Source organism: Solanum verrucosum, unplaced genomic scaffold (genome assembly GCF_900185275.1).
Source record: "Solanum verrucosum unplaced genomic scaffold, falcon-dt-bn FXZP01000060.1, whole genome shotgun sequence".
NCBI lineage: Eukaryota > Viridiplantae > Streptophyta > Magnoliopsida > Solanales > Solanaceae > Solanum > Solanum verrucosum.
This window is the reverse complement of record NW_026020129.1, coordinates 7,386,202-7,505,602: the sequence shown is the minus strand read 5'-3', so window position 1 is coordinate 7,505,602 and position 119,401 is coordinate 7,386,202. Positions and strand designations below refer to the sequence as shown.

Sequence of the window (119,401 nt, the reverse complement as noted above, 5' to 3'; positions counted from 1 at the left end):
GTCACCATCTTTCAAAAACTTTTCAAAATGGCTGTAAGTAGAAGCAAAGCCAGCCAATCGACGATAAAGGTCGTGATAGAGTAGTAAGTATTTTTTATCTTTAATCAGAGATTTTGAGTTTGAGTCTTCTTTGTTGTTGTTAGAGAGCGCTTTATCCCTCCATTTGGGATTGGGGCTTTCCGACGTAAATTTTGATTTAATTAGAGTCTAAATGTGTGTATTGAACATTGGACGAGAAATTAAAAAAAAAAGTCAATCATTGTACAACCTCTTTGCAATTTATGTGATATATTTTTCTTTTTAATTCATTTCAAAAAAATATTACTTTACTATAATTTGAAATAATATTTCATTTTTTTACCATTAATAAAATAATTTACACCAATATAAATGGTCATGAAGTATTTAGACTATAATTTTTTTTAAAAAAATTATACAAATTAAATGATGCCACGTAGAAAATTCTTATAAGTTTAATGATTGGTGATGGACAAGTACTAATTTATTTTATATTATCTTTTCTTTTTTACTCTTTGGTGAATCTGCTTTATGTTTGTTGGAATGAAAACAAATGGAAGGGTGCAAGCTGGCAATCTAATCTTCTTTTCTTTAAAAAAGAAAAGTGACAGTATTAATATATGTATATATAATTTATTTATTTTTAAATATTATTTTGTGAAATTTTATTGAATTTATTGTTATTGTTGTTGTTCTATTTTTCCCTAAAAAATACTTGATACCAAACATACCTCTAATTTTCAAAAAAAGCTCAGATTTATTTTTGAATATTCTAAACTTTAGCTTATAAAACTTCGAGAAAAAAATCATTAGAATACATGTCAAATATAATTTTAAATTCTATAAATAAAAATTTTAAAACACAAAAAGAGAGGTGAGTGTCAATGTCATAAACAAGATGTCCACAAAATATTTATGAAAAAGGAATAAGACGAAGGAAGTATGTAGAAATAATAATAATGAGTGCACACGTATGGCTAATAATAAAATGCACCAAATACTGTGTACAGTGGGAGACAGCTAAGCAATGAACAGACACACACGTTTCTAAAATATGGGGCCCACTATTTTGTCATTGAAATTAGCGACACTTTTTGTATGACCTCATCTTCTCATACTCCATTGGCGGCGTGCTTTGTTTTCTTTCGCCACGTGTTTTTATTGGCTCATCTTTCAACCTATTTCAATTAGCTTATCATATTACCAACACAGTAGCGCTACGGTAAGACTATTTCACATTTAATTTATTTCACATTTAATTAAAGATCAAGTTAAAGCTGTGAATATAGAGAAATTCAATTGGAAGCACCACTTACGGATTAGTATTGCAATAGATAATTTAAATTTAATTGAAACTTCAAGTTGAACGGCAAATACCAAGCGAAAAAAAAACAACAATAGGAACAGTTACTATACAAGAAGACTGCAGAGCCTGCCATAGTTTAGTTTTAATGACGTTTTTTTTTTTTTTCGAAACTCGATTAATATAAATTTGCGCAAGTTATTATCTGAAGCAACACTTTCAATAAAAAAAAGATTAGTACTGTAATTCATTTTCAGAGACCGCCGAAGCAGACCTCTGTTTGATAAGGTATCAATTAGGGGTGTGAAAAATCAAATCGATCAATAAATCGAAATGAAAAAATGTTATTGGGTTATTGAGTTTTTAATGGGTTTATAAAAAAAATTTATTGGGTTACTGATTTGGTTTCGATTTTCACTGTTGGGTTATTGGTAAACCGATAATCCAATAAAACGATAAAAATTTACTACTTTACCCTTCCTAAATATTAAATATCAATAATTTAATATATAACTACACACTATAACAATGTCAAATTATTAGAACTCTACCCACTTCACACTATGCCGCTTTACTAGTCCTTATTGTTTACTCAAAACCTAAAGACTAAAGTAAGGGTTCGCAATTGTAGCTATTTGATTTTAGTTTTAGTTTTAGTCTTGTGAACTTTTTGATTTTAGTTTTAGTTTGTAATTGTAGGTCGTAGCTTTTGCAAGTTTATAAAGGATTAACTTCAGAAATTTCGTACTATGTTTTGACGGTGACATGTAATTATAGTCTTCGTACTATATTTTCGCTTATTGATGCAATTTCTCATTATATTTCTTGTTTCACTATATCAAAGCATTTAGAGAAGTAAGAAGTCATAAAATATTTTACGGACATTTTCTTATTGGGTAAACCGAAAATTGATAAAGATAAAGATAAAAAATCAAAAAATTGAAAATCGATAAAAAATATCTTATTGATTTGTTATTGGGTTAGCATATTTGAAAATCGAAAACCGATAAATCAAACCAATAACACTTATAACTGAATCGAACCAACCGATGCACACCCCTAGTATCAACCGTTGTATTTGTGTGCTTTCACATAAATATTTGAATACGAAATACCCCTTTTCTGTTTTTTGTTTTCTCCCTTATGTTGTTACTCGCTCTTTTAATTATTTGTCCATTTTTGAATTAACACACGTATTAAAGAAATAATAATTGATATAGTGAGTTTATCATTTTACTTCTGTTAATTATTTCCTTCACTTTTTTTATATGTTATCTTTACTATAAATAGTTGGTCCATAATATTTATCATTTCATAAAATCAATGCATGAATGACAATATTCTTCCTATTTTACCCTTTTGAGGTGTTAGCCTTAAAAATATACATTTAACTAACATAAAAAAAAGAATAATTCATGTTTATTGATCAAATTAATTAATTAAAATAAATTAACACATATTCATTGATTAAAAAGTTGACTTCAAAAAAAATTAAATAAGGGTAGAATATAAACTTACTTAATTTCCTAATGCACATAAATTAAAAAATGATGACATATAGGATAAATTTTTTTTTATCTTTTCTTGATTTGTCAAAATAAATAAATAGAAAGAAAAATTAGATGAACAATTAGGAACATAAGGAATATTTTTATTGAAATCTAACAAATTCCCTAATAGATACATTTGTTTGAGTATTATCATTTAAGTAAAACTACACAACCAAATATCATCAAAATTAAACATTCAGAGCCAATTTACATAATCAAACAAATAATTAACAAATCCAATTGCCAAAAATTTACATCCACATTTTATTCCTTTCTCCTCCTTTCTATTTTTCATTATTTTTGTCTAATATGTACCAAAACTTCAGCTATACAATAACATACAGAAATAGAAAAAAAATAAATCACACTTTTATTCTCAAAATATCCTTAACCCAACCCGGCCCATTCAACACCCGACCCTACTTGACTTGACTCACAGAGTTCACAAAGTCAAAGTCAACGTCAAATTTAATCCGCTACGCAACCGCGCACGTTAGTGTTGATTCAAGTTATCCCACAAAGATGCGCATTTCCTTTTTGCAAATCCAACTCTCTTTTTTTCTAAATCATAAACAACTTCAAATCCTTGTTGAAAATAATTTCCTAATATCCCTGCGGGCCCACTTTCCCCTTCATCACCACCGTTCATCAGCATCACACATCCTACTTTCCTTTTCACTTTCTCATCATCAACGAACTCATAAAAATAGTTTCTCCTAGGCATCACCACACTGGAATTTCCCCCAAAATGTAATAACAGCTGCGGCACATTTTTTGAACCGGAATCCATATAGTAACACGGGCGAAGCCCGGTTTTTTCTTCAACCGGGTTTGCTCTTTTAAGAACCGGTCCAATCCTCCGGTCGAATTCTGTCACCACTGTTTCATAGAACTTCAAAGGTAACATAGTAAAAGTCGTACCGGAATCCACCACCATTCCGCCGTTTCCTCTTCTGTCAACTCGATGTAAGCTAGCTGGCGCCGGAATCTTTGTTTTTCCGATAGATACACCTTCGAGTCCGACGCTGTAGAAATATGGGTGTTTTGGGTTTTCGAGCATTGGGGTGTAAGCGTAATCGGAGTAATAATTCTTCATCTGTTTCATTTTTTCGTCGACTGAGTATCGACCGAGAATGAGCGGACTCGGTCGATTAACTTGATTGGTGTCAAAAGAGTGAGAAACTAAACAATAAGAGAAGTAATTTCCGATTTCCGGTGAGTTATTCGCGAGTTGCGCCGGCAACGAAAGAGTTCCCCGGCCAAACCCAGCTACTCCGATAGGTTCACCAAGAGCACTGTGAGCACACCCAAATGTAAAATTCTGCAAAATCAATGACGGAGATGACATGGGTATCGATAATTCATCGCTGTAAAGCTTCGCGATGAAACTTCCATCACCATAAGCATAGTAAAAAGGGGGACACGAATAACCCTTGCAATCTGAAATTTCAACATCTTCAAGTGGGCATTTCGCAATAGTGCAGAGGTCTGAGGACGGTAGCGAAGAGTGGACGGCGGAGCAAGCACGTGACTTGCACGAGACAGGGACGGCGGAGGTGAGGTTAATAGGGCCAGGGTTAGGGATAGAGGTAGGATTATACTTCCCTTCACAGAGAATACAATCAAAGGGTGACAGGGGAGCCAAACGACGTCGCTACCAGTATCCATGTATAGCGAAATAGTCTGTGACCCAAGTGAAAAGGATAGAGTATAATCACTTCCCGGAGTTAGAGGAAGCGAAACTTGACGGTGGGGATGACGGTGGTGGTGTAAACGAGAGGCGGAGCGAACGGTGGTGGATTTGAGAAGATGATGAGTACTGTTGAATTGGGTTCTTGAAAAAGAATGCTTTAAAGGGAAAACCAACGTTCCAGAAGCAGAATAGAAAAGGAACAGAGAGATGAAAACGAAAATAGTGAAGAAAACAGAGCAAGAAGAAGCCATTGTTGGTGAAAACAGAGGTTTTGCAGAAAACAGAGTATTGTTTCAAATGAATAAATTAACAGCTGAAAACTGTACTGTACCTTATCTTCTATGTACACAGACTCACAGATAGAGAGAGAGAGAAGAGAGAGATTTTGCTTTGTTTGTTGTATATAAAAGAGTGGAAGAAAACAGAGATTTATAAAGGAGGTGGCAGAGGAGAAGAGGACGAAGCTGCTGCTGCTACTGGTTTAGTGAGGATTTAGGGGAGGGTTTATGAGAAATAGTAATCTTTTAATTGTACATAAAAAGGAGGGCCATTGCCAATTGCCAAAGCCTTTCTCTTTGAACTCAAACATTCCTACTCGTGGTCCGGAATGGTTCAGTTGGTTTGGAGGTGGCTAGAATCGATCCATCTTAATGTCTTATCGTATAATATTTGCTAAGTTTGGTTTATATTTTAAGTTATTTTTAATTTTGTCAAACACTCTTAAAAGTAGGTTTGATCAATTTTTAAATCAATTCAAACAAGCTCTAACTCTATCGTTACAATTTACATGGAATGATTTAAGTCAAATAGATGATTTATTTTAATTCATAATTTTACTTTATTTTTAAAAAATGATAATTTTATGTCTAATGAAATAGTGTCTCATGATTGGCCAAGTGAAGATGGGTTTCCAAGACCCAAATCAAAATAATGATGGGGCAAGTGAAGATTCTTTGATATTCAATGTTACAAACTTTTTCTAAACTCGAATTTCAAATGTTATTTTTGTAACTTCAACTCAAATAGTCCAAATTCATATAAATATTTTAACATTTGTAAAAAGGAAAATCACACTATGTTGAAAACCTTTTTTGGCAACTTGATTAATTTAAATTCGTATCAGAAAATACTGATTAAGATAAAATATTCTTCAATAAAAATGACCATATTCAGAGGATTCAAATAAAAATCCCATGATTAAAGTGAATACTTATTTCTTTAGTACGAAGGGAGCAGTAAAAAGTAGAGTAAATAGTAATATGCTATCGTTGTAGAGAAGTAAAGACAAGTGAATCAATTTGGTGCTTGCACGAAACGTACAATTCAGAGAATGGGTAAAAACAACTTGGAAGTGACTGCATGACCTAATAACTCCATTTCATCAGGGGTTTGGTATATCATAAAATTTTAACTTTTACACCCCGTTAGATCATTTAAAAGATACGTATAAATAAGCTTTTTGGACCAAATATACCCTTAATATATTTGATATAGAGCAATTTTTATTATTCTACTATGTTCAAATCAGTAAACTAGAAAAGTTTTAGAAATAGAAATCAGAAACTATTTAAGATAAATATATCTGAAATCACATAATTCACTGTTTGTCCTTAAGGAAATTCAACCTTATTGTACTCGAGGTCATGAATTATTTCCTCCCAAGATAAAACGAATATACATGTTATTGGTGTAGCAGTAACCTATATTCTAGTAACTTCGACAAACTCAAAAGTCTGTAATAAATCACACAAAGACTCAATATTTACGTGTAAGAAAATATGCAGAAGAAGTAACTATTCATTGGATAATGCTAAATGGCTAGAAAACTTGGTCAGGATTTGGCTAGAAAATTTAAAAAGTGTATAATATCTTTTTTATTTTAAAATAAACTAATCTTTTTTTCATTTTTTAGTTAAAATGTATCAAAATTAAAAGGGTAAAAATATTCAAAAAAATAAAATAACATAGATAAAATATCATTCTGGCCAAAATGTCTTTTTCTTATTCAATGCTGAAAACTAAGAGTAAACCTCATCATTTATAGCCAAAATATTGGTTGAAAAGGCGTGAACTCATCTATTCAAAATAAGCTTGGTGTTTGTTGGAAGAAACGCAGGTCCTTCCTAATTTTTTGTTCTGCGGATTAACAAATTAATCGAAATCGAGTGACGATGCGCAGAAAAAACTCTTTGAGGTGTTTCTATATATGAACACAAAAATTCTCCTTTTTTTATCCTTTCATATTTCATCTTTATCTTTAAAATTTTGTTTTTATAATTTTATCTTTGATTTTAAAAATAAAAATTATTTACACTGACGATATGACGTCCATACTCATATGCTTTCAAATGAGGGGACGGGCCGTTGCGTATGGAATGGTGTGAATTCTGATAGTCGTATAGTGTCATTATGTAGGAGGAAAAGACATGAAGTTGATGGAGATTGGGGATTCCCCACTTCATTTTGGTCCACTTTCTACTTCATAAAATGTTTTATAAAATGTTGGTATGTGGTAAGAATATTTTGTATCTATACACCATTCAAAATTTAATTATGTATGGAGTTAAAAAAAACAAAAATTTACTAGACACCAATATATTCTTATGTCTATTATAATTTGGATGTATCTTGAGTTCTTTGAATCTTGTGTAAGTCATTTAAAATAGTTTTATAATTCCTCCGTTTTATATTATATAGTTCTGATTGACCTGGCATATTTTTAAAGAAAATTTAATTAGAGTATATTTTATTAAATCAATATTATTAATACTATTTAGGAACTATAAATTTTGCTATTATTATTGTATATGATTATTTAATATTAAGAATAGTATAAAAAATTATTTGATTTGCTAAAATATTTATTTTAATATATGAGTTAAGTAAAATGAAACAAAATATGAAAGAAATCCAGGTTGTCCCTAATAACAATTGTTTTTGTATGAATTGGGACATAGTGAGTCATTAGTTTGGTTTATGAGATAAAATAAGGATATTTCAAAATTAAATTTGAATAATTTATACTTTGTTTAGTTAAAGGTATAAATCATATTTCTAAAGTGAAATAAATTAATTCAAAAGTTCAAAAATTATATTTTTAATACCGAGACAACTTAATCTGTGAATCAAATAACTCCTATAGGTTTAAAGTTATAGTGAAGCATAATGAAACTCTTTTTTTTGTGCATTTTCACAAGATTTTTTAAAAAAAATATGTATGAAGGGGTCAAATTGTTTTGGGGTGAAACATCATATTCAATTGAAAATGAACAAAGTACTAGCATATTTAAAAAAATATACATTTTCAAAGGCTTGTGTAATTGAATTTGAATGGAAAGGCATCTTTACTAGTTGAATTGACCGTTCTTGTCTCATATTAAACGTTTCCCACTCTTATTTTTTCGTTTGATTAGGGAACGAGTTATCTTGGAATTGTTATTCTATTTTTAATGAGGGAAAAAAAATTATAATATTGAGATAAGTTACCCAAAAATTCCAACTAAATATAAAAGGTACTCATTCTAAAATTAATTATTTTTTACCCCTCATGCCAAACGAATCAGTATAAGGATAATTATTCTATGCATGCAATAATATTAGGAGTCATTTGATTTGTCGATTAAATAATTTTGAAATTATAATCTTTGGAATAATTTATTCCACTTGGAATGTGGGATAAATAACCTCAAATTTGATGGGATAAATTTATACTATATTATTTAATTATTGACTTATATAAATCTATCATGGGATTATAATAATTCTTATCCAAGTGCATGGATCTAAAGCAAACAGTCACTTTCAGTATAAGCAAGTGGATAAAATTATAGATTTTGAGTCCTTTTTTGATTAAATATTTACATTTTAACTAATCCAAATTAGTTAAAATCTTCTATAATCAGTTTATGAAGGAGAGATGAATGATAACAAGAGATTTGTAGTATTATTACGATTTCAATGATCTTGAATAACGTGAACAATTTTTTGAAACAATTCAATATAGATCTTCTCTTTTGTATAACTAAAGGGTTGTTTGATTAAGTGTATAAGTTGGTCAAACTAACTTATAAATATTTTTTCACTTATTTACGTATTTAGTGAATAAAAAAAATTCTTATAAGTCAAAATCATAAAAGAAAAAAAAGGGTCATAAATTGAACACTCATAAATTATTTATTTTCAACTTATAATCACTTTTTGTTTGATCAAATCTTTTACGATTTTAACTTCATAAGCAATGGAGAATAGGACGTTTGAGTAAACTTGAAGTATTAATACTTAGTTTTCTAGTCAAAGTAGAGACTAAATATGAGCCTATTCATTATGAAAAAGCAGTACAAACTTGAAGTATTAATAGTTAATTTTATAGTCAAAGTATAGACTAAATATGAGTCAATTCAATACGAAATCATAGTTTCTCCGTTCACTTTTACTTGTCTATTATATTAGATGTATATTTTTATTTTTTACCTTGTCACTTTTAGTATTAAGAGTGTAGCCCAGTAGGATCAAAATAGTTCATTCAAACCTAGCTATTTCAGCGGAAAATTACATTGTTTATAAATTATTACAATTATTATTTTTATGTATATATAATTGATATTGAACCTCCATTAACTTTTTTGTGAGTTTTACTTTTCATATTTTGAACCGTCTTTGTAACGACTTGTTCTTGTCGTTATAGAAAAACCAACGGGGGGAAATTTTGGGTCGGAAATTTTTTTCGTAGTAACTTGGAATTTTCCAACCTTGTCCAGATTTGGACGAAATCGAAGTCATTAAGGTGTAGGGAAATCTGGTAACAATCGGGTGATTTATTTATGATTATGATTACATGAGTGGATAGATAACTCGTTAAGGAATCCATACGACTTTACGGAATTGAATTCAGGCGAGTAGAACTCCCAGAATCAATCTTAGCGTGAAAGGTATTTTCTGAGCGTCGTGGGTTAGAGGTGTGTTGTGAAATGAGAATTTTGAATTTTTTTAAATACCTCACTGGTTTGTGCAAGCCGCCTTGGTGGGGGTTTTGGCAGCTCTGGCGGGGCTGCTAAACGACGCGACTTAAAGTCGTTAATAAACCCATAAACGACCTTATTATGCACTTTTCGACTTTTAGAGCTAAAGAACGAACCCCAGGCGACTCCTACTCGTTTTTCACCATTCTTGAGGCTAAAGGTAAGTTTTTCACTCCCCGAATCCTTTTTTCGATCTGTAGAACGTAATAGAATGGGTGAATATTGATGGAAGAGGGTTTTGTTATAGATTCTATGGTGGAAACAACTCTAATTTGGATAATTGGGATCATGGGTTTGATCTAGGGTTCATAGAATTGTTAGTAATTCGGGTAATTAGTGATTATTTATTGATTTCCGTATTATATTGATTATTTGTAGACCAAGAACAAGCAGAACGAATCCGAAAAGGGAAGGATCAAGTTTCTTAAGGTTTCAAGCTTGTTTCGAGGTAGATAATGGTTGTGATTCTATGATTGTTTGATGTATGTTTGTTCTTACTTCATTATGATACATATATGTATATTAATGTTGCATTATTGATTACACTTATTGTAAATGAGATAGATGAATGATGGTTACCATAAAATCATGACTTAATTGTATGATCTTGAGGATATACTTGTGATTGTGGTGTGATGAATAGATCGGTTGCCACGTTGTGGCATAACTAACTTGGATCGATTGCCACATTCTGGCATAATTATGGGATCGATCGCCACATTCCGGCATAATCATTGGATCGGGTACCACGCGATATGCTAACTGTTTGGGTTTGGGTTCCATGAGAGGACCAATGACTTGTTATAATTGTGTATTTTGAGACATGTGAAGTTGTTCGTTGTTCGTTGTTTGTAATGTTGACGATATTGTATATGTTCGATATATGCATGTGATTATATTATTGTTTGACTTTATATGTTGCACTTAGTGGGATAGCCGCGTGATCCTACTAGTATATTGTGGTTGTGTACTGATTCTGCACTTACTCTTATTTTTGTTGAGTACAGGGCATCTTCAAGCGGCTATTGATAGACCTCGCTTAGGAGATCAGTGATCGTTCGAATTCAAGGGTGAGCCAATTCTTTCGGGCTGCCATGGGTTCTCTTTCGACTATGTCCACCATTTTCGGACTTAGACTATGTTCTAGTTAGTTGACTGGTTCATTAGATTGGGGTTGCATGCATCCCTTCTTATTTAGACTTGTTGAACTTTAGATATTTTGGTACATTGACTTTCAGGTTCTAGGCATTACTTCCGCATTGTTAGTTTATTATTGTTAGACTTTTGTTAGAGTTTATGGGAACTCTATTTATTTCCTTAGTATTTAACTTGTTTCCGTAACTTAAATGTCTTAGTTTTGGTTTAGTTGTTTGGTTTGAGTTGTAGTAGTGGTTCTCCCACCAGAGAGTTAGTGTGGGTGACAATCACAACGGTCAGGGTCGTGACAGTCTTAATGAAAAATTTTATTTCCTCATTGTTTAGCGTATGAAGGAAAAAAATTCTCCAAATTTCTTCCTCAAATATTAATTACTTATTCTCAAATCATTTTTCAAAATCTAAGTGTATATAACAATTACTATATCTTATTACTTATGGTAAAATATTTATATTAATTATTATTTATTAAAAAACATTCAAAATTTAAAATAGACAAGTAAAAAAGAACGATAAAATATCAGTGAGATGAATCAAGATTGGATAAACCTAAATCTTTGGACAGGTAACAACCCAGGGAATATTTGAACTTATTTAATGTCAGATCAAAACTTTAAATTAAATTAAATTTAAAGAAATTAAAACTAGCAGAAAGTCAACCATGTCAAGGTCAAACAATAAGAGAGAGTATCATCAATGGCATGAGCTGTATTAAGAGCACAGAGTCCATTCATTGCCCAAAATTAAAGACACTTCACAGATCTTTTGTTGCAGCTGAAAGCAAATGTTAACTAAGTTTCGTTCATTTTTATTCGTTTAGTTTACGTTTTACACACCTTTAAACAATTATATTTGAGAAATATAAGGATAATTTGTAGAGGGACACAACAATTTGTGTAGGTTGTTGTCTAAGGGATTTCTATGTTACAATTGTTATAATCTGTATTTTATCGACTCTTACTTATTTTGATAAATCTAGGACATTCTTGCAAAAATATAGGTCGTGATTTTTCATTGATATCACTAAATTACCTATATATTAGCCTTCGTTGTCATCACTATTAATTCTAACTTATGCCTAATTATAAGAAAATGTCCCAATATTTACCTACACCCACACCCCTCTCCTCCAATAACCAAGAAGAACTCAAATAAGTGAAGAAAAAATTATATTGAAAGCGTCATCTCCAAAATATGTTGTGCGCAGTCTGAATTAGTCAGGGATTCAATAAGGTAGAGAGAGGAGCAATTACAAGGTTCATGAACCTAATTCCAATGAAATGGCTATAGGGACGACTCTTGCTCTATATCCAATGCTCTTGAGTTCAATGTCACTTCATTCTACTAATAACCCATTGAATATTGATGATGACATTTCCCACCATGAATTAATCATATTAATCCCCTCCCTCCCCCCCCCCCCCCTCCCCCACAACCCTAATTTATGTTGTCTATAGTCTATTCCCAACTAAAACCAACCAAAATTATTGTGATTAATGTCCACTCAAGAGCTAAATTGTATTTATACCAATTGAAATTACTTTGCAATTGCAAGAAACAAGCAATTTATTGAATTCATATTGCTATTAATTAATCTTTAATAGAAAGTCTTCATTTTATAAAGATGATAGATCGTAGAGGTACCACCTAGCAATTTATGAATTTTTTTTTGTTGATGTTAAATTTACAAGATCATTTGTGAACCCTGAGGGGTAGCTCAGCTGGTAAAGGCCTGAGACAAAGTCCTTCAGGTCGCCGGTTCGAGCCCCAGCAGGGCCACTGGAGGCATTACAAACCGGCCGCGTCTCCAGGGCCTCGTGGAACTAACCGTGGTGGACCCGCCTTGAAACAGCGGGACCCGGTGGGTACATCTAGTCGGGTTCGCAAAGCGACGCCCGGAAACCACGGTTAAAAAAAAAAAAAAAAAAAAAAAACAAGATCATTTGTTAGAATTTACTAGGCATAGAAATACAAATTTATTTTTATTTTTTAAGGGGGTGGGGTGGAGGGGATTTTTTTTATTTTTTAAACTTTATTGTATAAAGCTACTACTCCCTCTGTCTAAATTAATGTGGCACTTTTCATTTTCCAAGAGTCAAATAGTTTAAGTTTGATCAGAAATTTGCGCATGAAATCTTTAATTTTTTTGAAATAAAGTTTATATACTTGTAAACTACGTAAAAAGTACTATAAGTCACAATAATTAATAATTCAAAATATTTAAAAGATTTATGAAAAACTTACGATCAAAGATAAACTTATTTAAATTTCAAAATTTGAAAATTGTCACATAAAATGAGACCGAGGAAGTATAAAAAAACTCATTTTTTGCATTGAATAACAGGAGGCTAGAAACTATTGAGTATATTGGTGGCCCACTTTCCAGCTCACCAAAACAGATAAAGACATAAGATTCCTTACGTGGCACCTTACACTGTGCTGCCTGCCAAATCCTCTATGTAGGGCTCATTTTAAGGATTTTTTCTAAGTTCAGAAATTAGGACCCTCATTTTAATAACAAGGTACACTTTAAACCCATCTTGTTTTATCCTTTTTTTCTCTTTTGTCACTGGACCATTTATTTTGGACATTCAAATCTCGTGTCCTAACTCACTGTCTCTAACTTGTCACTACCATATAATATCATCTTTTTAATTTGTCGTTCGATGTCTGGTACTCGATTTGAGGTCTCGAGTATTTTTGACTAATTTGAACTCGTGTTGTGTAAAGTTCATTAAAAAAAGATACTTCATGCGGAGTTTTTTCTTCCTATTTTTTCAGGGCTCAAATACAAGATCTTTGATTAAGAATGAAATAATCTTATCCATTTTTCAACTTTCTTCTTCATTAAGAAAGAAACTTATATCAAGATATGTTTTTTTTCACGCGATGCTAGGGTTAATTTGAGCGCATATCAATTAATTTCATGATATACCTATTATTTCCCACTAGTACGAGTATCAAGTAGTTTTATCCATCAAGATTTGGACAAATGAAAAAAATTGCCTAATATTATTGTTTCAGTTGAGATTTAAACCTGAAATATCATAATTTTTCAACCTATTTCACTGACCATTGGGCCGCGCTTTACTTGACATAAAGTATCTTTACTTTAATTTCTTCCCAAATAAGTTGTTCTCAATGGCCATCAAATTGGTCCATCAATAATTAAAGGGACTACATACTCAATTTTGTTGATTTTACCCAACTCTATATCACAATCCCATTGACATATATATAATTAATAAGATGGATATATATTCCTACAAAAATTTCAATGAATAACCGATCAAAGCATTATTCTCTTTTGGAGTCAAAGGACAATCCAATTATGTGAAATTTATATATACTTGATGTGTGTGTAAGACCAATATGTCTATCACATCAATGGAATTTGAGAAGGATATGATGAGGACAAACACTTGCATCTAAAAGTCATATTAATGCTTTTTACTAGATCAACATGGTTATGGTGTAGCGGTGGAACTGTTTCACCCTTAATCAGAAGTCTGTGGTTCAAACCCTAGGTATGCAGAAAATTTTGTTGGGAGCGCCACCCCACATGGACCCTACAATATGCGATCTGAATTTAATCTGCAGACTCCGAACACCGAGTGAGAAATAAAAAATAAATATTTACTAGAAAGAAAGATTGATAGATAGATAGATATGTATGGGGTTGGCTAATGGAGACCAAAAACTAAGAGTTAGGTGGTGAAGTATTTTGATTATGACTCATGATTATTGCCATACCTATATTGCATTATTAACTTTGAACAAGAACTCTCAAGTGTTGTCCACATCTTCCTACTCCCTTACTACTTTTTCTTTTTAAGATTGTCGTATTCTATTAAAATACTTACTATGTTACAAATCTAACTAAAGTTGAATAGCATATAGGACAAAGGTACACCATATTTGAGAGCGGATATGGAATTTTCATTAAGGGATCCATCACCAATATATATATACATAATAATTAACCTTATATATATAGTGTGATTTTTCGATGAAAAAAATTGACTGAACCCCTTCCCGATTCATGCTCAATTTCGCTAAAGATAGTCCATCTATGTGCAAAGAAAGTCTCTTTTTTTTCTGCTTCTATTGCTTGACTAGGTTCAGTTTACAACGAAGTGAGATATCTATTTATCAATTTTCTATGGATACAAAGTCATTCGATAACTTCATTTATGGAAAGTATATCTGGTGAAATAATTGAGATGCATGTAAGCTATATACTGATACCATTTTTGTTAAAAGAAAAAGGAGTACCAAAGCCTATAAAGCGTAATTTGCTAAATGTATTTAATATGAAGAGACATATCTTAACTAATCCAGTATTATATTGCCAAATATAATCATCAGTCAATTAAGTAGTACTACTGATAAAACTGGTGGATCCCAGTGTGGAATTGCTAATAATTGAGTACATACTTTTAAAATGATGCTTTAATGACTAATAATACTCAACTTGTTGGTAATCCCTTACCTAACTCACTTTCCAAATTTTACTGTTCTATCCATAATCTATTCATAAAAAAAATGTTACTTTATTGGTTCATATATATCCATTCTTTATCTACTAATTATGAGAAGATTAGTTGAACTAATAATATAAGCTAGGAAGGCCTAAGAATTCATCAGTATAATTAATATGATTATCCTTGTTAATTATTATTTAACTACACAATAATTGGAAGCTTCAACTACCAAGAATTTTGCCGTCAACGTGTGGACCTGTATGGGTTCATTAATTTGGATTACAACAAAAAGGACAATTATGAGCTTGGTTCAAAAACTTTTGGTTGTCGATGTTCCTAAATAGATTCAGAATTTAAAATTAATGAATGTGAATAATAACAGGTGATTTATAAGAATGACTCTTGAGTTTTTTTTTTTTAACCGTGGTTTCCGGGCGTCGCTTTGCGAACCCGACTAGCTGTACCCACCGGGTCCCGCTGTTTCAAGGCGGGTCCACCACGGTTAGTTCCACGGGGCCCTGGAGACGCGGCCGGTTTGTAATGCCTCCAGTGGCCCTGCTGGGGCTTGAACCGACTCTTGAGTTGAATCAGTAAAATTGATGAAGTATTTATTATTCTTTTTTAAAGGGTAAATTGAACAAATAGCCATTTTAAAAATCCATATTTAATGAATAACCAAAAATTTATCCATGTGAAAATCACCTTTAGACTTGCGGGCTTGAAGTATCGTTATATCTAAAGTTAGATTCTACCAAAACCTAACTTCAGACCTCATGTGTATATGAAGTTGTTTTTGAAGCGGCTAAACTTTATATTCTTATGAAGTTCCATTTTCTTATCTCCTTATTAGAATTCCAATTTCTGCCAATCCACCCCTACCCCACCCCCACCTCCAAAAAGAGATACTCACTCTGTCCACTTTTATTTGTCAGATTGCGCTTTTTAAATGTCAATTTGACTAATTTTTAAAGTTAAATTAGATTACACCAATTCGATATTTTAAACAATAAAACTAGATATTCAAAAACTATACGAAAAGTACTATAAATTGTAATTTTTCACATATCAATATGGTGAAAAAATATATCGTAAAATGTTAATCAAAGTTCTTATAGTTTGACTATAAAAAGGGAAAAAAAGGAAACCATGACAATTAAAAGTGAACGGAGGTATTATATGACACGCTATCTCCATGCAAATGATCAATTTTCTCCAATATAGTAATCCAGCTAATTGTTTCATAGAAGTGGCCATAACTATTCAGCCCAACTCTACTAGCAATAGAAACCATTCATGTGGCTATTTTAAGAGAAACAAATCCATAGGGGGCTTCTTAATTACGTTTCTTTTAGTGTGCAATTATTGTTGTTGAAGTTTTACTATATTAGTATCCATGATTGGGGATATAGTACAGACTATGCATAGGACTACTAAGGTGAAAAGACAGAATGTATTTCGACGAAATGCTCTGGAGATTTTAGGAGGACGACAGACCCGCTCACGACAATAAGGAGAAGCAAATCCAAATAGTCCAATGCCTAGCAGATAAATGATGTAACAAAAAATAGACATGATCTTTTTTCTGTTTGTGATTTCCACCCAATGTTCGGTATCCATTTTGAAACTGGATCTTACTTTGAGAATAAAGCGCTTCCCACCAAAGATGACTCCAAAAATAAAGATGATGATAATGAAGTAGTACTTAACTTTAAAGAGCTGTATCCAGGCTATCTTCATGCCATGCTTGTGAGCTAATAGGTTAGGGTGCTACTGGAGAATACTGTCACGTAATGGCAACATCAACCAGCTAATACACTACCAACAAAAGAGGAAAAAGAGAGTGCAACAATTGTCCCTCTTTGATATCTTCTACTCTATTCTTAAATGTGACAGCTTTCCTCTGTTCTGGTTTCGCCAAGTTTCACCGTGTACATTATTAAGAGGTGAATCCAAAATTCAAAATTTTCATTTTTCAAAATGAGTGGATCTTATTTTTTTCGTTACATACACACATAGTTCGAGCCAAAAATAGTGAGTTTCGAACCACCTTTTGTGTGGATAAGTGTCGATTAGAACCTACGTTAGAGAAAAAAGTGCGATCTTAAAATTTAAATTATAGTAAAGATAGAAAATTGAGTCACTTCAATCTTTAGCTGTCATGTTAGATTAGTCACAAATCATATTGGATCGTCATATCATAACTCAAAATTTCTCCGTAACTTGGATCATATAGCTTGTTACGGAAACTTGCAATATTCGAGTGTCTAAACTTTGTTATTTTTCTCCCAGCAAGCAGCAGTTTATAATGAGAAAACTTGTCACTCCGAAACTATATTCTATAATCTTAAGGCATTTAGGATACTAGCAAATTAAACTATCAGCAAGTGTTTCTTTTGCAATAACGCCTCCTAAAATATAAAGGACAACGGGTCAAAACCGGGATGTATGTATATCTATTGCACAAAGATTTTACTGAATGTTATGATTGATATATACTTTTACCTGACCAGAAGATGAAAAAGAAGCCATGGTTGATATAATGCACCTTGAATGGAACAAATCTCACATTATTTTGCCAGTTGAATCTCAATCTGCTGCTCCTGTCAGGGTTTAAAGCTGGATATTGCTAACCTTCTATGATTATTTTTTTAGAATACATGCAGAGTGGTATAACTTTGTAAATGAAGAATCTTGTAATAGAACAGTTGCACAAGTGTGAAAACAACTAGTGAGGGCAGATGAGAAAGCAAAAGTTTGTTAAAACTCTTCTGTTTCTGAGGCATCAACTCTTTTGATGCACCAGTTTTGCTCTCTGTTGTGGTACAGAATATAAGGAGTTCACCAAATAGTCTAATGGTGAAAGAATAAGATATCGCTAGACTGCCTTTATTTTGTCAAAATAGAATACACTCTGTAGTAATCTTTAACCAAAACCCTAAGGAACTGCATCCCATTTTAACATTTCTAAGGCTAGGGTTGGTGCGAAAACTCTATTCCTTTCTGCTAGTTTCCCACACTCTTATTCCTGTTGGTTTAGAGGGTAAGGAGGACAAGAAGGGAAGCGACGGGGAGTAACATTGAACAAAGAGTACTTCAGAGGCATAGCAAATGATGCAAAATTTGAAGAGGTAACCAAGTCTTCTCAATTGGTTGCCTTTAATTTCTCCAATTGACTATCATACTCATCTGGAGGAATCAACAGCCTTAAATCTATATTCAGTGAAGTGAAAAAACAGAGACTCAGCAGCTCACTTGTCATCAAATTCTGTGAGATTCTTGGGGTATAAGCAACTCATCCAAATCGTCAACAATGACCTGTTGATATTTTGAGAGTAATTTTAGTTAACAGGGGATGTTTTCTAACGTCAGAAAAAGATAGAAAGAAGAAGACTTACCTCAAAGTTGTTACCATCAAAGGTGTACTCCACATACAATTGCTTAGATTCTCCTGGACAAGGATCACAAAATCCCATAATTCCTGATTTCTTTACACCCTCGTGCAGCTGCATATAAATAATGAGACATGAAATATCCAATAGTAAAAAGTAAAACCATCTTGAACAGACAAGATATTGGCTCGTTGTTTCATGAACTAGTGAAATGTAAGCAAAAATATGTCCATATGTAATTATTTTCATCTCAACAGTTATTCCAAAGAAAGCGTCCAAACACTAAAAGTACATAGGCTAATATTGATTAAACAACAGATGTGTAGCTTTTACAGAGGAGATAGTCAATTGTGTTCATTTTTTTCTATGTAGTACGAATATATCATTAATTGGCATCAAGGAGATGCAAAAGAAGTAGAAAATTAAGTACTGTTAGCTCCATAACAGTTGATCAGTCAATTAGATCAAGGAGCCAACAAAATCGAAAAAATCAACTGGGACAGATACAGGCTTAAGGAAATTCCAACTGTAGAGATTAACTAAACATCTAGCTTTCAAAATATGCGTTGGAGTTGAGGTTTCATCAATATATCTGTGATTCCTTTCATTCCAAATACACAAAACGATTGTGTTCCTTGCTACTAAAGGAAAATTTTATCTATGTGAATTCAACCTAGGGAAAATCTCGGAAACCTAATTTGTTAACCACATGGAGCCTAAAACATGGGCTAATCCTCATGATATACAATGGCTATGTTAATCTACCAGAGAAACACAAAATCTTGCAAGTCCCAGTACTCCTTCAAGCCAAACAGACAAAATGACAGGAGCACCAAGAAGATATCTTGACATATCATGATTGTGTTCCATATAGCCCATCTTTTTTCCTTCTCCTCCTTTTGATGCCATCTAAGCCAAACACGTCCCTAACCTTCTCTTAGCTACTGCAGCTGTTATAATTCTCTTTCCTTTATGACCTCTAATAGCTTACGATGTTCATAGAGAAGATCAATTAAAGCAAGTAATATAACTAAAAAGAAGAGTAACAAGGCATCAAATGTGAAACAAGGAATCCTTAAGACTGATAACAAAAAGAAATCTATTAAGAACAGACTATGTAAAAACGGACCTTTAGTTTCCCCGAGTCGCTCACAAGAAAATTTAAAGGTAGAGTGACATCAATGATTTGAGAAGCCACTTCATCTTTCACTTCCTCTATTTGATTTCTGTTCTTCAGAGCTTTACGACTGCCATACAGTGCTTTTGTAACAACCAGTCCACCTGTTTCAAGCTGTCTACTTCTTTTCCTATTGGCCACATTTTGCAATAGTTGTTGAGCTTTCTTAGCAGCCGTCCTAGCCTCCTGAACCTACAACAATGTAGTGTGTTAGGAGCAAAGCTGCAGTAGAGGTTGGCTTCACATTGGACCATCCACTTATAAGCTCAAGGAAAGAACCATGAGAATGCTTCATAGACAAAACAATATACATTCTCTATCATATCAGAAGAGGCAGTGCACAACGAACTGCATCAACACTTAGAAACTACTGAAGTGGACAACAAAATATTGGCTCACAGAATGTCCCAAGGTACAAGCGGGGGATTGAGAGGATTTATGTTCCAACCCCAACTAGCTTGCGATTGAAGCCTAGTTATTTATCAAACATCCTAATGTCTGGCTGCCAAGAACAGGGGAAGCTATTTATAGAATTCAGGCAGTAGCAATGCCAGTCACCCGAAATATGTATAATTTATAATTACCTGGACAAGGGTTTTATCCATATTTTCTGATGCCTTCTGCTTTTCGCGCTTAAGATAAAAAGGTTTCACAACAAATCTCTGCAAATATAGAAGAGAAAAACAGTCAAAAAGAGACTGGAAAATGAGCTATTAAGAAAGTAAGAAAATTATAAAGTATAATCAATGAGATACATTTTGCTAACACAAGGCCCCACAACAATTCAGAATAAATAATACTTCCTCAATTCCAATTCGTTTGTCTTACATTCCTTTTTAGTCCGTTCAAAAAAGAATTGTCTCTTAAATTTTTTGACAACTCTTTCATTCAAACTTTCCACATGACATGTTTACGACCACAAAATTAAAGGGCATTTTCGTACATTCTACATATCTTTAGTTTAAGACCACAAGAATGATTCAAAAGTCTAATTTACTTTCTCAAACTTCGTGCAAGTCAAAACCAGACAAACAAATTGAAACGAAAGGAGTAAAGGAAAAGATATCTCAACAAGAGAGAAATCGGCAGTCATGGAAACTGAGCAGTTACGAAACTAGCAAGCCATCATTTCAAGGAGACATTTCCTCATATTGCCACCACGAGGAACCCCCCCCCCCCCCCCCCCAACCCCCCTCCAACAACTCAGAATCAAAACCAGTGGCTACAGTAAAACATATTTGAAACATCCAGGGAAGGAAATAAGTAGAAGCAATATGGGCAATCAATTGTAAAATCTTTAAAATGGGTAACTACCAAGGTAAACCTACTCATAGGTCACCAAATAAAAAAGAAGTTAAATGTTTTGGCATAACTCGCTATGGATATTGATATGTTTATCAGAAGAACTAGGATATCTGTCTTGACCGAATTAAGTATTCTATAACAGAAATACAAGGAAAGCAGTAATATAGCAAATTCCCCCAGAGAATAATTGAGAACCACCATGTAGTTAGCTATTGACCGAAAAGAAATTTTCAAATGTCAGTTTGAAGACAGAACACAAACCTTCAGTACAAAATACAGTGAGGTCGGTACCACAAATGCTCCGGTGGCAAAAATAGGGTTCAAATGCCTAGAAAGCAATACCTGCATCCATAAATATTTAGCAAAAATGAGAACACTTGCAGTATGAACAACGAAGATCTTGATTGAGACAGATAATGTTTAGATAATGGTAAGTTCTTTGAGCTAACTTATTTAGATGAACTTTTTTTTTTTTGAAATTGGTAACATAACTTATTTATAGGAACTTAGATTATCCACTATCCATAGAAAAGTCAATTTTTTGGGGGGACATCACCGGAAAAAAGTAGATTAAAAAGAGTGAATCAGATGGCTGAATACAGATCATAGAGATTATAGCCGCTCAAACATGCCATTCCATAAGCTTCTTAATGCAAGACAGCAAAGAAAAGCAAAAGAAATTTTGTTATTTTTCTTTAGGATTCACTTTCTTGGTTATTAAACTAGGCAGAACTAAAGACCCTCTGAATTATTTCAAAGCGACTCCAGGCAGACCAGTTTGAGCAAATGCCCCGCGATACTTGCGATTGCCACTGCCACCCCAAGGCATTTCAAGGATGCCTCGCTCAGAAGTAAACCGTAGAATCTGCCCAGAAAACGTCTTTTAACCCTAGATAGATTAATGCTCTATTATTTTCGCTATGGTTTATGGCATTGAATGCAAAAATAAAGTTAGGTTTGAAATATAAGCAAAACCTTTCACCTATATGTACCAATTAATTTGCAACTCCTATCTACAAGTTACAGTACAACCAAATAACTTTCAACTGGCCAGTTATAGTTGTGTACTTGTATTACTTTTTGATTGTTTCACAAAGTTGGATTAAATCATGCGTTTTAAGTGGGTGTTTGGCCATGTTTCATTGTGAAATTTGAAAAAAGTAGTTTTTGTTAATGAAAAATGATATTTGAAAATTGGAGTTGTGTTTGGCCATAAATACAAATTGGAGTTGTTTTTTACTTTTGTGACTATTTGGAGTGAAAAAGTGAAGATATCGTTTAGTTGTTTTCAAATTCTTGAAAATTCTCGATTTCAACTTCAAGTAGAATTATGGCCAAACATGTTTTCCAGAGTTCAACTCCTGAAAAAAAAAATCATGGCCAAACGCATACCTAATTTTGGTGAAACCATCAGAACCATTATCCAATCAAAATTAGTTAAGATCATACGTAATATCCAATTCCTTGAGTAGGAAATCTAGTTTTTGCATTGTAGGATATAGTATTTCATTAGTTCAACGCGTTGAGGTACCGTACTATATTCTCAAAATAAGTGATCTTGCATTAGTTTAGGTTCGTTATAATTCGAGATCATTATTGACTCCTGATCATCTTGGAAGTGCCTGATTAAGATCATGATCAAGAAGCAACTGTAGATGCAAGAAATTCTGGGGAATATGTACCCAAAGTCACGAACACATGTGCATGCATATGAACAAGCAAACCGAAAAGGAAAAAGAAAGAAAAGATAAAAGCATGAAACCAAAATAACGCATATAAGCACAAGTTGAGACTACTTACAGGAACAATCAACTTTTGTCCCCCACGATGTAACTCAAACTTCCAAAAGATCCCCTGTGAGAAAAAAAAAGGATATGAGGTGTAAAAAAAACATGAAAATCATGTGCAATCTTGCAACAATGACTTCTAATGAATTGTAAAACATGTCTAAAAAAAGCATAGACGAAAGTAGGCACCACTCCTCTTTTCTTCGGGAAGGGGTGAAAGGAGTTAGCTTGCCAATATATACCTGAATTCCTACGGTATACAGCATCCGAATGGTACTGAATTCAGATATTTTTCTTCCACCTCCCAATTCAAGTTCAAGTGCCGTACTGCAATATAATATAGAACGTCCTGAGAAGAGGCTACCAATTAAACATGAAATTTTGTGCATGAAGATAAATCCAGTAACCTGGATTATGGTGTTTTTGGCTTAATTTGAAGATACGGTTCTCTGGGAACATATTAAAAAACAAGCTGAAAATCCAAGAAAATGCCATTCCTGGTTCAAACTAGAGAGCAGAAAATACAAAGAATTTCAATTGGTTTAAGACGCAATGAGTTGTTTTACAAGATACTAGGAGGTTTGCTCTTCCCAGAAGTTGGTAAAAAAGTTTTACCTAATACCAGAAGAAATGTGATGGGATGATAAAGAAAACAATCAAGAAGAAAATGAGAAATTGCTTATATAACCATCTTTTACAGAAATCTATGATGCCTTTTTTCCAAGACACTAGCAGGTTTGCTCTTCCCAGAAGTTCTTAAAAGGTTTAACTAATACCAGAACAAATTGAGGGACTTATAAAGTAAACAATCATGAAAATATTGTTAAATCGCTTATATAACCAGATTTTACAGAAATCTGATTACAAACAAGAATTTAAAACAATAGCTAATGCAAGTTATGTATTGACTTACTCAAGCTACAATCGAATACTAGGCCTAGTCATCACCATTTTTGTTTTGATAAGGTAAAAGTTAGGCCTTAGTCATCACCATTACCATGTGCACTACGCCACTACCCAAAACTAGATACACGGAGATGAACAAGGATCAGAGAGATTTGATCATTCAACAAAATAAATCTAAAAAAGAATTGCAACACATCAAGTGTACCAGGCATTCATTAGCTTATTCAGACCACAGATCGTTTAGTTTATTTAAGCAAAAAAGTACAGAATATCAAGGCTTAGAACCTTTAACTTTAACACAGTAAAAGCAATAAGTCGAATACTATTCAAAAAAAGAAATGAGGAATTATTAACATCAATGAACCTTCCGATTCTGGCTGCGATACGCCCATGTGATTTTGTGGAGAAGCGGTGGGTGTAATTAGCCGTTGCACCAAATGACCCTGTCCCTAGCTGCATTACGTGGATGCAAATTATAGGTAGATAAAAGAATACTCAAAGTCTCGCAAAATTGGCAATGTTAAGATGCTGCTTGAAGGCGGGTTATTGACTTAATGCCACTTAATATCATTTGAACCCAATGTACTTCTCATGTTGAATTTGTTTAAAGTGGGAAAAGGTCTGTTTGACAGAACATGAAGTTGCAAGTCTGTTATATTTGCATTATATACACAAATAGACTCATAGTTCTAAAATATGTTTGGAGTGGCCCAACATATATATCATTCTATTTTCTTCTCACGCGGAAGTAAGGGAAATTAGAGGGTGGAACATGAACAGGTCACGTTATTACAGAACCTAATACAATACTATCATTGCTAACTTCTCCATGTTCCTGCTAGTACGCTAGTCAGAACTTTGTGGAACATCTACAGCTCTAAAATAACCTAAAGCAAGTGGGAGCAAGAGCAGAAGAAATCATAATCTTATTTTTTAAGAACAAATCAAGCAAAGGTCTTGAATAGAACTCGACCAGCTTGTCCAGTTTGAGTTCCTTTCATTCTTTTTTATTAGGGAGCATTCCACTGTTAGGGCACATTTCAAGGGGCACCAATCTACACAAGTTCATTTCCCAGATTTTGGCAGTAGAATATTCGAGAACTGCTAAAACTGAAAGTGCATTTTCTTCCTTTTTCTTAATTTTAAATACAAATTGTTACTTATGTCACTTCATTTTTTTAATCAGGAAGCTTCTCACTACCGTACAGATTTTTTTTTCTCAAAATGATACTAAACCAAACAATTGATACTAAAGTAACATAGCAACCTAAATAACCATTTAAATTTAATTCAACAGCTTGGTAAGGTTTTTTGGACACAAGTCATGACCAAGTAATAAAAAGGCCTACTCAGATGTAGGGAGATTATGCTGTGTAGTCTACTAGAAAGCTGGATTTGCATTTAATAGTTGGTGTGTGTCCTACTTGCCCAGAAAAAAGTAAGTTGTAGGCCACAAAGTAAACAATAAATTAACCATTAAGGGATCCTAATTCCATATCAACAGGTAGATGAGAGAAATTCATCTGTTTTTAACAAAACCAATGAAAATATCTAGAGCATTAATGTTCGTGTGGACTTCAAACCGTAAGTACAGAATCCCTCATAACCAGATCAAAGAAAGTGTCAGCCGGTAATTACTCAATTCAAGAATAAACAAAGATGATATGGTCAAGTCTTAAATAGGAAACAAGAATTCTTAAATTAGCTTTTATAAGAGAATGTAATCAAAAGATAAATGTCATTAGAGCTAGAGCAGAAAAGTGGAACCTTGATTTCTCCAGAAGCAGACCTTTTCTGCTCTTTCCTCTGCCATCCAACAGCTATAGATGACTCTGGACCTAATGAAAGATGTATCTGCACAAAAAAGTGAAAGGGGAAACGGAAAAATATAAGATTTTCTTGATAAGTTAAAAAGAATGAGTGAATATCAGTAACGTGAGATGCACAGAGATTTCATGCCTCAGCCCCTAAACGAGTATGTTCCAGAATGCTATGGTCCAAGAGATCATCAATCTTCTGACTTAAGTTGCAGGCACGAAGCATAAAGAATAGTAGCAAGTAGCAAGTAGCAACTATGAAAAATTATTTTTAAGCTTCTAGATATGTATCAACTCAAAAATAGCTTACATTTCCATGAGCGGTATCAGATAGCTGGCGAGTCCAAGTGTTGGAGAGATTAACAGAACCATCTCTTAAAGACATAGCAAGACCCATTGTTGCCGTAGAGTGAACAGATATATGACTGATAAGACAAAGAACAGGTCAATATTTGGCTAAAATTTTTGAGATCTGCAACACATAGCAAAATGGATCATCCTACCGAGTTGTCTGTACTCCTAGTAATGCTCTCAAACCCATAGACCCCATAAACTCTATTGACGAAACTGATGACATTTGATGCCTAAAAACAATAGATGCAGCACCACCGCCGGCATTCCCATTAACCGCCAGATTTCCACCAATGGCAACAGCATTGTTTTTGGAAATCTGAGACTGGACTTCACTAGCCATAGCCATCCTGGCAATCAAGCCCCAAAACATGTAAGGTAAGATGAGGTAATATCAAGAGGCATTGCTGAATAATCATATAGAAGACAAACTTGGACTTGCTGAATGATCAACATGTTGAAGGAACAAACAAACAAAAAATTCAACTAGAAACATATTGCTAACTATGCCTAAACAAGCTTAAGCATTAGTGTTGCAATATCGTACAATAAAGTAAAATTTGGTGCTTCTGAACAAAAATGACAGTAGTGCTAGCAACACAATGCATATTCCGCTAGAGCCACTCAATTCTGCAGTTTCTAAGCCTACAGGCTGCTCAGGTCATTACTTCTGTAGACACGGTGTAATGTATTAAGTAACTGAAGTGCAAATATAATGGAATCATGACAACTGAAATCTCTTGAGGAGATAGCCAAAAGACGTCAAGGAAGATAATTAGGATCAAACTTTTACAAAAGAATGCAGAGCGACTCTTGAATATGTTTAATGGTCTTTAACTTACTTGAAATTTAAAAAATTCTTAGATAGCTTATTAGGGACTCACAACAAGGATTCCTCAAGATCCCTGTTTCTAATATTTTGCTTCACTTCTATGTCATAGAAGCACACACTGAAGCTAAAAGAATTTAAAGCATAAGCTCGTTAGCTCCAAATCCACCAGCATTCTTGTGGGCAGCTTAGAACAATTCTTTTGCAGGTTGTCCCACAAAAATGATAACTCGCATACTTAAAAGAAATTTACTTCTCAGCAAGTTACTTAAAGGAACATGGCTTTGCATATTCTTCTAGGATTAAGGACAAAGGAATTTTAACATGTACAATGTGATAGATGGAATAGTTGGCTTCTGCCATGCTATTGGATTATCAATTACCTAGTCACACATATCTACAAAAGCAATTAAGACATAGAAATACAAAAGAAGTACATATGCTTACCCTTTCATAATGCCATCACCCTCTAAAAACTGTGGCAATGACAGATTTGCCATAATTGACCCAGAAGGTCGGAGATGCGCTGCAACCTTTTGAAGTTCTTTCTGACGACGTAGTCTTTCAAGTTCTTCCTTGATCTCTTCAGCTTTGTTCAGCTTAGTACCAAGTTCCAGACCAGAATTAATCCCTTCCATACCATATATGTCATATATTTGTCTTTTCGTCTCATCCGATAAAATTTCATAAGCTTCACATATTCGTTGGAAATTCTCTGTTGCAATTTCCTTCATCTGAAACAGGAAAAATATGCCACTAAATACTCGCAACTTGACCTTCAGAATCAGAAAAATAAGAAAGCCAGAGAAGTTACTTCCAACAGTTGGCAATTATCTAATATCTTGTAATAATGTTGCTAAGATTTTAAAAATATTGATTTTCTTGACCTCACTGCAAGATCCCCAACCCCCTGAACTAAGAGGATAAAACAAGTTCAATATCATGAAATACTGAGTTTCTACCATATTCTTCCCCATTGTGAGACAGTTTTCTCTTGTAACCTTATTAGTTATTCCTTCATGAGAAAAGGTTTCTAGAAGAAATTAGCAAAATGTAGTAATCTCAAGAAACCACCTATATAACGTCTCACAACCTAATAGCCCAAACACTGCAATAAGAAAGATCTACGTCCTAGTTTTCAGATAGATAAGGCCCTGAACCATAATAATGGCTGTTTGCCAAATAACAAAAATGTAATACAGTACTTACGAAGCCTCCCCTACCAAACCCATAAGACAGAACATGCGATATATGACATTAACTTGACCATCATAAGCAGGAAAACAAGGAATCTAGACACGTACAATTTTTTTCCGCCAATTGGCACTGTTGCATAAATCTTTGATATAGATTCTGTTGAACTCAATATTACGTTTTGCCGATCCCCCACCCAGGAGACTACAAAGAGCAAAAATTTGAAGAGCTGGCAACTATTGAGTTTTCTACCACGTTCTTCCCCATTGGAAAGACACTTCCTCTCTTCTACCCTCTTTTTTTAGGCTAAAGAACAGAGTTTTAGAAGAGACTCGAGCAGTTATTACACAAGGATCAATATGTAGAATCTCAGCAGGAATCACTTGTATTATGACTCTGAACCTGAAAGCACCAGCAATTGATACTTATGATCTTGGTCCTACTTTTTCAAGAAGATCCTGAATATAGTACCAGCTAACAAGCTATTAGTCCCATTGCACAAAACATGTACCAAGGACAAAACAATGTTATACCCATCTTCAAAAATTCAGTCAATATTGAATCTCCCTCCACTAAACAAGTACATGAATGAGCCAATGGGAAGTGAGTTTCTTTTTGTCTTTTATGATGGTAAATCGAATACTAAGCACCAAAATTCCAAATTGGATACAAAGTAAAACATTCACAACTGTCTAATCACATGGAAAAAGGTTGAATTTATATCTAATCAATATGCCAATCGCAATGCAAAAACAAAAGCATGGAGAAAAGAATAAATATGCCAATTGCAATGCAAAATACCTGGAAGAAAATTGAGCAAAAGCAAGTACAGCGACTTTCCACCAATATCAAAGGCAAAAACAAGAATAGTTGTAGTTCATACATATCAATCAAACAACTGCTACTTTATGGCAAACTAGTTGAAGTTGACTAGATGAAGGCTATATGTATACATTCCATCTAATCAAGACCCATTTCAACACTACATAATTTATCCCTAAAGGAAAAATAGGCAAACTAGTGTTTTCGAAAAACTAGTTCTCTATTCAGGCCCATTTCATTCCCACACTAAACAATTCACCATTAAAGAAAATAGGCAAACCAGGGTTTTCTAAAACTAAAACAGTTTAAAAACATATCAAAATGTTAAACTCAGCCCCAACCACAAGCTAGTTGGAGTTGAGCTATACAAATCGTCGGTATCCATTCCATCCTATACAAACCCATTTAATTCCAATAACACAAAATTTATCCTTTAACAGGTAGCAGGCAGAAGGTGATCTCAAGCTTATCTGAATACAAACGTGAATTACCCTTTTTAACTCCAAATACACAAATTAAGGGTTCTCAAAACTAGTTGGAACCCTTTGGGGTGGCCCAGTGGTTTGGGCTTGGGACTTCCATGTTGGAGGTCTCAAGTTCGAAACCCCTTACCAGCGAAAGCAAGGGGTTTGCCTTCTGGGTTGAGCTCGTCGCACCGGGCTTGCCTAGTGCGGGTTACCTCTCCTATGTGGTTTGCGAGCTATTGCATAGGAGCAGGGGTTTTACCCTGTGCGCACCCAAAGGGTAGTAGCTGCGGGTTTCCCTTGTCATCAAAAAAAAAAAACTAGTTGGAGATCAGCTATATGAATCCTTTATGTTCTATACAGTCCCAATTTAATTCCAATAACACAAAATTTATCCTTTAATGCATGTAGCATGTGGAAGGTGAGCTCAAGCTGACCCAAACACAAGCGTGAATTATCCTTTTAACTCCAAATACACAAATTAAGGGTTCTCAAAACTAGTAAGAGATCAACTATGTGACTCCTCCTATGTATCCCTTCCGCTCTATTCAGGCCCAATAAATTCCAATAACATAATTTATCCTTTAAATCAGGTAGCAGTCCGAAGGTGAGCTCAAGCTGACCCGGATACAACCATGAATTACCCTTTAACATCAAATACACAAATTAAGGATTCTCAAAACTAGTTGGAGCCTTGGAGGTCAGCTATATGAATCCTATATATCCATTCTGTTCTATAACGGCCTAATTCAATTCCAATAACACATAATTTATACTTTGGTTCAGGTAACATGTTGAAGGTGAGCTCAAGCTCACCCGGACACAACCGTGAAATACCCTTTAACTTCAAATACACAATTTAAGGGTTCACAAAACTAGTTGGAATCAGCTATATGAATCCTATGTATCCATTCTGTTCTATACAGACCCAATTTAACCAATAACGCATAATTCATCCTTTAATTCAGGTTGCTGCCGGAAGGTGAGCTCAAGCTGATCCGACACAACCGTGAATTACCCTTTTTAACTCCAAATACGCAAATTAAGCATTCCCAAACCAAAAACAAGCATAGTACAAAAAATACATCGAAAATCAAAAAAACAAAAAATTAAGCATTCCCAAACCAAAAACAAGCATAGTACAAAGAGTGGACTGTGAGTACCTCAAGAGCTTGATATTTATCAGGGTGATAGATTTGAGCCCATTGACGATAAGCTTTTCGAATTTCTTCATCAGAAGCTTCTGGAGATATATGAAGCAATGCATATAACTCTCTATTTTGCGGCCCACTTTCTTCTTCTTTCATATTAAACTCTAGGGTTTATAACAGAATCTGAATAAATAAATAAAAGGTACTAACAGAGAAACTCCCAAAGAAGATTTTGAAGATTGAGGTAAGAAGAAAAAAACCCTTGAATGAGTTTCGTGAGGTTGAGGTTACAGAGTCGCCATTTCTGAAATTGCTTGCTTGCTGTTCAAGAACAATTACGACTTACCAGTGACTTCCTTTAGATGCCAATACCACCCTCTCTGTTTTTTTGTTTTTTTTTTTTAAATAATTTTCCAGCAATAATTTTATTTTTTTAAAATAAAATGTTTTAAGACAAAAAATGAATTTTCTTTTTATAAAAAATAGCAAATGTTTTAAGTGGAGTTTATATTTTCAAGGGAAAATTACGCGAAAAGCAAACATATATTAGTTAATTAGCTGATATAGCTATAGTTTGAATTAATTACGGCTCGCAGATTAATTTTAGCTTTAATTATGTCACTTGTCCTCTTTTATACATTTACAAATATAAATTATAAACATATATATATATATATATATATACACAATTATATGACATATATACAATTACAATACAATTAGCTTCTCTCCACTCTATGACCTTTCTCGCTCACCTCTCTCCTCTCTCTCTCAATCTCGCTTGCCTCTCTCCTCCCTTTCCCAGTCTCTCTCTACAAATATACAAATACATATGTGTATCGGTTATATATATACAATTATCTGACTGATATACATATATTGTTCCACTCTCTGCCCTCTCTCGCTCGCCTCTCTCCTCCCTCTCCCAATCTCGCTCGTCACTCTCATCCCTATAACATGTAGCTATAAATCGTAATTAGCATAGTATAGTTATGGAGCGTAATTAAGCTATTTTAAAATGGTTATATGCGAAAGTTCCCCTTTTTCAACTAGACACAGGTGTCGTGCTAGCACGGCCCCAATACTATTATTTTTTAATTTTCATTTATGTGATATAAATAGAATTTAGAAAGTTGATTAAATTTTAATATGATTTTTAGATATTTTAAGTTGTTAATTTGCGCAAATTTATTGTGAAGAGGTCCATTAAGATGTCCATACATAAAGTATTTTTCATCATTGATCGTTGATTTTTTACTCAAAGTAGTTACAAGATATAAACAAATATTACCGACATTCAAAATAATAAAGTTATAACAAAAGAATATGAACTTAAAACTAAAAAGTCATAGCTAAAACGGATCCTATAATTTCAAAAATATTATATACTAATTAAATTAAATTAGAACAAAAGAAATAATTCTTTTTAATTTTTTTCGAAGACGTGTCTGCTTTAGTGTGAAATATCTCTCTTATATAATAAGAGAATTTTAGCATAAATTGCGTTTAGATTTTATTTTTAGAAAAGTGTCGAAGACACTCCTAAACTTGGCGAGAATTTAGAGGTGTATTTCACTCATGTTGCTAGAACAAAGGTGTATTCAAATTCAATCTGTTTTTAAGGCTGTCAGTAATTGGAGAATGAAAATAATAATTCGCACCAAATTTAGAAGTATCTTCAACATTTCTCTCTTTAATTATTTAAAAAATTTAAACAAGATATTCTTAGTCATCGTTAAATATTTAAGAATTGTAGTTATTATATTTAATTAAGAACTCTAAAAAGATGTAGGAAAAAACATATTTTGTGGTTTCTACTCTTTTTTTCCCTGTGCATGATGTAGTTTTTTGAGGTGAGGTGTGACGTATTTTACTATATATTAGAAGAGTCTAGGATTTACTACCATTGTTCCAATTAAATCATTACAAATGTCCAATACTTACTATATAAAATATATAAGTGGGCCCCACCTACTTCCACTTAAATAATATTTTTCAACCTTATCATGGTAAAAGTTGAATTTATTATCCTTTTCATTTAATTTTATATGATATTATTTTTTTTCTATAAAATCATTATATATGTTTTAATAATTTAAATTTCAAAAACATTATAATTTAACTTTAAAGATTTTATTTTATCAAAATCTTATACATTGAAATATATAGTTATGAATTTAAAATATTTTTAAAATCATATAAAAAATTTAATAACTTCTCAAATTCCATAATATAACACTTAAATACTACATATTATATATTAATTACTATACTATAAATGACTTAAATACTCCATATTATCTATTACAATAATTAACAATTATTTGACACTTTAAATTCTATCAATGCCATATAAATTAGGATAAAAAGCCTAACATATAATATTTAAATATATTTAAAAATAATATAAGTAATACTATACATTACAATAATTAACAGCTTAATTATTTAAAACTTATATAAAAAATTTAATTGAGTCTCTAAATTCTATTGGTACCACATAAAATAGATTATATAATAAACATATATTGTTTGAAATTGACGAAAAAGAAACAATAAATTACAATAATTAATAAAAAAAATAGTCGACGAAATTGACGAAAAACAAATTATAAATTACAATAATTAACAAAATAAATCTCTCGACTCCAACAAATCTATCAATTAATGCCACATAAATTGGGACATGGCAAATAACATATATTATTAAAAAATTAGGTTCAAAATGTACTATAAAATACAATAATAAACAACTTAATATATTAAAGAGACATATAAAAAAGGGTTAATATTTGAAATTCTGCATCTACCACATAAATTAGAACAAATAGATTAATAAATATTATTTTCAAAATTATGTTAAAAAAAGTACTACAAATCACAATAGCTAACAATTTAAAATATTTTTAAAATCATATAAAAATTTCAATAACTTCTCAAATTCCATAATATGACATAAATTTTTAAAAAAGGTGTTATAAATCATAATAAATTGTACAATATTTTAACTACTTTAAAAGTATTATAAATTGTAATAGATAATACAACAATTTAAATTACTTATTACTTAAAATTTAACGACTTAAAAATATGTTTTTAAATGTATTAAAATTTTGGTTAATTGTCAAAACTTTACATGTGCCACATAAATTAGGACATGGAGAGTCACACATATTTTTTTTTAAAAATTACATTAAAAGCATTCTATCAATTAACAACATATATTGTTTGAAATTGACGGAAAAAAAAACTATAAATTACAATAATTAACAAAATAAATCTCTTGACTCCAACAAATCTATCAATTAACGTCACATAAATTGGGACATGGCAAATAACATATATTATTAAAAAATTAGGTTCAAAATGTACAATAAAATACAATAATTAACAACTAAATATATTAAAGAGACATATAAAAAATGCTTAATATTTAAAATTCTGCGTGTGCCACATAAATTAGAACAAACAGAGTAATAAATATTTTTTTCAAAATTATGTTAAAAAAAAGTACTACAAATCACAATAGCTAAAAATTTAAAATATTTTTAAAATCATATAAAAATTTCAATAACTTCTCAAATTCCATAATATGACATAAATTAAAAATAAATAAATATATATATATTGGGCCCCGTGCTGGCACGGGTCCTATATCTAGTATATTTTAGAAAATCGAGGATAAGGGAAGAGGAAATGGGGATGGAAATCGATCATTATCAACAAATGAAAAGTTTATGTAACCAATTAACTAAATTACTATGATTTTTAGGCGTGACAAATAATAAATTTGTATAATTGTTTGAGTAGTAAAATCTAGGAAATTGTATTCCTCATGGACCTTCGCATTACTTATTTGTTAGTTTTATCATCTTATTATTTAGTCAATTATTTTCATCTCAAATACCATACGCAACGAAATGGATGATAATAATGAGATGTGGTTGATTAATTATTGAGGTACGATAATAAAAATCACGCAGGATGAAAGGGGATGAAGTATATAAATAGACACTTTAAAGATCACTATTTAAAATATAGTCATCATTCCCAAAATACTCAAATTTAGCTATTTCAAAATCAAAATTCACACCGAAAAATTGAGATTTTAAGATTTTTAAGGACTTGAGATCTGAAGTTTGAACTGCGATACATTTCTGATACGAATACGAACGATAATAATGGATGGACTAATGTGATCCTCATAAAATCTGGGCCTTTTAACAATTAATCCCTAGGCCCATAATAAAATGTACAAGGCCCATCAGCCTAAAGATCCAAAAAGGGAAAGCCGGCGGATTGTCGGCCCTACATCAGCAAGCCTGCTATTTATAATTGAAATGACAAATGATCTGAATAATGAAAAAGATAAAAGAAAGAAAAAACAAATTTTATATGTGAAAAAAACATTAATGTAAAGAAGACTTCAAAATTTGAGTTAAACCCAATATACAAGTTCTTGCGGATCTTGACCGAAAACGAATAATAATACCTTAACAGTTGGACCATGACCTTTATTTATGGTATCTGAGCAGGACTATATCTTAGGGCCCGTTTGGCCATGCGATATGGTATCATGAGATGAAATTAAAGGTTTGTTTGGACATGCGATATGGAATTTTTGTGTTGTATATTTTCTCATAAACATAAAAATCTCATAAGTTGTAAAACTATTAAAATAGCCCCAATTGTTTATTCAATCTTATCAAATAAACAAAAAATTATAAAATCGCATAATAAATAATTACAAAGTTATTTGTTCTCCACTTAAGTAATTGTTTCATCTAACTTTAATTTAATTAAAAAAAAATTGAACATAAATTGTAGTGTACTATTCTTTAATATAATCCTTCCACATAGTACGGACAATTTCATCACGTTGAACTTGCATTTCTCGATCATGTGACCGAGAAGACGAACCAACATTGTTACTTTGAGGCATTTGTTGGTCAATATCCTCCACAACTATAATTTCATGTTCATAGACCATAAATATTTCATCACTACTTTGGTATTCTCGCAAATAATTATGTAACACTGACAAGCTATGTCAATTTTCACTTGTGTATCAATATCATAATTGTTCACGCCTTGTTTCAGTATTCTAAATCTATTTTTCCAAGTTCTAAAAGTCCGTTCAATCACATTGCCCAGAGATGAATGCCTATAATTAAATAGTTCTTTGCCATTTTGAGGCTCTCTTTCACTTCCTCGGTAATCTTGCAAATGATAGCGTAGTCCTTTGTATGGAGCTAAAAATCCTTTTGTGTTTCGGAAACTAGCATCAACAACATAATATTTATCTACCAAAAAATATTTTATAAAGAATTACTAAAAGCATATGTGACGTAAATGAGACAGCTTTGTGTAAATAAATAGTATTTATTTTAAGGATGTAATTTAAAGTTACCATGTGGCGGAAATGGAAATTGTGACGTTGGTTCAACAAGTACATTCTCAAGTACTTTACTATCATGTGCAGTACCTTCCCAACCAGCAACAACAAAGGTAAATCGCATATCAAAATCACAAGCAGATAAGACACTCTGTGATGTTCTTTCTTTGCGATTACGATATGCTTGTTGCACCGCTTTAGGAATCTCCTATTCTATATATGTTCCATCAATCGCGCTAACACAATCCTACCAAATAAAAAATATATCAATATTAGTTTAGTGAACATAAAATAAATTGGAAGCATTATAGAATGCACTTCATAAAAATAATGTTTGTAAGAGTAATAAAAATAGTGCTTCCAAGACAATGCAAAGTCATAAAATAAATATTATTTCTTTAAACAAAGTTGATAGGAAATATGTAACTAAATACTAATAACTTACACATAAAATATAAATGCTCACTTATTAAGGCCATAAAATAAATTTATTAATGTGATTGAAATTTTACCTTAAACCAAGGCCAAAATCGAGTATTATGTCGAATTTTGGAATGTACACCAGTCATATTGTTTAGTTGTATAAATGTTGGTGCCATCTTGCTGTTGAAAAGTTTCACAATCGTGAGGTGTGAGTTAAAGTGACTATGTGTTGGTGAGAATAATAAATTTTATGTCGGTGAGAATAATAAATTTTTAAAAGTAATGATGTGATTATAAATTTCATTTACATATGAAACAAATGGTTAGTAGATATAAATGCGGGGTTGTTTTAACAAAATATAAACTCATAGATCAATTATTGTATTAAAATATCTCAAATCATGATATGGAATCAGCATATAATTCCATATCATGATTTTTGGAGAATATGGTATCACCTCTCATGATATGGAATCATGAGATGGAATCAGTGTAAAATCGCATGTCCAAACGCTGATTCCATCTCATGATATCATATCGTGATATGGTATCGCATGGCCAAACGCCTACTTAGTATGATGGTGGGACAAACCTCAGCAAGGACGTTGAGTTTCAATGAGGGGTGTATGCGACACTTATAACGAAGGACAAACCTCTAAAAGAAGGGTACACATTACACCTTAGGTAAATCTCACATCGAAATGAGAGAAGAAAGCTAAAAGAATGAGTTTAGAAATAACGATCGCGACGTCCTTTGGGTTAAAAATCTAATGGACAAATCCTTGTGAGATTAAACTCGAAGTGAATAATACCTCAATGTACAGTTGGACGAGAGTCGTTACAAAATCTAAATAAAACCATATAGTGCTTCCTTCATCTCAAAATCAGTGTCGTTTTTGCCTATCAAATAGTTAATGACTTGAATTTTAAAATTAATTAAATTAATATTTTAAAAATTAAATTTAAATATTTCAAAATTATATTGAAAAATTCTATAAGTTTGCAATTTGCATATATTTTTTTCAAATTAAAAAAGGGAAAGTAACCCATTATTGGGTAGTGCAAGAAGCCAAAAAGAGGATTGAAATATCACAAAAAGTTGTCCTTATCATCATGTGATAGCAAAATTCTTCTTTTTTTTAAAAAAAAAAAGAAGACAGATCCCTTCAAAATTAAATACCTCAATTTCAATTTTTCCTATTTAGGTAATGTAAAAGTAACGTAGTTTAAGACCCAATTAGCATCCAACAAGAACAATGCTTGATCACTATCCGGTCCAAATCAAATGAAACTAAGCCATTAAAAAATATTCCATCTTGCTCTCTTAGAGGCGGAGTTAGAATTTCAACTTTATGAGTTTTGATGAATTTTGAAATAACGACTTCAATTATTAATATTTGGATTCTAAATCCAATATGTGCTACATATTTAATGACTATCTTAATATAAATACATTGTTTAAACAAAAAATTATAAATTTGATAGAATTCATATATAAACTTCTAGTTCCGCCCTTACTCTCTCTAGAATAATGTTTTGGAAAAAGCTAAAGTTTGTAGAGTTATCAACAAAGAATCTCATAAATAGCAATATGATATTTTGGTACTTGAGGTTGAAAATCCTAAGATGAGATCAAACTTTGAGCATCTTATATATTATTATATATTATATAACAGAACAATATAATAGAATCTTTAGATGTGACTTTTTCCAAATTGTTTATCATGATTTATCCAATTAGAAGGAGAAAAAAATGGCACAAATGTGGACATGTAGTTATATAACTAATATATTTCAAGATTATAATTGTGAAATTATAATTTCTAGATTAATTAGTCTTATTTGAAAAGGTTGAGTTCTAAAACTTCCTTATCAATGTTTTATTAAAGAGTAATAATTTGTGTTTGACTAATATATTAAAAAAACATTTTTGCCATACTAGAATAGCAATTTGTGTTTGCAATAATTTTAAAAATACATATTTGCCATCCAAAACTACTTATTTAATTTTATTTTATTTTTTTAAAAAAGGAACTTCACGAGACACATCTTTTTAAATTAAAAATATGCATTTTCGACCTTAGATAAGCACTCAAAATTCAATTATCGGACTTCAAAAAATGGGTTCCAATAAAGCTTCCCTAGATAATCTCAGTCCAGTTATTCAAAACTCAATAATTAGACCGTATGTATGTTCCATTTTTAAAAGGTTATTTGAAAGTAGTTTTTTAGTGTCAAAATAAGTATTATCCGAGCAAAATTTATGTCTATTAAGAAATTAATAATTATTTTCTTTATATATTTTTACTTATTCACTATTTCAATAATAGATTTTCAATTTTATTTGTCACTTTTAACATATCAAGAGAACAATTTTTTTCTTATGTTTTACTCTTATCATCAAATCATTATTTTCCAAAACCTAATACAAACATCTATTAATAGAGGTGGTATGGTGAAATAGTATCACGCCCCGAGCCTATAACCTGGACGGGACTGGCACTCAAAGACCATCGATGGTCCCAAGCGAATCCTTGGCCTGACTTTTTGAACTCAGCGGAAGAATTTCTCAACATAATAAGTTTAAACAATAATTTAAAGAAATAACATCTTAGCCAAAATGACAACTTAGTCTTTAAACAACAACTGAATGAATAATGTAAAGACTACTGAACTGCTAACTATCTAACCGTCCATGAAGCCTCTAAAATACTGAGATAGATGTTGGGACAAAACCCACAACATCCTAATAAATGAAAGACTGAAAGTGAATAAAAAGAGTCCTCCGGAATACAAGGAAACTCACCATTTACTCTGAGCTGCTCAACTGGATCAACGAGGGGGATGCTGATCCTGGTTACCTGAATCTGCATCATAAGATGATGCAGGCCAACTGGCATCAGTACATTAAATGTACGAGTATGCGAGTTGGAATGCTAAGCAACATAGGCTAGAAGGAAATCTGAAAAAACTGAATAACTTACCTGGCTCAACTCAACTCAACCTGACTGACTCATTTCAATATACAACAATTTAAAACAAGTGCAATGTAAAGAAAAGCTGTTTAAAAACATACTATAAACTCTGTGTGTATGCAAAAATACTATAAATCTGAGATGTATGTAGAAATACAAATGAACTGATGTATATAAAAATACAATAACTGTTGTGGGAGTTTCTCTAACCGACAACCATCACATAAGAGCTACAGTGATGATACAACGATCAACCTCACGCTGCCAGAGCATCCTATACCTGGCCAAAGGTATAGAACCTAAACTGCCTAATGGATCCACTAGTCTAATTTGAAAAAGATTCATCTAAAAAATATGAACCTCTTCTACACATTGTGGCTACATGGTTCTATGGGGGCTGTGGGTTCTTTGAACTCTCCCCCAATTCGGTGCTCGATACAACTTCCAAAAATGTATTGACTCTTATGTTTTTAAAACATATTTCTTTCTACTGATTTGAGACTAGTGCTCAAAACTTAGCTCAAATGCTATCTTGAAATTCTCAGTTTCCCCTGCTTGCTTCATTTAGAAAGCCATTATTCTTTTCTGAAAACTAGCCCAAAGGCATCTTTGGAAATCTCAGTTTCCGATCTCATTTAAATGTGAAAACATTTTTTTAAAACTTCTTTGGGAATACATAGTCCCCATATATCTCTTTGAAGAAAAGAACTTCAAACCATAGCTTTACTCTTTGCTTAACTTCAAAAGTTAGGTCTTACGACGATAAAACATTGTTAAAGACCCTTGGAAACTTTAAGAAACTTTGCTTTGACTTGTTTCTTAACTTCTAGACTTGACTCTTAACTTCTTGACTTTGAACTTAACTTTCCTTGAATTGAATTATGGATTCAAAGTTCATGATCTCATGTTTATGGATGATTTCATGGTGTTTAGATGTACTTTAGAGTGTTGAAATTGACTAGGAAACATAGGTACATCACTTAGGAACAAGTACGAAAATGTGGAGAACGAATGGGGAGAACTGGTGTTCCTGGCGCTCTGAGAGACGCGGGGCGCCGAATTTGTTGTTACGATACCAAACTTTCATGAGGACCTATTACCTCATAGACTATCTAATACCGTATTTTAAACATATATATGTGCCCACGTGGACATAAAAAATATTGCATAATTATAAATAGTAATATGTCCACGTGGGCACATATATACCTTTAAAATACACTATTAAATAGTTCAGGGGGTAAAAAATACAGTATTAAATAGTCTAGGGGGTAATAGGTCCTCATGAAAGTTTGGTATCGTAACAACAAATTCAGCCAAAGTTGAGATATTTTTCAGACCCTTTTCCCAACAATGAACAATACTTTGAGGTACGAATATAATGTTTTCTATTCCCCCTTCCCATATTCTTGTTAACAATATTTTCTTTTAAAACATTTGGATATTCTTGTTTTCTCTTTCTTTTAGTTACTCTCTCTGTCCCATTTTATGTGACACTATTTCTTTTTTGGTCAGTCCCAAAAAAAAATATCACATTTTCTTATATGATAAGTTTATAAAAGTACAATTCCTCTTTTATCCTTGTTGGTCCCACTTAATCTTAAAATAATACTCCAATACATTTATGAGGAGAGAGAAAAAAGAGTCTACTTTTTAAAGGGCAATTTGGTAAACATTTCAAAGTCTTCATTTATTTCTTAAACTCCGTGCCCGGTCAAATGTTGTCACATAAAATGGGACGGAGGGAGTAATTTTTTTCTTTCTTTTTTTTTTTTTTTTTGTACTTTTAGTTTGATTTTTTTCTTGACCAAACTTCTCCTTTGACTTGTCGCAGCTATCTTTTTCCCGGTCTCTTATTATGTTCTTGGTGAGCTAGCCTACCATACAATGCCCAAATTATGATTTAACGACAAAATTGATATTTGAAGTTTATAAATTTAGAATTAAATTTTTTAAATAAATTAATAATAATATTTTATAATAATAAATATAAAATTTAAATCAAAATTATTAAGTTTTATTGTATTCGTACATTGATCTCTTGACTCCGCCGCCCCGCACTATGATGCCCCTTAATTATCACATGCATGTTCTTTCTTGGAAGAAACTGAAAACCCCACATTGTGGGAAGAGTCAACAGATCATTGAAGAAATGGTCCTAAGTGAATCCACTTGCTTTATTTGAAGGAAAATTCAACAGTGGATAAATCAAACATTCTTGATCTATACTAGTGGATGAGATCGATCTTCAAACAGTGACGAAATTTGAAATTTTATTAAGATTGTTTAAGAATTAATATACACATGTGATAAGTAAGTGGCGATTGATATACTTTAAAATTTATTCATTGATGAAAATATTCAGCTGATCACCCTTCACTGTACGTGACTACACCATTGTCTTCATGGTAATTGGAGACGGCTAGTTGGTTCATGGTTGAGTGTTTGATTGGACTGCAATTTACAACTTTTAGATTTTTGTTGGATGAAATTTTTGAAATCAATTCTTATTTATCCTATATATGTACATTAAATAATTATTTAGAATCATTTTAATTTGTCAAAACAATTAATATCCGAGATCGAATTATTAAGTACCCTCCTTCTCGACATACGTGTTATAATTTACTTCTATTGGGGTGGATTGTCTCTATCACACCTCTTGAAATGTGATTCTCTTTTACACCTTGCTAACCTAAGATAATGTGCATACCAAATGGCAGTTTAAGTTGTATGAGCTTAAACCAATATTTTAAGTTTTTCTCCTACGTTAGATTAACTGAATATTTTACGTAATGTTATGGAATGATATTGATTTTTCAAAGAGTCAAGATCTTTATGATCCCTTAAACAATTAAAGGTAAAAGTACTTACTTAAGCAAAGGCTAGTGTTCGTTGCACATTTTCCCTTTTTCATTAATTAGTCATTGACATGTCACATGTGTTTATTATATGATCTCAAATTATATATTTTTATGACTCTTCCTAATATTAGATTGACTTTGTCGTAATCACAATTCACATTAATGTTACAAATTTACACGATGCATATGCCAAAGGTGATTACATATTTTGGGAATTCAAACCAAAACTTACGACTAATTTAAGATAAAAAATTACTTTACCAAAATGTCTATAGTTATCGCGGTAGTATTTAATGGTAAAATTTATTCCTACATGAATTGTGTGAAATACAAGTTCTTATTTTTCACCTGATGTCTGATATCCACATTAAAGTCCAACTAAGTTCAAATTCGAGCTGAAAAGTCTCACATTGAGGGTAAAACACATTCTAACAAAGGCGACTCTGTACCCAAAGAAACTCGAACTCGAGACCTCTAATTAAAAATAAAGAAATATTTATCAATCGAAGACATGATCTCTGTTTGGAAGAAACTACAGGTGACTGACTAGTTGGTCCATTCCAATGAATCTTGAACTAATTGTACACGTAAAGAAGGAAAGATAATTATTGGCATTTCCCTAAAAGAAAATATTTAATTCAATTATTTTTAAAATAATTAAAATATCTTTGTCACGTAATGCTAATTACATTAATGTTTATATCCTATAGTTAATCGAGAAATTTTATTTTATGTCTCACGTAACAAATATATTATCTTAGTGAGTGGTTTCGGGTCCCACTTACTTATTTAAGATAAAAGCAAAGAGAAGGCAGATAAAGATTTCTTGTAATTATTCATAATTAAGATACTTAATTAAGGGACTAGAAAAGGAAATATGAGAACAAATTATAAAACGTAACTTCTTTACTTCAAGTGAAAGGAATGTTTTCCTTTAATACAGAAATTATTTGGTAATTCGTTAGAATTATGTACGTATTAGTTATATATATATATTGATGGTATGCGGATTAGTTATTTCATCTTCCATCTTGCATTACAATAACATATTTTCTACCTGACTATCAGATGTTGTATAACTTGTAAAAAAAATTAATACAAAAATAAGTTGATTCTTTACTACTTGTTCTAGTTCAATAATAGTTGTCTACTATATATTGACTTGACACAAACCTTAAGAAATAGTAATAAATAATAAGGGTAATATTACTATATTAACCATTGAATATATTGAATTTAATACTCCGACAAATGTATTAGATATTGAATAGTATTTAATAGTAAGGATAAAATAAATATAAAAAGGTAAATTATTTCTTGATTTTCTAAACTGGATAAATATTATTGAATAACTATTTTTAGTATAGTGGACAAATAAAGATGGACCATGAGAGTAGCTAACAAAAATCAGATTATTTTTTTTGAAAAAAGATAAAAAGTCATAATACTTCAATAGAGTTGTTTTTTATACTACTAACAGCTCTAATCACATTTAAGATACAGTAACATATATACATATTAATTGTCACATTTAATTTTTGCACGTTTCCTAAAAAATTATAGGTATTTTAATTTTTTTTCTATTACTTCACCATTATCTCGCTCTAAATAAACTGTACATATGAATAAGACTTAAGCTAATTTTATTTTTAAAATATTTAATATTAAACATAAAATAGGATAAAAATAATTAATTTTGTCTTAAAGAGATAAACTGAAAGTATGATTATTATTTTTTACCATAAATGTAAGACGGAGGGGGTATTAATAAAATTTCGTGGCAAGTGTTAGTACATGGATTTTTAAGGTTTATGGTGTTTGATGTATAACCTATTTTAATTTAGTGTTTAATTTGTCCGGCACAAAATCGAATTTTTAATTTTTAGAAATTGATATTTCAACTTTTAATAAAATAAAGAAATTAAAAGGACGATGGATTTACTAAGAACCAATAAACTTGTTAATACGTGAATTTGACCAAATAAAACTAAGAAGACTCCCAAGGAACATTAGAATTAACGCAACTATCCTAACGTAACCACCAAAGATTATTATGGAATAGTAAATATGTTTTAAATTTTTAATTAGAGTTGATAGCCACATACTTAAAAATAGGTATAGTTTTGAACTATGAACTGTCGAGGGTCCCGTCATAATATTAGAGGAATCATTATCATAAGGCATAAAAAGAAAAAAGAGATTAATCTTATTATTCGTTTTCGTGATGAATTGTTGAAACAAGTTCATAATACTTATCCATAGAATAAATTTATCGACGTATATCTGAAAATCCTAAAACAAATATTGATAAGTAAATATTTCACTTCGAAATTTCATATCTAGACAACTTAATTTGATCTCAACTAGCAAGTAACAACTAAACACTTTAAATTATACTCGTTGTATATCTCACAGACGTTGACGTGATACATAAATATTAGAAGTATCTAGATAATCATTTCATAAGTTAGAATATTTAAGTGACACAATAAAAACGAGTTCAAATATCTAGATATGCATACTCAAAATTGTAATAAAAATATCTATCAATGTTAAAAAAAAAAAAAAAAAAAAAAACCTTTTAAAAGCCGGTTCATCTTGGCTTTAATCTTCTATACAAGTCCTCAACCCTTTCAATACGTTAATCAAAATTGTAATAAAAATATCTATCAATGTTAAAAAAAAAAAAAAAAAAAAACTTATAAAAGCCGGTTCATCTTGGCTTTAATCTTCTATACAAGTCCTCAACCCTTTCAATACGTTAAACCCTCAAATCACTTTCTATTTTTTTCCCCAAAATACCAAAAAGCACAAAGATATAACAAGCAAAGCCGGAATCTTGTTTTTCCGATTGCTGAGATTGATCAAGATTTGCTCTGTTAAGGCTAATTTAACCATTTTACACCGGAATCTTGATTTTCCGGTGAACCTTTTAACACCCTTTTAAAGGATAGAACCAAATGCCTTATAAATGAGAATCATTAGCTTTTTTTGAGTTTCTTAAAATTTATCGAGGGGCCAAAAAGGGAAAAAAAAAAGATCGGTTTTTTATGGGGAAATTGAAGTTACTAATTTCGATTTTAATTTTAGCTTTAACGACGGTGGTTGCCGGAGTTCCGGCGACGATTGGTGGAGTGCCGGCGACGCCGGCGAGTAAAGGAGTGCACAGAAATGCCTATGCTACCATGATGTATATGGGTACACCAAGAGATTATGAATTCTACGTCGCGACACGTGTCATGCTACGATCGCTTTCCCGGCTCGGCGTCGACGCCGATCTTGTCGTTATTGCTTCCCTCGATGTTCCTCTTCATTGGGTCCGAACTCTGTAAGTTCAAATTCCTCTGTTCTTATATTTACGGAAGTTACTATTAAAAATACGTGAATTTTTAATCATACGTAAAATAAGACATTACATAGTAGATAAATGTAGAGGAATGAATTCGTTATCGAACGAATTTTAAATTTTGTACATTTTTCGATTAAATTAGTCATCGGGGAATTAGAGAAAAGTTTAAATCTATAGTTCTTTCGGTGTTGGCCGGTGCACCATCGTACTAGACAAAATTTTACTGATTTTTTAATAATTGAATAAAATTTTGATTGAATTTTTTAAGCATTAATTTGCCAGATGGGCAGTGAGCTTGCACATTGGGGTGTATGAAGGCCCACATAAATTTGGTCATGTCCACAAGGTTGTCAAAATAGAAGGAGATTTTTTAACGGGGTCTATTTTAGAGTTCGATTAAATTCAAAATTTATTAGAAAATTTCATATAAAGAATAAAATCTTTCTTAATAAAGATGATTTTATATTTAGAAAAATTTAAACTCGACATCTAATGGAATACATATCACCTATTACGGTCTTTACGGGAGAGGGTCTTGTTTATATCAAGTACAATAGAATTTTCAAAACTTTGTCAAACGGCAGTGGAAGTTTAATGATACTAAGAAGAAATTAAATATAATATACAGTATGAATAGGTCAATTCTATTTGCATCATCTTTTTTTCATCAAATAAATGATTTTAAAAGTCGTTGAATTAGGTCACATAGTATAATTAAGAAATTAATAAGTAATATCCCTTATGATTTTGCCAGCATATTATACGCGTTTGTCTTTTATACTCCTTTAGTCTCAAATTATCGTTTAAGTTTCGCAAAATGACTATCTTAAATTATTTGTCTTAGAAGTTTTAAGGAATAATTTTTTTTTCTTTCATTTTACTTTTAATATTAGTTGTTCTTATAAGCAATTTCATTATGAGGTGATGACACATCTATATTCAATGAGACAAAACTATATCTTAACTATCCTTATTTCTGTTTTAAGATATAAGTTTGCCTCATTAAATATTTTTTATTCTATTGAGCTGTTTATAGTTTTTTAAAATAATTGCTTTTAAGAATAAAATGAGAAAAAATAATTAATTTTATATTGACACAACTTCTCTTGAAATTTGATCTAGTGGTAGGAGTTAATTCACGCGTATTAAGGTACGTCTGTACGCCATGAGTTCAAAGTTTATGTTTAGCAAAAGTTTGGAATTTTAGAAAGGTAGACGGGTCCATCGAATTTCAAATAGTGCATTGGGATGAAATTATAATTTTGTCTACAAGTTTGGCATAACCCAAGAGCGTTAATAGTAAATTGTATAATAGGTATAAATAATTTACCTAGAGACGTACGGTTTGTCTTTTCTAAAATCTAGAATTCATAATTTTTTTTGATTTAGTAATAATTGTATATAGGACGTGATAGGTAAATTAGGTCCATGCCACGAATTCAAATTCACAAATACTTTGAATTAAAGAAGGGTGAGTCAACCATCCACCAAGTTTGAACAATGTGCAGGGTTGAAACTATAGTGTTGCTTATGAATTTGGCAAAATCGCTAACTTTAATCTAAACCATGTGTTTTGTATTAACAAACCTACTTAATAGGTATAAATATTTTACCTAAAATTCATTAAGATTTTTCAATAAAAAATTAAAATTCATAAATTCAAAATTTCAATTCCAACCTTAATAATATATTACTGGTTCTCGGAGATTTCTCAATTATCATCCAAACAAAAACAGAAAGAAGTTTGGTCAAAGCTATTTTGTCTTTAAAATGGAGAAAGACGTTTACTAGCTATTGATTTCAAAGATATAGTTGGCATGAAAGGTCTTTGGCACAGGAACGTGCATATTTTTTTCATTTATTTTTTTTGATAAATATTTTTTTTTATTATTAATCAAGCTAAAAAGTCATTTCATTGGGTGCATGAATTAATTGGTTGCTTCTAGGATATACTATTCGAAATTCGATGAATAATGATTCCATTCATTTGATTCCTTCCTTTAATCTTTTGGAAGTAATGTAAAATCACGTACACATTGCTTTTCTCATAACCTACTTATATAAATACTTGTATATGTTATTGTTGTATATTACAACTCGAAGGGGATAAGGACGAAGATGGTCTAATATCATTTACAATGATAACAAAAGCGGATACATCATATATGATACATAGTTGACAAAATTCAATAATATTAATCTATCATCTAATATAAGTATGTGTTTATAAATTCATTAAATATATTTTAAATTTTGAACACATCTCTAAATGATAGTTGAATCATTGGTGTTGGTCCAATTAGTAGTATAATTTTTATAATTCTTTTAAACTATTAAATCGTCTAAAAGACAATTATAAATAATTAAAAAAATAATACAGAGCCTATACAACAAGTTAATATCTTTTAGTTTATGAGAGGGATAATGATGATTTCACTTCATAGAGATTAGACAAAGGATGTCTTTTTTTGATTTGTTTGTTAATGGTTTATCTCTAAGCCCACTAATTTGGTTTAAAGTAGATTTGCCACTTTGTGTTTTCTAAAGTTCTATGTGTCTTAACTTATATAATATTGCCTTTGCTAATTCTTTTAGACATCATGTGCCCTAACTTAGTGGGGTCCCAAAACTAGTTTATTACTTTTAGGAGGCTAAAAGTATTTTTGAAAATAATTATTTTATAGAGTTGAGAGAACAAGTGTTTTCTAGTAGTAACAAAAATTGTTTTTCAGTTTCTAAAAAAATATTTTTTCTCCAAAAGCACTTTTGGAACCACCAAACCCAAATCGCAACTGATCAAGTATTAACAAAAGTATTTCTGAAATTGATTAGCCAAGTACAAACAAGTACTTTCTAAAATATGAAAAAAAAAATTAAAAAAAATCCTTATTTTGGCCACTTAACTCAGACCAAGTAGTTAAAAATAGCTTTCCATATGTATGCTTAAAAGTCTAAACAGACAAAAAAACTTGTTCCGAAATAGACTGGTTGCTAAACCTTGTATTTAATTTAAAACTTTACCGATAATATATCTATTTTACACTTCTCCACTTAGATATTAAAAAACTATACGAAAAGAATTACAAATTGTAATTTTGTTCATATCAATATGATGAAAAAATATATCGTAAAATGTTAGTCAAAGTTCTTATGGTTTGATGGAAAAGGTACAAGGTCCTTTACCCTCTAAACTATGATCGAAATCTCAGAGACACACTTTAACTAAACTAAGGTCCTATTACCCCCTAAACCCATTTTTTGTAAATTCATAAAAAATAGAAAAACTATTTTTTTCCTGGTCAGGTCAATAAAGATGTATACCTTTTTGGCTTATGTGACATCAAAATATCTCTCACGCGCCTCAATCGCGTGGAGTCACAGATTGTGCCACGTAAGACAAAGGTTGTACAAAATTTTAAAAAAAATGAGTTTAGGGGTAATAGGATCTTATTTTAGTTAAGGTGTGTCTCTGAAATTTCGGTCATAGTCTAGGGGGTACTTATGCCTTATCCCTAGTTTTACTCTAAAGAATGAAATCCTGACAATTAAAAATGGACGGAAGGAGTATCAAATAGTTGAAATGTCTATTCCTACCTAAATGTTGACAACATTTTGCTGTGGGTACAAATTAACATTCCTATGTACTATAACTAAGTGTGGTAGTTACATGCCACAGCTTTCTTTATTGAAATGTCTGTTCTCTGTACTGTATTTCAACCAAGTTTAGTACTCCTTACGTTTCAATTTGTTTGTCTGGTTTTGACTTGACGCGTTGTTTAAGAAAGTAAATAAAACTTTTGAATCTTGTGGTTTAAAACTAAGGATGTGTAGAATGTATCAACATGTCTTTTAATCTTGTGATCTTAAACATGTCACGTGGACTAAAAGGAAAGTAAGATCGACAACAAATTGAAACGGAGAGAAAAGTAGTTTCTCAATGTGGATCATAACAAAATAGAAATGTGAATCTTCATTGGAGAAAAATTATTCATTGTACGTTGTTTGATTTGCAGAGAGCAGGAAGATGGTGCAAAGGTAGTGAGAGTTGAAAATTTGAACAATCCATACAAAGGGCAATCTAATTTTAACTTGAGATTCAAGTTAACGATGAACAAACTTTACGCGTGGAGCTTAACGGATTATGAAAGAGTAGTCATGCTTGATGCAGACAACCTTTTCCTCCAGAAAACAGATGAATTGTTCCAATGTGGACAATTTTGTGCAGTATTCATCAACCCCTGCATATTCCATACAGGTCTCTTTGTATTGCAGGTAACAACTTTTCTCCGCGAACTATGAAGTATTAGACGAATTATACAAGTTACTTATAAACGTTGAATTGCAGCCATCAACAATTGTATTCAAGGACATGCTTCATCAGCTTAAGGTTGGAATGGACAATGCAGATGGCGCGGATCAAGGTTTTATTGGAGCATACTTCCCAGATTTGCTTGATCAGCCGATGTTTCATCCTTCCCTTAATGGTACTAAGCTCCAGGGGAATTATCGACTACCTCTTGGTTACCAAATGGACGCCTCTTATTATTGTAAGTTTGTGATCGCGTAGTTTTTGTTAGACAACGTTTGTGATATTCCACAATGCACATTTCTAAAGCAGAGAAATTAATACTGATTTTTTCTTTTAACTCTTGTAGATCTCAGGCTTCATTGGTCGGTACCATGTGGACCTAATAGTGTCATTACTTTCCCCGGTGCACCATGGTTAAAGCCTTGGTATTGGTGGTCATGGCCTGTTCTTCCTTTGGGCATCCAGTGGCATGAACAACGACGTCAAACTCTAGGGTAAGACGAAAAATCCTTTCTTCTGATATGTCTGTACTACCAGCAACTTTGAATTGTGACTAAGTTGGGGTCGGTTATATCAATTCTCACTGTTCATATTGTTTCATTTAAGCTCTGTCTGGACTATAAGTCAGAGATTTTCCTAAATTGACCATTGTACTCTTTAGAATATCAATTAAAAAAGTCGTGTATGTGAATCCTGACTATCCATGTTGCTCCATTTGAGCTCTTTTTGGACTATAATGTCCTGTTTTTTCCCTCATATCGTTGCTGTTATCGTTGTCATCAGCTGAAATTACTCTTTTTTGTGAACGTTGCGAGTGCTTGCTGAAGTACATTCATCAAAGTTTAATATGTTTGGCATTTGGCAGGTATGATGCAGAGAGGCCACTAGTGCTGATCCAAACTGTACTATACCTTGGAATAATTGTAATGACACGCGTTGCACGTCCCAACTTATCTAAGTTGTGCTATCGACGTGAAAACACCAAGAGCATCTTCCTAATACGAACTGGCCTAAAGCTGATCGCGATATGGTCCATTCTTGCAGCCTACATTATCCCTTTCTTCTTGATACCTCACACGGTTCATCCACTCATCGGGTGGGGTCTCTACTTACTAGGCTCTTTCGCGCTATCATGTATAGCAATGACCACATTCTTGTTGCCAATGTTGCCTGTTCTTGTGCCATGGCTAGGAATATTCGGGGTACTTCTGGTCATGGCTTATCCTTGGTATTCTGATGGTATTGTAAGAGCATTGGCTGTATTCGCGTACGCGTTTTGTGCGTCCCCCGTGGCATGGACAGCATTGGTGAAAATAATGTCTTGTCTTAATGTTTCACTTGAGAGGGAAGGGTTCTTGCCTAGGTTGAGTGAATCTGCTGCACCTGCTGGTTTCAACAAGTTGTATTGATGAAATGGAAAATTTGAAAGTTGAAGATATTAAAAAGGGGATTTATTTTTTTTGGGAAGTGTGCTTGTGCTCTTATACAAGCTAAAGGAATTCTTTGATATGTTGCAAATTCTTATATGAACTAGAAAATGTAAAAATGGGATGAACTTGTTGTAAGTATGTGTTATACTTGGAAATTGAATTTTGTTACTATTAGCTTTCCAGCAACAAAATGCATTAGTCAAACAAAATTCAGAATTTTTTACCCGTTGTTACTTTTTTCGGATACCTATTTAGTAAATTACCCTCTTTTATGTTTTTTCTTATAACGTAAGATCATGGTCTAAAAAGTTGTAATAAGTTACTCAAACGTTAGGTGACAGTCTAATGTTTTATCTGTATGATTAAGAAACATTTAAGAAATGGGTACATGTTTACAACTATGAAAAATACGGACAAAATTTAAATAGTGAGTTAAAAAGGAACATTTATGCAAATCAGCCTAGAGAATTGGACTGGCCTTGTCCAGGTAAGTGGATTTGGGCCTCAGTTACCATCTGTACAAAGGCTTAAAATGTGATGGGCTTGGGCTTCTGATATACGAGGGACAAAAGTTAAAGAATAAGAACAAAAAGTACAAATGACCCAAAAATTTCAAAACTAATAATCGTATTCTGCTTTAATGTGAAGATGAAATTTAAACAAAAATGTCTTAAACGAAAAAAAGACCGATAAGGCACTTTATTCATATTAGAAGATTTGTTTGATGCAAAATAATATGACGAGAGACATCCCATTTTGTTCTATGGAATAAAATATGACAAGATAGTTGGTGTTTATTCATTCTACACACGTATCACTTTTTATTGTTCAATAGTTAATAAATAAGATTCTATCGAGAATTATAGCTTTATCATATAAACATAAGAATATTTTTATGTTAATTTGTAAGATTACACCAAAAATATTGTTTGGTTAATAAACAAGATTTCATCACCTTTTAATTATTTGTTCAATGATATGAGGGCCTACATCCAATAATCAAGCAAAATCAACATCCCATCATAAATAACTTTCTTGTTTCTTTTGAAAAAAAGATCAATTTTTATACAAGTTAGGAGTTTTTGTCTCAATGCCCTTTTTGTGTGGTAAAGTTCCTCCATTTTTCCAAAGTTCAAAAAAAAAAAACTGACTTTTAAATTCGAAGGGCCCATTTCAATGAACATTAAAAAAAAAAAGGGATCATAACATTTTTGGTCCCCAGTTAATAGTTATTGCTAAGTTTTTATTTTAGTGTTTGTAATATCTCATTAAATGTATTTTATTTTTAATTAATTCAAACATACACTTTTGATCGTTTTGCTTGTAATTTTCATACATTTGTTTGTCATAAGTTCCAATAAAAGGGAAAAAGATAAATATATCCCGAACTATCGTAAATGATATGCAGATACCCTCCGTCATACTTTTGGGACATTGGTGCCCCTGCCGTCCAAAAACTAGAGCATATATATCATTTAACGGACATACATGTGTCATAATCTTATCCACAGATCCGACATTTATTAAATATTGGATTGACGGAAAAGATTATGCCACGTGTCCCTATTTAGTCTTTCGTTAGAGTGAAAGACATATATGCTCTAGTTTTTGGACGGTAGGGGCACCAATGTCCCAAAAGTATGACGGAGGGTATCTGCATACTATTTACGATAGTTTGGGGATATATTTGTCCTTTTTCCCCAATATAATAATTATCCCACCACTTAGTTAATTAAGCATGCATTATGTTAAACATATATTGTTACTTTTTATTCGACAGTAATATTATTCTAGTTTTTTTTTCAAATAAGAATTAAAAAAAAAGCATATTTCAATCAATTGATGGTTAAATATGTTTTGCTTCGTATTAGAAGGAACTAAAGTAATACTTAAGAGATAGGACTGATCCACCTTTAATCAGAGATCTTGAGTTCAAGCCTTAGTATAAAGAATATTTTAATAGGAGCGCCGCTCCCAGACTAAGCCCTACAATATCTAACTTTGGTTGGAGCTCCAATGCGGATAAACACAAATTTATTTATAAAATCTCATAGTGGGTCTCCACATAGTGACCGCAACTACTATATAAGTACAAAATTGTATAGGCCATGCTAGGACCATTTTTTCCCTTCATGCAGACCACCATTACTATTAAACCTATGTTTCCCCCACATGCAGCTGCATGCCTAATAAAATGACCGTTTCAACATTTTATTTATCCCTAAATTCAGAATGATTAATAGCTAAATAATTTGTGCCATACTTTGTTCATAATCAACGTTTATTTAAGACACATAATACATAGATACAATAACTAAATATTTTAACTCGATCCGAGAATGTGTATCTAGACACCTCAACTCATCTTTACAATTTGTTAGTTGAACACTCCACATCTTACAAAATAATTATATCCGCACCTCAAAATTTATATGTCACGATTGCGTCTCGGTTGCGTATAACTGTCAAGGTTAGTCAAGAGGTAATTTTTAAAAATAGTGAGTTAATAATTATATTCACTTTTATGATTATTTCACTAAATTGAAAAGGAAAAAAAAAACATTTATGTATACAGACAGTTGCAGAATTGACGACATGCATATCTGGTATTCGATGATTCTGAGTCTCTAACTGGTAGGTAGCAGCCATTTGTATGTCTTTATAACAGAAAATTAATGACTTGAATAAGTTACTTAAAAAGTGATTCAATTATCTTTTTTGGAGGCTAAATTTATTTTCTAGTTATGAAATGTACTATATCTTGAAGTGTGAAAATTAAAATTCAAAAGTAACTACTCACAATTATTTATATTTTATATTTATATAATAATATATTCAATATAATTTTAAGAGTGTATCCTGAAAAAAAGTGTTATGTACACAGTCTTATTCCTTAAGTTTATCCGGCTTACTATATTCTATTACTGTATGATCAAGCTCTAATTTTTGTAACACTGTCTTATTAATTTGCCCCAATAAGAATGATATATGAGAATAGTTTAACTTTAAACTTCTTGCTTTGTTCTCAATGAACAATTTATATAGTCACAAAAATATATGGTAGATTCAAAATAATTTTTTTAAAGTTTTATAATATCACACAAATGTTATGGAAGAATTCTTTAAATTTTGCGTCCTGTCAAACTACGTCATATAAATTAAAATAGAGGAGTAAGATTACATAACAATCAAGTGAGTACCCAAATGTATTGTAACATAGTTGATTAATCAAGTGGTTGAGAATTATGAAATCTTGGAGAAGATTTGGAAAAAACTTGGGAAATGGTTTGGCCATATAACTTGATAAATATATTTGTCAAGTATCCCAAGTTTTCAAATACTAAAAAAATTAGTATTTGAGCCAAATTTTAATATTTGAAAATTTTAAAAAATTCAAAAATACACCAAACTTTTATATTTTATAAAAAAATACCCATTATTTATTAATTCCAACTAATATTTGTTACCACCCTCTCCGAAAAGTTTGAATTCTAATTTGAGCGACAAAATTGTTTTTTTTAATAGGTTATAATTATAATCGAATCAATGACAAATTTGAATATGCGATTAATGTATTGTCTTGCCTATATTGTTATTTTGTTACTGTTATCAATTATGTTATAAAGTTATTTTTTAACGGAATATATTCACTATAAATAGATAATACAAATTTATGGATATTTCTAATAATTTTTAAAACTCTTGGATATAAATCATATTTTTCTAAAATAGTCAAATATTTTTTAGAAAACTTGGGGCAAAACACATTGCCCAAAAACTTGACCTAAATATTATTTGCCAAAAATATTTAAAAACTTGGAGTCAAACGCTAATCAAACATTTAGCTAATATTTCTAGTCTTGATAAACAAAATTAGCCGAATGTCCCCATCAAAGGAAAGGCACTACTAAAGTCTCTTTTTTCTCATTTGCTTTTTAAAATAGTGTTACTTTTTACTGCTAATCAGTAATCAGCACAGAAATCTAAGTTACAAATGATGGGAACAAATATAAGAGTCCAACTTCTTGACTTTTGAGCAAATGGTCACACATTATAAAATACTTACAAATTAATTATTTTACACAATAACACATTCAACACACACACAAAATATGACCGTTACAGGTTCCACATATATATATACTTCATTCACTCTTTAACATTCTTCTCTACTTCCACAAATATTCTCTCTCAGCTCATCACATTCTTTCTCAATCATTTAAATACTATTTTAATTTTATTTAATTTAATTAATGGCTGTTTTCATTAATTCTTATTTTACTTTCACTATTTTCTTCCTAAATTACTTATTTTTTCATGCAGATTCAGTTAGCAGTACTACTCCGTCACCTTCAAATTCCGTTAAAAATGGCCCCGGAAAATGGGTCGGGCCATCGGGTACCCGACATATCTCCGTTAACATTCACGGTTTCGGTGATTACCAATCGGTTCAAGCTGCAGTGGACTCAATTCCTCAAAATAACAACATGAATATCATTATTGACATTTGCCCCGGTTATTATATGTAAGCGTTTAAGTTAAATACACTGTCATAAATTAAATTTCACGTATATATATAGGTTATAGATTTTTCCCGCTTGTAACAGGTAGCGTAACGTAATTTAATTTTTCAGGTTATCGTTTAAATAGTTAGATAATATAATAAAGTTTATGATGCCATTGTCTTGTATAAAAATTAATTGTTCTTTCATTAAAGACGTGTATTTAATGATTCACACCTTTCTTAATTGAAGGTCAATGCAGGACACTTAAAAATTTATAATACGAATTTTCCTTATATTAATTATTTACCATGTGCAATTAGTATCTATATTATATGAGTATATAATAATGGAGGGACATTTATTTTTATTTGTCCAAGTACGTGAACATATTGTTTCGTACATATATCTTTCTATAGGTCACGGGTGTCTCTTACTTCCTCATTTAATTTTTTTTGTCCACAATAATTTTTGCACTTTCTTTTAATGCATAAAATGTACTATATTTTAGTATAATACACATTATAATTAGTGTATAGTCTCAATGAACTTGAAAAGATGAATAGTTGATGATGAGAACAAACTTTAAAAAAAAATAAAAATTCCTTTATATGCTAAAGAGGACAAGAAAAAATAAAAGTATAATAGACAAGTAAAAATATCAAAAAGAGTGCTCTTTTATCTTAAATATTTATATAGTTATAAATCATTATAATCGTATAATGAAGATGTTATAGTTTGTGATCTTTGTTGTTATGGATACTTTCTAGGTCACATGTGTCGGTTTCTTTATATATATACCCGTCCCAAATTACGTGGTACATTAAAAAAACATCTAAGATATTTGTCGAGACTAAAAAGAAAAATACGTCATATAATTTTATTTTATTTTTTAATTGTGGTGCAGTGAAAAAGTGGTGGTGCCAGAAACAAAGCCATACATAACATTTCAAGGAGCAGGTAGAGACGTAACAGTAATAGAATGGCATGATAGAGCAAGTGATAAAGGAGCAAATGGACAACAGCTTCGTACATATCAAACAGCATCTGTTACAGTTTATGCTAGTTATTTTTCAGCTAGAAATATTAGCTTCAAAGTAAGTATATTTATTTATTTATTTTTTATATATACATATAATATATGATAAGTCATTTTCTTATATCTGTCATTTTTTGTTTGTTTCTTTCTGGCAAAATTTTAAAGTTGAACTTATGTTGTTTTATTGTAACATTGTGTGTGCAGTGTGTAGACAGCACAATATAATGGGTTTGACTGTGGGTTGTGGTGGAGTAATAAGTATTTTTTTATTTTTAATCAGAGATCTCAAGTTTGAGTCACTCGTAGGTATGAAGTCGCTTTGGTTAGAGACTGTTTTATCTCCCAATGTAAAACTTTTTGGCATGAATTAAAATTTAATCGAACTCTAATGAAGATACTCGACATGGGAAGAAAAAAATAATTAATGGGTTTGACCGTTAAAGATAAGATAGAGGGAGAAGGGGCATTAATTTTGCATGTCTCTATGTTGTGTGTGGCCAAAGTAAGAAAAATACAGAACTAGATCATAATGCATGATAGAGAATAATATCATAAAGTTTTGAGTTTGGACCAATGGGAGAAGGCATTTAAATTTGTCCATTATATATAAAAGAAAAATAAATAATAAAACTTTTAATAGTGAACGAAGGGTGTATATAATTGTAGTTTCACTTAATATTATATCACTCATCTTAATTTATGTGATAATGTTTGAAGTTTAAGCGGAAAAAAACAAAATTGAAACTTGCGCTTTTGAAAACATTTTTTTAGAAAATTATCTAGCTATAAATACCATGCAAGTTTCTAAATAGTAGTATAATAATGTGTCTTTTTTTTTCTAGAGAAGTTAAAATGTAAAGAGTGTTACATAAATTGAAGTCGAAAGAAAAAAGTTTACTATATTTTTTTTGTTTTCTTTCTAGGTTATAAGTTTTTTATTATTGATATTTATCTTAGTGTGTTTTTAGATATTTTGGAGAATATTTGAAAAACTGAACCTAGTTAAACTTTATCTTCCGTTGTTAGTTTAGATATATACCTGGATTTTTATACTATCAAGTTATCTCAAAAATAAGTAAAACAATTTTCCATAATAAATTAAATAATTGCCTTAATAATGTCAATTACACTATATACATAATTAGATAAATCCTTGCTGACATTTACCAACATTATGGTCTTGAGCTCGGAATTTACCCTTCTAATATTTTTTTTAATATACGTTTGAGCCAAACTAAATTATTGAATTCAGATGAACTTGAAAAAAATATATCTGTGTACAATTATTATGCAACCACAGTATTAAAAACTGTCACAAAAAAATCTCTTATTTTCTTATTATTATTCTTTTGTAGAACACAGCACCAGCACCATTGCCAGGGATGCAAGGATGGCAAGCAGTGGCGTTTCGAATCTCCGGCGACAAAGCTTACTTCTCCGGCTGTGGATTTTACGGTGCACAAGACACTCTTTGTGACGACGCCGGCCGCCATTACTTCAAAGAATGTTACATTGAGGGTTCTATTGACTTCATTTTTGGCAATGGTCGCTCTATGTATAAGGTACACACATCCACTTTATTGTTTTCCCGTATTTTATATATACAGTGTAATTTTTTGAAATTTATTTAAAGTATAAGCAGAGTGGAGTTAGGATTTTCACCATTGAATTCAAAATATAAAATAATAAACATACGAAATATACATAAAAAAATAATTTTAACCTTAAATATACGATGTAATTTTTCATCTCACCTGACTCCATGAGTATAAGACAATTTGTTTTAAAATATTTGTTTGCATAGAAAAAGATGAGTAAGAAGAAGATAATAGTATAATAATTTATTTATTTTTCAAAAGCGTGAGATAATTGCGTAGATTTGCTAAAGCTGGAATCTTTGTCTGGTCTTGATGTCTGTATCTTGAATAAAAGGAGGATTACTTTTTTCCATTATTTAAAAGTTCACGCTTAATTAGAAATTAGTATTATATATAGTATACTTTAATTTTGCGTGCTTCTGCGGTAAAACAATATATGAAAAGAGTATTAATTAGTATTATTTACGTCAAAAAAATAATTGTATGAGCTGTACTACTTAGCTAGTAGGGTACCAAGTGCTAATGTCTACCTGGCAGTCAAAAATTTCTACTTTCGATTTTTAAGATCACAATATTAATGAATATTTTTATATTGTTAATTTAAAATCATAAAATTTAAAAGTTTAAAAAAATAATAATTTTTGTATCAAGTCAAAATAGCACAAACAAATTGAAACAGATAGAAGATAGGGTAGAATATAGAATAAACTGTCATAATCACTATTATTTCATTTCAAACAAAAAAAAAATCATCTCAAACTGTTATATTTACCTTTTTCACTAAAACTAATACTCACAATAATGTATTCATAATTTTTAGTAAAAATTACATAAATTCCACAGTGTTAAGAGTTAATTATATCTTATTCCTATTCTTTCTCAAATTACAAAAACCTCTTAAAATTATAGGTTCTTGGATACATCCGGAAATCTGTGGATACATAGCTCACATATGTATTTGCGAGGGAAGGGATGTATCCGAGAGGAATTTTTGTAATTTTTTTAAATGGTATGAAATTTTAGAGATTATGATATTTTAAGTTATATAGTTATGTAATTTTTATAATTTGTATATAGTAATTAATTCTTATTAACTGTCCAAATTATTGTTTGTGTTGGTGCAGAACTGTGAGTTACATTCAATTGCCAGCAGATTTGGGTCCATTGCAGCCCAAGATAGAAAATCCCCAGATGAGAAGACTGGATTCGCATTCTTGGGCTGTAGGGTTACTGGGTCAGGCCCACTTTATGTGGGCCGTGCTATGGGCCAGTACTCAAGAATTGTCTATTCGTACACATACTTCGATGACGTTGTGGCCCACGATGGCTGGGATGACATGGACCACGTCAGCAACAAGAACAAGTAAGACTATTTGTTGCATGTTTAAAGTGAGTTTTGAATATCAAATATAAAAAAATTGAGTTTAAACCAAACGGAACTTGCTAATTTTTTTAAACGGTGATATCAAGATTTTCCCTTTTCAAGCAAATGCTTTATGTTTATGTCACTTTTTCCCTTCCTTGAAAGGAAAAAAACATAGGTACCTGGTTCGCATTATTTCTTTATCTTCCCATGAATCGTATATTTGTAACAGTAGGGACACAAAAATTTCAGTTTGAATCGATGAAGCGTATCGTGTCGATTTTGTACTTATATGTCAAAATTCCTCTTTCAGGACAGCATTTTTCGGTGTATACAAATGTTCAGGTCCAGGAGCAGCAGCAGTGAAAGGTGTATCATGGGCCCGTGAACTGGATTACGATACGGCCCATAAGTTTCTAGCCAAGAGTTTTGTTAATGGACGCCATTGGATTGACCCATCAGACGCTTGAACAATTTTTTGAAAAAAATAATTCTGTTGTCTATTAATTAATTCTTTAATTCCATTCATTTTTTGTTTATATAGAAAAGAAAATGATTGTAATGGCATTTATAAAGCAAATGATAGTAATCTATTTTTTTGGAATCTTTTCATATTAATCTTGTATCGGAATCCCGTTTTCGCATCAACGCATACCGCTTAATGGACTATAGTATTAAAGCAAGTAAAAAATCATCAATGTAATAGCAAAAAAAATATCCAAATAATAAAAATGACGATACTCACTCAAAATATACGGAAGAACCCCTTTTTTTCTAGTTCCTATGATGCAATTGGGGTTTATCAGCCCAAGCAAATCAATTTAGATAGTCCTTTAATGCTCCGAAAGCAACAAAATCAACATGTTTGTCATCATTTTATTCCACCATTTTAAGAATCACAACCATTTTGTGCGCCTAATCGAGAATATGAACAATGTGATAGTATCTCACAACATCTAGAGTTCCTCGAACAATGTGATATCTCACACCGGGTAAATCTCCAAAAAGGAAGGAAAATGGCATAGAGATATATTAAGAGATGAGTAATAACACCATAAGTAAAATTCAGGCAAAAATAAATGATGTTCTATGCAAATTGTGACAAAAGAAAATTAAGGAGCCAGCAGGTCATAAAGACATGGTATTATCTATTACATGATAGAGCAGTTCTGTTGGCCCTCCAACATCTCTGGGGATCTGCAAAACCATAAGGAAATTTAGCTCAATATAAAATATCAAATAGTTCTCACATTCCATCTTCAAACACTCTGGATGATAAAAATATGCATATAATTCATACAAAATCTAAAGCGGGGCTGCTCCTCCCCTAACCAGAGGTCTCGATTTCAAGACCTGGATATGAAAAAATCCTCTGCAGGTAGCGCCTCCCCTAAATGGACCCTATGTGGCACAAATCCCAAAAAAAATACTAGTAATTTGGCATATGTTTGTCTAGATAGACTCTATATCCTTATTCTTTTTCATATTGTAAAAGCTTTTACCTTATGTATCCCCGAGCCACAAAGTTAACTGATTATAATGCTAATCTACTCTTGAACTGAGTCCATTTTTCAAAAAGATGTGGCAACTCTAAACTTTAACGACAACTGAGTTATCAATATGTAGCTAACTTGATATGAACAAAATCTTGAAACTATTAGAGGACTTACAGTTGTCCAAGAGAAGATATATCGAAGTCTGGAGCTAGCTCATGAACAATATCATTTGGCGGTTGGCCACATTCTTGCATTTTCTGCATAAGCTCTACAATTTTGTTGAAGTTGCTGGGTTCGGTTTCATAAACTTTGTTCAGATCTCTTATAAATTCATACTGTTTTTTGTAACGTTCATACTCTTCAGTGCTCAACTTAACTTTGTTGTCTTCCAACCACTTGGGATATCTATCTTCAATTTCTTTCATGGGTTCATGAAGAATTTCTTTTGACAAAAGCTGCTGCATCATGGTCTCAACTATAGACTCCATGTCCTACGCATCCGAGACAAAAAAATTATATATCCACTTCAAGCAATTGAAAAGCTACGGTATAAGACATGATGCATAATGAGACATGTGAAAGGAAAAAAGAAGCCTCAGAAATCTCTTCCAAGTGACAAAACAACAAACAAACAAACAAAAACATACCGAGTGTAATCCCACAGGTGGGGTGTAGAGTGTACGTAGACCTTATCCCTACCTCGGGAGGTAGAGAGGTTGTTTCTAACAGACCTTTGGCTCAAGGAAAAGCAATTCAAAGTAGATCGAAAAAGAAATGACGAAGTGGAGAAGCCATGACAAAATACTATAGAGAGCATGACAAAGCAGTCTGAAAAAAGGAGCAGTAACTACAACAAAATACTATGATAATTGAAGTACAAGAAACAACAAATAGTTACAGAAATCAAAGGACAAGAAACTACAAGAGTAATACTAAGACTAACTAATATGTAAGGAAAAGTGAGACAATGCTCAACTACCTACTGATCTCTTCCAAGTGACACCCGACCGAAAAATTCAAATGCAAGTCCAAAGCTGTGAAATCCATTCACTGCTAAGAGAGAGATATCTTGACCCTACAGTGCAGCTTCCAAACATCCAACTTAATCCAGACTAGCACTCTTGAAATAAGTGAACTATTTCTAAAATTCCATGTATTTTGCCAGTTAGCTTTAAAGCTAAACTTGAATGAGGAGATAGGAACAGTCATTGGATGTTTTCTGGACATGAAGAGATGCTCTATAATAAAAGGAGCAGACTCTTGCGCGGAAGTCATTTTTACAATTTATGTTTAGTTTATCATATATCACCTTCTGGAACATATAGATCAAGAAGTGGTTTACAATCTCCAAAATATACTAATACAATACGTCCTGACAAAGTTGAGCCTAAAATAAATGGACACATTCATTAACTTTATCTTTTTATTTTTCTTTATTAAGTGATCAAACTCCGAAGAATCCCTGTGAATGATTAGCAAGAAGAGTGCAGAGAATGTACTGGACAGGGATGAAAACAAGCAACAGGGTGAAAAGAAATTCCTATTTCTATTATCTCTCCCTGTTACAGTCATGTCGCATAAACATACACCAAGACTGAGAATTAATAATTATCTCTCCCTGTTACAGTCATGTCGCATAAACATACACCAAGACTGAGAATTAGTAATTATATTTTTCTTTTTGGAAGGGGGGATATTGCAAATAATTTCAGTAATAATGAGAAAAATCTCGTGTACATGCAGTATATCAAAAAGTAGAGAATGCACAGCATAACAGATTCTCCACCAAATACACCAATCTTCTATGAAAACCGGAACCTCCTGGGTGCACCAAAAAATAACTAGAAAGAGAAGCTATTCCTCAAAAATACAGAATCATTCTCTAATCTCTATCCCGCTGAACCTCTCCTTTTTATACTGCAGCATAAACTAAAGGATACCTAATCAAAACTAGCAACTGCAGTCATAAACTACGAGATTGCCTGACCTAAGTACTCTGGAAAACAAATGTTTTGTACAACTTATAGGGATTGGCTGTAATTCAGGTTAGCCCTGTCTTAGTAATTGATACAAGTTTCAATTAATCTCCCAACAATTTCGACCCTCCACCTTCATCTTTCCTATTCATTGTCAGCATGCTGTTTCAAGCATCCATGATCCAACTAGTCCTAAAACTTCAATTCATGAGTACTAAATTAGCATTAGTAGGAGGAAGCAACTAAATGACATAAAGCCTTCACGTAAAACCAAAGCTCAACATCCAAATCTGCAACTGGTTTAAAATAGGTAATCAAGCTACGCACGGAGATTTTAAAGCAAAGGAAGTAGAACCAACTATTATAAAGTCTATTAAAAGATCACATTATGGGATTCACCTGATGAGTCCTCAGAAGGATGGCTGTTATTTGATGCTTAGAGTGTTTCATACAACAGCAATCAAGTGACTTTTAAGTTTTCGCACAGATAGTAAAAAGCTCTAATTAGGCTATCTTAATCCAGAGATCAGTAGATACAACTAATTTTCTTTAAGCAGTGTTTATATTGTTGAAAATATGATGTTGGCCAATTGGATACATCAGTCAACATCTTTGGGAATATCTAGAAAGTTTAACACCATGGTGTAACAATGAAAATTCAAATTAATCCATTGCCCAAGATTCTGATGCACCAAGACAATCATTTGATAGCCACATAAAGAAAAGCTAAATATGCCCAACAAGAAAGACAACGAAAAAAAGCACAATAGTTTCTCTAACAGTCTAAACCGTATCAGTGTATCAACCTACACCCACTCTAGTGAAACTAAATAAAGAGATTACGATAACATAAACAAAAAATCCACCATCAAGAAATGAAATGTCATAGCCTCCTAGTGAAGTCCAGAAAAAAGGAACTCACAACTATGGATCTTCATGAAGAGACATATTTTGCAGTCTCTATGTTCGAACATATAAAGAAAATAACTAAATTCAGTAAAGACAAGATACCTGAGACCCAGAAAGCTCTTCAAACTGCTTCACCCACTCCTCCATCATTGCATCATTCCCCATGTTCTCTACACCAGGTCTCGGCCCAGCCACTGATTCCAATCCTTTAACAGCCTCCCTAGTCTGCTCCCTAAGCTTATCAAGAGCTTCAGCAACGTGCGAGTCTTTTGACTCACCAGAAGCCTTTTGCTTCCCCTTTTTCTTAGCATTCCTATCGGGCAACATCATCCCTAACCCTTGAACCTCACCAGGCATAAAAGAACTATCTTTCTTCTCCTCTCCATCTCCACTTCTACAATCAAAAGCAACCCGTTTTAAGCCCAAAATTCAAAATTCAACCCCATTAGCTTAAAACACAAGTAAATTTATATATGCCACAAGAGAAAGCAGAAACCTTTGAGAACCAGAAGTGAGATTGAGGCTCTGAAAATCATCCAAAGCACCTGAAAATTTGAAATCAAGAAAAGGGTAAAAGAAAAGTTGATAGCTGTGGCCCTCACGCACCTTGACTAATTCCACAAGATACCTGTCAGCCGCGACAGGTACTAGTTAAGTCTATCCACCAAGGCTACTATAGGACAAATGAACAGAGATCACCTAAATTACTTTTGTATCTACTGAATTTGAACCCGAGATCTCATGGTTACTAACCCACTTTATTGACCACTAGACTACACTCTTGGACACAAGAAAAGGCTAATTTGAATAACCTCATAGGCCATAACCAATAAACAACTAAATACAGTTACCTGTAGGCTGTAGATAAATGGGGAAAAGGGTAGCTTTGAATTACCCAATTCAATTCAGTCACATGTAATTCTAAGGTATGCAATCAAGAAACAGATAAAAATAGATATACATATAGATAAATGGGCAAAAAGGGTGATGATACTTACTGTCAAGGAGTTGGTCTAAATCATCAGAGTGGTCAGTCGCCATGGATTCCTTTAGATTCTCTAGCAGGATAAAGATTGTCTATGTTCTTGTTTTTAGTCTATTCACCAAAAATATCAATAAAAATCCAATCTTTATGAATCTTTTTGAAGAGAAAGATGCAAAAGGGATAGGAACACACACTAGGCTGGGCTCAAAGGGACTGTACGGTGTCGTTTTGGGCTTAACCGCCGACTTTGGGTTTTAGTTTCCCTAGGCTGATTAATTGGTAAATACTCCTTCTGATATTCATCATCTCATCATCATTCTAAATAAGTGTGGGATTCTTCGGACGCCCAAGGGCATTTCGGTCAATGTCACTTTGGTTGTCTGGGGTATTTTAGGTATTTCATAGCTATTGAAAAGTGTGTTGCATCTGCAATGCTACTTTGCCGACTCTCTTGTTCTTCCAATGCTCAAGATCTCTGGTCTCCTCCTCATATTCCATTTTCATCTCCAGTTGTAATCAGGTGTCCGTTTTTTCGTAGATATTTTCGTGATAATTGTTTTCTCCGATTAATTTCTCTTATTGCACTTGTTTGTGGGTAAATTTTTCATGGATTCTTACCTGAGTATGTTTATGTGACCTTCACATATATATCTATAAATTGATACTCCAACTATTGAGTTGGATGATTATTGTTTGGTGACTCTTCTGATTAACTTTCTCATGTATTTTGCTTTAGAAAATTGCTGATGGAAATACCCTAATGGTGTTTTCTTAATATTATCTTTTGGTACAAACTAATTACAGAATTAGTCTTATCTGAGGTAAAAGTTCTTCGCCTAACTTCTTGTATTTGCTGATTCCTCAACCGGAAGTTTTTCCCAGGAAGAAATATCATTTTGCTTCTGATAATTCTCCGAACCTCACTTGTGAAATTACACTTGATACGTTGTTGTTAGTTAAGGTAATCCTTGATTCTTTTATAGGAAATTCACTTATTAGCTCTATTATATCTTAATCACAAACTTCGTTTCCAAGGGATTGTGCAACTTTGGTTATATTTAGCGGGGAAATCCTTCACTACTTTTTCAGTGTCCATGTTCCTCCATTAGATTCATGTCAAGGATATCTAGCTTGAATCCGACCCCATTTCTCGTTATCTGATGAGGACCTGGTTTTCCACCATTCAATATATGACTTTCAGTTGGCTCGAGTCCATATAAGCACAACGTTAACTATTTTTGATATAAGATTGTTCTCAATTTCTTGACATGGGATTATCTTGGACGTTTACTGATTCTGTCTCGTGGAATCAAAAGTACTACATTAGAGTATATATTTAATTTGACATTAAGATATTGTCCAACACCAGTATTCCCATTAAAAATATGTCAACATTACCTAGAGTTTCTTCCCATATTTCGGGGCCTGTTGTGCCAAAATGATCCTGCTTTCGATATGAAGCAATTGAGAATTCTGTAGTAAAACAGAGAATACGTTAATTAACTTAAGTTTCATAAAATTACCTGAGTGTTTGCAGGGTTGTAAAATTGCTGAAGCATGAAAACAATAGGTGTAGATTCCAAAAGTTCATATGCCTTCTTAACAATGCCTCTCATTCCTTAGGTTGGATCAATGAGGATTAAATCGGCTCTAAATGCTCTCATTTTCCCTCTCCTCTCCATGCTCGTGTACGAAGGAATTTTCAAAACCATTTTGTAGCCTTTCATTGCTGCCATAAATGCTATACTGATTCCCATATTTCCTAATGTTTGCTCAATCAACGTCCTCTAATTATAAATAATAATCAACAAGCATGTCAGAGATCAAAATAATTGTGTGCTCAATATGTTGCCATTGTTTTGTTTTAATTTCCAGATGTATTAGATTTTAAGACCAAGCTAATCAATTTTCAAACTACACACAAGTAATTACCTGTTAAAATTTCTCCTTCGTTTTAGACTGGTGCAATACCTTTTACTTTTTTGTTTTCTATCATGTTATGAGGATTATACATTTTTATTCATGTATGAATAGAGGCTTTAGACTGACTGAGTATATAAGTTTATTCTGTATATTTTTTCCATTTACTCGTAAGTAGATAACTTTCTTTTGCTCTAGCTGTTTAGTTTACTTTATTGGCCAATTTGCCTTCAAATTATTTGTTTAGTAGCTTTTATATGTCTTTACTTTAGGATAGCCCTTATTTTATCTTACGTCTCTGGATGATGATTGATTCCTTTATATAATTGAGGTTTACAAGTGCTAAGTTAGGTAACAGTGCAGTCCTTTAGTGTTGTTTTGTATAAAATAGTTGAGATTTGATTATTCAGATAAGCTTAGGTTTAATTGGAATTTGGCCAAGGGGAGTGGACAGTTAATTATCTACCGTCTCTTTGATCGGAGTTTGAAGTATGAAGAATCAAACAAATTCTCCATGCCATGGACTGTTCTCCAAGTGATTATCAGCATTGTACTGCAGAAGAAAGTAGGCCATGAAACATAAGTGCTGAAAAATGGTTGATACAAAGAAGGGTCTAAGAACTCAACATCTTGAGTTAAAATCTTTCTTGAAGATTGATAGTCAATATGAACATTTGGAATGTGGCGGTCTTGGATAGTACAATCGAAATGCTGCCAAATGCAAATCTAGAATTCCTTTTTGCAAAAATTATGGTTTGGAGTTGCACTATGAAGTGTTTCTCCGGGAAGGCCATTTAAAGAGGGATATGCTTCTATGTCAAGTGAAAACACCTTGGTGCTAGCCTAGAAAAAGAAATATTTTAGAAGCAAGATTGTATTAAATGAACTGGAAATGTTAAATCTATAAGACACTTAGATTCAATTTTACACTTTGACTTCTCAGTGTCTCAAACTCTTAGTTATGTTGTAAAGTGTATGTGTTTGCTTCTTAGCTAGATGCATTACGTCAACTCATATGCATGGTTTCTTAGATTTAATTTTACACTTTGACTTCTCAGTGTCTCAAACTCTTAGTTATGTTGTAAAGTGGTTTGCATTACGTCAACGCATATGCATGGTTCATTTGACTTGTTACTTTATTTTCTAAGTGATTTTTTTGAAGAAGAATCTTCATGAGAAATTCTAACGGCTAAAAGAAGTAGGACACGGGCCCGTGCCTTGCACGGGCACACAACATCTATTATTTATTATATATCGCGCTTACTTAAAAAAAATAATTAGATGATTCTTAATATTTTTAATTTTACAAAATCAATTCATAAATAACATTATTTTTTCTTGAAAGTATGAATTTGATTAACACATAAAAATTAAGTGATTAATTTATTAAAAGCTTGATTTCAAGAAATCACTAAACAAGAAATAAGAATATAATATTAAAATTTACCTAGTTTCTTAAGAAACATAAATCTAAATTAGTGATATCTATTACTATATAAGAAGAGTGAATAAATTCACTCCTCTTTCGACACGTGGCACCAAAAAAAAGGAGAGGGTTGAACATAAGTGTGAATGTGAGGGTATTTTGGGTATTTAAAAATACTCTCACATTCACACTTATCTACTAAAAAAAAATTACTATATAATATATATAATGTATAATATAAGTACTAGATAAGTGTGAAAGTGAGGGTATTTTGGGTATTTAAAAATACCCTCACATTCACACTTATCTACTAAAAAAAATATATATAAGTAGTAGATTTAAATATATTTAAAAATAATATAAGTAATACTATACTTAGTATGCTTAAAAATAGTAAAAATTACATAAAAAGTACTACATATCATATTACAATAATTAACAATTATTTGACACTTTCAATTCTATCAATGCCATATAAATTAGGATAAAAAAGGTAACATTTATATTCAAAAATAATCTAAGTAATACTATACATTACAATAATTAATAGCTTAAATTTTTGAAAGTTATATAACAAATTTAATTGACTCTCTAAATTCTATTGCTACCACATAAAATGGATTATATGATAAACATATATTGTTTGAAATTGACGAAAAATAAACTATAAATTACAATAATTAAAAAAAAAATTGTCGGCTCCAAAAAATCTATCAATTAAGAACATATATTGTTTCAAATTGACGAAAAAAAAACTATAAATTACAATAATTAACAAAAAAATTCTCTCGACTCCAACAAATCTATCAATTAATGCCACATAAATTGGGACATGGAAAATAACATATATTCTTTAAAAATTAAGTTCAAAATGTACTATAAAATACAATAATTAACAACTTAATATAGTAAAGAGACATATAAAAAATGGTTAATATTTGAAATTTTGCATGTGCCACATAAATTAGAACAAAGAGAGTAATAAATATTATTTTCAAAATTCTGTAAAAAAAAGGTACTACAAATCACAATAGCTAACAATTTAAAATATTTTTAGAATCATATAAAAATTTCAATAACTTCTCAAATTTCATAATATATGATATAAGAAGAGGGAATAACCAATATATTTATAAAAAGAAATGACATATAAAATGAAATGGACAGAGTATTAGTTTTTGAAAATGGAAAAGGACAAAACACATATAAAAAAAAAATTGGTTTAACTCTCAAACATAAAAAGTAACATATGTTATTAAAAACTTTAATAAAAAGTACTATAATTTACAATAAATAATAACTTAAAATATCTACAAGACAACAAAAAAAAGACTAATTTTTGTACTGCTTGTGTCACATAAATTAGGATTGGGATGATTTTAAAATTTTAATTTTGGTTATGCATTATAAAATAGCCGAAAAATTGAATGATATAATTTTTTTTAAAAATAACCGAATGAATCGTCCTATCGATAACCCTAATGTTACTTCTACTCTGTTGATTTTTACTTAAATTTAGAAAGATATGTTTCATTTCTACCCTCAATCTTATCGGTACATTTATTTGCTATTTGAAATTGAAATTAAAAAGACAAATGACAAATAAGTTTTTATATTAGCTCACTTATGAGCAAAATATATTATAACAATCTTTACTAATTTTATAACAATACATAAACTATACTCTCTCCGTCCCATATTAGATGGGCACTTCCAACTTTACACGGTGATTAAGAAATCATTAATACATTGGAAGACTTCACCATTTTACCCTTTGTTTATATCAATGCACATTGAAATGAGTTACAAAAAATACACATACGATATAGGAATGGTCATATTAATTGTAGGGTAAAATGGAAAAGAATTAATTAATTCTATCCTAATTTAATAAGTGCTCAAATAATATGAAATTTTTTTTTTTAGTAAGATTCTCATCTAATATGGGACGGAGAGAGTAACAATATAACTTTATTAATGTTGGGCCCGGGCAGCGCCCGGGCTTTCTTTACTAGTATAATATATAAATAGAAATGAGGGGGTATAACCTTTTTATTGTTGTCAAAAAAAATACAAAAATTACTGATGGCACTTTTATTTTATTTTTTTCGCTGCAATTTACTTTTACTTGTTATTGTAAAACAAAATTTTTTTCCTTTTATTCTTCTCCTTCTTTCTTCACGCCCCCCCCCCCAGAACTCTCTAAACCTAAAATCACTATAATTCTCCGAATTGGAAAATCTGAGCTGTCAGCTCTTAACGTATATGATTTGAGTTGTCTCTCTTTCTGAGTTCCCGGCGGCGTTGTGTTTGGTCTCGGTAAGCTTATTTTTGATCTTCAATTACCTGGGTTTCTAAATTAGTTATGTCGCAGCTCTGTGTCCATCTATTTAGTTGAGGTTCAAGTAGTGTAAAGTTTTTTTTTTGTTTGTTTGATAATTGTGGTGTCCTGGCTGGCTTGTGTGCACCTCGATTAATTTTACGAGATACCTATTACCTCCCAACAACAATCCACCAAGGCTGGGACTGGACAGATGAGAATAATCACCTAGTGTTTTTTGTCTCTCATGGGGAAGTAGTGTTTAATTATTGAGGAGAATGAAGTTCTCTGCATAGTATTTAAGGTTGGACATGAATCATACAAGGTGCTTGGATATTTCTATGTCACAACCTAGAGTACTTTCCTCCCATTTTTACAGTTATGATAAAATACTTTGTTGAGTAGATTAGGCAAATGATCCCAACTTTCCTTTTTTACCAATTGTCCATGTTTTGGATGGCATGTGTTATGACACACCGTTGAAACATCAGAATCAACAAGTTATGTGTCTGCCATAGAGATAGTAATAATAGTTAGATATTTTAATTGCTAAGACACTATTAAAAAAAACACTATAACTAATGGGGATTTTAAAAAGTTGGATTTTTTAATTGCTAACACTCTTAACTAATGGGGATTAAAAGTTGGATATGCTGGATACATAAGGATGCTGATGTAAGTCCCTTGCATGCTCATTTATGAAAGATGGTGCTCCATACTTAAGGCCTTCCAATTTTGTTGCTTCTTTTCGGCCCAATAACTAGTTGTGTGGCCTTGGGCCGAGGCAGGTTCATAACACTTACCGCCTTGACTCCTGACAGATCAAGTGTAATACCCTACATTGAGTAAGGTCATTTTTGTCTGTTGATTTTGTTTTTAAAAAGGAGAGGCCAGATTGTTGGTTTGTTTAAAAGAAAAAAAAGAATAGTGGGCTAAAGGCCCAAAGCAGCGAAGGGCTGCAGCAAATTAACGAAAAAAAAAGAAAGAAAGAGAGCAGGGAGTAGGGATTGGGAAATCAGCGTACAACAATAATAAAGGAAGAAAGCGATTTGAATAGATAGAGAAGAAAGAGAGGCAGTGCGAAGCAAGGGGGTATACGCAGAAAGAAGAGAAGGATTCAACAAATTTAAACAGGTTGAGGTAAATCGTATTCCTTTACACCTTCACCTTGATCCTTAAGAGCCTTGCCATGATCCTTAGTAGCTTTGCCATGAGAAATTCTTAGTCTATATAATATATTTCGGATGCTGAAGTTTTATTACCAGAGACAACGAGTTAGACAGTAAGTTGTAATTTGAGACAGAAGTAGATGAACAAGTTATGTAAATTGGCTGAAGTTAGGTGATCGTGCATCAATAAAATTACTTATGACCTAGGATAATTATAATTTAGCAATTTGATGGACAAGAAGATCCAAAAAGGGTTAAAAATCTTTATCTTAGTTTATGAATTAGCCTTAACAAGGAGATTAACTCGAAATTGATATGAATGTGTTTATAGATTGACTAAAGGAATTCGTACGGATTACTAGAGTGACGAGCTTGGTATTTCGACATGAGTACTGTGAGTAGTAATCTTACCACAATTTGTATTTCACAAATTTCATGATTTTTACATGGTTTTTAAAGTAAATGCGTTATCGATTGTTTTGAACTTGCATGTGGGACAAGTCTTTTAGTGGAAATGATACTGAAAAGATTATTTGAGATGATCTCATTCTTACAAGATATGATTACTGTTATTGAAAATGTTTTACACTTATCTGAGAAATAGTATTTTGACAGGTGATTGTTAAACTTTGAAATGATATGATTTGATAAGATTTAAATGCTCTGTTCAATTTTGAAATGCTTCTATTGAATTACAAGAAAAATATAAATGGGAGTAGACCTTGATGAATCTCGTAGCTAACGATGGGTACGTTAGACCTGGTGCACCTTGTAGTTATTGATTATTGATAAAGCCCTTGCTAGTGGGAAGGTACAACTAGTATACTATTACTGATATCCCTCGAGTAGGGATCTACTGATATGTATATTTAACTCTTTTATGAGGAGTTCACTGTTATTGGTTACTTCTTAAAGAGAAGGCCACATTGATTACATGATTCATCCTCGGAAACCTCCCAGCTATAAGATTTGATATGAAAATGTTTTTCTGAGTTTACTATTGAGTATTTACATTGATTTTGCTTATATGAGGCACATAAGATTGAGTATTGTTACCGTATCTGAAAAAGGCAGTGATTTTATCGTTTTGACGATCATACTAGCATGTTTTTTGACTTGTCCCTCACTAAAACGTTTGTGGTTAAGTGTTATTACTCACTGAGCTAGCGTCTCACTCCTCGCTAATTGTTTTTACAGAGAACTCAGGTGGTATTGAAGAGGATTTCATTAACTAGAAAGTGTGATTTGGTAGCATCTGGTGAGCCTTGCATTGCTTCGCGTGGCAAGAGAACTATTGATTTATTATGGTTTATTTAGTTTCTTTAAAAACTCTTAGAGTCGCTCCATTTGTCATTCCTTTTATTTGATTCATGATTAGCCCTTCGTATTGTAGTCAAGTGACTAGTTGGAACTTGTTTTTGTAATTTGGAGATGAATTGGGTTTATGGTGTGACAATTAGATCATTGAAGGATACTATGTTGTGGCTTATAGTTGCTATTGGTTGTGTTGTGAGTTTCTGAGACAGGAAAAATTCAGGATAGGCCTAAAAACAAAGGAAACTCTACCCGATTTTCTATAGATTTATGTTAAGGCTTTCTTTGGGAACGGACCTAATTCGGGTCGTGATATCAAGAGGGTTGGGAATATATAGCTACATTGTGATGTAACGCCAAACCCGTTTGCTTATAGGTCAAGGTCTAATTACGTTAATTTTATTTCGGAGTCTAAAGTACAAATAGTAACAAATATACTCAACTGGAATAGCACCAATATTAAGCATCATGGTGTTATTCTAAAGGACTGAGACTAACATTTTAAGCATTTAATTCTGCTTAAGTGTTTGTGTTACCTTCATTATAACCGAACCTGTGCACTATTTCTTTACTTGCTATCTTTTAATATGATATTTGTGCTACTTTCATTCTAATCGAACCTGTGTGCAGAGATTCTGTAGAATTGGTGATGACAAATGCACCAACTTCTAGAAGAGACAAAGAATCTTATAACAAAATGAACAAAAATAGTTTTAGTAATATGAGATGTCCACATTGCACCGGTCCTCTTTCTAAGGAGATGGTAAACAACTGATTCTTGTACTTTTTTTTTTAAAAAAATTTGTGTGTTTTTTCATCGTATTTCTGAGTGTTAATACAATGTTATATGTATGAGTAATTCTCTCATTCCATTGCAGGAGACAAGTGAGTGGACAGTTCCGCCTCTAATCCGGGATAGCTTTTCTATGGTTCGATATCAATGATTTACATTGACAATACTTTGTTTTTCCATTTCTTGAATGATAAAATCCGGTTCTCTCTTTATTTTATGGTGCACAATTTGAGTAGACCACTGGATTTGACAAATTCAATTGCATATGCATAGTGTAAAGCATTAGCAGTAAAAGAAAATTTGAAGAATTCATACTTTAAAAATTGGTTATAGTGGGAACATTGGTATTTGAAGTTGAATTGTTAAATAAATTTTAATTCTTGAATGTTGAAACTTATGACAGTTACATAAAATAAAAATACCAACAATTTTAGAGATGTGTTAAATGTTATCTGAATCCCACCCCCATTTAAAAAGTGTTTGATGAAATCGCCAGTAGAAAATCTATAGCATAAATTGGAACAGTTTTAAAAATTTTGCCTTAGCGGTTTGTATTTTATTACATTTTGATTTGTTACTAAATCTGCTTGTCCTAATTCATCTCCCCCACCTCCACCCCCACCCTTTTACTTAACTACTTCCCTGATATTTCAGATTGGTTCTGCAGTTGGTGGTACTACAAGTGCATTTTATGGCTTCAACCATGGTACATAGCAGTATTTTGGCCATCTTCCTTAGTTTCTTTTTGTATATGTATCCTTGCTTCTAACATGTTCTATGTATTTATACCCCCTTTCGGAGGTGAAATATTGTGTGTTGATTATAATTTGCTTTATATGTAGCAAAACGTATATTGGTGATTCTTATAGCCCACTTCAATTAGTTTGAATGAATATGTAGTTGTTGACTTGTTGTATAATCTTCTTCATATAGCAACCCAACCATGTTGTAACATGATGAAAGTAACTCTATGAAAATAAAATGGGAAGAATTTCTACATTATTCACTCACTGGTTCTATCACCTAAAACATTTCTCTCTTAGGGCTCGACAATAATATAATTACAACATGCCGTTTGGTTTACCTATATTATCTAATTGAAGATGCCAAAGATTTAATTTTGGTTCTGGAACTTTATTTTTGTATATCTGGAATGTCCTTATTTGCTTCTATATTTGTTTTCTTTACAATGTTCAGAAATTCCTGGGTCACTTAAACGTTCAATCTAAGTTTCAAATGTCTCCTTACCTTTTGAGGAATATGCCTCAAATTTCTGGGATTTCAGAGTTTGACTAATTATAATTACATTTCAAAGGAAATCCTTATTCTTAGTTTGGGAGGAACATGGAATGTCTTATTCCTTTAATGATAATCCAAGAAACTGGAAAATTCCATGTTCTGCTCTCTCTTTTTATAGAAATTGCCTTTGGCATCTCATAAGCTCCATTTACAAAGGTTTGGACTTTAATTTTGCATCTGGTTGGACATCTTATGTGATTTGAGGCTAATTAACATCAATTTTTCCTTATTGAGAAACTGCAAATTGATGGGATCTCGACATTCTCCTGCTGGTGTTCTTCTTTAAGAAGAGTATTTAAAGAAGCTCACATTTTTTAGCTTCATATAACTCCCTCCTAGGCTGTGGCAACTTTCTAATCATTGACCGTTTATCATGATTTAATCAGTTATAAAATCAAGTATCGCATAAATCTTGCCTATCACAGAAGAAAAGGAAAGGAACCGTCGAACTCTTAACAATTTAGTTGAACGTTTGCTGTTAAAAATTTTTTTTACTGTTGGTAATCTTCTTATTAGTAGTTAAGTACTGTTTAGTGCTTACAATGTACTTATCAAAGGATTTCTGACGAACACCACATGCACTAAAAATGTGTAAAAGATGAGCAAAGATCTTTGGTAGTATGCTGTTTCTATGTAAATCATTCTTCTGACTTCACAGAAGATGCATTTCTGGTTTCTATAGTAGTCAGAGGATAATGTATGCATGTCATGGAAGCATCTCTCGAGTCATTGAGCCTTTTTAATCAAGTTCATATCTCTACTGGAGCCTAAATACTATCTTTTTCCGACTTTATATGGCGGAATTTGTTTTTTTAATCAACATGTCAAATCTGAGATTATTCATTTATGTACAAATACTGTGCATAAATGTTTTTTTAATTGACCTGGTATCCGCGTTGATGTGAAATTGCGTCATATTAATGTTAACCAACATGTCTTGTCTCTATCTTATTCCTCAAATTCCTACTTGCAGTGATGCCGATTGTTAGAAGGTGGGTTAAAGGACCGATGTGGTTGCATTTCCTTGTTGGTGTAAGTTATTATTCTTTTCTTTTTTTTCTATTTCCTTAATATTGTGAGATACAAAGGGTATACTGTACAAGGAGGCTTAGTTGTAATGAATTCTCAATTTAGCTTATAGATGCTAGCATACATTGGAACTACAAATTCAAATGCACTAGGCTTCCATCTTATAAATTCGATATATTGTCAGCACTACCTCCGAGTCATAAATAATTTAGGCAATAGTAAAGCATATCTACATACATGACAAAAGTATCACAACTTGTGGGATTACAGTGGGTAGGTATGTTGTTGTTGTACTCCTATTCTCTGGTTGTTTCTAGTGCTCTTTTTCCTTGAATGGTTTTATTTTTGTTCAGTAGCTTTTTTCACAGACGGTTTAAATGTTGTTTTTGTAATTCTCTGTGTTGGGTTTATGCAGGCTCCTCCTGTGATTGTTTTCTCATCTGCATGTGCAGGGCTAGCAGGTTTGAACTTTACTTCTTCCAAGCGTTTACCTCCGTCTACTCTGTAAAATAACTTGCTTTTTGTTTTACCTATTATTGTTTCTAGATTGTATGCTCCTGACATGAGTAAATCTTGTATGTATTCCCTTAGTTTTTTCCATTTAACATTCTTTTCCATGGTTGAAACCTTGCAGGTGGTGCTGTTCCAGCATTTGCACAGCTAGCATCTTCGTCTTACCATGCTGCGATCTCATCTTCCACATTACCACCTACAGCCTCTCAAGATGAAAACATGAGAAAATCTAGAACTTCTTCAACTTTATAGCTTAAACACCAAGAGGAGATGCTTTTACTATCAGGAGTCCTGCATTTTGCGGGATCATCTCTTAGTTTGCAACAGTCTGTCCTCTCCTGTTTACTAGCTCCCGTTGTGTGGTGGATTTTTTTTTCCTTTGAAAATATATTACTTGTTCATGTAATGAGTTTGTTATTTTTGTAAATTCCAACCTTAATATCTCAGTGATGGAAGAAATTTTACACCGTTTTTTTAGGAAGTCGAGTGCGTGATAGTTTTCATAGCTCAAACAGGAATGTTTTGAGGAATTCTTTATCATGTTTTATTATATCAGCTGGGCACTTATTCTATTCTACAAGCCACACTGATTCAAGATGGAGTTTGAGAATGAAATATGAACAAATAATGAACGATTCTCATGGCAAAAACAAGAACGCTTGTACATCTTCATTTACCAGAGAAATTAGAATCTGCATGTTCTGCCATTGTTTCGAGTGAGACGAAATCAAATCAAAAAATTTAAAGAGAGAAAATTGGTATTCAATGGATCATCAATCTTGCTACAAGTAGATGCTTTGGATACAAGTTCTTGTGCATAGAACCGCATATTTTACAAAGTTGAAAGTCCAGCCTTATTCTTAAGCAACTCCATTTGGAACCTCAGTTACAGTCATCTTGCTAGTTATTCCAATTAACTTTTGAGTTTCCTCATCCATCACCACGTTATCCTTTTTCATCCTCTCTGCAACGATCATTGGCATCTTACCCGCATTCACATAAGTTCGGAGAAGTGCATTATATATCCCTGTATTCACATACTTAGCGTGTCGAAGGGTAACTAGCAATTGTTCTGCCACCTGAATGTCGCCCAGCTCTTCAACTACATGATACATCTCTCGAACCATCTTTGCATCTGGATCCCATTTTGAAACACTTGTAACAGTTTTTTTGAAAAATTCGAGAACTTTATCCATTTCCTTTTGCTTCAAATAACCCCGCGTAAGAAGCTCCCAAGTGGTGCAGCTAGGAGATATGCCTTTCTGCATCATTCTGTTGTGAAAATCGACAGCCTTTTCCATCTCATTTTTGTTAATGTAAGCAGCAAGAATTAAATTTGCAATCCTAGTATCCTTGGTCACAGAAACAGCTTCCCATTCAGTGAACAGATTCATTGCTTCTCCAAATTCATCCAGCTTCAGTAACGACGATATAATACAACTATATTCTGTATCATTCACTTTACGGAAGATTGACTTCATCTCCTTCCATATTCGGAAAACTTCATCCTTGTTCTGTAGATTTGTATGCAAACTGATGAGAGAAGCATATGCAGTTCGAGCCTTCCTGGAAATCTTTTTCTCCATTTCTCGCAAAGTTGAATTTGCCTTATCCTGAAGTGAGCTTTTAATGTAGATGTTGGTTAATGTGCTAAATGTTATCCAGTCAGGGTCCAATTTTGCCTTCTTTAGTTCAAGTAACGCTTTCTCTGCAGCTTCAATATTATTCTGTGATGCAAAAACTGTCTACTCCAGATTATATGTGACAATATCAGGAGAGGTATTTTTCTTCAATTCCTGAATCAGGTCTGGAACTTTCTCTAGTTGCCCTTGGGATATGTACAAGGTAAGCATATGATTATAAGGAAGAGGGTACTTCAAGAAACCACATTCGGACATTTTTTCCATCAAAGACTCAGCTTTAGCAGTGTCCTTATGCTGGACATAGGTGTGGAGAAGGGCAGTACAGGTGGTCTGGACCTTCAGTTTATCAGGTAGGTCTTCAAAAAACTTCTCCGCACTGTTCATACCACGGACTTTTGCAATCAAGTCCAAATGAACTGCATAGTCACCAGATAATAGTTGGATATCATCTTGTACCCTCATCCATTCACAAACCTGTAAACATAACCCCATTAACATTGCAGATTTCAATGCTATTAAAAGTGGCATGTCACCTTGCTTTTCAGAAAACTATGATTTTCTCACAAGGGATTTTTAGAAACTATGAGACACTTAAATCAAGAGCAAGGACAATAATTGATTTTAACAAAACTAGAACAAACAGTAGAAAAATAAAATGCATATTTGTATTAAGCTTTTACAACATGCATTCCGCTCATAACGGTTAGTGGTCATAGTTCGTATTAGCAATAATCTAAGGAATTCCAAGAGGCTTGAAGACTCTAGCAATTCCTTCTCTAGGGGAGGAAACCCTGTAGCAACTGGGGATACTATAAAAAGCAGTTACCTTCTCAATCATATGACACCGTTTCTGGGATTGGTAACTCCCTTGTTCAGAATCTAAGGTGGCATCGTGTACAATGACTTCGTATTCAGCAATTTAACCACATAGAATAATTCACTTGAATATTCAACAAAAGAAATGGATAATTTACAGTTCCTACCCTAGCCCATCCATCATTTGTAATTTTCATGGAAAATTATAGAAGTTAGGTAGAAAACAGTTGAAGAAAAAGTATTCCACAGTGCTGCAATACACTACCATTATAAGCCTAAGAAAGAAATGATTCAAAGTAAATCATGAAACAGTTAATGAGAAGAGACAGAAACCTCAAGGGCATGTTTATATCGTTTGTGTTTTCGTAACTCCCGCACGATGCGATTGAGCTCATACTTGCGGACAGGGTGCCCCTCTTCCTTCCACTTGCTTATAGCAATGACAGCACTACGTTTTGCATAGATCAAGCTCAAAAGCCTCCTCCTTAGCGTGTCTCTGCCACGAGTACTTGTGGCAGTACTAGTGCCACCTTCTAAACTAGTGGTAATGCTACTTCCACCTCCTGATCTTGTGGACTTCACTGTTGTCGCAGCTTCAGTCGATAAAGGACGAACAACGACATAAGATCTCCGAACCAAACGGAGCAACATTTCTATTATTAGCAAAGACACATTTTGTATTGCCTGCTTTGAAAGAAGATCGGACATGAGACAGCCATAAAAAGAAAAAAAGAAAAACAAGGCACATCTATAACACATTATTTTAAGAAATTTTTGAATCTTAAAATCATTGTAACAACAAATTAGACATCAAATGTACTTCACCACACTTTTCTTTTTTTATACGGGTCAACTTGCTTACACCTCGACAATTCCACCAGGTACAAGTTATTTCCCACCAGCACGTGTACCTAGAAACTCTGTCCATCACTTAGTGTTATTTGCTTCTACTAGAGCTGGAATTTGAACCTGAGACCTCATAATACTTCACCATATAGTCTAAATCAGTGACCTAGAATAATAGTAAATGTACTTTCAGACCTTATATACACCTCTTTCAATTTAGATTTTTAATACTACATTCATGACCTTAACTACTCTTTCTCAATTCCAGCTACACATTGCCCAATGATTCCCCAGCTTCAGCACAAAAAGCAAACTCTGTTGTATTTATTAAAATTCTAATCATTTCTCTTCCATAAAAGCTGCAAATTTCCACATTTTTCTGGTTTATTGTCATTTCGCCATTGTTAGCATAAAAACATGACTTTATCCTTTTAAGCACCAAATAAACTTTCATTTCTTCACTAACCCAGCACCAATCAGAGTTGTTAATGCACAAATACATGCTACAAAATTGAACTGAATGAAAGAACTTAGGCTTATCAAGGAAATACGGTAATTAAAAAATGATAAACAATCAGAATTCAGAAGAAAACAGACCTACTGTGCGAGTGATTTGCAATGTCAATTTACTCGCCGGCGAGAGAATTAGGGTTTAGGGTTTAACACTTCAACCTCCGGTGTTCATTTCGGATTTTCTACTTGGGCTCACGAAAGAACAATTTCAAATATTTAGTCATTTAAATTTGCTAAAGTGTACCAACTTTCATCAATCCGTTTGCTCCCCTAAAAAAAAAGAGTTCGATCCATCTTTTTGTGCTCAAATACTAAGCTCAATCATTACAAATACTTTTAGGGGTCGTTTGGTGTGAGGGATAATACCAAATAGTCCCGGGATTAAATTATAGTACCGCTTATTTTGTTGTTTGGTTGGCAAGTTCGGGATAACTTATCCCGGGATTAATAATTAGTACCGGGATAAGTTTTGCCTCTCCTTGGGTGGTAGAGTAATCCCGGGATAAAATAGGTAAATGACAAAAATGTCACTTTCAACCCTTTTGTTATATCACTTTTTACATTAATGAAGGACATTTTTGTAAACAAATAAATTGTTCTTAAATTTTATTATTTGAATACAACAAACCAAACACTCAATAAAAAATAATCCCAACACAACTTATCCCATCATAACTAATCCCAACATAACTTGTCCCAACATAACTTATCCCATCATAACTCATTTTCAAACCAAACGACCCCTAGGGATCGTTTGGTAGAGTGTATTAAGAAATATAATGTATGCATTAGATGTGTATATTAACAATACTTTGTTTGGTACACTTTTTCATGTCATGTATAACTAATGCAAGAAATTTTAGGTATTAGTAATACATAGCATTTTAACACTTGCATTAGATTAAATAATTACAAAACTATCCTTAAAATCTTTTCATTTTCTTTGTTGTCATAAGTTTTTATTTTATGTTGATTTGCTTTTTAGTGTCTTTTAATTTATTGGTGTCTTAATAGGCTTTATGGCCTCTTAAGTATCTTTTTTTTTCGAATTTCAATATAATTTAATCAAATATTTTATTATTGTGACGATAAATTTTAAGCAGCCCACTGTCTCACCCCAACTTATTAACTCAAAAAAACAAAACTTATTCTTTTTTCACATCCGTTCTACTTTTCTTAATTAGTAGTACATAAATTCATCCTTAAAATATGATTAAAAAAATGAAGGTAGAATTTTTTGTTGTAAAAGAATCTGATCTTAGTTGATTTATCTTAATAGCCAAGTAATAATTAGATGTGAACAAGTAAATTTTTTCTTGAGTTGATTGCATTACTTTCCTGTATTTTATTAGTATTTGATGACAACCTAAATGCTTTGTTTTCAATGTAGACAAAAAAAATTCTTTACCAATTTTTCACAAAAATATTTTGAGGCAATAGTATAACTATTTAATATTATTTTTTTTAAAGAAAAGAAAAAAAGAATAAAGAGTTAATGATGTTTAGCAAAGAAATATTTTTTGATGTTTTAGCAAATAACTTTGTTGCAAAGGAAGTGTACAAATAAATAAAGTGTGAAGGGTATTTTTGTAAACATATATTTTTTTAATAGAAATTATGCAAGATTTGTCATTTCTAATACATCAAACCAAACAATGTATAAGAAATAATACTTGCATAACTAATGCAGGCATTACTAATGCAAGCACTACTAATGCAAGCACTACTAATGCACCCTATTTTGCATTATTTTTATACATTCTACCAAACGACCTGTAACACCCCAGAAAAAAATTTCGAACTAAGACTCGAACCGTTCTTTGTTGTGAGTAGGATTTTACCGAGGAATTAAAATTTCTTAAGTGTTAAGGTCACTAGATGTAGCACCTTGAGTTCCAAAAAGAATTAAATTAGAAATAGCAAAATCTGAAATTTTGCAAGTTAAGCTAAGTATGAGTTTTGGGTTGACTTCAAACGATCATAACTCCTAGCTCATGATGAGTTATGTGTTCTACCAGATACCGTAGGAAATATCTTTGAATTATCTTCCCAACGCCACCGAGTTTGATAAGTTTCGAGGTCGGATGAGTGAGATATGGCCTTTTGAAGATAGGTTGTCCAGTTAAGGTAAGTTAGCCGAAAATAGAGAGGGGTATTTTGGTCTTTTCCTTACCCAATCAGATTTAATTCGTTTTTAGTTATATTTTAAGGGTCTAATCCTATTGGGTTCAGTTTTATAATCTTAAAATTAGCTTGGGGTTTTAGTTGAGAGTTCAAGAAGAGAAAAGAAGAGAGAAGAGGAGAAAAGAAGAGAGGATCAAGCGTTCGTCGAGATTCTTGCGTGTTGTAGCGGATTTTCGCCATGAGTTTGATTTCTAAGAGGTATGTAAGCTTCCATAGTGTTGAGTTTGTTCACCCACATGCCAAACATGTTATTTTCAACGCAAATTTCATTCTTGAAGTTGAAAGATTTGAGTTCTTGATAGGTGTTCTTGAAGTTCATTCTAAATCTTATTGTATTGGGTTTTGGATGATTTCTTGATATCAAAGTGAGTGTTTTAATGGATGTATTGAGTATATTAGAGTGTACTTATGTTAAGTAATCAATTCTAAGTGATTGGGGAAGAAACCATTCGATTCTAGGCGAAATAGGGTGAGAAAACGAGAAAAGAAACTTGCTGAATTTTTTGGGTTGGGGACCTGGCGCGATGCGCCTGCCAGAGCGCCCCAAACCCACTTCTGAAGTTTAGGGGCTGGCGCCCCGCGCCACCCATAGCGCCAGGGTCGCCTGGCAAATCCAGTTTGTCGTCGGTTTCCCCGTTTGAGTTCGTTTAAAGTGCACCTTCACTCATTTTCGAATCTAACTACTCTAAGCTACTTCTAAACACCTAAAATCATTCCTAACATGATCATAACCTTGAATTCATAATTCAAATTCAAGGTAGAGTTAAGAGTTAAGTTTTGAGAATTCTTTCGAACATTCTAAGAAAGTCCTTTCGAGTTCTTTTGAGGAGTCTTCTACAACTTCTAGTAACTTGTTTCAAGACTCGAGCAAGTGAGTATGAGAATGAGGAGAATTTATTCATGAATCTACTTTGTCATTCATGAGATCCTTCATATCATAAACCATAACTCTTGAATTCATAATTCACATTCAAGAGAGAGTTAAAAGTAAAGTTTAAGAAAGCGTTTGAGTTCAATTGTGAATCCTTTGAGATCCATCATCGATTTGAGTTAAGTTTTGAGGAAGTAAGCAAGAGAAAGAGAAGAGTTGTATACATGAGTTCCATAATGTTATGTAGACCTACAAGTCAAGTCGTTCATGCCCATAAATTCCGCATAAACTCCAAAAGTTGAGTATCTATGAGAGAAGTAATATTTTCATGTCCTAAGTCTTAAGTATTGAGTTTCTAACCCATTTGAGATTACATTCCTAATCATTGGACTATTACATGCTACCCATGAAGTCCTTGAGTTGGGTTATTCATGTCCATAATTCTGCATGAACCCTCTGAGTTGAGCATTCTTGAAGTAAGTAGTATTATTGAAGTTCTTGAGTTCCAAGTATCGAGTTCTATATATGGTTATTGAAAACCTTGCATTGAGTCGTTCATGTCCATAATTCGGCATGAACCATATTTTAAGAAGTCTTTTATAAATGTTTAAACTTTGTTTTAAGACTTAAGCTTTGAAGTTAAGTAAAAAGTAAGAGTAAAGTCTTTTATAAATGTTTTAACTTCGTTTTAAGACTGAAAATTTCAAGTTAAGCAATGAGTAAATAGTTGAGTCAATTTCTCAAAAAGCTATAAGGGAACTAAGTATTCCTAAAGAGTTTATAAATATTTTCACATTTGAGCAAGAAAAGGGAACATCGATTCCAAGAGAGCTTTTAAGCTAAGTTTTGAATAATTATCTCAATTCAAAGAAATAGTTTTGTTTTTATAAACATATGAGCTAAGTATATTTTGGGAGTAGTATTGAGCACCGATATGGGGATGCGAGTTTATATTAACTCAAGTCTCCATAAACCATGTAGCTATCATGGGTAGTAAATGATCATACTTTTTAGATGACTCCTTAAGATGCTTTTAGCATAGACTAGTGGATCCACTAAGTTAAGTGTTCTATATGACGGCAAAGTATAAGACAATTCTGGCTGTGTGGGCAAGACGTTGTATCACCACTTAGGCTCATAGTGATGGTTGTCGGTTAGAGGATCTCCCACAGAAACTATATTACTTTATTATATAAGTAAAATTGAGTTTGTTATTGCATTTTCTTTAACGAACTAAGTTGCTTTTACTGTTTTATAAGCTTTCCATATATTGCATCTTTTACTATTGCATTATCCTTGAGTATTTCAAGTTGAGTATCATATCTTTGAGTTGAGTATCTAATCTCTGAGTTGAGCATCATATCCATGAGTATTCCTTGAGTTGAGTAAGTTTGAGAAGAGGCAAGTATGTTTCCTTTTTATCAAGTTTCAAGCTTATGTTTATGCTTTAGACTTTCCCTTACATGCTCGTACATTCCACGTACTGAGCCATTTAGCCTGCATCTTCTCATGATGCAGACATAGGTATTCAAAATCATCAACATGAGCTTTGTTAATACATCTGAGAGTTCGAGTTAGCTATGGTGAGCCTCCTTGTTTCCGGAGGATTTCATTTACTTTTCAGTTTAGTTAGGATGTCGTGGGTCTTGTCCCGGCTTCCATCTTTATCAGTTAGAGGCTTCATAGATAGTCAGTGTAGATGAGAAGTTTGTATTATTCATTTATTTTATTAAATATTTTAAAGACTTAAGTTGCCTATTTTATGGCGAGTTGAATATATTATTTTATTCAGAGTTTTTCATTTGAGTTAAAGCTTTGTATTTGAGTTATTGATTTTATTCAGTTTTAAGCTTTGTATACTTTAATCAGTTTTTCACTTGTAGTCAGCCAGGATGAGGGTTCACTTGGGAACCAACAATGGTCTTCGAGTGCCTGCCACGTCCACTGTGTAGGCTCGGGTTATGACACGACCCCTCAATGTAATCGAAGGGTTTGATCCATTTCATTTTTTCAGAAAATGAAAAATTGATCCATTTGATTCAATTTTTTTGTCAAAATTCCAATCAAACTTATATATAAATAAATAGATCGAAGAACTAATTGAAACAGTAGTGAGAGAGATAACGCATTAAGGACATACAAATAATTCATGGGCTTGCAATATCTTATCGGCTTCTTTAATTCAGTCCTCTGATCTATCTGTCCATTTTTAATTGTTATGTTACATTTTTTGAAAATTAATTTGATTAATTTTCAAAATTAAATTAGATTTTATTAATTCAATATTTTAAACAAAAAATTTAGATATTCAAAAACTATACAAAAAGTACTATAGATTTCAATTTTTTGCATATCAATATGATGAAAAAATACAATCATAAAATATTAGTCAAAGTTACTATTGTTTATGACAATTAAAAGTAGACGGATATATAATATTTTTTTCAAAAAATGATTTATGGAAGAATAGTTCGAAACATAGGAAATAACACTTAGGTGCACTCATGGACCATTGCACCAAGGAGCTCACTTGAGCTTTTGGGTTCACACACACTTTTCTAAGTATTTTATGAGGAAAATATTGATTGTATACCTAAGAAAAAGAAAGCATAGATTCACGTGAACTCAAATTCTTCCCGAAAACTTCAAACTTGGTTTCTTGAGTGATATGTTATCCAAAAAAAAATTATGAAAAATATTTTCTCCATGTACACAGTAAAGAAGTTATAATGGCTCAGAAAATCAACACAAATTCCATACCAGTATCAAGAAAATCATAGACTATTCAAGATTATCATACATGTTCGTAATAGTACAAGATACCAAAAATCAATGCAACTCCCTGGGATTGTTTAACTCATAGAACAACTTCATCCCAAAGCTCAAAAGACATAAATGCATCAATACAAGCATATTCAACTTGTTCATACACCAATTCCTCTGAATCCCAATCACTCATCGTAACATGATACGGCTTTTCCATCACTTTTCCAAGAACTTCATGCGTCATTCTCTTCAACCCAATCCTCCCATACGCTTCAATTTCATAAACACCCATCGCCAGCTTGTTCAAATCGACTGGATTCGCCACAAACAACGTGTAATTCTCGTATAATTTCACACAATCGTCGTTAACACTCACACCCAGAAAGCTGAAATTGGGGTTCCCGAGGAAAGAGAAGAGAGAATTCGGGATGTAATATGCGTGAATTAGTTGGAATATGATGCAGCGGAGGCCGACGCAGAGCTGGAGGAGCGCAACATGGGGGTTTTCTTCGGCGGGGTTTCGAGTCGCCCGCCACTCGACGTCGAGACCGACGAGGAGTTCGCGAAGTCTTCAACGGTGAATTTGAACTGTTTGCTGAATCCATCGATCCACTTCTGAACCTTTCTTTGTAACTGTTACTTCGATTTGGTCTCTGTAGAAAGGAATACTGTAGAATGTGGTGTGGGCTCGGGAGAGTTTGGCCATGCTGATGATATCTTGAGAAGAAGATTGTGAATTCGCCATTGTTGGAGTTGAATTGGGAGCGAAATTGTATGCAAAATTGTGATATTGGAAAGACAGATAGCGCTCAAATGATTGTAGTGTGTATGAAGTTTATATAGAATTTGAGATTGTTGAGTTGTATTGGCAGAGAAGGTAGCGGTCGTTTGGTTGGGAGCAACTAATTTCAAAATAAGTTATTTCGAGATAAATTATTTCATCACAATGATAGAAATAGTGAAATAAATAATTCAAGTTATATCTCCAACCAAACATGAGATAAAACAATCCTGCATTCTATTATAGGAATTATTATACTTTATACCCTACATCAAACGATTTCTAAGTATCCAAATTGTTATTTATTGTGATATTTATTAATTTTATATATGTAAATTTTATAAAATTTTGAAGATTTTATGTTTGATTTTGGGCAAAATTATAAAATATAAATTATATCAAATAAATTGTAGAGTATACATTTTCTCCCTTTTCGATCATGTGACTTTATATTTGAATGAAAATAGTATTTTATATTGCATGTTCAACTCGCTTAGTACATTCTGTTTTTGTAATGTAGATAATCGTAGAATGACATAAAGCGAGAAGAAAATAAAAGACAAAATGGTGGTGGAGGTGATGATAAACAGTTTCAGAATTATATGTATTGGAAAGTATCGATCAACACTTATTCGCTGAAAAATGATATTTTTTAAGAGTAGGCAATTTTTTTAATACATATATAATGATATTGTCTTCCATTAGAAAAGTTTGTTAGGGGAGTCCGAAGGGTAGGGTTTTTTTCCCGAATAGATAGGGCCCGATAAGTTTGATATTCGTCGCGGATTTACTTTTTATATTTTAACAACTTTTTAGTAAAAATCTAGTTATTTATGATGAAAATGGTGATGAGGAGAGACAAATAGGAAGAAGAAAAAAGGTTAAAATTCAAAATTAGGGGATAGTCAAATTGCTAATTATGTTAAAAGTTTAAATTTGTCTTTCGTTTGAAAATGTCTATCCTTAATTATATGACCTATGATTTTATTGGGGGCTAAATTTTTACCGTTAAAAAATAAAAACAAAGCTATTTTATTTGATATAGTTTAAAATTATATCTAATATCAACTAGCAATGATAAAATGTATTTGAACACAATTATTAATGCAAGACAAATTATTTCATTAACATAATTTAGGAACAATTTTTTACCTTACTTTAAATGACTTACTTCCTTCATGAATATATAAGAGCAATTTTTTACATGCATATGCTGCTGAAAAAAACAACTAATTATGTTCTATCTATTTTTCTAGTTGATGATTTATCCTTTTTTTACTCAAATTTCCAGCTAGGCCCAAATAGTACTTTGACGGTTTATAAAGTATAATATAATATGACATGTGAGATTTAATGAAATAAAGTGTATTTATATTTTATATCTATTTCGTATAAGTGAAAATGTTATGTTTCGATAGACCACTCAATTAGATAAATCATTTCAAAATAGCTTAAAGAAGGAAATACATAAATAAAACTAATAATAACAATAAAATAATGTGAATCAGAGAGTACAAATTTAATATAACTTAAAAACTTTTATCAAAATGTGCAAATTTACAATTCAAATAACACCAAGGAACTAGTAGGTTTTTTTTTTTTTGATGACAATGGAAACCCGTAATCGCTACCCTTTGGGTGCGCATAGGGTAAAACCCCCGCTCCTATGTAATAGCTTGCAAACCACACAAGGGAGGTAACCCGCACTAGGCAAGCCTGGTGCGACGAGCTCGACCCAGAAGGCAAACCCCTTGTTCTGGCATGAGGTTTCGAACTTGAGACCTCCAACATGGAAGTCCCAAGCTCAAACCATTGGGCCACCCCGAAGGGTACCAAGGAACTAGTAGTGTTCATTCACAATCCTTATATGTAGGCATATGTACCAATCGGTTCAATTTGATTTTGATGTTTATCGATTTAACTTATTGATTATCGATTTGTAGATATTCTAAATCGTTATAGAATCACTAAGACATCACTTTATCATTATCAGTTTAATGGTTAAAAATGTACACATTCTTTTAAAATTGAAGATCACTTAGAAATAAGGAGACTACTCAGATGAACTATGCACATGAATTACATTTTGCTAAAAAACAAACATAACACCTTGTAAAATAACAAATAGTTCGAGATAGTTAGAAATAAAAGTATGAATCTAAATCACAAGTCAAAAATCCTATATAGGAATGATATAAATAAAATTTACTAATTTACTATTGAGTTAGTCAAGAAAAATCCTCAAACCATTGAGAATCGATAACTGGATGTAAAACAAATCGAAATTGTTATTGAAACTCAAAAATGAATAGCCCATTATCGATAACTCAATATTTTTTTTATTCGAGCTATTAGCTTCAATTCGATTTTAAACAAACCTACATATACGTCTACCTCTATTTAAGAAAAAAAGAAGTAAGGGGGCCAAATCCATAAAACCCCAAAAGGATGGGATGAAAAAGAAAATATCAAAAGAAGTAAGCACAAATGAGGACCGTAGGATTAATAAGATGAACGGTGAGATACAACCAAGTGTTACCCAGTCGGAAAAATAACAAATTTGCTCATTTCCCCACAATCTCCTCCTAACAACGCCGCTTTCATACACAGAGAGCAAAACCTAGCTTCTTTCCCGATTCCGGTAAGTAGGGCTTAACCTTTTTTCCTTTCGAACACATATCAAATCAATCGGTGAATTTTGACTGCTTAATTCAGGTACTCTTTCAGTTTGCTTCTTCGTTATTTTTTGTATTTTGTTAATGTTGACATACTCATTTTGTATCTGTTTTGCTGTTTGTATTGGAATTTAATCGATAATAGTATGCTTGTTGTTCGGCACAAGGTTGCATTCTATTGTGGTTTGTATATTTTAGAATTTGAACCTTGGTTCTCTTTGAACGATAGTTGTTTGTACTGTTTATGGTATTGATTGTTCTGCTGTTGATTTATTTATGGCAGTTGCTTAAAATTGCATTTCATGCATCTGCATAGAAGCAATATGACTTTCGAAGAATTCAGGAAATATTCATGTCTCAATCTATGCATAACTAAAGGATCAGAATAGAGCTGAAATATTCTCTTGTAGTGCCTAAAGTGTTTGGTGCAGGAATTAGATTGTCAACTTTTATATTAACGGAACTTTAAAGGTTGGATATCATGTATTCCATTTTATGTTTGAGTAGCTAGCCAGAAGAAAATGAAGAAGCTAAGAAGTATAATGTGGTGTGACTGAAAGCTTATGAATTACAGATATGTAGTAAATAATCCTTGAAGGTTTGTTGATGGGAAATAATAAATTTGATACTGTGTGATTAGAGTTTAGATTAAATTCAGATGACAATTTTTATTAGACTTTATAATATATATTTTTTATAACACAACATGAAGTATAATAACAGAAAGTTTAATTCAGGCCTGGAGCATTTGTTTATCACCACTAGCTTTTAGTGTAGACTGTAGACTTACATTCCAGCTTTTTTTAAGAGCTGGTTTGTTAATAATACAAATTACTTCTGTTAAAAAAGGTTTAGTTCAGCCGGGATAGCAATAGTGGGGGAGTAGGGAAAGGTACTTCAACCAGGTCAATTTGATTGAGACTTTGATGTTATCCTTGAAATAGCAGTGAGCAGTCCAAACTCAATTTTGAAAGCAAACACAGATTGATCTACTGTCTTTGTTTCTGTTTCCAAATATTCCCAGTGCCAATATAATGTTATGTACAACACTCTGATTTTTTAAGGTTTATGCTTGGCTGTGGGTGATGTAATAGTCATGTAGCTGAGAGGTAGAAGAAATGGAATGCCGGAAGCCTAAAATGTTCTTCTCAGGAAATCATGTGGACATGTGGAGAGAGTAATATGAGAGCCTTTCTAAATAAATCTCTGTAGGCCACATCTACAGGAATTTGATATGTTTTATGTACGTATGGAGCTTATTGGACATTCCCAGTGAATATGTGATTACCTAAAATCTCTATATTGGAACTGCAACCTTTAAGATGTTTTTCTGTACATCTTCTATATGGATTAATCCCTTTTTCTCAATGATGTACCTTATCTGTAAAAAGTAGGCTGCTTATAGTACAAAATACATTTAAGGTTGCTACCATAGTATTTTGTAGTGAATTCTGTTTGTGTAATTTGTTCTTGTCTGTGTTATTAACATTTTTTTAGATGTTAGTAACATGTTTTCCGTCTTTCCTTGTTCTTTTTTCTATTTCCAAACCAGGGTGTTCTTTGATATGTCTAGTAGGCAAGATTCAGATATTGATGATGATTTCAGTGATCTTTACAAGGAATATACTGGCCCTGTTAGATCCAACACAACAAAGGCACAAGATAAAATTGTGACAGAAAAAAGGCCTCATGTTGGTTCAGATGAGGAAGAAGAGGATACCCGCGACCCCAATGCTGTGCCGACGGATTTTACTAGCAGGGAAGCAAAGGTTTGGGAAGCTAAATCCAAAGCTACTGAGCGAAACTGGAAGAAACGGAAGGAGGAAGAAATGATTTGTAAAATATGTGGAGAGTCGGGCCACTTTACTCAGGTACTGCTTTGTATTGGGATTCTTATTGTTATTCTTGTTACTACTGTGTGTCGAGGAGGGAGAGATATTTTAAGGATCACAAGGGTTATATCAGAAAATATTTACTTTTAGTCAACCATTTAATAAATAATTTCCTGTGTTCCTCATGCTTACTCTCTAGGATGTTGATTTTTTTTCCTGAGAATAATTAGTGAGAGAACTTTAGTTCATTTTTTTTTTTGTTATCACAGTCTCGCTCCTTAATATTCTCTTTTATTTTCTGGTGAAGGCAGTTGTTTTCATCTTACCCTTGCTGTCCAGTTATCAGATGTTCGTAGAGCAACATCCACTTTTGTTTCTTGATATACTGGGTCAGCTGGCATACTATAAACTGGTCATTACACTCCAGTTCCAACTAACGAATTTTTAAATCATTCTTTTGGGTTGGCTTGGATAAGTATGAAAATTGAAAATCTATCCATGAGATATCTTTCTTGCATATACTGGTATCTACCTCTCAAAAAAGTGTCTTTTCTTGCATATACTAGTATCTCACTTGATAACTAAAACCGATCGCCTAAGAGCTTAAACTCTGGCAATTTTTTTGCTTATGATCCTTCTGAACTAAAGAAAATAAGTTAAGCTGTGTGCATGCTTTGACTGGCAGTTTTTTGCGTATGATCCTTCTGCATGCCATTTCTATCAAGCCCAACCACGATTCTCTTTTGTGCCAACAGATGATGGCTTTATTAACAAACCTTGTCTTGCACAAGAATATGTTATTACTGTTTAACTAATATAAAAGAGGCTGCGTATCAAAAAATCTAAAGGGTGTGTACCTCCATATCTGTCAAAGGTTTTTTCCCATAGACTCATGGAAGAGCTTATGCAAATGGTCAAAATTTATTTTGTGTGCTAAACAAACCATGTTTAGGGATGTCCATCTACTCTCGGAGCGAGTCGCAAGTCTCAAGATTTCTTTGAGAGAGTGCCTGCAAGGGAAAGCCATGTGAAAGCTTTGTTCACCGAGAAAGTTATAAATCAAATTGAGAAGGATGTTGGCTGCAAAATCAAAATGGAGGAGAAGTTTATTATAGTCAGTGGGAAGGACAGATTGATCCTAAGAAAAGGAGTGGATGCTGTACATAAAATTAAAGAAGACGCCGACAAAAAGGGTCCTTCTAGTTCTCAGGTGTCCAGATCAAGGTCACCTGAGCGCCGAAGTCCTGTTAGCGCTCGTATGGCACGTTCTGATTCTCAGAGATCCAATCACAGCCCTCAGAGTGCATCACAGTTACACCATAGGTACGGAAGACAAGAGAAGGTTGTTGATGATCGCGGTCATGATGATTTTCACAAGATTGCAAGGGGTAGTTCACAAGGTAGGAAAGCAAATAGTCCACTGTCTCTTCTACAAGTAGATCACACTTTTTACTTTTAGCCTGCTTTTTGTTTCTTATTTTTCTCTTCTACATGTAACTTTCACAATTAAGTTTTGTATGAACTTCACAGGCTTGTTCTGATGTTGATTTATTTGCTTTAGTAATGCACATTACTTAGTTTATCTTTCCTTTTCTTTTTGTGGCAGCAAGAGGTAAGTTCTTTTCAAGCATTCTGTTCGATTCTGATGTAACATTCCTGGTGGACTCAAATGAAAGGATTGTGTCCCCCAATGAATATTTTCACTGAAAGTATGTAGAGACTCGTTTGCTTCAGATGGGTTCACTATGAGAATTTAAGATAGTTTGCCATGTTAAAGCTGCCATCATTGTTAGAGTTCTTCACTGGAAGTGCTTAACCCACTCTTCATTTGATGAAGCTTATGGTAATGATGGAGCTAGAGGTCGATCAAGCCTGTCAAAGTCTCCGGCACGTGCTGCTTATATGAGTAACTTGTATAATTCATATGATGGTCATGGTCAGGGCAGGGGTGTCTCCCGGTCTGATGGTTGGGATGCGAGTAGACGTGATTCTGACATGAAATCTAACCGTGATTTTGACCGCCCCTCTGTTCCACAATCCTTAGAGAGTGTTGAATTGGAATACCAAAAGGATGCCATAGATCTAGGAAGAATTCGGGACAAGGAAGAAGATGAAGAAAATCACAAGCATAGAGAGGTATGAGATTTACTTTTAACTTTCATCTTTCCTTTTGTTTTTTCTATTTGGATTTTTTTTTTAGATTTCAGACTTGTTTTTGGCTTTGAAGAAGGACCTTCTCTGAAGTCCCTCATGCAGATGTGTTAAATTCCAGTCAGGTTATGTTTTTATGCAAGGTCTTTAGTGATAATTTGTTTTGGTTTGTCAATTTTAGGCCATCAGAGATGTAAGAGAGAACTACATGAAGAAATTGGCCATCCTTAGAGTTGAACATGCAAAGCAATGGGAAGAGTTTCTTCAAATTGATGCAGTAAGGAGGCAACAGCTGGCAGGACAACGAATGCCAGCCTCTGGGTTTGGCGGTTATAATCAACAGAGATATCAAGAGTATGAGAACTCTGCAGATAATCCACATTATTCTGGACCCAACATACCAATGGAACCAAGGGGAAGGTATCCAAACCCTATGGATAACTATCATCCATCAAGACCACATGACAGTTACGATGACTTTCAGCGTCAGAGGCGTGATGACTTTGGGAAAGCCTATAATCGATACTAGATGGATAGATTGGAGTTTTTTTGTGGTGAGTTGTCTTACTCTTTCGACAAGGTAAGAGTCATAAGTTTCATTTCACGTTTCACCTAAAGCATTAGCTCTGTTATTTTTAGGACTTCAAAACTTTCAGGATGCAAGTTGGTGGAGTCCACAGGTTCACTGCGATGAATCAGTCTGCGCAAGTCATGTTTGGAGATATAGAAACATCATGAGAGATGCTGAGTATGGTACCGTAGATGTTGTTAAGACAATTGAAACAGGGTTCTTATTTGGGGTTAGTGGTGGTACATTTATCTAGACTAGTGAAGTTTGAATTCTGGCGTGAGATTTGGAAATTCTTAATACCATGGTATACTTGCCTGCTTTTGCATATGCATCAAGAAGCTTTTGATCAAATGATGAGTGATACATTTTTCATAATCCTGGCGATTTTAGCGAGTTATTGTTCTCTTAATACTTGAATGTCATAATTCAGTCTGCTGGGTTATATTCTTATAATATTAGTTAGTTTCTGTTCTCCTAGTTTCATACTAGAAGAGTTTGGTGAATCGTGAGGATACACACCTACATCGGCTGAAATATTTTCAAGGACGTTCAAGTTATGAGAATGTCCTACCGTTTAATTGATAGAGCCTTTTTCCTAAGATTTTCAACATACACTACTTATTAAATACATCTAGATGTATTAAATTGGCATATTTTGTTAGTGAATCAAAATAGGTTAAGTCACCAAATGAATTATATCTTAACCTGACCAAACTCTAAAACTTGAGTTAATATGCGTAAATTACGGGTTATGTAATCTTGGGTCTATACGGGTTATGTTATCTTGCCACTTTAATTACGGATTATATTATCTTGTAACTTCAATTAAAGACATCTACTAAATAAAAGAAAAAACAGATTAGAAAGTATTTTTTTTTATATTCATATATTTTAAAAAAAATTTAAACCTACTGAAAAATCAAAAGCTCGTATTTTACCATGTTACTCTCTAAATTATGACTTTCAAGTATTAAAAGTTCTAAATCCCGTAACTGTCACATTCATTAAAATTCATAGTCAAACTATGCATTATTTATGTTATTCCTGAATTCAAAAGCCCCTGCTTCAATTTTTTTTGTGTGTCAAATGGACACTACCACTCTGTTTGGATCATTGTTACTCATTTTATTGTATTGTATCGTTACTATACCTACAATGTTTGTTTTGATTATTACTTAAAATGTATTGTATTGTATTGTTAAATTTCGTTGTTACGTAACAATGAAAACCCCTATTTTGTGGAACAACCGATTTGGTGTGTTCCCATTGTTACTTAATTTCCTTTTCCAGTTATATCTTTACATAATATTTCCAAATTAAGAATATTTTAATAAATTTATAAATTACAATACAGTACGATACAATCAAACCAAATAATTAAAATGTTATTAAACAACAACAAACAATACAGTCTAACCAAACATTGTATCTACCATATAATACAATATAATAGAGTATAATACAATACAATACATTATGAAACAATGGGTAACAATGATCCAAACAGAGCGTACGAATAGTTCCTTTTTGGTTTAGAGTAATAATAATTCTATTTAGCATGAAATTAATTCTAATTAAATAACTAGAACTAAAGAAGAACAAAAAGGGAAAGAGAAAACAAGGAGTCATTTTTGTTCCATTTGGTTCTAGTTCACTATAATTCCATGTTTCCTGCCTCAATTAATAAACCCTAAACCCTCCCTCCGTCCTCCGGATTGAAGCTTAATTTTCCGGTGAAGTACACGGCGGAGATGGATTTGGACTTCGACGGTCCAAGTAAAGTTCCGACCAGGCAATCCCGTTTTGCTCCTAAAAGTTCTAAATTGAAGCCTCAACCAGAAACCAAACCAAAAATTGAAACACTGCCACAGTCTGATTCAGCCATTTTGACTAAAGAGGAAGAGTTGAGTGTTTCGTTAGCCGAAAACGGAGCGGTTACAGGTAATGACGACGTTCCATTGGGGGGAGAGACTACAGAAAACTACCTGGGAGAAGATGAAGGACAAGTCACTGACAGCGATCATGATGAAGTTGTTCGTGAAATTGATGTGTGTATTAACCCTTCCTTTGATCCCAGCACTCAGGTCGATTACTCGATTTAAGAAATGTGTTGTCTTTTTGTTGAATTTTGCATTTTTTTAATTTGTTGAGTATAATTTTCTTTTTGTTTGTCAGTTATATGTGTTTCAATATCCATTGAGGGCCGTATGGCGTCCCTATGAATTGGAGGAAAGATGCCAAGAGGTGAGTCACAATTGTTTTTAATGTTTTCATTTGGTGGAATAAATTGGTCATTGCTTATTATGCCAAATGAATCAGTAGCTTCGAAGAGTAAATTGAAAATGGGAGGTTAAAGATAAGAATGGACTGGCTGGGTTTAAGTGATCAGTTCTGAATTCCGTTTTTTTATATTTTCAGGTGAGGTTGAGACCTTCAACTGCAGAAATGGAGGTTGATTTGGCAATAGATTTGGATTCTAAAAATTTTGACAGAGACTCTGTCCATGCTGCAACAATAAAAAAGCAGGTTCATTTGATTTATCCTCTCAAAATGTAAAGAGAATCTTTGAGATGTATGGAAGCATGACTTTATAATATATTGTTCTCTTCTTAAACCGCAACGTAGACAAAGAACAAATTAGTTAATTTCTTTTCATCTGTGTGAGCCTTTGCTGGGTAGAGTTACCTGGTACATTTTTTGGTAGTTAGCGGGAGTTAGCACGTACTCGATGTAATAGTCTAGGTGTTTATAAAAAAGCTACACCACACGCGCGTGCACACACACGTATATGTATACATATGCTCTCCTTTTACCTAGTTTCTGAGCATAAAATTATTAGAGATAGGCTTAGTGTTGCTAGCAATTGGCGGCTAAGGTCAGTTTTTCTCCCTTTAAAAAAAAGTAAAATCCACCTTGTGTTGCCATGGCGTTTGGCTTTTCATCAAATTATGTCTGTATGTGCAAGTCAGTTGCATGTCAAACTTTAACTAGTTAAATGGCACGAAGATGTTAAAATTGTGGTGCCTGTCACCTTCAAAGCCTGCGGCCGCCGCTTTATACATATATATCGTCCAGTTTCCTGGTTGTAACTCTGCTGTTAGGTGTAGGATAATGAGGTTGTTTTTTGCGAACTTTGACATTTAGATTCTGGAAACTCTGCACTTGATATTTGTTCCCTTAGCAGGAGTTTCAGTTCTAATTTCTTTAGCCAGAATCTGATTGTTTCTCATATTCCAGATGCTTTCTACATCATGGATGCCATTACCAACTTGCACCTCTGGATATGCTGTTGGGGTCCTCATTGGTGATAAGGTAAACAATTTGTTGTTGATGGCTTAAATGCATCTTTAACTCCCTCATGAAGTTTGATTGACTAGTAGTTAGTCTTCTGCAGTTTCCGTGTGTGCTTATGCATTTTTCAGTTGTTGTCCTTTTCTTTTTAAAAATCTAATTAGGACCATAACAATGTCTAGTAGCTACTCTCTCAACTTCAAGTGTAATCAAGTCAATTTTATATCAGCTTCAAGTTGAAGCAGATCATCCGCTGTCAAATCTGACTCTACTGTTATCTAGCGGTCTGGAACTGCTATAATAGTATAGTGCTTCTGGCTCTCTTATTCACCCCAAGTTCTGCCACTAAGGGGTTGTTTGGTTGGGAACAAGTTATCGAGGGATTAATTATTCTGTGATAAGTTATTCCACCAAGTATATTGGATAACTTATCCCATCACTATGGTATAAATGGTGGGATAAATAAATAATCCAAGGACTACCTAATACCTCCAACCAAATGCAGGATAATAATCCTGCATTTTCTCCCGGGATTATTATACCTTATACTTCACACCAAACTATTCCTTAATAGTAAAATGTTGTCAAATTATTCTAGTTATATTCTTTTGTTTCTTATATACATTGGTGTGAATAACTTTAACTAAATTTCTGGGTTTGCTAATAGTGATTTGAAGCTCATTTCTGCAGTCAAAAGAAAAATATTAAAGCTTACTAATGTTCTCCATAGTCACGCTCTTGCTTCTCGTTTGTTATGCAGTTACACCTCAATCCTGTTCATGCAGTTGTACAACTCCGGCCATCAAAGCGGAATCTTAAGGAAAGTGAGTTGAAGAAGAACGTTACCACCAACAATGATGGAAAAAGTGTTGAAAATGAAGACGTCAAGGAGAAAAGGCCCGTGGGACCATCAAAGAAGCAGGTTCATTTCATGATTTTCTCTTTGATGACAGCTCCTAAGCTCAACTTATATGGACCTTGTATATGACCACTTTTCATGTGATATTATGGCACAGATCATTGGCTAGCACTTAAAATATCATATGTCAAGGACTTCCCATTTCCTGCTTTACTAGGTTTGCCACATTTTTGGATAAATAATGATAACGGGAATGCCTAAAGATAGGTCTTCAGTAGTTAAGCAGTCTGCTACTTCAAGTCTTACTTTTTCTTGTATGGTAAATGCCACACCTACCTGCCTTTCCACTTCGCCTCAATTGGTGACTCGAGTCAACCCCAACTTTATTGTTGGAGGTGGAGAATCTTTTGCAACTAGGTTATCCTTCCTTGATGTTGTACAAGCTTTTTGTAAAAGTGTGTTACCTTTCCCTTGATTTATTCTTGAAACATATACCTTTTGTGCAGAACAAACCACCTGGGATAGAAAAGGATATTGGAGAGGTATGAACACCTGTGAACATGTACTCACAAAATTTCTGCTTTTCAGTATGAACTAATAACTCTCCATATTGTTCTTTAGCTTGAGTGGCTGCTGATTTTTCACCTACATGGTTTGACGTTTCTGTTGAAAGTGTTTTCTATTTATATTTGCTCAAGAGCAGTTAGTTTTCTTCACGCAGTTGCAAGTATCATTCCAAACAGTTTCATTGATGCAGATCCTTGTGAAGTTATTAATCTCTGTTTTATTTCCTGTTTTAGCATTGGTTACATCTAAAATACCATGGGGCTAGGAGTGACATTTCAGCCAGATATCTGCAGAAAATGGCCTTGGAGGAAGGCTCTCCAGTACCATTTTCAATGAGCCCGTATGTGTGCTAATATGGTTTAATTTTCTTTGCTTGAACGATATTTTTTTTGGGCAAACTGCTGCTGTTCAGGACAACTAAAAGAAGCATTTTCCCTGCCTCACAGCATACATTTATCTACTCTCATTCTAATACCAGTTTTCTTTTCTTATTCGATATGCAGGGTTGATTATCTGAATGCCTTTTGTCCTGGAAGACCAACTGACACTGACAGATTAAAAATTCTTCGAACAAGGTATTGCAGCCACTCTAATTGGTCCTTCACATCGTGTGTTTTGACATTGAAAGGTTTGGAGGAGCTGCTAAGGACAAAAACAAAAAATTTATTTACATCTATGATCATATAGATCGTCTTCTTCTTTATTGTTGGGTGTTATCATCCTCTAGTATTGCTGGACTATTTCACTACCTGCAAATTATCTTCTTTTTCTTTTCCATGGAATTTGCAAATTACTGTAATGCATTTCCTTATTTCTTGCTTTCTTTCTTTGTATTTATTTATTTATTTATTCACTTTTTGCATTCTGTATAATGTTGAGTTGAGGTTTGTGATGATCTTTGATTACTTGTTCATAATCTAGTGTTTTTAGTTAGCAATTGACTTGTCTTTGGTTGATGGACTGGTAATTTCCTACAATGTCAGAGAACAGATTCACATAGCAATTAAGTCTAGTTGCAACATCAATGAATGTAATTCTCATAATATTAAATTTGTAGATACATTTTTCTGAGCTGGGGAAAAATCTCTCTAGTTAAAGAGGGGGCACAGGAATACTCTGGCTTAGACTCACGGGGAGTAGCGAGAATTTCACTAACAGAATCAAGCTCAACAGAATACGGTGAAGGGGATTTTTAAGAATGCAACATCGGGAGGTTTAATTAATCTTTGGCCATGTATGAAACTGGAGCAAATAATATTTGAGGGAAAATTAAGAGAGAATGTAAACACAAGAAAGGCATGCAAGCTATTAATCACTCAAACACGAAGGTCTAGCTAATCATTGGCAAATGTTGTGCCATGGATCTATTAGTAGCAAGTCTATTCTTTTTTCCCCCGACTTTGATGGCTGGACTTGCTCTATATTTTATGTTAAGTACATATTGGTGTTCCCTCTAAGAGACACTTCAAAAACAGTCTAGACTCTAATTTCTCTCGGTATTGTCAGTGTTGAAAAGCCAAAAAAAAAATAATCTCTGATCTACTCAGAGGTAGAGCCAAGATTTGAAGCATATGGGTTAAGTATTCTAGTTTGAAGTTACTGGGTTCTTAATTAATAATTTATAATTATTCAATGAACTTTAAAGGATGCTGGACAAATTTTAAATTTTTTCTCTTCTTTATAAGTTTAGTAGCATTTTCTTGAGTTGGTCTTTTTTGGGTCACTGATGTAAATCTTTTTGATGGTTGCCAGCATACCCTCATTGCTGAGGAATACAACTTTGCTTTATCAAAAAAAATAAATTAGAAATTCAATGAACTTTAAAATAATAGAGTTTGAACCAAGGCTACTGTGATTGACTGAACTTGTAACCGAAACTCTAGCTCTGTCCATGGGTCTGCTGGGGCTATGAAGGTGTAGATACTAACTCCATGAAGTGGTAAGTTAAGCAGGAAAAGGAGGTTACTCAGACTTGAATTGCATGGCACAATTGAAGCGTGCCTTTTACTGAAGAAAAAGTGAATCATGTAAATTGTAAAGATAACATAACATAAACAACTCTATGGATAAATCAAAGCAGAAAGAGGTCCTTACTTTGAGTTTCACCGTCACTATTATCAAAGGAATTTTTCACGTGCTTGTCCCATGAAAAAGAATCAGGCCCGCACGTGAAGGGTGTCTTCAAGACGTGTTTAAATAAATGAAACCGTGCTGACAGCCTGACATAGTTTGACATAAATATGCAACCTCTGACTTGAATTGCTTCTGTTTGTGATTCTTTTATTTTTTTCTCTAGCCAGAAATTTGCTGTTTCTTCATTCTAATATCCCTGACATGTGAATAGATAGCCTTTCTTGATATGCCATGTTTCTCAACTATCTTAAACATTATTTCCCATTATATGGTCCTAGCTTGTAAATTGTCAAATTGATGGTTTTCAGGTTGTCTCAATTACCACTTGAAGAACGTGTTAGAACTTGGCTTCTTGAGGTTTGTACCCACTATTTGAATTGTGCGCTGCATGCATATTCTTATGCCTTCAGCAATGTTCATATACATGGCCCCATGTCCTTATAGCTCACAAAGGCAGCACATTTCTAAATCTGAGTTCATTTTGCAACAGGGGCCTCCAATTCATCGTTTTGATGCTTTAAAGCACCTAGCGCCAGATAATTCTGCTGATGAGATTATAAGAGTCCTCCAAATATATGCACAATTAGTTCAAGGATTGTGGGTTCCAAAAAGTTCATTAGTCTATGGAACGAATAGTGGAGTTGAAGTTTTAGCGAGGAATTTCGTTCTGTACGAGTTTACCAAGGGTATCTTAATTAAAAAGTCAGTTTTTGGCAGGAGGCCTGAATTCCTTAAAGCTGCGACACCAGCACTAAAATCATTAGCTGTCGAGAGGCCTGACCTGAATGATTGGAAGCTCAAAGAGCATCCTGACAAGAAATTTGAAAACCTTTATGGTGATGTTGTGAGAGAGCAGCAAGCTACCTGGGAGTGCTTGGGGAAACAGATCAATGATGTTTTGCCTGGAGGAAGAAACAGGCCTACTATGAAGAATCCTTTAAACCCTAATGCCGACATTCCTGCATTGCCAAGTGGTGATAAGCCCACTTCTAGCTCACTTTTGAGAACATCTATGTCCGAAGAAATTCGAGAAGCTTTGCCAAAGGCGCTTCAAGAAGTTTTTAGAACTTATAAGGTTTGCAGGTGAGATATCTGAAAATGACTTATTAAATTTCTGCTTTTGTTGTTTAGTATCCAGTGAATAGTGATTTTGGGTATTCATCTTAGTCACACAAATTGTTAGAGTCTGAGAATAAGTAGGTGTCTGGCCATGGATTTCAAATAATTTTCACTTTTATTTGGAATTTATGAAGTTGGAGTTGGTTATACTTTTTGCAAAGGAGAGAATAAAGCACTTTATTTGATGAAGACCGAGTTGGTAAATAGGTTTGGAGCACTTCTCCAAATTGTGATAAATTCGCATGGCCAAACGGTTTCTTGCAGAAACCTGGGTCATTGAGGTGGTTTATTGACCTTGGTTTGATTGCTCTAAAATTGGCGATCATGTCCGGGCTTTCTAAAATTGCTTTTGCTCCCTCCAACTTCAGCCACCTGTTGTCTCCCTAATCTTGTCTCACTAATAAGTAATAGCATCACCTTTTTAATGGCTTTTGATATTATCCTTTGGATCTTAAGGAATGTGTAAATAGGTGGTTTTTTAATCTGCCCTGTAAGTCATTTACCTCTTAACACTATTCTTCATGATTTCACCCTTCCTCTATTTGATTGTTTCATCCCATGTATGACCAGTTTTCTAAAAGGATGAGATGGTCTAGTTATAGGAAATATTTCTTTGCTTTCAAATATTTTAATACCTTTGAGCAGTGTTGATCCATTGCCCCTCAAAGTCCTGTTTATGTTGACTTGTTAGTTGAGGTGAGTTGTGCGAGTATTTAGGTCCTAATTGTCCACCACACGATTCATGCTTTGTCTTTCTTGTATGTTGTATATCTACTTTACTTCTCTAGAATGGAAATGGATCATAACATAGAATATATTACATTATCTTTTTCCTGTGCGCCTCACCTGTCTAAGATTTAGAAGGAACAGAGCATTTTTGTTCTTCAAGAGAAAATGTGCATGACTTGTTTTATTAGCATGATTTTCTTCATCTAAATTTGTGACCCCTAACAGATTGAGAATCCGCTGTTTACTTTTTGTCAGTTTCCAACAAATCCGCCAAGGTCTGCGAAAACTTGGAGTTTCTAAGTCATATCCTCCAAAGGGAGCTCCAAGGAAAGCTATAACTGCATCCATTGATGTTTTTGATGCACCTCAAGAGGAGATACAGGCAGTGATTAATCAGGTTGCTGTAAACATCCATGGTGTCTATGTTTTGAAGTCGTCGCCAGATAATCCACAGTATGACACATTGAGGTTAGTAACCATTGCTATTATAAGTAAAACTGCTTGATGAACACCTAGGTCCACGACTAATACATAATTTTGGTTCTCAGGAAAGTTGTAATTGATCTTTTTATGGCTGAAGGACCGAGTGCCAAGCTAAAGAAAGCATCTGTAACTGAAGCTGCCAAGTTACAATTGAATAGGGATATTACCAATGTTGAGTTTCTAAAGGTGAGTAGTTCTTTTCTTGTAATGAGAGTTAAGGAATATCTTCTCTTGACATTATTGTAGTTGATGTAGTGATTTCAATTTTGAATTAGTCCATCAATGAAATGCACCTACTTTGGGTTATTTAAATACTTACAAGTAATTTGTCTTTGAAGGCATGTTAAGGGGTCTTAAAATTAGCGTTTCTCTACATCTCACACTTCTCCGTACTTAAAAACCTAATGTTGTGTGGCAACATCACAAAACCATAGTATAACTAGTTGTGCTCTATCTTACCCAAGTCTACATTGACTCCTACTGATTGTAGGTCTTTGAGCCACCTTCTCTAAGTAATTTTAGCTCTACTTCGCTTTTTAGCATTTTCAATCACCAGATGTATATGAACTGATAAGTTGCATGGTAAAGAAGCGTTGGACAGAGTTGCAAGAAAAGGGGATGTCAATAAAGGTGTTACTGATTTGATTCCTATAGATTGGTGGGCACAGTTGGTTTGCTTTAGGAATGCCACTTAGAAGAAGGGTCATGCAGATTGGAGCATTTTCCTGTGGAAACAAAAACAAAGGGTTTTTTTCTGCTAGTTGAAAAGAATTTTTCCTTTTTCATTTTCCATCGAGTTTCAAGAACTGTTATTTCCTTTCCCCTTCTTTTTATTATTGGATCTATAGTTTGGTAAGTTGCATGGAATCTTGTGTTATGAATGAGCTCCAGTATGAAATATTGTCGGCGGTCAAATTGCAATGATTTTTCTGAAATTTCTGCAGAAGCTTCATTGCTTTTGTCTAATTCCTGATATATTATAGAAAAGACTTCCTGAATGGTAAATAATTTTCTATGCTTGTGCAGGTTATGAAGGAACTATGTCATTCAGAAAAATCAGCATGGGTTTTGAGAAGTGGCGACGGCAAGCCAGAATAATCTGCTACCTTTAAATCATGTTGTACAGGTCAGGGAAAGTAGGTACATGTTAGTTGCGGAAATTCTCGATAACGAGCAGGAAGAAAGCTTTGCTTGAGATTTCCCTTTACTCACAATTGTTTAGTTTTAGGGTTATACAATGTCTCAAGTACACGGTTGAGCTGTTGGTAGGAAACGTTTTGCATTTGCAAATCTAGTAAAAAATTTAGGAGATATTACTTTATCAGAAGATATTGTGGAGATATACTTCTTTCCTTTAGTCCCTCAAAGAGTTCTAAGTTGGTTCTAGTCTTATGATGGCCAATGATACATGTGCATTGACAAGATTTAAATAGATCATGCATCGAGGCATTTGGGAGAAACTAAGTGCTTCTGGGGAGTAACAGAAATCAGGAAGAGTCCACATAGTTGTGTATAATATATGACACCGAAGGGTGTGGCCTAGTGGTTAATGAAGTGGTTGAGAAACCTAAGGTCTCAAGTTCAAAACTCAGCGGCGACAAAAAATACTAGGTGATTGTCCTAGCCTTGGCTGATAGAATTACTTAGTACTGTTGATGGTGGGAGGTGGTAGGTTGTGGTGTCTCGTGGAATTATAGTAGACTATATTTTATTTTTAACATATCATAGTAAAATTTGCCGATCAAGCGCGTTGAGGGACAACACCTGGCCTCCCCGTTAATGACATACTTATATCATATTTATTTTTCGTCTCATTTCGTGTGACATCATTGAAGAGTTAAATTTTGGCCTGTGAATTTAGAATGAAAGTTTAAAATAAAATTTACATATCTAATAAAACTATATAAAAAGTATAATAAGTTATATTGGTTAATAATTTAAAATATTTTTAAAACATAAAAAGATCTTATGAAACAAAATTCAAAAGTTACTACAAAAAGGAGGAGCTACTTCTAAATCCGGGAAAATCCTAGTTGCAGAATTGAAAACTTGTACTATTGTGTAATATGTTCTCAAAAAAGAGTGGAAAAGAAACTTTTATTCAATTAGAGTAGTACTACTAGTTCTGCAACAATAGAAGTTTCAGCGCCCTTTTCAACCTATTGATATGAGTTATGATGGAATGATAGAGTTTCTTCGTTCTTAATTAAATATTTCGAGTTTGATGAACTAACTCAAAAATGAGTTTCGTAATGTACAAATTTAAATTTAGGGCCCGTTTGGCCATGCGATATGGTATCATGATGTGGAATCATGATATGGTATAATGATATGGAATTGAAATTTTGTTTGGACATACGATATGAAATTTTTGTGTTGTATATTTTCTGATAAACATAAAAATTTCATAAGTTGTAAAACTATTAAAATAGCCTCAATTGTTTATTCAATCTTATCAAATAAATAAAAATTTATAAAATCGCATAATAAATTATTACAAAACTATTTGTTCTCCACTTGAGTAATTGTTTCATCTAACTTTAATTTAATAAAAAAAATTGAACATAAATTGTAGTGTACTAGTCTTTAATATAATCCTCCCACATAGTACGGACAATTTCCTCACGTTGAACTTGCATTTCTCGATCATGTGATCGAGAAGACGAACCAACATTGTTACTTTGAGCCATTTGTTGTTCAATATCATCCACAACTATATTTTCATGCTCATAGACCATAAATATTTCATCACTTTAACAATCGGTTGGTGTGAGTTAAAGTAACTATATGTTGGTGAGAATAATAAATTTTATGTTGGTGAGAATAATAAATTTTAAAAAGTAATGATGTGATTATAAATTTTATTTACATATGAAATAAATGGTTAGCAGATATAAATGTGGGGTTGTTTTAACAAAATATAAACTTGTGGATCAATTTTTGTATTAAAAATATCTCAAATCATGATATGGAATTACCATATAATTCCATATCATCATTTTTGGAGAATATGGAACCACATCTCATGATATGGAATCATGAGATGGAATCAGCATAAAATCGCATGTCTAAACGCTGATTCCATCTCACGATACCATATCGTGATATGATATCGCATGACCAAACACCTACTTAATAGACTTCAATATGAATATCGACAAGAAAAACCTTTTCTACCTGGAAGAAAAAGAAACAAGAAGAATTAACGGCAAAATTAACATTGAATAGTGTTTTTAGTACTATCACTGCACAGCTTCTCTGCTCTGAAAAAGAGAGAGAGGCTAAAGTCACATTGCTTTTGCATTGAAACTTGCATACACATAAAATATTTTCTCCGTTTCATTTTTATTTGTCCACTTTAAACTTTGCACATATTAAATAGTACTCTTTTTTTTTTTTTTTTTTTTTAATTTGATGTTTGATCCTTATTCATATTCTATCATGATTAATCTTGTTTCACATCGTTAAAAATTCCGTTTAAAGAAAAAACACTTTTATTAAGTTATTTTTTTTCATATCTAAAATTTGAACTCGAAGGTTTGGTGATGAGTGGACGGATTACAAAATGACACACTCTCATTTTAGTTTGTTGATAAAAGAATATCATCTTTAAAAAATAAATTGACATTAAAATGTAAATTGGCTTTCACGTTTATCTTTTGAAAAACATTTAAATGTGAAAAGAGGAAGAATAATAAAAGAATATTGGGATTAAGCAAAATCAAGCATGTGATTGTGGGATACACGACAAATAAAATTCAAAGATTAGAACACATTTATTTGTATCACGGAATAAAAACTTATGTAGTTCAATTTCTCCATCCACCAACAGAGGCGTATCTAGAATTTATGAATAATGAGAGTACTACTCATACAGTCGATGTCGCTATAAAATTATTTAAAATCGAACTTAAATTTCCACACTAAAAATTCATTTGTGTACCATGTATCAATAAGTGCAGTCACTCCTTTATAAAAAAAAATTACACCGTTTAGCTAGGTTGATTTTTTGTTTTATATATGTGTTCTATATGTTAGACTCACCTAATTTTCTACGTAGTTATACTTTTTTATATTGATTTTTTTTCATGAAACTAAGACAAATAAAAGTTTAAAGCAATTTTTGTTACAAAAAGTAATATATTAACGTTTGTAATATAAAAAATTGAGTAGAAATTAGTCACGAGGGAGAATCTTTTCTTCTTTTAATTTCATGTTTGATTTTGTTTTGCATAAAAGAGAAAATGGTCTAAAACCCTCCAATCTATACCCGAAATTCCAACTATTCACTCCAGTTTCACGGATGTGCTATTATCCCCTTGAACTTTATATTTATCTATTTTCTACACACTTAAATGCTGACCTGTCATAGGAGGTGTTCTCACCTCCCTTAGGAGCGTAAGGATGTATCTAAAACACATTATCTGCATTTTGGAATCCACGTGTAAGTCCAAATCAACCTAAAATTAAGGCTTTCAATTACAACTTGCATTTCTAAGCTTTTTTTCTCCCACAAATCTTCCTTCTTCTTCCTTTCTTATGCCATATAAAAAGCTTGAAGCTTGGGAACGATTGTCTTTCATTTCAAAGCTTCAATGGTAACTTCCATTTCAAATCTTGAACCTTTAGAGTTTCTAATCTTCTGTAAAAAAAAATCGTTACTAGATTCAGGGTTCAAAGTTATTTTTCTCACTCATAAAAATAAAATTGTAAAGTCGACTAGATCTAGCTATGGAGCTTGAGATTTCTTCTCCATGTCAATGCCCAAAAATAAGTTATTTCCCTCTTCAATTCATAAATATAGAACCACAATGTATGTACACCCATTCTTTTCACCTTCCTCCAACTCCTTCACCATTACATCTGAACTTGAAGATTTACTGATTTAGAAAATACCAATTTGCAACATCCATTTTTTCATTTATAGATCAATTTTATTTATTTTTTAAAATATTACATCACATGATAAATGACATTGTTAAAATTATTTGGGTAGCGGAGCAAGTAATCTTGAAAAGAACAATTTTTGGGTCACTGTGACTTGCATTACTGCTAAGAATAATGTAGAAGAAGAAGAAGAAAGGTTGATATTCAATTGAAGAGTAGACATGTTGTTGGTTATGTTTGGAATTGAGAGTTTTAACCTAATTAAAAGAATAAGTTAAAAGAGAGTGGGGTCTACTGCATCTGAAATAAATAGGAAAATAAAATTGAAGAAAGTGGGCCCACCTAGCGCATGTATACAAGCATATGTGTATATCTGGTAATGACAAAAGTTGAGCGTTTGAGTGTGTAGAAAATAGAGAAATATGAAGTTCAAGGGGGTAATAGGATACTCGTGAAGTTGAAGTGTGTAGTTGAGATTTCGGGTATAGGTGGGAGGGTTTTAGACCATTTTCTCATGCATAAAATGTAAAGCAAATTAAAAGGTAAATGAGAAAAGAAAATAAAGATTTATCAGTGGCGTCTGATTTAGTTACAACAAACCCAACAATTTACTTGACTTCTAGTTAGTATTGCATAAGCCAGCCATATCCATATTAATGTATTACTATATTTTCAGAATACTAGGCAAGTAAAAATGAGAAGAGAATACAAGTAATGAATTATTTTTTTGCATAATGTGGTCGTTTGGTAAAAAATATAAAAATAATATTGAATATGATATACTGATAACGATAAAATTAATTTTGTTGACATGTATTATTTTTTATTGCCCATTTGGTTTGTTAACTGAATGAGGTGTACTAGAATAGAAATAATACTTATAATATTATTTATCAATGTCTTGATTTACTACGAGTAAAAGTAATATTGAATAACCTATATAATTAATACAGTATTTATTATTTTCTCTAATACCTCCTACCAAACTATTATTACGTGTGATTCATCTAAACACATACGCTCAAAGACACATATAAATATGAAAATTTTAAAAAGAAGAAGAAATTTTCTAGAATTGATTTGAAAAAAAATAGATCTCATAAAAGGGTGGGAAACAGGTTATCATGTGCCCTTTTATTCATCAATTACAAAAATAAGTGGAAATAAGGCAAAAGGGAGAAAGATCCATGCAAATATGGCAACAAAATCTTTAGGAAAAATTTAAAAGAAACACATTTAATTATTTGGATTATTAAGAACCTAATTATACACCAATAATTAATAGCTGACATATCAAAAATATCTATTGTAATCTCACAAATGAAATTGGAGAAAAGAATGTGATATACACAGAAGACCTTATCTTCATTTTTTTCTGGAGTAGAGAAGTTTAATCAATAGAATTTTGACTAAAAAATATATATTTTCAAATAGAATTGCAAGAACAATATGACAAGAAAAATAAGAAGATAGTACAAAATAAATGTAAAGGTAAAAGCAATAATTAATAGTAAATGAAAATAAGGAAATGTTTCTTCATAAGGCAGCATGTGCATGTTAGCTGTCCTTCTTTATCCACTTATGATCATGCTTTGCTTAAAATTATATTAAATTACCCCATTTTGCCTTCCCATGAAATATTCAAATCACACATTAATACAATTCCTTTCATTTACCTCTATTACAAATAAACAGAGAAAATATCAAAAATTAAATAAATAAGTTATTTCTTTATCTTTCTCTCGCTGTTCGATACTCGCTTAATAAATAACTTATTTGATCAAAATTTCAAAAATTTGCTTATTATGAATAATACTTTTCAATTAAATACTTTTGAAGAGTACAATTTTGTTTAATTAATTAATTTGATTTTTTATTTACTTTCATTAATACTAAAAGGAATTATTTTTAGGAAAAACACTATTTGTCACTATTCACAAATATATTTTCTTTTTTCTTCTACGTGAGTTTGATACACTTGAATTGAAATTCTTTTAGAAACAACATTTTTATCTCCACGAAGTAATGATAAAATCTGTGTATATTTTATCCTTCTTAAATTCTACTTGGTGAAACCTCCTTAAACTCTACTTGGTGAAATTTCACTAGATATGTTGTTGTATCTAAACTTATATAAAAAAAATTTCTAAAAATCTTGGTCAAGTACACCAAAACTCTATTTTTTTTTATTGTAAAAAGAAGCATTTTTAGTTTTAAAAAAAACTTAACCAAGTGTCAAGTAAATTGAGATGGAGTGTAATAAATAAATTCTAAATCTAGATAATTTTATCATAATTTTATTAGACCAATTTTGGGATCATAGTGTTGTAACCTCTTTCTCTTTGGTTGAGGAATGCTTGTCACCTACTCCTCTTAAAAGCTTAAGTTCCCACTCCCACTCTTCTTCAACTTTTCTCCTAAATTGCTAATCTTTGATCTGCTCTGTTTTTTCTTCTGTTTGTTGAATGATAGTATGGAGAACCATAAATGCAAGCTATGTTCAAAGAAATTCTTAAATGGAAAAGCTTTAGGTGGTCATATGAGGTCTCATTTAATACCTCTACCACTCCCACCTAAGACTCCGCCGTTAAATCAAGATTCCGGCGGCCGGAGTGAGTCAACTTTATCACTCTGTTCATCGGATTTTAATTATGGGTTGAGGGAAAACCCGAAGAAAAGCTTCAGAATGATAGATCTAAGAGACAGAGAAAGTGAGACTGAGTCGGAAAAAAACGCAGAAAATCGGAGAAGATCTAAGAGGAATCGAAGAATGGTTGAAAATGATGAAAGAATCGAAGAAGTGAAGGTGAAAATTGCTGATTTCAGATCGTTGAATTTGTATTCAGATGATGCAGACATTGCTATGTGTTTAATGATGCTTTCAAGAGATTCAAAATCGAAGCCAAAACAACACCAATGTGGGATTTGTTACAAAGTGTTCAAAACTTCTCAAGCTTTAGGTAGTCATAAAACTATTCACAAAAACAGAAACAACTATGATAATGATGAAGAGAAAGCGCGAAAAATATCTTCGAAGAGAAAACTAAAACTAGTTAGTCAGGTGGATGAGAAATTGCATGAATGTCCATTTTGTGGGAAGTTTTTTCAGTCAGGTCAAGCATTAGGTGGACATAAAAGATCACATCTTGTTGTTATGAGTTCATCAACAATAACAGGTTCTTGTTCATCAACAAATTCAGCTAATTTACCAAATAGGCTCATAGATCTTAACATGCCAGCACCACTTGAAGTCAATGAATTTTGCCAACCAGATTAATTATCTGCAGTGAAATTTCAACAAGAATTTGCATGAGAGGTTAAATAATTGTCTTTTAGTCATTTTTCTTTAATGGGGTTTGCTTATTTGTATTAAAAGTTATGATCTTTAGTCCCATTTTAGCTCCTCTTGTTTTGGGGAGGTAGCTGTAACTTGTAACACACATTGCTTTGAAACTTCCACAAGCAATCTGAAAAATTAGTTGCAGATACAAACAACTGATACAGTACTGTGGGGTGGGGGTGTGGGGTGGGGTGGGGACCAACTATTGCAGTGTAGTAGTAATAGACCAGTAGTGTAGCAGAAGAAAAGAATGAATTTTATATAATATCATCAAGAGTTTTTGTATTCTTTTGGTTAATTGCTACTTAGAATATGCTTATGAGTATTGCTTGTGGTACAAGAACCTTTTGTTCAGTTTTGGTCTCAGTGAAAATACCAAAGCAAAGTTTTCAACCTACTGTTGAAGCGGTGTTGCTCAGACTTTTTAAAAATATTATCATTGGTGCCAACATACAACAATGGTGGAGCCAGGATGAACAGTTGAACACCCAACCATTAAGAGCTTTTGTATCTTGAGTCAAGAGATTGTCAACATCAAATATATATGAAAATGAAATCAAAATTTAACTTGTATATTTTTTGACAAAAGGGTATCACTTAACGCTGCTTAAGCAAGGGCAACTCCATTTCTACCTTTCAAATTCTTCAAAAATATGTAATTTTTGAGAATTCAAACTCGTTTAACTATATTTTTAAAAAGTTCGAACAATATAAACTGGTGTTTACTTGTTTGTTTGCCATATCCAGCTGGTGTCTTGTTTTTCTTTGTGCTTCGTTTGATTTCTTTTTATTATTTTAAGGATTTATTTTGTGTATAATTAAAAGAGAAACCTTAAAGAATGCCATTGTTTTGTTCTCTCTCATCATTGCCTTTATGGATTTGTCTGCTTGAAGTCTGCACAAGTAGTTTTTCTCCGTCTGTGACAGATAATATAAGTACCAGAATCTACTTCTAAATTACCAAAAGGACCTCAATTTTTTCCCTTTTTCACTCCACTTGACATGACTTTTTTTTTTTTTTTTATAGAAAAAATAATAATCAATAGTTCCCGTGAGAAAGATTACGGTGAAATGATAAATATTTTTTTATTTTTAATTAAAAATTTTAAATTTGAATTTCTTTAGATATTGAATTGTTTTTATTAGAGAACGTTTTAAATGAAACATTATCTAAAAAAAAGTGAATAGCTTCTTTAATCAGCTAATTCAAACGAGCTTTGAGTAATAACTTGAGTTTATCAGCTACTCATAATTAGTACTAATACAAAAATACAAAATCACAAATGTAGAATGTTTAATTAACAGTTTATATACAGCACAATTTGGTACTATAAAATAAAAGAATTACTCCTAATAAAAAGGAGAGATCTCGATATAAATAAGAAAATGATAGAACATAGCTAGTTGTATGCAGTTGTTAAGGAAGCTGTCATTGTCAGTCACATAAATTAAAAACTATAGTAGTATGAGATTGAATTAAAGGCCACCACATTTATCTCTCATAAATTAATTACACTTGCTACCTTTGCCTTCAATTTTTTGGAGCGGGAATGATATGGTAGATTATTACATTGAAATTGAAATTTTTAATAATGTATCTCGATATTATGATTTAATGTATAAAATTATAATTATTTATATATTTGATAGGGTAATCAATTTTTATATTTAAAAAATAACAAAATTAGATCGAAGTATATATTTATACACGCGGCTCATTATATATAGTAATGATACTAATAAATATATAATTTAGTACTAACATAAAATTAAATGTTTAGATGTTTGAACTTTGACTACGCACTATTTTTGATAGAAATGTTTTTTTTATGTGTAATTAATCAATGAAGAGAATTACTTTGTATTTTTTTTCCTTGAACATTTCTATATATATAACATGTTAGTATTATATAATTGTGACATTTCTTAAAACATCAAAATGTTATACCAAAATACCAAATATCAAATCATATCAGATTAGTTTAATATGATTACAGTATAATATTTTCTAAAATTGAAAATCAAATTTATCGAACTGCATCTGCATGTCCACCCCTACTTCCAGTATTCAATCTATATATATATTATTAAAAGTGAGAAGCTCAAAAGTGAAAAGTTGAATTATCATTTTACCTTTACACTAAATAAATATTTAAAATTTAATCTTAATATCTTAATAAATAATAAATATTTTAATTGTATAAAGGTAGCATTAAAAGTCCAACAACTACAATTTTAAAATATAAAATTTATTAATAATTATTAAACCAAGTGAATAATACTCCCTCTGTCCCTTTTTAGTTGTCCACTTTAGAAATAACACACAGATTAAGGCAACAATGATTAGCACAGTGAAGTTACAATTTTACCCTTATGACAACTTTTCACTTCAAAATTACAACCACTTATTTGAATTCAAGTGAAATAAATTGGAGGGAAACAACATACACTTTTACAATTTTCAAGAAGTGTAAATAAGGGTATAATAGGAAAAAATTTGTTGTCCTTTCTTGATTTGTCAAAATGGACAACTAAATAGGGACAACTAAAAAAGGAAATATGGACAAGTAAATAGGGACGGAGGGAGTATTAGATGCACTGAAACCGAGTAAATAATAGATGATTCATTTGCCGGTAATTACTATTATAGTACTCCCTCCGTCCCTTTTTAGTTGTCCACTTTAGAAATGACACACAGATTAAAGCAACAATGATTAGCACAGTGAAGTTACAATTTTACCCTTATGACAACTTTTCACTTCAAAATTACAACCACTTATTTGAATTCAAGTGAAATAAATTGGAGGGAAACAACATACACTTTTACAATTTTCAAGAAGTGTAAATAAGGTTATAATAGGAAAAAATTTGTTGTCCTTTCTTGATTTGTCAAAATGGACAACTAAATAGGGACAACTAAAAAAGGAAATATGGACAAGTAAATAGGGACGGAGGGAGTAGCATATTTCTTAATAGTAAGTACCTTTTCTCATTCCAACATTTATTACTAGTTTGAAGCTTCTACCTGTTATATGGATGATTGGTTCATCTACCAATGATGAGTGCTAATTGGCAAGACAGAATTTTGGCACGAATTGCCAAGACACGGGTAAATGACGAAAATGTCCCTTTACCTCCAAAACCACTTATATTTCCCTCCAAAAAAGAAAATCACTTGTATGAGGCTTTTGTTGGCTACCAAATGTACGAATGGGACCCATACCTTAACTATTTCATTTTCTTTCATCTTCTTACTCTTTTTCATTCATTTTTAAAAAAATTCCTTCGACTTTCTTTTTTCCTCCTCTACGTTACTTCATTTGTCAGAGTTATAAAGAATTTTTAAGACTTGCCCAAAATGTCTAATATGCATATTTTACGGTATTATTTATTTGAGAGAAAAACTAAAGTGGATGTGGCGAGAAAATTTCGAATTAATTTTTGAATGAAATGGAAGAAATTGAAGGTAATGAAATTACAAATAAAAAAATCGTAAAATTTTGCCTATTAATTTCTTGAACCTTTTATTTTTCTGTACGTATTTTATAGAATGATATATACGAAATATGAGAATTTAGATATTTTGTTTTGTGTTTGTTTATAAAAGATTATACATTGATTTTTTAATATAACTTTTTTCATCATATATAATTTTTTTTAAAATTAAAAAAATGTTATAAATATTTTTTAAAAAGAATTCTTTGTTTTATTCGTATTTCTCTTTATAACAATCAAGTTATTTGCATTTACTTCGTATTTTAATTTATATTTTTATTTTAAGAATGTCAAGAATGAATTTTCATGTTCAAAATAACTTATGTCTTTTTAATTGATTATTTTTATTTAAATCAAGCATCATCAAGACATAGTATATCACAACTAAATTTTTAACTTTTTGTAAAAAATAAATAAATCGTTGGAACAAATTTATCATATTTCTTAGAAATAATTAAATTCTTAGATAATGCATACATTTTTTGAAGGATCCTATATATAATTAGATCAATTTCTTACATTATCATATATATTCTAATCGACCAAAACCAAATAGAAAAAAAAATAAAAAAATTAAAGTGATAAAAAAATTGACTTAATTTCAACGTTTGAAAAATCAAATTATCGACCAAAACCAAATAGAAAAAATAAATAAAAATAAAGTGATAAAAAAATCGACTTAATTAACTTGACTTAATTTCAACGTTTGAAAAATCAAATTATCGACCAAAACTAAATAGAAAAAATAAATAAAAATAAAGTGATAAAAAAATTGACTTAATTTCAACGTTTGAAAAATCAAATTATCGACCAAAACCAAATAGAAAAAATAAATAAAAATAAAGTGATAAAAAAATTGACTTAATTAATTTGACTTAATTTCAACATTTCAAAAATCAAATTAATTTATTTAATAAAAAAATTATCCAAACTAAATCACGGCTAATTCTACTAAAAATAATTAAATTTCAGCATTTGACAAATAAACTAATTAATACGAAAAATAATAAAATTACAAAAAGAAACGGAAAAGAAGAAGAAGATATGGAATTGAAGAAAAATAATAAAGAAATGGAGCCTCTTAGCTTCTTCTTTTTAGTGGGACCCGATTTCCACCTGGCAAAATAAAGTGATTTTACTTTTGAGGGTAATTTAGGTATACAAAATAAATGAATTTATCCAAATGCCTTTAACTTTTTACCAAATTTACAAAAATACCTGATTTTTGTTGCTCATGTCATTTCGTGCCAAAAATCTGTCTTGCCAATTATATTTTCCTTTTTTTTAATACATAGTAATGATTACAATCCTTTCTCAACATTTCTTAGTTTCAAGTTTTAGTCGATTACACAATTTATTCATTCATAATCATTAATCCTTCGTTATTTGACACCATGGTGTCAAATCACATAATCTCTGTCCAATCTTTCTTCTTTTGTCGGGCAAAACATTTTCTTCTGCAAATTTTATCTATTTTTTTCTAAGTTTTTTTTTTTTACTTTCAATGTATGAACCTCAAAATATTTTTGGATGTTCTTTTGAAATTTGATTAATGATTTGAAATTTTGCAGTTGGAATAGACCGTTTGCAGTCTAAAGGTGTTCATATTTTCCTTCCGTCAAAGACGATGTCACCAGAGGTTTTTCTTCTCTACTCAAATATACATCTGCTCTGTTTTTAATTTTTAAACAAGAAACTAAAATAGTAGTATTAGTTTTGAGGGATATTTGAATTTATGTTCCCTATTTTGTCGTTACAAATAACAATACAATATACCCCTTTTTTTTTATGATTTTGAAGGAAAATATAGAGGCTAGGATGCAAATTGTTAAAAGATATAGGATGAAATGTAATTGAAAAAGATACAAATATATGTTAGGTAGGGGCACAAAACACAAAAAACTTACTACTTTTAAGTTATTGTTGATCAATTGGTATAGTACCAGCTTCACTATATTTGTAGTCGAATCATATTTCCATGTTTGTCATGATTTAAGTACTACAATCATTTTCTTTTTAAAAAAAAATTGATAACAGTTTCATGTGTCATTATAATGAATCAAACATCGAGTTGTTCAAGAATGACTAAATATTCTTTGAAAAATAAAAGAACTCAGTATGTACTTTGATTTTTGAGTATGATTGTAAGGAAATATTCACAGAAAATGTTACTCTCTTCCTTTATCCTATTCAAAATCTGTAAATTGTAAACAGTTTTATTTTAATAATTTGGAATATACGTGCAAAGCACGTGTCCAGGACTAGTATATATATAGGTTAGAAAAAGGGTGTGTAAGAGTTTTCCCCCCTAATGGTCCTGTTATCCTGTGCCAAAAAATTATACATATAACATGCATAATAAAAAAAAACTATTCCTTCTTAGTTTCGGTTAATATCTCAAAAAACCATTCAATTTTGACAAATTATCTAATTAAGTCACTGAATTTTATTTGTATCTATAAATTTTAATAATAAATTTAATTGAGTGATTTTATTGATACAAAATTCTAAATTGAATGATTTATCTAAGTTGAGTGATTTTATTAATTAGACTTTGTTAGATAATTTCTCAAAATTGACATTTGGAGACATTAAACCCGAGAGTAGTTAGTGATACTACTCCCTCCATTTTAATTATCCTGGATGACTTAAGCTTATCTTGATTCCCTTCTTTGATAAAAAAAACAAAACTTTACTTAGATGGTGTGACACATTTAGCTTTCCATCGAGAAAAATGGGAGTAAAAGTGTGCTTATAATGCTTCTGACTTTACGATCGCAAACTGCTATATTGTCAAGTCCTTCTAGTTATATTTTTCTATTTCTTATATACATTGGTGAGAGAAACTTCGACTAAAAATTCTAGGCTTGCTAATAGCGAGTTGAAGCTCATTTCTGCGGTCAAGAAGAAAAAAATATCAAAGCTTATTAATGTTTACCATAAGCATGTTCTTGCTTCCTGTTTGTTATGTAGTTACACCGACCATTACAGTAGCGTTTTAAGTAAAGTGAGTTGAAGTAGAACATTACTGCCCATAATGATGAAAAAAGTGTTGAAAACAAAGACATTGAGGAGAAAAAACCTATGGGACCATTAAAGAAGTAGGTTCATTTCATGATTTGCTCTTTGATGCTAGCTCCTAAGCTCAACTTATATGGATTACAGATCAATGACTAGGACTTAAAAATATCATATGCATTGCTCTTAAATAGATAATCATGTCTGAGCTTTCTAAAACTGCTTTTGCTCCCTCCATCTTCTGCCACCTATATGTAGTCGCCCCTTTGTGTTTAGTTCATGAAACCCCACTCTCTCTACTTTTCTAATCTTGTTTGTTCATGAAACCCCCTCCCTATCGGAACATTTTATGGCTCTCGATATAAACATTTTATGACTTTCGTTATTGTACAATTGGGTTCCGTCGTTATAGATAATCCGACGGGGAAAAATTTTGGGCCGGAAAATTTTTTCGTAGTAACTTGGAATTTCTCAACCTAGTCCAGATTTGGACGAAATCGGAGTCATTAAAATTTAGAAAATCTGGTAACAATCGGGTGATTTATTTATGATTTTGATTACATGAGTAGTTAGATAAGTCATTAAGGAATCCGTGCGACTTTACGAAATTGAATTCGGGTGAGTAGAACTCCTGGAATCGATCTTAGCGTGAAAGGTATTTTCTGAGCATCATTGGTTAAAGGTGTGTTGTGAAATGGAGGTCTTGAAATTATTAAAATAGCTCATTGTTTCGTGCAAGCCGCTTTGGCGGTGGTTTTGGTCTCTCTGGCGGGGCCGCTTTGGCGGGCCAAATGCGACTTAAAGTCGTAAATAAATCCCAAAATGACTTAATTCTGCACTTTTCGATTTTTAGAGCTAAGGAACGAACCCCAGGCGACTCTTGACAGTTTTTCACCATTCTTGAGGTTAAAGGTAAGTTTTTCACTCTCCGAATCCATTTTTCGATCCGTAGTACGTAATAGAATGGGTAATTATCGATGGGGGAAGGTTTTGATCGAGATTCTATGGTGGAAACAACCCTA

At 32.4% G+C, this 119,401-nt stretch overlaps 9 protein-coding genes and 3 pseudogenes across 12 annotated transcripts; 6 read left to right on the top strand and 6 right to left on the bottom strand.

Annotated features, from left to right (window-relative positions):
• Positions 1–3,024: 3,024 nt before the first annotated feature.
• LOC125826862 (probable aspartyl protease At4g16563) lies at positions 3,025–4,907 on the bottom strand. The gene is given in 2 exon segments (XM_049506204.1): positions 3,025–4,503; positions 4,506–4,907. Coding segments are annotated over 2 exon segments (1,449 nt in total). The 5' UTR covers positions 4,816–4,907; the 3' UTR covers positions 3,025–3,364.
• Positions 4,908–18,473: 13,566 nt separating this feature from the next.
• On the bottom strand, positions 18,474–30,761 carry LOC125826631 (chaperone protein dnaJ 13). The gene is made up of 13 exons (XM_049505986.1): positions 30,426–30,761; positions 27,230–27,516; positions 26,106–26,303; positions 25,913–26,027; positions 25,553–25,639; positions 24,150–24,238; positions 23,122–23,206; positions 22,893–22,946; positions 21,354–21,434; positions 20,372–20,449; positions 19,740–19,979; positions 18,617–18,724; positions 18,474–18,536 (listed from the first exon to the last, which is right to left on the bottom strand). Exons 1-13 carry the CDS (start codon positions 30,567–30,569, stop codon positions 18,480–18,482), a joined length of 1,623 nt encoding a protein of 540 aa, XP_049361943.1. The 5' UTR covers positions 30,570–30,761; the 3' UTR covers positions 18,474–18,479.
• Positions 30,762–44,826: 14,065 nt separating this feature from the next.
• Positions 44,827–51,177, top strand: LOC125826638 (putative glucuronosyltransferase PGSIP8). The gene is made up of 5 exons (XM_049505994.1): positions 44,827–45,398; positions 49,433–49,691; positions 49,765–49,966; positions 50,075–50,222; positions 50,594–51,177. Exons 1-5 carry the CDS (start codon positions 45,121–45,123, stop codon positions 51,135–51,137), a joined length of 1,431 nt encoding a protein of 476 aa, XP_049361951.1. The 5' UTR covers positions 44,827–45,120; the 3' UTR covers positions 51,138–51,177.
• A 4,187-nt stretch (positions 51,178–55,364) lies between these two features.
• LOC125826654 (probable pectinesterase 68) lies at positions 55,365–60,136 on the top strand. Its single transcript, XM_049506014.1, has 5 exons — positions 55,365–55,683; positions 56,568–56,757; positions 58,055–58,261; positions 59,422–59,660; positions 59,974–60,136. The coding sequence occupies exons 1-5, from the start codon at positions 55,412–55,414 to the stop codon at positions 60,128–60,130; spliced, it is 1,065 nt and encodes a 354-aa protein (XP_049361971.1). The 5' UTR covers positions 55,365–55,411; the 3' UTR covers positions 60,131–60,136.
• A 532-nt stretch (positions 60,137–60,668) lies between these two features.
• Positions 60,669–65,290, bottom strand: LOC125826648 (peroxisome biogenesis protein 19-1-like). The gene is made up of 5 exons (XM_049506003.1): positions 65,040–65,290; positions 64,538–64,586; positions 64,144–64,435; positions 61,331–61,647; positions 60,669–60,857 (listed from the first exon to the last, which is right to left on the bottom strand). Exons 1-5 carry the CDS (start codon positions 65,080–65,082, stop codon positions 60,812–60,814), a joined length of 747 nt encoding a protein of 248 aa, XP_049361960.1. The 5' UTR covers positions 65,083–65,290; the 3' UTR covers positions 60,669–60,811.
• Positions 65,291–66,111: 821 nt separating this feature from the next.
• LOC125826695 (bifunctional L-3-cyanoalanine synthase/cysteine synthase 2, mitochondrial-like) lies at positions 66,112–66,804 on the bottom strand (annotated as a pseudogene).
• Positions 66,805–73,772: 6,968 nt separating this feature from the next.
• Positions 73,773–77,386, top strand: LOC125826649 (uncharacterized). Its single transcript, XM_049506004.1, has 6 exons — positions 73,773–73,938; positions 74,054–74,104; positions 74,623–74,674; positions 76,241–76,299; positions 76,712–76,757; positions 76,931–77,386. The coding sequence occupies exons 1-6, from the start codon at positions 73,825–73,827 to the stop codon at positions 77,059–77,061; spliced, it is 453 nt and encodes a 150-aa protein (XP_049361961.1). The 5' UTR covers positions 73,773–73,824; the 3' UTR covers positions 77,062–77,386.
• Positions 77,387–77,666: 280 nt separating this feature from the next.
• LOC125826634 (pentatricopeptide repeat-containing protein At4g02820, mitochondrial-like) lies at positions 77,667–79,919 on the bottom strand (annotated as a pseudogene).
• A 6,620-nt stretch (positions 79,920–86,539) lies between these two features.
• On the bottom strand, positions 86,540–87,193 carry LOC125826694 (uncharacterized; annotated as a pseudogene).
• A 2,554-nt stretch (positions 87,194–89,747) lies between these two features.
• LOC125826637 (uncharacterized) lies at positions 89,748–94,833 on the top strand. Of its 3 annotated transcripts, none has more exons than XM_049505993.1 (6): positions 89,748–89,870; positions 91,457–91,775; positions 92,689–93,136; positions 93,574–93,872; positions 94,069–94,441; positions 94,527–94,833. In XM_049505993.1, the coding sequence occupies exons 2-5, from the start codon at positions 91,470–91,472 to the stop codon at positions 94,414–94,416; spliced, it is 1,401 nt and encodes a 466-aa protein (XP_049361950.1). In that variant the 5' UTR covers positions 89,748–89,870; positions 91,457–91,469; the 3' UTR covers positions 94,417–94,441; positions 94,527–94,833. The 3 variants fall into 3 exon arrangements, with proteins under 3 accessions (XP_049361950.1, XP_049361949.1, XP_049361948.1); XM_049505992.1 differs by having other exon boundaries at positions 89,784–89,944; XM_049505991.1 differs by lacking the exon at positions 89,748–89,870 and having other exon boundaries at positions 91,413–91,775.
• Positions 94,834–96,077: 1,244 nt separating this feature from the next.
• LOC125826627 (uncharacterized) lies at positions 96,078–105,036 on the top strand. 2 transcript variants are annotated; one of them, XM_049505980.1, is made up of 13 exons: positions 96,078–96,542; positions 96,634–96,702; positions 96,877–96,984; positions 97,696–97,770; positions 98,510–98,671; positions 99,115–99,150; positions 99,409–99,515; positions 99,679–99,750; positions 101,617–101,665; positions 101,799–102,391; positions 103,412–103,624; positions 103,705–103,825; positions 104,666–105,036. In XM_049505980.1, the coding sequence occupies exons 1-13, from the start codon at positions 96,210–96,212 to the stop codon at positions 104,735–104,737; spliced, it is 2,010 nt and encodes a 669-aa protein (XP_049361937.1). In that variant the 5' UTR covers positions 96,078–96,209; the 3' UTR covers positions 104,738–105,036. The 2 variants fall into 2 exon arrangements, with proteins under 2 accessions (XP_049361937.1, XP_049361938.1); XM_049505981.1 differs by lacking the exon at positions 99,115–99,150 and having other exon boundaries at positions 104,666–104,819.
• A 5,963-nt stretch (positions 105,037–110,999) lies between these two features.
• On the top strand, positions 111,000–111,803 carry LOC125826693 (zinc finger protein ZAT1-like). Its single transcript, XM_049506046.1, has one exon. It carries the CDS (start codon positions 111,000–111,002, stop codon positions 111,801–111,803), a length of 804 nt encoding a protein of 267 aa, XP_049362003.1.
• Positions 111,804–119,401: the final 7,598 nt, after the last annotated feature.

Bases quoted from the DNA above. Each gene is read 5' to 3' on its own strand.
- LOC125826631 (XM_049505986.1), bottom strand. From the start codon at position 30,569: ATGAAAGAAGAAGAAAGTGGGCCGCAAAATAGAGAGTTATATGCATTG. The intron at 26,304-27,229 runs GTAAGCATATGT...CTTGATTGCCAG, and splicing joins GGTGATGGCATTATGAAAGG to GATGGCTATGGCTAGTGAAG. The intron at 18,725-19,739 runs GTCCGTTTTTAC...ATTTATATGCAG, and splicing joins GCGACTCGGGGAAACTAAAG to CTGCACGAGGGTGTAAAGAA.
- LOC125826638 (XM_049505994.1), top strand. From the start codon at position 45,121: ATGGGGAAATTGAAGTTACTAATTTCGATTTTAATTTTAGCTTTAACG. The intron at 49,967-50,074 runs GTAAGTTTGTGA...TAACTCTTGTAG, and splicing joins AATGGACGCCTCTTATTATT to ATCTCAGGCTTCATTGGTCG. The intron at 50,223-50,593 runs GTAAGACGAAAA...GGCATTTGGCAG, and splicing joins CAACGACGTCAAACTCTAGG to GTATGATGCAGAGAGGCCAC.
- LOC125826654 (XM_049506014.1), top strand. From the start codon at position 55,412: ATGGCTGTTTTCATTAATTCTTATTTTACTTTCACTATTTTCTTCCTA. The intron at 55,684-56,567 runs GTAAGCGTTTAA...ATTGTGGTGCAG, and splicing joins ATTTGCCCCGGTTATTATAT to TGAAAAAGTGGTGGTGCCAG. The intron at 59,661-59,973 runs GTAAGACTATTT...TTCCTCTTTCAG, and splicing joins CACGTCAGCAACAAGAACAA to GACAGCATTTTTCGGTGTAT.
- LOC125826648 (XM_049506003.1), bottom strand. From the start codon at position 65,082: ATGGCGACTGACCACTCTGATGATTTAGACCAACTCCTTGACA. The intron at 64,436-64,537 runs GTTTCTGCTTTC...TTTTGATTGTAG, and splicing joins CTCACTTCTGGTTCTCAAAG to AAGTGGAGATGGAGAGGAGA. The intron at 61,648-64,143 runs GTATCTTGTCTT...TCGGATGCGTAG, and splicing joins AAGAGCTTTCTGGGTCTCAG to GACATGGAGTCTATAGTTGA.
- LOC125826649 (XM_049506004.1), top strand. From the start codon at position 73,825: ATGACAAATGCACCAACTTCTAGAAGAGACAAAGAATCTTATAACAAA. The intron at 76,300-76,711 runs GTAAGTTATTAT...GGGTTTATGCAG, and splicing joins GGTTGCATTTCCTTGTTGGT to GCTCCTCCTGTGATTGTTTT. The intron at 76,758-76,930 runs GTTTGAACTTTA...GAAACCTTGCAG, and splicing joins TGCATGTGCAGGGCTAGCAG to GTGGTGCTGTTCCAGCATTT.
- LOC125826637 (XM_049505991.1), top strand. From the start codon at position 91,413: ATGTTTTCCGTCTTTCCTTGTTCTTTTTTCTATTTCCAAACCAGGGTG. The intron at 91,776-92,688 runs GTACTGCTTTGT...AACCATGTTTAG, and splicing joins AGTCGGGCCACTTTACTCAG to GGATGTCCATCTACTCTCGG. The intron at 93,873-94,068 runs GTATGAGATTTA...TGTCAATTTTAG, and splicing joins AAAATCACAAGCATAGAGAG to GCCATCAGAGATGTAAGAGA.
- LOC125826627 (XM_049505980.1), top strand. From the start codon at position 96,210: ATGGATTTGGACTTCGACGGTCCAAGTAAAGTTCCGACCAGGCAATCC. The intron at 96,703-96,876 runs GTGAGTCACAAT...TTATATTTTCAG, and splicing joins TGGAGGAAAGATGCCAAGAG to GTGAGGTTGAGACCTTCAAC. The intron at 103,625-103,704 runs GTTAGTAACCAT...TTTGGTTCTCAG, and splicing joins CCACAGTATGACACATTGAG to GAAAGTTGTAATTGATCTTT.
- LOC125826693 (XM_049506046.1), top strand. From the start codon at position 111,000: ATGGAGAACCATAAATGCAAGCTATGTTCAAAGAAATTCTTAAATGGA.